This window comes from Corapipo altera, unplaced genomic scaffold, assembly GCF_003945725.1.
Source record: "Corapipo altera isolate COAL_440 unplaced genomic scaffold, ASM394572v1 62, whole genome shotgun sequence".
In the NCBI taxonomy this organism is placed as follows: Eukaryota; Metazoa; Chordata; class Aves; order Passeriformes; family Pipridae; genus Corapipo; species Corapipo altera.
In genome coordinates this window covers 11678938-11821468 of record NW_020884894.1, presented here as the reverse complement: position 1 = coordinate 11821468, position 142531 = coordinate 11678938, and the positions used below count along the sequence as shown (strand labels likewise).

General features: G+C 48.9%; 2 protein-coding genes across 2 annotated transcripts in view; one reads left to right on the top strand and one right to left on the bottom strand.

Moving 5' to 3' along the window:
• Positions 1 to 28143: 28143 nt before the first annotated feature.
• Positions 28144 to 113279, top strand: GNAO1 (G protein subunit alpha o1). The gene is made up of 6 exons (XM_027646731.1): positions 28144 to 28281; positions 71385 to 71545; positions 93578 to 93706; positions 94403 to 94532; positions 102566 to 102719; positions 106731 to 113279. Exons 1-6 carry the CDS (start codon positions 28240 to 28242, stop codon positions 106916 to 106918), a joined length of 804 nt encoding a protein of 267 aa, XP_027502532.1. The 5' UTR covers positions 28144 to 28239; the 3' UTR covers positions 106919 to 113279.
• An 8748-nt stretch (positions 113280 to 122027) lies between these two features.
• Positions 122028 to 142531, bottom strand: part of AMFR (autocrine motility factor receptor) — a 25873-nt gene continuing 5369 nt past the window's right edge. Inside the window, exons 4-13 of the mRNA XM_027646794.1 lie at positions 139587 to 139627; positions 138587 to 138719; positions 137944 to 138077; positions 136172 to 136282; positions 133158 to 133348; positions 131413 to 131516; positions 129344 to 129478; positions 128611 to 128694; positions 124977 to 125161; positions 122028 to 123546 (exon numbers count right to left, since the gene is read on the bottom strand). Coding sequence (XP_027502595.1) covers positions 123405 to 123546; positions 124977 to 125161; positions 128611 to 128694; positions 129344 to 129478; positions 131413 to 131516; positions 133158 to 133348; positions 136172 to 136282; positions 137944 to 138077; positions 138587 to 138719; positions 139587 to 139627 — 1260 coding nt within the window. The 3' untranslated portion in view covers positions 122028 to 123404. The remainder of the gene's footprint in view (positions 123547 to 124976; positions 125162 to 128610; positions 128695 to 129343; positions 129479 to 131412; positions 131517 to 133157; positions 133349 to 136171; positions 136283 to 137943; positions 138078 to 138586; positions 138720 to 139586; positions 139628 to 142531) is intronic.

Below are 142531 nucleotides of genomic sequence, written 5' to 3'. Positions count from 1 at the left end.
TATCTCCCAGATAGCCAAACCAATTTCATCTGATGCTGAACCTTCTATTTCCAATTGACTTCTTACATTATGAATCTTTTAAGTAAATCTGTCTGTGGGTGCTGCAAAATGTGGGGAAACAGCTCTTATCGCAGCTGGGGGAGGAGAATAACCTGGTTTTTTAATGCCTGAACAAAACAAACTGAACGTGTCCTGGGGTGCTCCAGCCTAGCTGAGGTGTGGGGTGCTCCTTTGGTCAGCCCAGGAATGGGAAGGGGAGTCTGTCCCAAAGGCCAGGAGCATGCCAGGGCACAGTCCTGCACACAGGAGCTGGCTGCAGGTGTGGAGATGTCATCAGGCTGTGCAAAACAGGACATACTGCACACTCCAGGAAAGCCAGGTTGGGGTGCAGTAGCTCAGCAAATTCATGAAGTAGCAAGGCAGATTTTATCCAAAGGTGCTGTTGGTTGGCAATGCTCAGATCAAATTTACTTTGTTGCCATAATAGTAAACATGGTACATGTGAAACTCGGGGCCATGAGCCAGTATAAAGGGATAAGATAATGGATGTTGCTTGAGCCTTTTACTGTCTTTGTAGTTAGAGCAGTTATTGGAAGGCACTAATCCCTTTCTGCTTATTATTGACTTTTGAATGAATCCTCATATGCTCTCCAGCAGCAAAACTTGTGGTTTTCAGGCTCACTAAAGCTCAATAGAACCAAGACCTTGTTATTTATTTTCACTGTTACTATTATTTTTCTATTTCAAAGCAGAGTTTTCTGCTGCGAATTCCCCACTGTTTGATCACAAAAGCAAGCGAGGGAAATTGTTATTTTTCATCCAGAAGCTTTTGTCCTTTTTACTTTCACAATCCACGTGAGGCGACTTTGCTGGTCATTAGCCGAGTTAGCAAAGGGAGCTCTCTTTGTCGGGCGATAGCAGGGAAACATCAAGTGTCTGGTTCCATGGTAGCAATTTGCTCCTGAAATAAAGCGAGCGTTGATAAGTTGCTACCCTCAGCTATATTTGTCCTAGTAAATAAACATCATCAGGCTTTGAGCACAAATACACGTTGTTTTGCCCTGTTTACCTATTCTGAGGCTGTGTCAGGCTGACAAAATTTCCTCTGCATCAGACGGCCCCGCTCTGCCGCGCTCGGCTCGCCGACGGTGCGTGTTTCTGTACACCCAGCTGAGGATGTGTTTTTTAAGGCATTGATCAGCACAGAAAATATGCCTGGAAATGCATCCCATTAATGCAAAGCGGTGCATTTTGATGGATTTGCCTTTTAGAGGCCAAGGTTCCTAGCGCTGGAATGCCTTGGCTCCGCAGTGCCTCGGAACGGGAGGTTTGCTCCCAGGGAGCTGTGGTGTGCCAGCACCGGGCACGTGGGGCACATCACACCCTGGTGACCGCACTGCCCGTCCAGCAGAAGGGCAGCAACTGATATGTGCTGGCCAGAGAGAGCCCTCGGGATCTGTCCTTGGGAGAAGGATTCACTTTTCCAGGATGCCGATAAAAAAAGCCATTAGCCCTTTGGTGATGGGGCTGTTCGGCCAAAAGTTCCTCATCTGAACCTCACAAAATCGGGATGGTGCTTCTTCCCCGACAGGCAGCAGGACCCAAAATAAAGCAGCAGCAGGAGACCAAGTGAGACACGAGAGTGACTTTTGTTCCAGTTGGAGCAGTGGAGCCACCACTAATTTGGGCCGGGAGATCGGAGCACACGGCAAGAGGTGGTTTGGTGGCTCCAGTCAATAAACACATGGGGTTAGCCCAGAGCTGCAGGTGCCACGGGCTCTGCAGTGACGTGAATCACAGCAGAAATAGGCCAGTTACACCCCTTTGCCATCACTAAATTTCCCATAGCCCTTTCTAGAAAATCCAAAGGGGATTACACAGCTTCCAGGACAAATCCCAGCCTTTAATGGGAGCTTCAGGATTTGCAGTGTGCATCGCTCACTTAAACAAACTGATGTCTGCACTCCACAAGTTGTCTGCCCCACCTGCTATGCACCTGAGACCCAGAGAAAATGCTTTTCTTCACACTTCTGATGAGCAGTAATTAGATCAGGGAAGTTCACAGTGGCAGGGTAAGTCTCTCCTCCATGGATGACAGTGAGGGGTCAGGACAGCTCCGTGACAGTGATTTGCCAGAGCACACACGAGCTGGAACCTGAGCAAGATCCCATCGTGCTGGGGACACAACATCCAGCACGGAGAGGTGGTGCCTGCTGCAGGGAGGTGTGTTCTCACTGCTTTGAAACCTCCCACTCAATCAGATCATGCCCTGAGCAGTGGAAAGGGTGAGCTCCAGCTTTAGGGAGTTCTGTCTCAAAGGTGAGCACCAGTTTGGTTCCTCAGGGTATGTGTCAGTCCCTGACAGAGGGAACAGGGAGGGGTTTCCTCCTGTACTGTGCCTTGTATGACTCATCTAGGAGCTCAGTTCCTTTGAGATCTCCACCAGGTTTGGCAAAATGGGCCAAGAAACCAAAACACTGCCAAAAGAGGGGCAGAAGGATCACGCAGGAGCACGTGGCCATGCAGCATCTGTTGCACGATCCTGGGGACCCTGAAGAGCAGCCTAAGAAACAGGTTGGGGGAACCTATCACCCAGGTTTCCAAAAACACTGGACAAGTATTGAACCTAATTATTTGTAGGCAAGTAGATATACCAAAGCTGCTCTGAAAAGATCCTTCACTGAAGCGTTTTTTTGACAAGGAAAACTAATTCTGGGCTTGTTAGCCAGTTTTGATAAATAGAATCACACTGATGAGCAGACACAGTTTAATTGCCTTCCATAAGATAGCTGGGAAGTGGAAAGCAGGAGCTGAACTCCAGGCACACAGCCCCCTTCCTGGCACCTCCCCGTCTGCCTGCCTGGAAAACAAGAGAAAAGCTGAGATCCCCCTTCTGGCAGGGATCAATTACAGACTGCTTTTAGCAGAGTCTCAGGATATTATTCCCCAATTTAGGCCAAATTCCAAAGGGAATCTGAAGATGGTTAAGATGCATGTCAGAAGAAATTGGTCAGAAAATGGCTGTCGGGTGGGCGTGAGTGGCACAGCACAGAGTAACTCACAACACTCGGGTGCTCAGTGGGAGAGCAAAATTGGTTTAAGTGAGAATAACTTACATGGGTTTGGGGCGGGGGTGGATGCAGAAGTACAAACTCTGAAAATGGCCTTTTTCTTAGAGGAGGAAAAAAAAGGAGAGGCCGGGAAGGGATCTGTTTGTGCTGAGAAGTGGGTGCCAGCCCCCAGGAACAAAGGGCTCTGTTTGCAGGATGGGCCCTGAGGAAAATGCGGATCTCTTCCAACCTCCCAGAGCTTCCTTCTTCTCCTTGTGTCCCTCCCTGCCAGCCCCACGCCTCGAGCAGAGTGCAGAAGGATTCTTAGGGGTTGTTGATTAAAACAAAGCCCCAGAAGGGCACTGGCAGAGCTGGAGGTGACCGGCAGCCCCCAACCCATGCAATTGCATTTTATGGCTTCCTGAGAGAGGGGATAATGTTCGGTGCTGATTGCTTTGGGGTAAAGGAGGAAGGATTGCTGTAGTGACAGAAAAATGCAGAGCTCAGATCTTGCGTAGATGGCTTATTAGGTCAGAGCTGGAACACGCTTTGATTTGTATTCCTGATGATTGTACACGGGCACTAATTGGCCAAAGAAGCAAGGGATCTTTGTAGTTTAATGAGGAAAATATTGTGTAATGTGATGATTATTTTCTAATCAAAAAGCAGAGGAACAGAATGGAAAAGAAAACCTATGAGTGAATACAGACTGTAATTTTAATTAATATTTGCTTCTGCTAATCAGTTTCTCTGTTCTGCAACCAGCTGTTAGCCCTAAATATGCCCTAATGTTATATAAATATTATAGAAATTAATATTTAATATTATATTATGCTTAATATTATAGAAATGTTTCCTTTAATATGCTAAGCATTTTGCCTATGCATGCTTTTACTCACAAGTATGAGCTCATTTAAGCCAACAGGACTGGCAGCACTATGGATAGATGAGAATAATTGGGTAATAATCAATTTTAACTTGATTTGTTTCTTTAAAAAAATAAATTGTAATGCTTAGATTCTCTGGCTCTACTCTCATAATTTCAGTGCTCACTATGCTGAGAAGCCACTGCAGGGTTCCCACTCCTGCACCTCTTGCAAGTCTTAGGATACCTCCTGAATTTTCCTTAAAAGCCCCTGGAGGGACAAATTTGAAAAAACCTCAGTTCCAGAGGGTTTTTTAGGGGGGAAAAAAAAAATCTCATCCTCCATAGCAGCATAGAGGTTAACAGTGGACCCATAAGCCTAAAAATCCAAATATAACTAGGAAGAAGTATGTGTTCATCATACTTTAATATGAAAGCTTTGAGAAATGCAATTCTTATATGCTATAGAGAAACAATTTCATATCAGTCATCTCTTTAAACACCTTGCACATAGTAATCAAGATTTTTTTCCTGTGTACATACCAAGCCAGTGACCATGGCTGGGTGGTTGTTACGTGTTTCATCCCTCCCTGAAAGTCTTTTGCCTTGCACTGACATATGTCTTGGGGAAAAGGGGGAAGAGGGCTCTGCCAATCTTGGACAAGGCAAGAGATCATTCTTGCTGACTCTTTGCTCTCTGGAGAGCAAACCTCTGGAGAGGTTGCAAAATTTAATTTTTGGCCCTAAAAAGGAGCAGCCCCCAGCCTGCACACCCTGCAGGAACAGAGCTGCTACAGAACACGCCAAAAAACAGGCAGATGTTTTTTGGAAATTGCGCTTTCAGAGTGTGGCTTCTGCCCTGTAGCCCTTAAATTGCTGAAGTGGGAGTGCTGCCTGCCAAAGAAACGCTGTTTTAAAAAGGAAAGGAGGGGAGTGGGAGAAAGCTCATCCCCTTTGCAGGCGTTTCAAAGAGGACGTGCCCTGTGAGAGGCAAAGCCAGGGCTGGGTCTGCTTCGACTGACAGATCGGGGCCAGCGGCCCCCCACGTTCCTCCAGAACTGCAGAAGTGTTAATGCACAGCATTCAGGAGTGCAGTAGCTGTTGGTGGAGCCTTGCTGCTCTCCCTCCTGAGCAGGGCTGGATCCCCAGTGGAACCATTCAGCCCTGGTTTGATGGTGACAGGGCTTCCAGAGCACAACAAAGATTCCCTGAGAGCCCCCGGAGCTGCTCCTGCTGCAGGACGGAGCTGACAAAGGCCAAAGGAGAGGGAGGCACTCACTAACACGGATTTCTCCTTCTGGGCTGTGTTTCTCTCTCTGTACTTCTCAGAGCACTACTCACAAGGTAGAGCAGTGGTGTTGTCTGCGTTTTACAGGGGGGACACCGAGGCCCAGAAGGGGAAGGCGACTTGTCCAAGCTTTTTCAGGCAGTGACGGTCAGAACAAGGAGCAGGAGCACTGGCCAAGTCCTGATTCCCTGGCAGACCCACACCTTCATCCAGCTGTACTAAAAGCCACTGTGTTTCCCTGCACTTGCACTGGGAGATTCAGGCAGAAGGGGGAATACAGAGTGTAACTCACATTTTTATAGCCCCGTTCCATCATCTGCCAAGCCTCCAGCTTCTTCCTCCTTTGCTATCTCTTTACTTTGAGGACAGGCTGCACTCGTGCCAGTACAGTGTGCTTTGGGCACCCTGCACATTCACACCAACAAGGCTCCAGTTTCACTTCGCACAGGCTTCTCTCCAAGCAATTTTTGCTGCTGTTGTTGCAAAACATTTTAATTAATCAGGAATTTTAATTAATTGTACCCTGCTGAAAATGCCAAGACAATAGCACAAATACAAGGAGACAGTTGCTCAGGTCAGAGCAGCCCATCTTTGGTTAGCTGTACTCCCTCTGAAATCATGCAGTTTGATTGCAGGCACAGGCACAGGGAAATGCTGGATTCTGGGTGGCATTTTAAAGTCCTAGAGAAATATGGTGGTGTTTTTATCAAGTCAAGAAGCCTGTATTGAAGCTCTGAGCTGGCATAGTGCTAACTGGAAAGCTGCACCCCAGAAGGATTACAATGGCCTTTTTTCTAGTCCTCCAACTGCTGCAAACAATCACTTTCACTAAAGCACTTAAAATGTTCTGTGTTTTTATGAAACTGAAAACCAGGTCGCTTCTAGACAGATTTCACTTGCAATAAGTGAATTAGCACAGCTGCCTATTTCCACCTTTGGCTGAGCCACTTCCCAGGGGCACGTACACCTTGGGATGTTACTGGCTGACAGAGATCCCCTTCTTGCTCAACATGTCCAGAAAAGAAAATAATCTCATTCTGGCCTCGTATTTTGTCATTTGGCTGCAATGCCCAGCAAATTGTGGCTCATTTTGGAGTGCAGTAATTGGAGTTCATCTGTCCGGCGGCACAAAGGCCTGGACCAGCACTCAGCACACAAACTGGCTCAACTTTCTGAGCCTGACTGTCATTTTTCTGCCCTCTTAAAATGGTTTAGTGCCTTGGTGCACAGTCTAGACAACCCCCAGCACACCATGAATAATAGATTCAAAAAATCTGTAAAAGCTTTATTTATTTAAACAACTAAATATTTAGAATTTGTTCATATCATTGGCATATTTACCCCACTTCCCCTGCAGTAAAAGGTCTCCAAAGGACTTCCACCTTGTAAACCTGCTGTGAGCAGGATTTACAGCCTGTTGTGCATTTAAGGCCCACAAGTGAAGCAAACAGGATTTCAGTCTTGGTAAGTGCAGCCCTGCCTCTTCTATCTCTGGAGAACTTGTGGCATGAGTTGAATTTTTCACCATAGAAGCTCCTCTTTAGGAAGATAATGACAAAGTCGTGAGGTAAAAACTGAAAACAGGTCTTTGCTCACAAAACAACTTCATTCCCCAGTTTTCTTCCAAATGCTGCCATGGGGCTCATGTGAACTAGTGCAGAGCTCAGAGATGTGGGTTCTGCTCACACCTTTTCCATTGACTCTCTGCTGCTTTTTCTCACCATTTCCCCTCCCACCACGACAGATGCACAGGGAGAGCCTGTGCCCTCTTGATTGTGGCAGCCTCTCCAGGCTGCTCTGAGACCCAGGGATGAGCTGTGTGGAGGCCCAGCAATAAGCAGGTGTGAGATTCCAGTGACTCACTGTAGAGCAGAGGGCATGGATGGGAGGAGAGGAGCCATGCCCAGTGTCAGGGCTTTCTTCCTCTGCAATAACTGGCATTTTCTTCGAGCTCTGCACTTGCTCATGGGCACAGCTGGCCAGGTCAGCTGCCTCCCTGGCTATATCTGAGAGCTTTGAGGTGAACTTCAGCAGGAGCACAACCAGTGTCGTGTGCTGCGACTGTTCCTTCCCTCGCTGTTCCCGATGTAAATCCACAGAGCTCTCCCCATCTCAGCAGTGCTGCTTGGGAGGGTGAGAGCAGGATAGCCATGTGCTGTAGCCTGGGGCTGGTGGCTTACTCAAATTGATGAGCTCCTTGTGAAGATGGCTCTAAGTGACTCAGCTCTCAATCTGTTTAGACCAACTTCATGGATTGAGGTGGAAATTGAGCCTGAGTTAAAGTTACTCCTCACCCCCCAGGTTATGCCTGGAAAGCAGCACTTTGCCTGTGCCCATTTCATTGGTTCAAGTGGTACCTTAGTGGCAAAACCAACTGACTCAGAACCACTCAGGTACATTTCCACCATCTGAGGGCAAGACTGGGCACTTCAGGGTTTTCCTGTGCTGCCAGATTATTGCCCCATTTCTGCAGACTGCAGTTGCTGCCTGGCATCCTTAGCTGAGCCCATTCCTCCCAGCACAGGTTTGACAGCACAGGGGCTGTGGGTGCCTCAGCCCCAGGAGAGGCAGCTCGGGTGTGTCTGTGTTCCATGGGCACAGGCAGCTCCAGGCTGAGCTCACTCCACCTTCTCCTCCACTGTTTGCCACGGATCCAGGCAGGGAGGGAGCCCAGCGTGTGTCAGCGATGGGATCCCTGGGAAAGGGTGTCTAACTGCAGGATTAGTCACAGCAGAAATTGCTGTGCTAAGCACCGGGTGTCTCTTGGCTCTGCAGATCTTTAACTTGGTGGAGATGTCAGGGAGAGGCTGGAGCTGGTGTTGTGACCAAGTAGCAATCCAGCAGGCAATTCACCCTGGACAATGGGTGCAAGGAACAACCCCTACCAGGTTTCTGCTCCCCTTTCCAAGCAGGTACATTAAATTACAGTCGTGTTTAACGTGCTGTTAAACAGCAGAATACTTCCCATCCATAGGGAGCACCAAGGGGAAATGCAAAGGATTTCCTTTGAAAAAGGAATGTCGACACTAAAAGCTTTGTCCTGAAGAGCTGAGGGAGAGGAGACAAGATGTTCTTGCTACAGGATCTGTTAGAGGTGCAGAGGAGGGAGACAAAAGGCTGGTTTGGGTGGTGCAGGCTGCAGAGGTTCCTGCACTGGCAGTGGGAGATAAGCATTCCTTCTTAAGCAGGAAACCAATCTCCCTGTGACCAGCTCTTCCACCTGGCAGCGCAGCAAGCTGGGTTAGAGAGCAGACTGCAAGGCTGGCACCCGGGGTACCCCCCCAGCCCTGGGGTGCCTCAGGCACAGAGCTCTTTATTCTAAGGAAAGTGCTTTACATGTCCTGGCAGTTGGTGCTGTGTGAACACAGCTCTTGCACTACACCAAGAAAAGATGATCATTTGATCACTTCTCTTCCTCTTCCCCCACATATTATCTCCACTCATTATCTCTTACTTACTTTCTCAATTTTCATGTTTTCTGCAAACAATTGTTTTGGCTGCTTTTCCCTGTAATCTATTTTTTTTCTTCCTCTAGAACCTACCTTTCATTTTTATACACATTTTGGAGTTTCTAATATTTTTCCTCCTGAACAGATTTTTTTTTTTTGTTATTTATTTCCTCCTTCCTGTTTTCTTTAGCCACAAGTTTTTGCAGCTCTTACAGCCTCGTTATCCCCTCCCAGCCTTCCCGGGAGGGGGCTGGAGCATACATCCCACTTGCCTTCCAAATGTTGACAAGACTGTTTTGGAGGATGAGTGACTGACAGACAAACACCAGCCCCAAATACTCGGAATGCTCTGTTACTAATAGCTTTATTCTTGTCAACACTGCAAGCAAAATAACCCCTGAAAGGGATAGGCCATATTTTTAGCCAACCTTAAACTCAGCTTCTAAAAAATAACTTTATGCTCAGCTGTCTGTCTCACTCCTTGCCTTCTTGTTCCCCAATCACGTATTTAGAGGACAGCTCTTCATGTTGGGGATGCATAACCAGACTCTTGGAAGTTTGTTTTCCTCAGGCACCTGGCAGTGCCACAGGTGGGCTCTGAGGGTGACCCACAGCTTGTAGCTGAGTGGGAAGGAGGAGGCAGGAGATGCTCATCCAGGACTTTGCTTCATGTTTGGTCCCATGGCTTGGACCTGCACAAAGGGACAAAACTGGGTGAAGTTTGAACCTCATCAAAACTAATTGATAAGTGCCAGGGTTTCGCACCAGTTGCAGTCACCACCAAATTCAAAGCTTGACTGTTTCAGTTTATCTTGAATGAGTTAACATTTAGAACAGCTTAGGGAAGATAAATAAGGATGTTTCTGTGCTGGCCCTGGGTGTGCATGACCTTGTCTTCCTCCTCTCCTATTGGTTTTAGGAGGAGCCAGATTAAGGAATGATCTCTTTCAAACAGTCTTCAGTTTAAGCTTGTAAACAACAGCAAGGGTGGAAACCATTGCAGGATGGATAAAGCTTAGAAATGCTGGCTGGGATTTCCCTGTGACGTGCCTGTAAGGAATGTGTGCTGGTTAACAGGGCTAATCGTTGAGTGAGCAACCTCCATCTGATTCTCCTTGCAGTTCCTCTCCCAGCCAGGTCCCTCAGGTCCCCTGTTGCTCACCACGGCCACCACAGCCTTCAGAAACACAGGTCCCTTCAAAGGCAGCTCTCATTCATTGGTAGGGGATGACATGCTTATGGCAAAACAGCTGGAAATCAATTATTAGGATGGAAATGGAAAGGTACACCTTTTTCTTTTATGGATTATCCCCAAAGCTCTCAGTAAGGGGGGAAAAAGCAAGACCACTAGCTTAGGAAAACAAAGAGGGATTACAGAAGTGAATGTTGCTGTACCTGAACTCAGTAATGAGGGATACCATCAAAAATGATAAAACAGCTTAGAAACAGCACCACATAAGTCCTGGTGTTGAGCACAGAGTGAGTGTGCAGTGGGCTGCTCAGTGCCCACATTGTTTTTACTGGCTTTCAAACGAGGGGATGTTTTTCCCGACATTGTCTGGTCCTGCTCCCAGTGCTGTTCAGTACTCCCATTCATGTCTGGTGTAGTAGTATAAGAAGATACAACTCCAAAGAAGATGTGGCTCAAAAGAACCAGAGAGGAGCTGCAGGGGCTGCTGCAGACAGCAGCAGGAACAGAGCTGCTGAACCAGCCCAGAGAATCCGTGAGGGAAAACTCAGAAACAAGTATAAAGGTGCTGCATTTAAGAGAGAGAAACCAGATTGCCCCAGAGCTGCCTTGTACGTGCTTCACCCAATGTCAGCCAAGTTCTTATGTGGGCACAGTCTGTACCAAGCAGGTGCCCTGTGGAAACAGAGTTTGGAGCCAAGAGCCCCAGTCCAGGTGACTACAGCCCAGGAAACCTGCCCCAGCTGGCTGCAGGAGCTGGAGCTTTCCCTCTCTGAAATCCCCTTGATCCACTGTTCTGCAGGTGTGGAGCAGAGTGGACACCCTTCCTCAAGCACCCTCTGCTTGAAGATGCCACAGCTGCACGTTCACTCAGGAGGAGGAGGGCAAACCATGTCCCCTGGTTACAGACAGACTGCTGGGAAGGCTTTTCTCTCCAAACTAAGAGGCATCTTTTCTGCTAGCAGGGCTTTTGCTGTTCTTTTGGCAGTTTCAGCTGGATATGGAAAATCCAGCCCAGCTGCAGACTTTAAGACATTGTTTTAGGACAAGACCTGTCAGGAGGAATGAGGCATTTTGATGGCGAGTGGCTTATGCTGTGACTGTCACATGTGCACAGGAGAGGCTATGTTTGCCTTTGTGCCTGCTGTCCTTTCTGTAGCTGAAAAAAGCAAGAGCCAGTGCAGTGTTTTCCTTTGGCCATTCAGCATTGAGTGTACCAATAATAGCACAGTCACATAGTCAGAGTTTAGGGGAAGGGACTGTGTCCTCTTCACAAGGGACAGGGCCCTTGCACTCTGGGGACTGTGCTGCTGCTCACATAATGAACAGAACCTGAGGGTCCCCAGCACATTCCTCCAGTTCCTTTTACTCTTGGCATAAAGGTTTGGTGCCCTTGGTACCTCTCTGTGGTATGGGAATGTAAATGTGAAAGGCAGGGTCAGAATTCATATGCAAAAGCTTCCTCTAGTTTAAGAGGAAAGGTCAGAACAAATTTCTTCAACCTTCAGGAGAGTGGTGGGGTGAGGGACAATTGGGTTCACTCTTGCTCATTCCTGTTCCAGCTCTAGCCCATGGTAGGAGGTAAGTGGGTCTAGTTGGAATCCAACTCTGCAGAATTAAAACACCTTTCTGCTCCCAAATCAAGGAGAGGTTGAAGAAAAGCTTTTGGAGGCTGGGGTGAGATGCTCTCAGACCTCACAGGTTAGACAGCTCGTGATGTGATGTGATTGCATTGCAGGGCATGCCTTGGGAAGCCCCATCACTTGAACTTTGCTATGAACAAACCCCCAAACCCACAGATGGCCACAAAAATCCACATTTTCCTGTCTCACAGGACACCCAGGCTGTTTGCAGTGCATGCCTGAGGACAGGACACATTGCCCAGACCAATAAAGAAAAGGAAGTTATATCAAAGGATGGGAGGGACAATTTCTCTGCTAAAACTTGACCATCCTGCAGACCTCCAGCCACACTCTTGCCTAAGGGACTACCAGGTTTAGCAAATCTATGGAACCAAGTCTGCATGCAGGTGTGAGTGAGCATGAGACCTCAGAAGCCAAATGATGGGAATTCACCCAGTCAGAGACTTTTGCCATCATTTCTTCAGTGGATTTTCACCTGTCACAAGTTTTCTTTCTAATTTCTCTGACCATTCTCAGGTTTTCATCCCTATTTTCTAAATATCTCCCATCTGTTCCCTCCGTGTGTTGTTTTCTTGAGCATTTTCTAAAGCCTGCTGCAAATCCAACGGCCCTCAAGTTCGTGTTGAACTTCTGAACCTACCCCGTTCAAGTGGGTGCTAAATCAGGCAGGACAAGTCAAGCCAGCTCTAAATTCTGATGAAAGCAATTGTGCTTTTGGAAAATAATTGACAAACATTCTGCATTTAGACAAAGCTTGTCTAAGGGAGAGGGAACGCTTGTATTCTGCAACCCTGGTCTGCAGAGCACCAGTGTTCAAGTAGGACATTTTAATAACATCCTTCATGGACAAGTGTTTTGCTTGGAACCCTTTTTTTCCTCCCTCCACTCAGACAATTGTCAGCGAAGGGACTCACAGGGAACAAAATGGAATTACATCTATTCAGAAAATTAGAACAGCCTGCATTTCTTTCTTTCTGTGCTGAATTCATTACTAGCGGGGCTATAATCTGCATTTTTTTGCCTGAAGCACACTCCCACTCTTACCTCTTCACAGCAACGCTGCCGTTCTCACAGATAAACAGGTCCCCCCCGAATGGATTAGAGCTCTCAGCCAAAGGCAGGCTGATGACAAGGGAAAAACAAACAAATGCATTCCCAGGGCCTGATACAACTTTTCAGTAAGAAACTAGGGACACTCACAGATCTCAGCAGAGTTTCTATCCAGCACTTAACAGCCCCTTGGCTGATGGCTGATTGCACAGGGCCCAGGAAATCTGCGTTGTGAGGACTCAGCAGCGTGAGGTACCTCATGTCTTTCCATCACCTGGCAGATACTGGGGGGATCCAGCTCGTGGTTCCCCCACAGCTGCACTGTCAGCTGGAGTCACGTTTGCTTTCCATGTGACACGATTCCTTCTGCTGCCTCAGGTTTGCAAGGCTGTACGAAGCTGGGAGTTCCCGGGTGGACAAACTGATGGAAGGCAGGATGCAAACTGCCAGAGGCAGCTCCTGAAGGGAGCAGGGCAGTGAGAGGGGACATTGTATGAACCAAGATTGACTTTAATATTCACACTCCTAGAAAAGGAGAGTGAGTAAAATCAGGAAATGAGGGGCAACTGAAAGAAAAATAAGCCAGAAATATGTATGTTGAGATAGGAAAGTACTAGGGAGGGGACAAGAGAGATCTGAATTGAATGATCAGGAAATCTTGTTGGTTGTGAGGTGGAAATAGTCCTCTGAGATGAGGTTGTTCCCCCAGCCCCGGTGCTCCCACACCAATGGACCTGTGTCACTCCTGTGCTGTCGGTACCTCCTTCCATCCTGGCTGTTTAACCAGCCAGGTTCTTTTTATTTCTCCCACTCGATTCCTGTGTGCTGCTGCGGCCAGGGACCAGTGCTTTCAGTAGTAACAGGCTCACGATTGCTCTGAATTAGGAGGACTTTTATCAGCCCAGTGTTCCTGTAATTTACCGTGGTTTAGAGTGATAATGAGGATTTGGGTATGTAAAGAAACCCTGAAGTACACACGGAATTCAACACAAGGGAGGGCAACTCTGAGCCTTGGGCATTAGTGACTGTGAATGGGTGAGTGAGTGCTCAGCACAGGAAACCAAAACAGGGGAGACAAAAGCCACACATAATCTTCCTGGGCTGGGAAATGCTGTTTATCTTATTTGTTTAAATGACTGGAGAACAGAAAGCTTTTCTTTCCTTTTATTGCTCTGTAGCTGTGCTACAGTTTAGCCTCAGCTGTGCACAGCCGCTTGCATGACTTTGGCAAGGGAGCCTTCCTGGGCTGGTCCGGAGTGGGACTGGGAGGTGGGCTGGGGAGTCCAGGAACCGTGGGCGTGAGTCCATCACCCCACCACAGAAACCAAAGGGATCGAAGGACTCCTTTCAGTGCTGTTATGTCCGTGGAACCACAAATGAAAAACAAAGGGAGGAGAAGTTCTTAAGATTAATGTTCTTTTCGGGTAAAAAAATGTGAAATGCTTCCTTGCCAGGGGTAGTTTCTAGCAACAAACATAAACTGTGGTGACAAATACTCCTGCCAGTGTGAGTGGACAGTGGCATAACTGCACGTGCAAGTGGGGTGGGAGCTGCTGGTTTGCTACCAGATTCCATAACAGTGCAAATCGTTTGTAGCATTCTTGGCACTCAATTAGTGCTCCCATCTATAATTTCAGAAGCCTCATTCTAAGGCGGGGGGAGGAAACACATCAGGCCTGTTATTTCTGCTGGCAACGCTGGTACTAAAAATAACTCTGTGAATGACATTGTGGAAACTGGTTTGGAGTTTGTCAATAGATAAATTTCGACTGGACAGCATGAAATATTTCTAAGGATGAAATGTGTTCTGCTGTGGATTATTATTCTTGGAGAAGAGGTGAAAGCCTCATTGCCCATGAGCTTCTAAAGCAAGAATTTAGGAATGAAGAGCAGGGAACAATCTTGCATCATGCCCTGATATCCTGAGGGATTTGGGGATCCCTGAGAGGTCCCCCCCCAGTGAAGAACAACAATAGAAGCCTCACTTCCATCAGCCAGATGGAGCAGCCCCAGCAGCTTGGTGGGGCTGCAGGGATGTGCCACGAGCTGCTGCAGAGACCCACCAGGTGACTCGTCCTGCCCATGGGAGGTGCTCCTGGTTGGCCTGGAGGTGTCTGGGCAGACCTGTCTGCTCTCCATCTCTTGGCAGGGACAGCACCCCCACACTGTGCTCCTGTGTGGCTCAGGCTCCAGGGTGTGAGGTGAGGGCTGGGGGCCCTCAGGATGTCACCCCCTGCACCTTGGAGCCTTCCCTCGTGCTGTGCTTTGGTCCCAGGAGGGTCTGTTGGAGCAGTTTCAGTAGGTGCCACCTTACAGGAGTCCCCAAGAGGCCAGGACACCGAGAAGGGAGCAGCTGTGCTCCCTCTATACCTGGGCCTGGAGATGCTCACAGAACAGTTTTCCCAGGGCACCTCTGGTTCATCAGTCTCATTCCCATCTTCCCTATTCCCTCGCCCCTTTCTCAGGCTCTTGTTTGGGCATTAGTTGGGATAAATGTGATTTCCAGCTCTCCAGTTCCCAGGCAAAGACAGCTGTGCCAATCCTTCCCAAGTGGGGATGGACTTGTCCTTCCCACCTGCCTTCCCCAGCCCTGCCTGCATCCTGCCAGGGCAGCGAGCAGTTCAGTGGGAGTTACTGCATTTAACGTTGTCAATTGATTGGTTAATGAGCCACTTGTTTGCTGTAGGTTACTCAGCACTGTTGCCTCTGCTTATAGATTAGGAGCTGCTTTTTATCAGGCATTTCCCCATATCCTGTAGGCTGTAAATCTGTTACACAGATATTAGTGAGCTACAATCATCTTGTTTAAAGGGGACACTGGCAGGACTGTAAGATGCTAAATCAGCACTCCCTTTCCCATGTTTCCCAAGTTTAGATCATTGTTGTATTTGTTTTATTTTCTTCCCACCCACATCCCCCAAAAGACACAGCTGCTCCCAGCTTGCCTCCCTGGTCCTCACAGTAGCAAAGCTGGGAGCTGTTTCTTTTCCTGGGCCTGCAGGTGAAGGGAGGGATGCTCGGCCAGAGAGGAAAGGAAAGGTGTGTGCTGTTTGAAAAACTCGAAAGCCTAGGGAAAATAATGAGTTGTCCAAGCCTTCCTAGATGCTTTTTGGAAAACCAGAAGCCTACCCCATACAAATGGTGCCTCATCCAAATGCCAGCAGTGCACCCGCCACGTGGGTGGGAAGAGAGAGTCAAAGGAGTCTGCACTCATTACACCTCAGCCTCTACGAGTCTAATCACACCTCTCCAGAAAGGCAGTCATCATTTACACCAGGGAGAGTAAAATAATACTAGAGATAAGCTTAAACTCTGATAATCAGATGTGGAGTAAATTCCTTACGAGGCAGATTTACTGCATCTATCTGGATGCTGTATGAGGGGGTTCAGACAGTCACTTTGAACTGCCAGGCATCTTCTCAGGTGCTCTTGGGAAAGGCTTACAGGCAAATTTGCAAATTAAATCAATAAGGAATTTCTCAGTTGAAGATAAGGACATGGGGGATGACGAAGACTGATGAAAGCAGTAGGAGGAATATACTCATTTCCTGGGATGTTTGCAGCAGTGGTGGCTTCCCAGCACGATGGGCAAACACATTCACACATCTGTTCAAATGTGCTCTGCTCTCAGTCACTGCCTCTGCCTGGAGAGCTGAACCAGAACAGACCATCCACCCAGGGGCACCTGCTGCTGCTGCGGGGCCTGGTGGCCACAGGAGGGGAGGGGGAGAGGTGCCAGGCTGCTCTGGGATGACTTTCCCCAGGGGCTCTGGGATGGCTTTCCCCAGGGACTCTCTTCCCAGCAGGCTCTGCATTGTTTCTGGGTAGTGCAGTGCTCCTGGGGCTCCCATTAACAGAGAATGGGCCTGGGAAGGAGAACTTAAGTGCTGGCCTGGCTCTGAGCCAGGCTTTAGATGGAAGAGTGTGTCTGGCCAGGGTACCCCAGATACTTGATTCTTGATCACTCCTTTCTCTGCTGGCAGGAGCTGCTGTGCCAAAGGCTGACATGAAGCTCTAGGAAAGTGCAGGGACCTGTGCCTCCCCCTGTGAGTGTGTGAGAGCTGTGCCTGGGGGACAGGGGCACCCCACAGATCCCATCAGGGTGGCTGAGTCACCCAGGGGGGCAGGGGAGCTCCTCTGGTTCCTGCCAGTGGCCAGCCCTTGGTCTGCTGATTTTGCAGGAGCTCTCCCAGTCAGAGCCCTGTCCCTCTCTCCTGCTGCCACCGGGAGGTCACAGGACAGCTCGTGGATCTGGTTACAAAGTGCCAGCTCACTCTGCAGAGTGAGGACAAATAATCGCTTGTGGTCTCTTGGCAGTGGGTGCATTCACTGTGGCATATGTTTGTATTCTTCCACTCCTGGCAGCACCCTCCCTCCCATTCCACCCAGTGCCCCAGCAGCCTCATGGGGAGGCACTGACTGGCTGTCCCAGCTCAGAGAGACAGGAGCACAGGGAGACACACAGAGAGACCCCAGAGCAGGTGTCCTCTGTGCCAGGACATGCCCTGAGGCACTGAGGATGCCCAAGGTCTTAAATCCTTTTTCAAAGCGTGTTGTGTTGGAATAGCTTGGCTGAAAAGCTTGGGGAAACGCTGGAAAAAACTGTTCCTTCACCTTTCTCAGGGCAATTTTAGGTGGGAGACTCAGAGCTGAGGGCCTTCCCCCATTGCCACAGGTAAGGTACCTCTCTGGATGCATGTACTGAATCAGACCAGTCAAGGTCTTGTTCTCCACCAATATTTCCTAAACATCAGCTGCATTTGAGAGTCCCGGAAGGGTTATTTGAATCCTTGTGGCAGGTGTCAGGGGAAAGCTGTAAAAGCTGTGCATTTGTCTTCCTTTCAGATAACCTGAAGTAGTGTAGAGGTTATGATTTAAATATATCCAAATGCATGTAATTAATCACAAGTGCAATGTACCTCCTTTCTGCTGTGACACCTTATTAGCAGTGTGGGCAGACTCCTGAAACACCCTCTCTGCCATGTTCCAGCTCAAAGTCTTCAGCTTGGGAAGCCCCAGCACAGCGAGCAGAGCTGAGCAGCCAGGCTGGGAGGGCTCAGCCCCTTCGCCTGGCATCACCAAAACAGGGGCCCAAAACAGGCTCTCACAGCTCCCTTTGGGAGGGTGCCTACCCCTGCTCTGCCAGAGCCACGCTTCAGCTGCAGGCAGTGACTTCCACTGGGCTCCAGTAAGCACAGGCAGACGAAACCTTTCAGCCCCATTGCCAGAGGGAACAGTGAGACAGGCAAGGTTTGGTTTTGTGCAGCCTGCAGCAGCAGGGGTGAGAGACTCCAACCTGCTGTTCCTCTGCCCAGGACTTCTATCACACCTACACCAGACATCCCCATTTTGATTGCAAAATTTTCCATTGCTGGAGGATCCCTTGCAGTCTTCAGGGCTTTTTCCCAGCAGTCAGATCCTGTCCCTTGGACTGTGATCTGTGGGGTGTTGCTTGATTACATCCTCTGACGGAAAGGCAGCACATTGCAGAGCTGGGAACACCATGACTCAAAGATCTCTGAGCTGAGATTAGTGGAGGCTAATGTCAGCTTGGCAGCACACCCAGGGGCTTGTGGCAAGCACACTGCTCAGAGATGGGGCCCCTGAGCTGCAATCATGCCAGGGAAGATGGACAGGATACGAGGAGTGGCATAATCGCTCTTTCCAGAATTGATTCCTTCTCAGCTTAACGTGTGGAAACATCAAAAGTACTGAAAAACCCCCATCTGCCACCAGACCTAATCAAACACATCAATTATTGCTTCAGAAAGGCAGTTGCTGCTAGATTTGATATCCCAAAAAAGCAAAGCTGCTTTAAAGCATCTTTTTATTTCAGCTGAGTGTTTTCATGACAGCACACGATTCCTAATGAGCACTAATACAGCCAGGACACACAGCAAAATATGTAAACTATGCAAAGATCAGCTCTAGACACAGGAGAGGAACTCCCAATCCCAATGGATTTTAGTAGAATGGAGGGCTTTGGAAGACAGGTTTGTCACATGAGGGCAAGGAAGCAGGTACATCCCACCAAAGCCTTGCTTTGATACCCTGAGAGAGCTGTGCACTGACCTGTGATGTCTGGGTAAAACACACAGGGTTGCTCTGGTCCTGCTGTGGGATTTGATGGTGGGACTGGACTGTGAGGATGAAATCCATGGGGCCATCAAGAGCCTGTGCATGGCTCGTTTCCTCTGTTGTCCACAGAATATTTGGTTATGGAGAGCAACATCTGAGAAGGTTTTGAAAGGCAAAGTCACCTTCCAGCTATCAAAACACTTCAGATGAGGCAGATGGGAAACCAAAAATATTATTTAGGTTTGGGCAGTAAAACTGACATTGAACCCATTTGCCTCATTTTTCAGGCTTTGATGATAGTTAATGACAGCTTACAGAAGTTGTAAGTGATCTAAAAAAGCCATAAAAAGCTGCTTTGTGTCCTTGTTCAGGGGATGAATTTAACAAAACCATTACCGGGCTTTAAAACACTGTTTTGACTTTCTAGAACCAGCTGTGGGATGATCCAGCTGCAGTTGGATCCCCCTTGCATCTAAGAGAACATTTAAGAGGATTAATCCCAATAATTTTAATTCAACAAAATGACCTTATGTAACATTACTGAGGAATTAATGAGAATTTCTCTCATGTGGGTCATCACCGGCCCGGTGGATTTTTTTTTTCCCTGGGGGATCTCACTGGTCTCAGGCCGAGCATGGCCAAAGTAGATTGACCATGTAGCACATTGCATGGGCTGAGGAGATAAGTCGCTTGGAGCAGGAACCCTTTTTCCTTTGCTGAATAATTTGGGAATGCACAAAAGAGAATGCAGCTGTCAGCCTCCACCGGTGCTATTTGAAACCCTTTTGGCTCTGAGGCTTTTTCCACAGAAAAATGCAATCTTGTCTAATGCAAATGCTGCTGCAGGAATCTGTGTAGTCCAGCTGAGTTTTTTTTTTTATTGAAAAATGTCGTGGTCTAATTGTTTTTGACTGTGTTTCTTTGCTGTTCTTACTGAGCTGAGCAGGATGCATATTAAAACTAATTAGGTGCATGTAGGGTATTCAATATTTGATCTTAATATTAAGGCCCCAGGAGAGGGCACATTATCAAAGTTAACCAACTGCAAATTTTTGTAAAAACAAACTATGCCAGTGGTCTGACAGTGCATAAAATCTAAGTCTGCCCCACTCCCAGCTTGGTGTGGGAATGTGGGGCTGGGCAGCCTCTGCTGCAGCCCTGCCTGAGCCCTTTGTTTCCCATCTGGGCAGATTTGCCTCTTGGGACCATAAGACATTGATCTGGGGCAGCAAAAAGAGGGTTTGTGTGTTGCTTCTGCACCAGCAAGTCTGATGGGTTTTCCTTCTCCTGACTGCACCCTCACACTGCCATCCCTTGTCTCTCTGCGGGAGGACAAGGGGCTGAGGTTTGGGTTTAGGACTGAGCCAGGCACTAAATCCCTGCAGCTCCACGCTGGGGGTCAGGTCCTGAGCCCGTGTGCATCAGAGCACCTCAGCAACCAGCCCACAGCCTGCCCTCACAGCAGCTCCCCAGAGCCTGGGAGCTCATTTCTACTGTCATTGTCACTTGGGAGCACAACGGTGCTTCTGGGGACCAGGACTCCTCTGGGGACCAGTGGCCAGCAATCTCTGCAGGGAAAAACTATCATCAGGGTGACTCAGGTGGGCCAAATCACTGGTGTGGTTGACTCAGTGCACAATCAGTCTTGCTGTGGGTGATGCTGATTGTCCTGGGTAAGCTGTGGGACAAGAGGAAACGGCCTCAAGTTGAACCAGGAGAGGTTTCAGTGGGATGCTGGGAGGGATTGAAGGGGTTATCAAGCATTTGAACAGGCTGCCCAGGGAAGTGTCACCATCCCTGGACATATTTAAAAGACATGTCTCTGTAGATGTGGCACTTGGGGACCTGTTTTGTTGGTGGACTTGGCCCTGCTGGGGTAACAGTTGGACTCGATGATCTTAGAGGTATTTTCCTACCTAAAGGATTCTGGGATTTTCCTGACTTTGTAGTGTTAAATTTCAAAGGATGACTATGTCCCTATTTAGTTGGGTGGAGCACCAGCACAGTAGCTGACTGCTCTGCCTGCTCAGCCTTGCCTTCTTTTGAAATATCAGAACCAGTGTCTTTCATTCATCAGCAGTAATTAATTACTTTCAGCATGCAGTAGACTGTTTACACTCTTGAAATTGTTTTATACACACACTTAAAAACAAAGTATTTCACTCCACTGCTTCCTGTTGAAAATGTAAATTCTGAAACAGCCCTCACAGAGCAGAGATGGGAAGGATCACTGGTGCATCCCAGATGTGGGGTGCAAACACCAACCCAACACCCCAGTGGATGAGGGACACACGGCAGGGACCTCAGCAGGCAGTCCAGGAAATCATCTCTCTTCTCAGCTGCAGCATTCAACCAAAGCAGGGATCACCCTTCCAGACAGCCCAAAGCCAAAATTAGGCACTGATGTAGAACTCAATTAAAAAATAATAATAATTAAAAGAAGACTACGAGCTGCTTCCAAAGAGCCACAGGGCTGCAGGGACACAGCACCACACTGGGAGTGCACTTTGGTGCACTTGTTTCTGGTTTAGGTCTGTATGAAACTGGAAGTGAAGAGTATTCTGCCTATATTTTATATACCTGAAAGCAAGCTGAAACCAGGAGTTTTGAGGAAGGTGCAGAGTGTGGCCCCTGCGTGTCTGGAAGAGAGTCATGGTTGGCTCAAGAGCTGCTCATCTACGGGCAAATACAAGGTGGTAGCAATGCCTATTTTGAGCAGACACAGGAGAGCTTCTGATAACATCATTTCCAAGCTTTTTGGCCAGCAGTCAAGGTGAAAAAGCCCGTGGTTGGCTCTAAAGAGACGCCGTGAAGGCATCAGAGTGACTTACATTTAGCAATTTACATTTTAGTAATTTACACTTAAATTAGGCACAAATTTAACTGCCTTAGAGGAGCAAGAATGTTTCTGCCTTGTACAGGGCCGTGAAACTTCTGCAGTTGATTGGAGTGAGCTCAGCCATCTCCAGGGCTGTAGGTTCTGGCAGCGTTTCAGTCGCCTGATGGATTTGCTTATTTTTTAACGTGAACCATCTGGTCAGTCAGAATAATATCTTTGCATGCAAGGAATACTTTGGTGGTAAGAATTCGGTTTTGAGTGACCCAAAGGTATTTCCTCCAGAAAGGAGATCTTCCTCAGCTGGGAGTCTATCACAGGGCTCCATCAGTGTTTCTTGGACCGGTGTTGGAAGTCCAGGTTGAAAAAATTATGCTTTTTAAAATGAGCTCCATTTGCAGTTTTTAGATGACCCCGACTAGGGAAGCTGTTTTTCCTCTCAGAAAAGATGGGCATGTAGGCAAACAGTCATTTTAATCTCCATCTCAGAGAATTTCTTGTGGGAATAGGATGTACAGCCTGGCATTCAACTGCAGCCAGGGGGGAAAGGAATGAGAGTTTAGAGAGATTTGCACCCTGTCACGGAGGTCTGAACTGTGCCTTTGCAGTCTTTGAAACACAAGGTCATGGGCATCTGCGTTGATTTAGTTTAACATAATCCAGGAGTTTTTAATCGCATTTCAGGCTATTAAATGAGTGAGAAGAGAATCACTGGAATTTAGCTTCATAACTCCCCTGTAAACAAAGTTTTTAACCTCATATCAAGATAAAAATAAATTTAAAGTAGCTGATTACCTCTAGCAGAAGATTTTCCATCAGAATCTGATCATCCCCCCTCCCTACATATTAAAATCAGATTTTTGCGCTGTTTTTCCCCATTTGCAAACAAAGGTTGCAGAGTTTTCTTCAGAATTAGATTTTTTTTCTTTTGACTCGAGCTCTGCCCATCCCCACCAGAATAGCCTGCCTGCTTCTGGTTAGGAAACAGAAAAGATTATTTTTGAAAGAAAAAGAGGGGAAGAAGGAAGAGAAAAAAAAAATCAGAAAAGTTTGCTGAGCAAAAATAGATTTGTATGCAAGTTGATTCCAAGATTCTTCATGTAAAATCTCCCTTGGATCAGTCTATACCCTGAAGGTGTAAGTATGAACGAGCTGAAACTCCTGGCTGAGGCACAAGGCTCTGTAGGAAAGCTGTGCAATGACCTTTCCTTACCTTAATTAGCCCAGGTGAAGGTGAGGGGCAGGACTGCTCCTATAGAAACTGGACCCTTAATATACATTACACCCTTCAAGTGTAATAATCTCCTGGTGATTCCTTGGCAGGTTTTATTCAAGCACATCGCTGTAATTGTAGGGATGTGCACTGGTATGGGAAAAGTTCATTCGGCTGGAAACATCTCGCTGATTGAAAGTAAATCACCTTAAGGTAAAACAGAAACAGTATGGGATTTATTTTCTCTGGTAGGCAGCTGGAATTCTCTATGTATGTCTTTCACAGACAGTTTGAAGCCACGCAAAGTTCCCTGAATTCCGCAGGAAATACTTTGGAGGCACTGGCTGGAGGTGTTGGAGCCCTCTGACAAAGGGCAGGAGGTGAGGCAGGGCTGGGTCAGGCTGTGCAAGGGAGGGGATGCAGGATGCCAAGAGGGGGAACAGGGGTGTCCACCAGCCCCAGTGCTGAGCACACCACCTCCCTCCTGCTGGCACAAGGAAGACAAGTCCAGTAAGATTAAATGTCCTCAGACCAGCCGTGTTTAAAGCACTCCTTAGGACACACTTACAGGCGCCATCTCAGAAATACAAACACTTCTGCTGAGGGCTCTTGGAGGGCAGGTGAGACACCAGAAGACAAGAAAAAAATGTAAACATGGTCTTCATCTGTAAATATAGAGGGTGGAAAGACAAGTAAGAATTATAGACCAGTCAGCTTCTAGAAGCTTTCGAGAGAATTGAACCATCAATCAAATAATTTGCAAGCACCTTGGAGGTAAAAAGGGAGATAAGTGACATCCAGCATGGATTATACAAAAATGAGGCATGTTAAACTAACCTCATTTGATTTCTCAGCAGAAGCAGGAGTGGAATAGCTGGTTCCATAGCTAGATTTTGGGAAGGTTTTGGCACTGTCCGACTGGATTTTTATAAAATGACCTGGAAAAATAGTCCAGATAAAACTACTTCAGGTCTCACACAAAACTGGATGAGTAGCACAACTCATTCCCAAAGAATACAATTGTCAGTGGCTTGTGGTCAGAGCTGAGGACTCCATCACCCAGGACTCCACTGGGGCCAGCTTCCTTCAAAATTTTCATCAGTGGGAAATGGATGAAAATCCATCATTCCCCCTGGCAGCCATGAGGAGCTGGGAGAGGGGCTTCCACCTTCAAACCATGTTGGCAGGCTAGAGAAGTGAGGCCTGGGTCTAGTCTGGGGCACTGTGCCTCACAGAGGAGGAGGAGGACTACCTGCATGGGGAAGGGGTAGGGAAGTGTCAGTGCATTCACTAAACCTGGCTCAGGTTGGAAGAGCTGGATGGAAAGCGCCAGAACAGCTTGGCTGGGGCTGGTGTAAGGGGACAGGGGTGGCTGCAGCCTCTGCTCCAGGAAGTTTTCGGGATAGATGGACGTGACCTGGGCAAAGTGGCTCCTCGGTGGGCTCAGCCCTCAGCTCTGGGCTCAGCCCTCAGCTCTGGGCTCAGCCCCCCCATCCCTGCTGTGCTGGAGCTGTCCTGGGGTCGGTCTGTCTGTCTGTCTGTCCCACCCCGGCTGGGGCAGTGTCAGCAGGGAGGGGCAGCAACATCATCTTGGGCTTTGCCTTCCTAATGCACTCGTTTGGCAGTGCAGGGGGAAGGCGTGTAAGTGCTCTGTTGAACGGAAGCCAAAGGAAGCTGCTCCGCAGAATGCACCCCCTGTTTCCAAGTATTTCATTTGTTTTGTAATTGAGCAATAATCGCCGAGGCACTGGGCACTTCTTCAGGATTAATGACTTGCTGGGGGACGGCAGAAGATCTGATCTGTGGTGGAACCATCTTCCCCTGCAAATAGCTGCCTGTTCCTGCCATTCTGACAGGAGTACAACACATAACGTGGCAACATATGGGGTTTGTTGTTAGCAGCTGAGGGATGGGGAGCAGGCATTAATGGGAACCTTAGGCAATCAGGTTGCTTCAGTTGTCTCTCACCATTCCATTCAGAGCACGGTGTTTGATTAGTCACTTGGTGAATGAAATGGCTTTTTAATTGCTCAGAATCACTGTTCAAAATTACAGCATTCTCTCCCCCCTCCACAGCCCCCGGGGATCCTCTTAAATCCCTTTTCTTCCTTTGCCCTGGAGAGAATCAGTTCTGGTGTGGCAAAGAGGAACCTGCCTGCAGCAGTTTTGTTTGTAGTTCAGACACAGAGAAAGATACAAGCCATTTAGAAAACAGAGGATTCACATTTTTTGTGCTGAAAACACTCTGTTCCCATAATTTGCAGGTTGCTTAAGGAGTAGCCCACCCTGCCTAAACCTTTAAAGTCTTTACAGTCTTGACACACTGCTCACTTCTGGTAGTTCCCACACTTTTTACTGGGCACAGCTCACTACAGCACCCAAACCCCACTGCTCCCTGTGTGCTGTGGCACAGGAGCTGGCCCAAGCCATGTCCCAGAGCAATGAACCTCCCAGGAGCCATGCTGGAGCTTTAAATGTCCTCTAGGCAGCAAAGCACTACAGCAAGGAAGAAGAAATGTGTATTCCAAATGGGTGAGTGGCAGCAGGAACATTTCCAAAGGACTGTGGAAAAAGCTGCTACAGCATTTGAGCCATCGGATGGCCAAGGCAAGCAAATGGAGAAACATTTGCAAAAAGCATATAGGACAATAAACCAGTTCATGGTGTCCTAGCAGGCTGTGGAAGGGGAGTCAGTGGGGATTTGCTCTCTCAAATATTAGGTAATGTGCTAACTGTGTGATTGATTAATCCACAGGTACTTCCTACAGCAGAACTCAACACTGGCACCCACGGGGCTGCTCTCAGTGGCCGGGGCTGCATTCCCAGAGAGATTTCACACAGGAACAATTGGGGTGTTTTGTCTCCACTCTCTTTCTGCCCCCTTTAAAAGTAACACTTTTATGCCTGTGCCTTGAACAGTGGCAGTGTGTTGCCCAGCTGCAGCGTGTTCCCTGGGGGATCCCAGGGCCACTCTCCATGGCTTAACTCTGCCCCTGCAGCACAAGGAGCACTGTTACTCGACTGGGAGCTCACTGGCTTGCAGCATTTAGAAGTGAAAATGTCAGGCACAAGGCCAGAGACAGTTTAAACTCCAAGGAGAACCAAAGCTCACCTCTTTCCCCATACAGGTGTTCAGCCCTCTTTCTGCCTTCTCAATTCCCGAGTCGATGTCTGTCAGTGAAAGGCAGAAACAAAGCCAGCCCGAGGTGTGGGCTCACTTCCATCTCCTCCAGCAGTTGGACCAAACAAATTCCAGCAGTATCCTCTTGAGCCATTGCATTGCCCCTTGTGCCTGATCTCACCTTTTTTTTTTTTCCCCCTCTTATATTTTCTTCTCTTAGTTGCCCGAAAACCAACATTTAGTTTCGCTCGTCCAAAATCCAGCCCTGAGCCAACCAACCAACCAGAACGAATGAATTATTCCTGGTGATGCTTTTGCTAACTGCCTGCCTGCCTCCCCCGGGGCCCCTGCTCTGCTGAGCTCCTTGCTGCTGTGCTCATAGCTGGGAGGAACCAGGGCTGCACAATCTCCCTTGGATTCAAACAGGATTGATGCAGGTCCTTGTGCCTTGTGCCAACCATAACTCTTCAGGTTTGACTGCAACTTTTGGCAAAGAACACATTTCCCAGAAGTTCAGCAACTTCTCTGAGTACCAGTAAATGATCCATGAGATCCAGTGTTGACACACAGCTCTGCTGCCCCCCACTCCTTCCCTGTTACTCCAGTGCTGCTGTTCCAAACCTCAGCACGAGCACTGGACTCGTGCAAAATCAAAGCTACAGGGTACAAGGTCTGCAGTTGCTCATAACTCCATCAAAATCCAAACTAGCTTTTGACAAATTGGCAAGTCTGGATTTAGTAAGCCAGAAAGGTTTTCATCCACCCCTGTTCAGCTCAGCCTAGGTGGGGTGAACCAGCAGCTCCTTGTGCTGTTTCCAGCTCACCAGCACCATTCCCCTTTCCTGGAGGGTACCCCCCCAGGGGGCTCTGCCCAGTTCCTCACATCAGTAGCTTAAAAGTTTCCTGCTCACCAAATAATTTGAATTCTTGTCTGTCTGAGGCTGTCTTTGCTTGTAGTCATATTTTTTGCAACTCAGGGGCTGTTCAGCAGCTCCTCCCAGGAGCTGAGTGTTCAGTGTTGAGTGAGCCAAGGTTGTGGTGGGGACAGCAGAGAGTCAGTCACTTTGTGTTAGGAAACCTTTCTGTGAGTTTCCCACCAGGGGAAGGAGATCTCTATTCTTGGTCAGCATGTTTCTACCAGCCTTGCTCTTCGTGTAGTCATCTGTTAATAACACAGGGCTGGCACCCAGCCCTGCCCTCCATCCCAGCACTGTATCCATGGCAAGCTCATGGTGATCCCCACCAGTGCTCTCTCTCCCCTGGGAGATGCCAGCACTGCTCGGGACCTTCAGTTGTGTGTGTCTGGTTTAGAAAAAAAGGCATCAAAAATCCTGTTCCTGATGGGGTGTTTGGTTTTCTCAGCGACCAGATCTGTTACTGAAAGACTCTCTGTTGTCCAGTGACATCTGAGGATGAGCAAACAAGGATTTCATTTTAGCTGAGCAGATCATCCTCTCTTCTGACATTTAAGACAGGATCATAACTTATGTCTTCACTGGGAAGAATTATTGTCAAACACAATTAGCTCTGCAAATCCTAGCTGTTTTCTAGACACATCCAGGCTTAGTTCTTGAGTTACTTAGAGATGAACAAATTACAGGGGTCAGTCTTCTGGTCTGAGCAAGGGACTGCAAGAACTCCCTCCATCAGATAGTTCCTTTGTGGAGGAACAGATACCAAGGCACAGAGCATCCTTTGTGCAGAGCTGATGGGACTGGGGGTCCCGTTCCCGTCCTGCTTTGGGAAGGGATAACATAACACACCTTGAGGCAACAAAAATCCCAGCACTGCTTCTAAAGGGAAGGAAGGAGGGCAAAGAGATGGGGAGGGTTGCAAATACCTTAAATGCTACATAACTAAGTCACTCCCCCTCTCCATGCTGTGTCTCCATGCGTACCAGGGGTCTTTCAACTCTAGTTCCTTCCATAAGGCACCCCAGGAGTTTCTGTTAAAAGGACTAGACAAGAAATAGGGGTTTCTGTAATTTGTTTCAGTGGTTAAGACCTGATCTGGTGGTCATTGTAAGCATTGAACATATTTCCATAGCCCTTGACTGGGAAGGTAATGTGGGATCTGGAAACCTCCCCCCTGTGACCAGTGAGCGTGTGAACACAAGGTGCTCCAGGTTCCAGTGCTTGCAGAAAACCTCTTTGAGAGAGAGCAAAAGGGATGCTAATTCCAGCACTGGGCTCAGACCCTACTGGTGAACAACCAGAAAGGTTTGAAAAGAAATGCTGACTAAATTAAGCGAATCAAGCGAGCAGATGTGCTCTTCAGAAGGGCACAGCTGCCTTTTAAATGTCTCCCCCACTGAAATTGCATTCTCAAGAGTTTTTTGTCCTTTGCATTTTCTTCAGGATCATCCACGAGGATGGCTTCTCTGGGGAAGACGTGAAGCAGTACAAGCCAGTGGTCTACAGCAACACCATCCAGTCCCTGGCAGCGATTGTCCGTGCCATGGACACCCTGGGCATCGAGTACGGCGACAAGGAGCGACGGGTGAGTTACAGTCACCCCTGCCTGGGCACAGGCAGCTGGGCGCCTGCAGAGCACCCACAGGAGGCACTGGCACAGTCTCAGTACCTTGGAGGGAAGAGGAGGGAGGGAGGGATATTTCCATCACCACTGTGTGCCTGTTGCACCAACAGAGGCACAGTTCCACTCACGTGCCATCTGTGCCCCCACGCGGGAAGGGCAGCCCCCTGTCACCACAGCCACGCTCTCTCATGCCCTGGCACCAGCCAGGCCAGGGCAAAACACCAGTCTGCTGTCTAGGGATGGCCTGGACAGAGGTACCCACAGACCTGGGGAAACAGGGAAAACATGGAAGCCTTGCTGCTGTTCCAAGCCCTTCCACCAGCCTGCTGATGTAGGAAAGCTTCTAGGATTAACTTGACTGGGGCTGGACTGGCTTTTACTCACACGTCCCCCATTTAAGTGTAGCCAAACGGCAACTTCCCATGAAAACAAGGGGATATTTTACTTCAGGGAGGTTGGTATGGACAGGCTCTTAGGCAGCAGCATTGGCATGTGTCTTATCAGAACAGCTATGTGATGCCTGGCAGCCTCTGGTGCCACACACCTAGGCCAGCCTGTCCTTTTACAGTTGCTACTCTGTGGTTACTTTCACCAGTTCTCTATTTTTAAACAGTGGCTCCTCTGTGAGGTGCCCCTGCCAGCCTCTGCCTTGCCTTTTTGCATTTTTGGCTCAGACCAAGCCCACACAGAGAAACCCAGAGCCCTCGAGAGGAGTCAAGACCTCCCTTTTTGCATGCTGCCATCCCAGAGAAAGTAAAACTACTTGGTTTCACTGAAAATAAAATAATTTCATATTTAAGACCTGGTAAAAGCAAAGTCCTATATGCCACTGAGTTTGTCATGACTATTTTTAGGTAGCTCTCAAGTGACAGATGTATGACATACCCCCAACTCCTTATCTGAGGGTTGATAATAGAAGCATTCACTAGCAGGGATGCCAAAATCCTGCTGTGGTGTCACTGCATGAAGAGGTGCCTTATTTCTGCCGGTTGCAAAGAGGTATTTTGATTTCTTTGCCTCTAGGGATTTTTTCCTAAATCCTGGAGACATTTCTGTCCCAAAGGTGGAGCTGATCCCATGCTGGAGTTCCTGTGAGAGCTAACGCTGATGGCTCCCAACCCAACACATTAATCTGTTGATTACTCGGTGACTCAGCTCTCAGCAAGGCAACATATCTGTCTCAGCTAAAAACCTGTGCCCAGGAAAACAGAAACAAATCGTTCTCCATGTCTGATAAATAGTCTGTGGCAGACAGCATTAAAATATAAAATTTCTTTTTTTTTTTTTTTTTTTTAAACACCCAAAATCCCAACACGAGGAGGGAAAGCTCATCACTGCTCTAGTGCCAGGCCTGGCACAGTGTGCCAGGGGGAGGGGGAGAGCTGTCATCAGCACTGCCAGCAACGAGAGGTGGGGTGCTGGTCTGCACAACGTGTCGTGCTCGTTCATATTCCGATGGAAAAGACTCCAAATGTTCCTGGGATCATGTGATAAATCGGGCTGGAGAGGAGCTCAGGAGGTGTCTAGCCCAACCTCCCACTCAGACAAGGTTAGCTCTGAGGTCAAACCAGGTTGCTCAGGGCTCTACCCAGTTGGGTCTGAAATCCTTCAAGGATGGAGCCTCTGTGGGCAACCTGCTCCTCTGCTGTGCTGTCCTCAGGGTGGAAAGGTCTGTCCTCACATTAGTGTGAACCACTCCTGTTCCAGTCTGTGTTTTATGGCAGTAGGGGTCCTGTGTTACACCTTGCAAAGTGAAAGCAAGTCAGATGAAGTTCTCCCCAGCCTAGTTTCCCCTAAGGTATGTAGTCCTGGAGGAGTTACTGCTGTCCTGCTGACTGTGTCAGACCAGCCTGCCACAAACCACTCTAAACCACAGTCAGAGTCTCTGCTCCCTTCGTAGATGACAGAAATATTTCTTCATCCAGCAGCAGACAAAGGGGAAGGAAACTGAGTCTCTCAGGCCATGATCTTCCACTTGGCTCCTTTCTCTCAGGCCACCTCCACAGAAAGTTGCTGGTATTAGCATGAAATAGTATTTATTTTAATCTTACAAAGAAGCACATGGCTCCTGCTACCCCGCTTTTGTTATTAATGCACAGCTGCTACAAAGAGGGGCCATTAAACAGGCGATTTGTTGAGTATTATGCTACATGGTTCATCCCTTTTCAAGCAAAGCTTTTCTATTTTAAAAGTCATTCCTCAGCCAAGGGTTTCCAAAGCAAATCTTTTAGTGGGGGATTTTCCCCTACTCATCACTTAAGCCCCCAGGAGAGGAGAGCTCAGGAGGGGGAGGCAGGGCTGTGGCTCAAGCCTGATTCAGCAAGCAGGAAAGGAGGGGACATGCCCAGGACAGGTTTTCCCCAGGGACCACTTGGCTATTACCACTTCCCATATCTCACTTCCTGGGAGACACATCTGCCCCTGTATCCCTCCCAAATGGCATCCTGACCATGCTCACAGTGGAAAAAAAAATCCCTGCCTAGTTAATAAACGTGAATGAGATTATTTGTGCAGTTCTTATTGAGGGAAAATAACCAAATCCTCTCTCTCTGTTCTCATTTTCCTCCTGCCCATAATTGTACCTCCAGCATTTAGTCTAAGAGTAGTGAAATATTGGGGGAAGAGCCCAGACTAAACCCCGTAGCTTTTGGCAGTCAAAGTGAGATCGATGTAGGAAATAGGAGCTAAAAAGACAAAATAAATCACAAAAAGCAGAAGCTCTGGGTCTCGCTGACCCTCTCTGCTGACAAGGACCTGTCCCCAGGTTAAGAACAAAACAGTCTGCGTGTAGGATTTCATTTTTATGTGTGCTGCTTGTCCAGGGCAGCTGTGCCTGGCTCAGGGAAGGTTCATGGCCTGTGGGCAGCACCCAGGTCCTTGTCCCGTGTCCTTCAGCGCAGGGAGGCAGGAGCACATCCTGCCAGCTCATGGCACACTTGTCACTGCACACAGCAGGGAAGGTCAGTGGGAAACTCCAGAAGAGCTGTGCAATGCAGAGTCACAAATCCTTTCTGTGCTGCAAGAGGGAGGGTGAGAAAGGAGCAGTGGGTGAGGAGATGGGAGAGAGTGGTGGGAGGAGCAGCATCCCAGGGGTTCCTCATCTCCAGGGCCACCAGTTCCCAGGGTCTGGATCCCCCATGAGCCAAGGGCTTACACACAGCAAGAGGGGCAGAGGCTCAGTCTGGCCTGCCTACTCAGGACCCTCCAGCTGGTCTGTAGGGCACTGCTCAGTCCTTACCTTCATAATCAGATTACAGGCAGGAAAGAGTCAGGCTGTAACGTGTAGCCTCTGGATTAAATGGTCCTCTAAAGTGCAAATGTATTAATAAAACAAGCTCCTCGCTGATTCCATTTCAGTGTACCCAGGCAGAGCAAATGGGAAATGGAGGTTTGAAGCCAGGAATCCAGAAGCCAGTCCAAGTGTTTGGAACTGACCGAGCAGGAAGGGCAAGGGAAAATGGATTCTCATATCTCTGTTTGAAGAGCTGTTTCCAAAGTCTGGCTTCAGAAATCCCAACCAAAAGAAGTATTAATTCTCTTCCTGGGTGGGTCAGTGCTGACCCCAGAAGCTGCTTGGAAAAGCAGCACATGCAATCCCACCTGGGTGAGATGCCAGAGCTGCAGCCAGGCTGGGAGCTGGGGGTGTCTGCAGGTTGGAGGGATTGGTCCCTGGCTCAGTGAGCCTGCCCAGGCAGACACCCTGCCCCATGCAGGGTGATATGAAAACAGCTGTGGAGCGTGCTCTTGTGTTCATAAACCAGACAGAAACAGGCTGAAACTTTTCAGAAATTACTCAACAGAGAATCCAAATATCAGTTGCATGGCTCAGATCCAAGTGTCTGAGGTGGCAGGTCACAGGGCAGTGCTTGGGGTTGGGAGGTGGCAGGCAGTGACCTTCACATTGAACTTTTTTCCCATTGTGAGTCTGGGCACATCTCTGCTTCAGCTGTGAAAGGGAAAACTAAAAAGCTGCTAAAGTGTTAAAATATTTTGATAGGGATTTTCATTTTTTTTCGGACTTTGTAGCAAAATGTGTCTGTGGTGACCTTCTGCTGTGTACAGTGTGTCACTCCTGCACTGAGAGCCAAACAAAGACGTGCTGGGACATTTTAAAATACTGGCTAGTGGCATGTGAAAAAATGTCTGTAGTGTGATTGACCAGCCCACCCGAGGTGGCTGGCAAAGAGGGCCATGTCAAACTGCTTCTGAACAGTGAGGTGTCTGCAGAAACTCGGTGCCTCCAGCCCCATCCCCTCTGCTTGTGCTGAAAGGGGGTTTTAGGAGCAGCCCTCTTCCTCCTGCTCCTGCTTGGCAGTGGCAGGAGCAGGGCTGCAGCCACTGTCACCTGCTGCCTTCCAGGCACTCGAGGGGAGCAGTGTGGGAGGGGATCTCTTTTGTAAGACCTGCTCCTGTGTAACTGGATTTTTCTACTTGTCAGCTCAAGGTATTTGTGGATGTTACTTCATTTCAGTCAGGTATCTGTTTAGACCAGCTGGCTCCTGCTGTGTGTCCCTAACCCAAGCTCTCTCAGAAATGCAAAAATGCTGCTAATAACTTTGGGGAGGGCAGGGGAGGTTAATGAGGCACTGCTGTGCTGGTAGGAAGCTGGCTGGGTCATCTGGGGGATGGACACAGAATTCTTGGGTTTGTGCTGCTTTCCTGAGGATGCAACCAGCCCTTGCTGATCTGCTGTGGTGAGCAAAGAGAACGTCACCATGGTGAAGCATAACTTAGGGCTGCTTTGTAGAAGAGCAGGATGGAGTGGGAGAAAAGGGAAAATGGAATAAAGGGGTGGCATTAGACACCCCATTTTTGCCTGGTGTCAGCATTTGTCTGGTTGTCCAGCTGCAGCTGAAGTTATATAACCATTCCTACAGTACTGGGTCTGCTGGTCTCAGACCCACTACAAATATCCGAGTGACAGTCCAGGACAAATATTTCAGCCTGCCCTTCCTAAAGGTCTGTCACTCTTTCCCATTAAGGCTGAAGTCATCTTTTTCACACACCTCCCTCTGGGTCCCTCCACGAGGTGCATTTCAGTTGCCATCACTCGTGATTCTGAGCAGTGGGGACAAATAAAAGGCAGGGCATTTCTTGAGAGGTGGGAAACAGGAGAGGAAAGCGTTTTGTTATTGTCGCAGCCTGCCTGGTTGCCAGGGAGATGGTTGGCTCGTTCAAGAAACGCTTGTGATTGCTGGCCAAGATGGCCAATGTATTGGGAATCTTTGTTGCAAAATGAGGGTGTGGGAGAAAGAGGGAGACAGCAAAGAACAAGGGAAACCCCAGAGTAAGCTCTGCCTGCCTGCTCATGGCACATGGCCCACATGCCCTGCAGCAACACTTCTGGAGCCTCTCTAACCAAAAGCTGCACCTTCCACATCCCAGTAATGTGTTTTCCTCCTTTGGAAATGTCTTGAGCTTCTGAAAACACAAGATCTTTCTCTAATAAGTGATTGCAGTAAAGTACCAGCAGAGCCCAAAGCCAGCTCATGATAACCCTTTGTGCCAACTGAAACAGCCTGGCATGGTCTCCTTCCATGCCTTTGCTCTGCCTCCTGGGGAGAGGCAGCCAAGTCAGCTGAGATGCGTGGCTGGACCCAGCAGACCTTGCTTTGGTGCAGCAGCAGCAGCACAGCCTGGCCCCCTTCAGCTCCTGTGAGCTGAAGTCGTGATCATCAAGTCAGGAACACACAGTGATCTTCACACAGCAGAAATGATCCCCCAGATTCAGTGTCTGGCTTGCTGCAGTCATGCTGCTAATAAAGACAGCCATTAGAAGGGAGAGCAAAGCAGCTGCTGTCATGGCTATAAAACATCGGGGCTTGCTCCTGCAGACAGAATTTGGCCTAGAAGAGCCATGCAGTTAAATAAGCAGGTTGTAGGGCTGGGGACTGCCAAGTCTTCCTGTAGAGTTCTGCTTAGGCTATTCAGGACAGCAGTCTGTCCTCCTTTCCAACCTGGGTAATTCCACTAGAAAACTGGCAATTCATTTAGGGCTAAAATGTGATCTCAACTCTGGCACTGCCCAGATTACAGCTATTTACAGGTCTGCATTAGTGATGATGAGCAACAGTCAGAACCCCAGGCTTCTGCAAACGTGTGACAGTGCTTGTGAGCAGGGAGACTTCGGGAGGGAGGTGATATCAGCTCATAGAAAAAGGGGAGAGATGGGGACTTGAACAGAAATAGCCCAGAAAATGTAGTAGTTGTAGAAGCAGCTGGGTGCTCCAGGCAAGAGACTGAACTGCATGGACAGCACTGCACCCAGAGGCAGTACCAGGAACCTTTCTTTCAGCAGACTGTCAATCACTCACAAGAGCTCTAAAAGCCCAAACTTCCCCAGTTTTGGTTCAGATTCGTAAAGAATGAAAAGAGGCCTCTTGCAGTGGAGCCCGAAGGAGGCAGGGCAGGGGGGGTGGAGGCGGGGCAGGGGGGGGGGAGGCGGGGCAGGGGGGGTGGCAGCGCGTCGGGGCCGCGTGTCGTGGGGAGGGCTCTCGCTGGGAGGTGCCTCTTTGCCCAGCTTTGGTGTGCCAGCAGGATGTTTCTCACACTGGTCCTGTTGCAGGATGATGTCCATGGTGTTGGCATGGCAACGCTTTAACCCTCACTCGAAGGGAACACTGGGTCTGCTTTTTGGGTTCTCCCAGACACTGTGGGTTGGCAGTGAATGGGCAGCAGTCAGGGGACAGGGTGGAATAGTTCACCTGGTCTTCCAGTACCTCTGTGCAGCCAGAAATCTGTTCCTAAAAAACACATTTCTAGAGAAAAAAGTGTTGCAAAGCACTTCAGCGTCATTTCTGAGTGAGCCAGATGAGAGTAAGAGATGTGGTCACACCTTAAAATGCTCCTCAGATGTGTTTCTTTGGTGAGCACTTGGCATCAGACAGGCACTGTAGGTTGGTGATACTTGCTGTCCATGCTGTCTTCCCAATTCTGAGATGAGCTTTATAGCTAAACATCCTACAGAAGCACTGACCAGAACAGATGCCATCAATTAAAACTAGCCTTTTAATTTTCTTTTGAAGAAAAACAGAAGAGATAAAGAGATGTCTCAGGGGATCACTGATAAGAGAGAGATCCCAGTCACCTCACTCCAACTCCAAGCTCCAGATTGAGTCTAATCACATCTTTCACCACCTAAAGAGGGCTTTAAAGAAGATGGTGCCTGCATCTTCCCAGAGAGACACAGTGAGAGGACAAGGCAGCAGTCACTGGGGCCAGGAAGGGGAATTCCTGTTGGAGGTGGGCTCAGAGTGCTTTTCCTCTTCTTCTCTCCATGGCATCCAGAGAGATCAGGGCAGTCTGCACTTGAAGGGCTCCTCATCCCTTTGGGAATTAGAAGAGTGGAGGGATAAGAGAGGTCTGAGGATGTTTGTATATGGGAGAATCAGTAAAAATAGGAAATATCCAAAAGGTGATTTTTAAATTATGGGTATTGCCTTCCTCTTCAGCCAGCTGCCAGGAGCTTCTCAGATGAGGTCTCCTGGTGTTGTCTGCTCCCTGGCTGGTGGAAAACACAACCTCCTTGGGTACAAATCCATCTTTTGAAATGCTGGATTTTTTCATGTGCTTCTGCTGTCAACTGCCCTTTCAGGCTTGATTTCTGGGGAATGAACAACACTAAGACCTCTAAAGGATCCTTGAGAAGGATCCTCACCTCCCCTAAAACTGTCCAACACCCCTGTCCACCTGTGAAAATGCAGACCCTATCCCATAGGGAGGTTAAACTTTTCTGCTCCTTGTGTGCAAGCTCTTTCTTCACTAAGAGAGGGATGTATTTTTCCTCCATGAGCTTTAAGTGTTCAATACTGATTTTTTGGATGATGCAGTGAATATTTTTAGTTTGAAAAGAAGAAAAAAAAACCCCACCCAACCCTGTTCCATGGAAGAAGGGCTGCCTGCCTTCCCCTGTGAGATTTGTTATTCAAATGCAGCTGCAGTCAGGGCTGCCAGGGCGGTGCTGTGCCAGGGAAAGGCTCAGCACACAGGGGAGAGCAAAGCAGCCACGGGACTGTGACACTAATGGTGAATTAGTGAGAGGTGGGCTGCTGCTTCCCATTCCCACAGGATACCCATGGAAGGTGGTTCTCTGGGAGCCTCTGCAAAGCACCAGAGGGGGACAACACAAAAGACAAGGTGTTCAAAACTGTTTGGCAGAAGAGCTCAGCTGGAGCAGAGCCCTGAGGAGGTGAAAACCTCCTTGTTGCATGCCAAGGGAGTTCCTGGCAGTGCCTGGATCCAGAGTGGGATGCGGGTCAGGTGAGGGCTGGCTCCACACCCCAGTCCACTCCTTCCTGGTGGATGGCACAGCCTGGCCAAGGTGGATTTGAGCTCAGCTCAGCAGCTCCCTCGGGGCAGGCAGCAGTGGCCTTGCCCTGGGGAGCATCTGGTGTTGGTGAACACTCAGACACTGTCTGTCCTTCACTGGAGCCTTTCTGTCCATAAAGGGATTGAAGGGCCTGGAAGCCAAAACAAAAAAGACATCTGGGTATTTGATGTGCTGCACAACTGAGGCACTGAGGTTAAACACTGACATGGCAGAGCTTCAGAGATGCTTACATGTGTTTCTCCTGTGTGGGTGATCAGGCACTCACTCAGGTCCTTCCAGAAAGTCACTACCAGGTTTGAGACTGAAGGTCAGGTTGCATCTGGCTGCAGCCTGGTGCAGGCAAGATTCTGCCTTCAGGTGTGAGTGCAAGTCAGCTCTCCCAGCAGCAATTGCAAATAACTACAATCTACTCAGCACATTTCAAATACATGTCAGTTATTAAGTGGATTTATTTCCATCTCTTCTGGGAAGTGTTGGGAAGTGCTGCTGAGTCACGCTTCTTACTCACCAGTTTTAGGAATGCCATTTAAAATATTTGTTTTCTGCATGCTTTCTATGATGTTCCTATTATTTGAATGCCTCCAGACATAAAATGAAAACATTTATATAGGGTATCCCTGGTCTTAGGCAGATCTCTGGTGCATAACTCACAAAAAGGCATAAAACAAGGGAAGGGACCTATCCCTTGGCTCTGTTGTATGATGCCTATTCACAGATTGTGGTGAGGGGTAGTGCAGTCTTTGCTCCCAAATGGCAAGACCACAGGCAGGCTGGGCTTAGGACAGCCTGGGAGACAGGAAGGAGAGTGTGGGCAGCTGCCTTGCTGTGCCCAGGCACATGGGAGGGGAGGGATGGGGAACATAGTCCTTGCTCACACCAGGTGCTCTTAACTCGGGACACAGCACTGTCCTGCCATGGCCCACTCTGGCCACAGACCCCAGAGCAAATCAGCCCCTGAGGGACATGATGTCCCGTGCCCTGGCAGGAGCACCAGGTCCCAGGGCACACTGAGCCTGGGTGCTGGGCTGCCTCAGGCTCTGGGGGAGCAGGTTTTGTTGTCACCTCAGCAGGGAGGTGTTGGAAAGCCTCGCTGACAGCCCTGGCCCTTCACACCCTGAAATTAGCCCAGACAAGGCAACCCACTGGGGCAGAGGAGCCATTCCGTGGCCTGTGGCTGTGAAGTCCCCTCCTTCCAAAAGGGGAATTTTGCTGAGATGTGGAGGCAGGGAGGCAGAGCTGGGAGACAGAGCTCCCAACTGGTCACTGCCTTAGGGAAGGTAAAATGTGCCCAACTCGTAGCCCCTGCTCCTCCCGAGGGGAATCCTGTCCCTCCAAAGGCTGCTCCTGGCAGGCTGGGTCAGCCAGGGGTGTCACAGGGGTGTCACAGCTCCCTGGGGACAGCTGCCCTCCCTCCCACATGGGCACAGGGGGATGGCAGCACCTCCAACATGGCCCTTGTGCTGCATCAGTCACGGGCACAGCAGAAGAATCTGTCACACAGGGAGACTTTATTACCTGAATACAGGTTTTACTGAGGCTATTAATCAGTACTGTGTACCTTGGTAATAACTGATTAAAGATACCACAGGGAAACTTATTTAACAGCTCTGATTACTACTTTGACCTCGGCCTCACCCACGGAAGGGGATGTGAGGGTGCCTCACCCGGGGCTGCAGGAGCCCAAGGATGCCATTCACCCAGGTCAGGACTGCTGGGCAGGAGTTTTTGGTGTTTCATTAAGAGGAAGGAGACAATCAACCTCCAGATGAAGATTAGAAGCAACAAAACCTCAAGAGCTGCCCTAAAACAGTATCATTTTGCACCGTGCCAATGTTTAGCCTTGTGGTCAAAGCCAGAGAGAGAAAATGGGGAGGAAGAAAGCGCAGGACAAGTGAATTAGCCCATGTCTGGTTTAGGGGTTTTGATAGATGGTCACAGGGGGGCCCAGGACACTTCATCCTTCCCCAGCAGAGACCCAGATCTGTGTCATATCCCCCAGGAATCGCTCCAGGCACCACAGCTCATCCCTTCCAAGTGTCAAAACCCACTCAGGAGCCGAAGGAGATCACAGGCTTTGAACAAATTTCCTCCTTTCTGCTGTGCTCTTGGTTTTCCAGGGCTACAGGAGTTTCTGGTTTGCAGCATACTGTATCTGTGCTGGTGGCATGACTGTTGCTAGATACTTTTCCCTGGCTAAGAAATAATTCCCCTAGGTTGGCTATTTATAATTAAGTCCTCATTTTCCTATAGATTGGTTTAAGACTACATTAACTCCATTGATTAGACAGGAATTACTCTTGATTTACACTGAGATGGTGGGAATGGAGAATCAAGTGACACACAGGAGCAATCCCACAGTAAATGCTCAGGTTGGCTGTATGGTTGTTATCCACCTTTCTGCATTTTAAAACTCCCTGAGCAGATGTTTGCTCCTTTATGTGAAGGGGGGTAGTAATTCAGTCTTACCTACTGGATACACCTTACAGATGTTCTGTTGGGTATCCAGGCCCATGGGTCATGTGTTGACTACAACCAATTACTCTTTAGTTAGCCTGGTAGTAAAACAGGAGCAAGACTGTCCTCCAGAGGAATGGCTTCCAGTTTGAAGAGGTTTTACAAGCAGGGATGGGAGGAGAATGTATTGCACAGAGGAGAGGAGTATCCAGTAATGAGAGAGAAGACACAAACAGACTTACATCTCCAAAATAACTCTTTACAGGTTTGGGAAGGAAAAAGGGTCCCATCCTGCTCCCTCCCACTTGCCAGCAGCTGCTGTGCTCCAAAGGAAGAACCTTCTTCCCCAGCCTTCCTCAGGAAGGGCACAGCAGGACACACCCCTGCTCACTCCCTTTGATCACAGCTCAGCCCAGCTCCCGTCCCGGTCCTGTCTGTGCCACCAGAGCTGAGCAAAAGGAGGCAGAGAAGCAGAGCTTTCTGAGTCCAGGAGAGTGTTTGGCTTTTACTGAGTTTTTATTTAGCATTGTGAGAGCTTTTAGTGCTGGTAGATGATATTGCAGGCAACTGAAGAACTTTTTTTCTGAGAAGGGGATGCCAGCAGCCACCATCCAGTGAGTTTGAATTCATTCTGGAAAGTTGTGAGTTGGTTCCTTCCAAGTGAGGATGCCATAATTATGAGGCATGTTTCTAACCAGTGATATTTGTGCTGTCCTTATTTGAGTCCCTTAGTTTTAAACAGGCTTTTGTCTCAGTCCAGCTGGCCTCAGTGCACGTTGCAGGCAGCCCCCTCCAAGGTGCATACCTTTGGCTAGTGAGCTCAAGCTCCATCTCTCAGCTGCTCTGGCACAAGTGTCTTCCCATCTAACTCCCACTGATGAGATCCTTCATCAGGAGATGGCACCAAGTTAAACCTGCTGGCTGCAGCTGGGGTGTGCCTGCTGCTGCTGCAGCCTCCTTTAATTTGCTCCAGAGGCAAAGGACATACCAGGGCTGAAAAGACCCTATTCAGCATTACAGGGGATCGTGAGCCAAGTTCAGGCACGTCTTGTGACCAGTGAGTAGGCAAAAATCCTCATTTCCTCAGCTTTCTCTCCAAGAACAAAACCTCAGGAAGGCTGTAGGACGATTTGTAGCAGCATGCAGGGCTCTGCAGGGCTCAGCTTTTGGCTCAGATGATCTTTATGTTATGGTGGACTAATTGAGGAGCACCTTCTATTTCTTGTTGGCGATCCAAGCAAAAAATTTACACGTGCTAAACAATCCTAATGCTACAGCCCTGCTCTGTGTACCAGGAAAAGGGAGCATATCCCCCAGCATGAGGACTCTGCAATTTCAGCTTCAAGGCTCCCAGGCCATGAGGTTTCAGAAACCAAGAGGCACCAGACCCAAACCACAGCTCTGCTTATTTCAGTCATGGGTTGTACACACAGATACTTTCCATACTGAATCAGCTTAAAAGCCACCTCTTAGTGTGACCCTGCCCTTTTCTGGCCCCCCCTCTTTCCATTCCTGAAGGAATGTGGGGTGCAAAGCCTGGCCCTGCTCGGGCAGTATGTGGACTCAGTGTCCCCCAGCACACACACACCTCCCACTGCCCCTCCCTGGCACCACTGGGGAGCCAGCCCTGCCCACCACACTTCAAACCATCAGAGAGCATGATCACCTGATACATTCACTGTAAAAGGGAGAAAGGTGATGAGGAGAGAGCTGCTAAGAGTAATTCACACAGGCAGCAGCTCTGAGCTACCTTTTCCCCACTAATCATCTGTCCCCTAAAATGCTGGGCAGGCGAGACCCCAGCTGTGGGGTCACTCTGCCTGTCAGCAGGCACTGTCAGCTCCAGGCCAGCCCAAGAGCACAAAGGATAGAGAAGGTGAACCAGTTATTGCACAGTGTCCCTTTCTCCTTTGCCATCAACTTTGCAGAGAAAGAGTGGGCAGCAAATAAACAGTGAAGGCTGATGGGGAGGGGAAGCCTATCAATCTATGCTATCACTACCTGACTTGCCTTGAAATCCTTCAGGAGATCACCAGGAATTAGTTCCAGTGCTAGATTAGAGAGTCTTCAGTGACCCTTTAGGAAGAGAACTGACCTCAGGAGCCAAGTCCATCACAAAGCACCAGCTTTCTGTGAGCTAAATTCCAGATGTAAACAGATGTTCTCCCCAGCAGCCCTTACAAACCCTATTATATGCATCAGGCAGCAGCAGCACACCGTGCAGTTATAAGCCCTTTTCCATAAGAAGCTGGAGGGTATTGCCTGGGATCAGGAAGAATTAGTCCAGCTAGTTCCTCGAGCCAGAAAAATCAGATTTTGCTTCATACTGATTATGCAGCTCCTGGTTCAGACCAGGAGTTATGATCAGTTTGCTACACTCAACACTGCAAAGGAGGTTTAATAGTGCCAGGACAGTTTTCAGAGAACCATTTGTCCTTAATCCCACCCACCAGCACTGAACTGGGTTTTTCTCTTGGCTGTTCAAACAAAGGGGTGATCCTCCATGGGCTAAAGAGTGGGCTCTTCTCAGGTGGGCAGAGATGATGCTCACTCCACTCTGTTTCTTCCTTGCTGAACCAGACAGCTCCTTTCCTTTGGGGCAGGAGTTGGGGGAAGTGTTGGTGCTCAAGTACCCTCTGCAAATGGCAGCCTGAGTGGGCACAGCACAGGAATTCCTGTTTCCTCTCAGCTGCCCTGGAAGGGGAGGAAAAGTGCCCATTAATACTTGTGGTAAAGGTGGTAGCTCTGAGAGATGGAATTCTGCCAAAGCCACAGGGACTCAGCTGTTGGCCTCTGTTGGTGTTACCATGGTCCTGGGCTTGAACCAGAGACCACAGCGTTGAGTGAAACAATTAGCTGGACCACCAGCACCTCAGTGCACACACAGAGAATTACAGCTGTAAATCCAGGCATCTGAAGCAGTGCCCAGCACCTAAATCTGGATGGACACACACTGGGAGTGGTCAGAAGTAAAGGGCTTGATGTGTGGAAGGAAAGGAGATCCAATTTCATGTGCAGGACCACCAGCAAAGATTCTTAGCTGGTTGTTTCCAGCTCTGACAGGAAAGAAAGGGGCAGTAGGTTCTAGCTGAATGCTAAATGGAATAGCAAGTAGTGGAGTGATAAACGTAGCACCTCTGTAACTGCAAAAGGTTGTTCTAAAGGTCAGATCTGCATGTACTCTCCTAGGTCTGTGAACAGCTATTCCTTTCATCCACAAGTTGAGCTTTTGGCTGGGACAGGCTGCAATAAACAGGGCTAAAGCTGTCCCATCCATTATCACTGGGGATGGCCTGGCTCCAAGAGCAGGCTCTGCCTCTGCAGATACGACACACAACATGGCAGAGAGCAGTCCAAGAGGGCAGATGGCTCACGTGGACCATCCTCACCACCAAGCCTTCATCCCTGGGCTTCCAAATGCTGCAGTGCCCCTCTGCGGAGAGCCAGCGGTGCCCTGTGCTCCCTGCCAGCACACCCCGGGCACAGACCTGCTGCTCAGCACCCCTGGGAAAGCACTCTCACAAGCCAGGAGCCTTTCATTCTGCACACACTGCCCAAGGCTGTTTATCTGGAGTTAGGCTTCCTTTTCCACCCCCCAAGGTGAGATGTTGGGAAAGGAGCTCTGGCAGTCAGTCCTGCCTCTGTGTTTTCTCTCTCTCACAGCAAGTCAAAACAGAAGGGCCCTGCAGCCCTGGTGACACAAATGGACAGATGAGCCTGGGGGTGACACAGCCCTGCTCTCCCCCTGCTTTTATGGATGTCCTTCTGCTGTGGTGGCAATGAGGCACTTTAATTGGCAACTAAGAAGCAAAACTAAACCCAAATCAGTGTATGAAATGGCAAACCAGGCTGATGTGTCTCACAGAAAGGATCCCAGGACACTGAGACGGGAGCTCAGGGACTCTCTGGGTGTTCATCCAGGAGTGGGGTTCCTGTGGCAAACAGGGAGCTGTGCCAGAGGGGAAGGGGACAGTTCCTTTGGGTCTGCCCATGGCCATCATCTCCAAAGCAGTCCTGCCTCCTTCACACATCAGTGCAGGGATGCTGGATCCAGGCAGCCGTGAGATCCCTGTCCCAGCAAAGCCATTCCTGTGTTAACATGGAGGTGGAGGAAGGCAGATATATTTGCAGGCTATGCTGAATCTCAGCCTACACAGCAAGGTTGTGCTGCTGCCACCATCTCCAGGTGCCCCAGAGGGAAAGTTCTCACACAGGTGATGGAGCTGTGCCCATTGTGAAGAGAGCATCAGGTCCAGGAACCCTCTCTATCAACAACCTTCTGTATCTGCTGGGCTGACAGAGTTGCAGTAGGTTGGGAGATGATTCCTCAGCAAAAGCAGTTCATCTTCAACCAAAAACTTTAAAAATGTTTTCAGTGACCGCTTAGTCTCTGCCCAGGAGAAAAATATAAGCTGAAAGACTTAATATGGGCTTGTGGAACTAGAGAAACTAATCTTTGCTCTCCTGGGAATCAGCTATCCAGGGCTTCAGCCAGGAAGACCATAAATTGCTCTGGTTTCTGGTGAAAGAGCTGATCCTATAATACTCTTTGGCATCGCAGGTTTCAAGAAGCAACTTTTTGTTGGGCTATCCTGCTGTCCTATTTATAACCAGCTTACATATAATAAAAAGTGCATCATTCACAGTGCTTTCTAATTAGATGTTGTAACTACAATCCTATTTCACGCCACTCTAATTTGCTCCATCACAGTATTTCAGAGTTTTGTATTAACTATATCATGCAGGGCAAACTCTTCAAGGGTTTGAAGCCAGCAATTATGAGCCACTTTGGTTTGTACATAAAGCTGGTGTGAGTTCACATGGCAACATCCCATCATGACATCTGAAAAACTGGGATTAGAAGCCACTGTTGAAGCTCTGTCCAAAGTCAGGAGTCACTTAGTCCAAAGCATGGCAACTCAGAGCAGGCTGGCCAGGCTAGAGGGTATTTTGCAATCCCAGTCACTTCTGACCTTTCTGAAAGGACTGAATTTTGAAGAGCCCATATTTGGTAGATCTGCAGAGCAATCTACATCGAAGTTGTGGCTGACATTCAAATCTCTAAAAATGGAAATGGGGCTTTGTCACTTGAGCTTGGAGATTATTCATTGTAGAGGGAAAGGTCTTGGGAGTAACTGGACTAATGTAGTTGAGCAAACATGACAGGATTAGCACAGGGCAGGATTAGACATTCCCCATTAACACACTGGCATGTGCAAGAGCAGAAGGGGTGTGGGCTGATTCTCCATCTTACTGTAAGTGACTGTGTGTGTACAGCTGCTCACCTTGTCTGTGCAGATCAGAGAACCACTTTGGCTCATTAAGAAACTCCTCAGTAGGTGTGAACACCAAAGATTTGTTAAATGCAGTGGCAGAATTAGCCACTGTTTTTCCATGCATGTTTTGACCTTGGTTTTGCTCAAGTGTTTATTTAAAAAAAAACAAATAAGCAAACACATTTTCCTGTTATTCACCCATTGAAAAAACACGGTAAGACTGTGGAGTCCCTGTGATATTTTCAGGAGCTGTTCTCAGCTATCTGTTCAGCTTAAGAGTTCCAACTTGGGAAAAACCAACCATTTCTAAAAGTGCTCTATACCTGCCTTTGCCTCCACCTCTCTCCTCGCAGCCCTCGTGCCCCAGCCACGCCAGGCACAAACATCCCTGTGCAGGGGGATGATCCTCAGCCTGAGCACATCCAGCTCCCTTGAAGTCACTCTGGCCCCAAGGTTTGTTTTGCTATTTTACAACAGAACAAATAGAGCAACATTTCATAACGTTCTAATGAGGCACACTGAGGAATGCCCAGGAGACAGAGACAATATCAGTGTTCCTTGGCACGCTGAGAAAATCAAAGGCATTTGTTTGTTATCTGAAATGTCTGTCTGTGTTCCTTTCAGTGGTGGGCAGGCATTTTTTTAGTATAGATTCCTGGAAATACTCAGATGTCACTGTCAGTGTGTTCTAAGAGCATTATTTATTTTCAGATGTACCTATAAAAACTGAGGCTGAAGCACGGAAATACTCAAAGCCATTACAGGATTATTAAGTTTTGAGTATCATTTTGCACTCTGTATGGCCCCAAAGGACCTAACATTTGTGGACCTGTTCTTCCCATTGAATGGGAATTTTATCATTGACTTGGTAAAGTCTTAGTGAGAGAGGATTCTTTGCCCTCTAAATCACCCAGGGTAGAGCCACCCCAGCAGAGATCAAACTGAAAAGGCACCAACTACATCTGCCATGGGCATTAAGGAAACACCACCTATCCTATAAGAGTGAGCATTTGGGAGCAACTGGTCTCAGTCTGTGCTTGATATGTCAGAGTTTAAAGCAGTGCCATTAAGTGGCATCACTACAGCCCTGCACATCCCACTGCATTCCAGAACAACACAGCTCACGAGCATGGATCTACCAGTGTCCCAGGATCAGCCCCTGCCTGGGAGCCAGCTGGGTCCACCTGACAGCCAAGGACACTCTCTGAGCACTGTCATCACCCTCCTGCCTGCAGGAAGGGCAGTGGTACCTCTGTGCTGTGACAGCTGCTGAAGTTTCACCTTTAGAGGATCAGAGAATCACAGAGTTGGAAGAGACCCATGAGGATCTTCATGTTCAACACCCTGCTCCTCCTCACAGGACAACCTCAAACTAAATCAGATGACTAAGAATATGCTGTTCATTCTGTCAAGCTTGGTACTTTTGTTGAAGTTTAAACATCTTCCACTTCTCTAGCCTTGGTAATCAGAGACATATCCCAAAGGAAAACCACTGATGTCAAAATACCTTTGGAGTCTGGCTCAGGCTCGTGCTGGAACAGGCACTGGGACTGGGACTGGCTGTGTTTGCTGGGAGGAGCTGCCAGCAGGTGACCTCAGATGAGTCACTCCAGCTTTAGGCTCAGCAAGCTCCTGAGATCTGCCCCTCAAGAAAGCAGCAGAGACACACACTGGGCTCCTTGTCCTCGCCCTGGCTGGCAGGGGGTGTTTGCCAGCCTGGTGTAGCTGCTGCTCCAGGTGATAACGGGATGTTTGCTGCCCTGGGGGTCCCAGAGGGGATGTCCTGCAGGATGGGCACGTCCAGGCCAACCAGAGGGAAGAGTCAGAGCTCAGAGAGGCTGAGCTGAGCTGGCCTGTTCTTCAGAACAACTGAAAACATCCTCTTGAAGCCCTTGGACGGTGAATGCTGCTGCATTTCTAAGAAGCCAGATGATTGGAAGGTATTACCCCATTAAGGGAAGTACATCTCCTGCAAAAAGCATTCCTGAGCAAGTAATGCTGCTTTGCCAGGGTTGACCTTGACAGAGATTTCTCCATTCTCATTTGGATCTGGGAAGCAAGTATGTTAATAAACTCACTGCTGAGAAACTTAATGTTATTCTGTACACTCCATTCACTCTGGAAGCCCAATTAAGCATAAGAGAACAAGGATTTTTTGCCTTTTTAATAACATTTTTTCTGAATGTCACTACTTAAAAAAAAAAATCAACATATGAAATAGCCCCTCACCCCTCCACACCAAAGCCAAAATGATCTCAGTTAGGTCAGATATGTTCATTGTGGTTTCTCCAGTTAAAAAGCTATCATCCTTCAGAATTGTAATCATCCATCCATCAGGACTCGATCAGCCATCCAGCTTGTAAAAATGAACACTTCTGTTATTTTTGAGGACACACAGGCTGTTCCACAAGATCAGCTCGTGCCCACTATTTCAGAATGCCTCTGCAAGAGATTGAAAAAAAGGAGAAAAGTGGTTAAAAAAAGCAGTTCAGACATTAACAATGTCATGGCAACAGCAAATTAGAGCCTCAAAAGCAGAGCTCAGCTTGGGAAGGTTTAGGGAGTCACTGCACTGCAGGACTGAATGAAATATTCAGCACATAAAAGAGGTCCCCAAATGTTTTTTGTTATTTGGGATAATGACGCCAAGCTGACTGCTATTTATGTACACTTTTGCCTAACCATCGATTTTTTTTCCTGCAAAACATTTTAAAATAGTGTCCTTGTCAGGTAATCGCGGGGCTGTTTTGATTCTTGGGGAACTTTGGCATTTGGAAGTGTAATCACAAACATCAGCTTTTGCTCAGGCAGAAAGCTACTGTTGTAGGAAAAATTGATAGAAGGAAAAATTGAACATTTGGGGAAAAGTCACCCAGCAAGAGATTTTGTGTGTTGAGTAAGATGGTGTAACGTGAGGTGACAGCCTGACCTGTAACCCACAGGGAGGGATGCAATCCCAGTTTCTGTGTGTTCACCTAATGCTGTGCATGGCTGAAAGCAGACAATAAACCTCCTCTGCTGTTTCTTTTCCCTCAATGCCCTATAGCTTCTCCTCCTCCAGGTCTTTCAGGCTTTTTCTTCCCCGTGAGGTCACTCATATCAGGCTGTCCAAGTATCTGGGGGCCATTCCCACTTCCCATAAGCTTTGCATGCCTGCTCTTTACTCCAACTTTCATTCTAGTGCTTAATCTCTTGGTTATATTAACTACCCATGGCCAGTACCAGTAATGGGATGGGATCAGGGGAAAAAAAACTGCATTGCAAAAAATAGCCTTTAACTTATGCCAGGGTGGCAGGGAAAGAAAAAGTCCATCAGAGTATGTTCTGTACACTGTAGAAGACTCAGAAGTGAATTTGTCTTGGGTTTGCATCCTTCTTTCTGACTTTTGTCTTCCGCATCTCTTAACTTGATTCCCCTTTTCTTTTGCTATACTAGCTTGGGAACTTGAAACAAGGTTTGAAGCACCTCAGGATTTGCCTATGTAAATGGTATCTCATGGAACACTCCATGCTAGTGGTCTACAGGGTCACTGCTAACATTTCCAAACTCCTCTGCCTGATACTGGGTGGGAAAGTCTCTGAGCATCTGAGCTGTTGCAATATTTGCCCATTCAGTTGCCACATCCTGAGATTCTCCTGCCTCTGAAGATGCTGGGTGTCTTTTAGCTAAATCTCCACTTCCCTTTAGTCCTTAAACTCTTTCAAATAGTTTCTCACAGTGCTGGAATCTTCTGGTTTTGAACTTGACCTTAAAGTGAAATTTCCTATAGAGCTCACCCACCCCCCCTGAGCCGCAGGGGTCGGGGCAGTTTGGAGCTCTGACCTTTCCCATTGTGTTTCAGACCAAGTCCTGCCTCCCAGGGACTCAGTACCCACTGACAGCAAGGCTGTCACCCTTCCTACCCAGGCACTGAAAGAGAGCAGCCTCAGAGGCTTTAAAAGGCACAAGCTTTTATGGTTTGCCAGCTGGGCACTCCTGGTACCTGGATCCAAATCCACTGTCCTCTGTACCACTTGTGGGGCTGGAAAGCACCTGGGGTTTGGATCAGTCAGTTCCAGAGGTGCCACTGAGCAAGGGTGGAAGCTTTTAGTGATTTGTGCAGTCAAGCTTAGGAGAGGTAAAGAAGGCTTTCAGACCATACAATGCCTTAGGTTGGGGTGCTGCATTTCAAAATCTTCTGTTTGTGTTTCTTGCACACTCCCCGTGGCACTGACTGTGGTTACCATTGGCACCCTGGGCACACCCGGGGGGTTGTGTGATGGAGGGGTGTTGTGGCTGGATGTGACCAGTGGGTTGCTGAACAGCCTTAGAGTGGCCAGTGAGCTCCATGTTCCCAGCAGGTGACCTGGGAGGTGGCACATACACAGCAGGGTCTGAATGGTGCCAATGAGAGCAACTACCAGCTGCAAAGGTGTTCAGGAGTCAAAGTCAGAGAAGTTCCCAAGGGTCCAACCTCCAAGTTTATGGTACAGTTTGCCATTTTCCACTTCTTTAGGAACTTCAAAAAAAAAAAGCAGTACAAGGGCTTAGATTTCACACCCCATGGGCTTCCCTCCCCTCTGTGGCTGAGCTCCTGACTGCTCTCAGCTGCAGAAGCCCTACAACCAGAAGTTCCTCCTACATTGCTGCAGCACCCAAGTAGCTGAGCCAGAGCCCAGAAAAGCCTTTATTGTGAAGGTGATAGAGCTTATTTATCTTCCAAAGAAAATTGTCTAAAACTTAGTTTCTTAATCTCAAAGCCATGCCCTGGGCCCCACTGTGCTTTGAGAGGGGACACAAAGCTGCCTCTGCACAAACAGGTGGCTGGAGAGGAGCAGTCAGGTTGCAGACAGAATTGACAGGGGCAGATAACTTGGGCAACCCTTATAAAATAGGCATTTTTGTCCTCTCCAGATTTAGAGAGGTGACTGTTTTGGAGCACCTATTACATGGAGATAGAGGCTAAAAGGATTGGAAAAGAAGGATGATAGTGAAGAGAAAGAAAAGACATCAGCTCTATCCCTCCAACTTGTAGCTTGGTTGCCTATCAACAGCTTCATCTTGAAGAGAATAACTGCTGTCAGGAGCTTCAGAGCCCCTCTGTACTCTGCTAATCTCCTGTTATTGCTTGTCAGAAGCCCCTTAAAGCAGAGTATGGATTTTCTAACAGAAGCTCTAATTGCTGCATTTGAATTGCTGTATCTTCTCCAGTACATAGAGCCCAGGAGTTATTTTAGACAGCAACAGGGAGGTGTATCCTGAGCTTTCCCTCGTGGCTGCTCAGCCCTCCAGCATCCTGCACTGCCCAGGCCCCCAGAGCAAAAGCCCCTTTTTCTTTCCTCCCAAGCATGTTTCTTGTCTCTTCGCTGACACTTTCCACCTTCCCCTCTAGTTCCCCATCTCTCTAGTCGAAGGTAAACATCTCCAGCCCTGGAAAGGATATAGAAGGAGGGCCCTGTTTCCCCTTCTCTGTTTATGTGGCTCTGATAACCATCCTTAGCAGATGAGCAGTACTGGGTAAAGTACTGATGAAGGGCTGCCCCACAAGGCCAGGCCCAAAATATTTGACAGAGGATCTTTAGGCTGAGACTTGCTGTAGCTGTTCCTGGCTGTGAGCACAGCTCTGCTCCCCAGCCTGCCTGCCTCTGATGTGCCCACGGACGCGACTTCTGGATCCCACACCTCTCTGCCCAGCTTGCTGCTGCTGGTACAGGAAACATCTGTGGGCTTGTTAATGCTTGTTCATCTGCCTTTCCCATTGCTATTCCTTCAGTAAGCCTGCAGGGTTCTGGGAAGGGGGTTCAGTGCTTTGTTTCTGTGCAGGGTGTGTCCCTGTGTGAGGCTCAGGCAGCCCTGTGCCCAGGGAGGTGCTCACAGTAGTGCTGCCTGGGAGCTCAGGGGGGTTTATCTTTATCAGGAATGTATGAGGAATGAAGGCAACTTAGGCCATCACAGCAGTATGTTCCCCTGACATTTCCTTGGAAAAGCATGGTTGCTGTGTGAACTGCATGGGGGCAGAGCTGGCTCTGGGTACAGCACACATCCCTGCTGCTGCCCAGGGTGTGATGTTACACAGATCACTCTGGAAAGCAGTTTGCTGTTGGGAGCACCCTTTCCCTCCACCACTTCATCATCACCTCCAAACCACCTACTTCTCCATAACTTTACCTACCTTTCAAAACTCCTCTCAGGCTAGGTTTTCATCAGCATCTTCGAGCAGAAGGGGCTGCCAATTCACTGTCACTCCATTTGTGTCTCAGAGCTACACCATCATCTCTTCTTTCCCTCCCACAGTGCTTGGTACCAATAGTGACCAGGGAACCTGAGCAGCCCAAGAGCTCCCCTGGCCCTACTCCATGGTTCTCGACCTTTGAGGGTGCTTCTCTTTGCCCATCTCACACTTGAAATGCAGCAGGTGGAGAAAGCAGGAGGCAAAGGGAATATGGTTTCTTCCCAGTAACACGTAGGGAGCATCACCAGTGCAATGCTGAAGGATGAAACTGGGTGTTGCTTCCTGTCCCCACACAAAACCACACTTGGGTGTTCACCATCAGGGCAAGAGCAGTTGTTGCTGCTTAAATGCCATCAGCAAAACCTGCCTAATGGACAGGATTAGCACCAGAGTTTCTGGTCTTTATAGCAGCAAAAGCTACTCCTAAGGAATTGCCTACACATTTCTGGGTCTGCAGGTGAATATGTCCACAACTCTGTAACTCTTTAACCTTGACACAGTGGTTGTGCATGGTGTGGAAATGACCACCAAGGCCAGCAGTGGCAAATGGCACTTGGCAGCTGGAGGCAGCTGGTCTCTTGGTCTTCTGTTACTGTTCAAGGATAAACTTTCCTTCCTCCTGCTGCCTGACATGAACACGCTCTGAATGATGGACAGGGAACTGATACTTTTGGACATTTTAATCATCAGAACAAATCAGAGCCATTTTTTTCCTGCACATCCAAGTGATTGAATTTAAAAACAACTGCCCTTCCCCTGGATGGAAGGAGCTGAGCTAATGCCAGCACATGCACTCCATCCAATTTTTTTTATTTCCCTGAAAGTAATTTTCTGTCTAAAGATGCAGCCTTCTCAAAATCCCACCATTTTCAGGAAAAGTTGTTCTGCTGGAATTTTTGACAGTGAAAAACTAAGCAGGACAGTTTAAATATCTTAAATTTTGCTACATAGCCATAACAATGCTTACTTGATAAGTGGAAGTGAGAGGGAGAGGAAAATTAAAATTAAAAAAATAAAAGATAGTATTTTGCCATTACTCTAGTGCAAACATTTGGTACTGCTGAAGTGAGAGAACCTAATATTAGCTAAGCAGGGCATGGAGAGAACCACCTGCCAAAATCTGTTGACGCATTTGTTTTGCAAAAACCAGTGTAACTTCTTGTCATGGCACTGAGGAGAAACCCCAGCATCCAGCTGGCTCTGGAGGACATGGGATTGGCAAAGCCAAACAGATATCTCATGTCAAAAAAGAAAGGAAAAGAAGCCTGAATGAGCGTGAACATCATCTCTCCCTCCACACCCAGGCTGATGAGAGCAATGAGTGATCCCCCTCTCTGCAGCTGTTGGGTGCAGCTCCATGGAGGGGCTGGTGGCACCCAGGGAGGCAGAGTGAGAACAGCCCCTGCTCCCTCCTCTGCAGGGGGGAGTCCTGGATGCAGAATGTGCTTGGCACTGCCTGTTCCTCCTGGGAAAGCAGATCCTTCATCTGGCACCTGAGCTCTCAGAGCGAGCTGCAGCCCTGCTTCCCACCCAGCATCTGTCTCCCAGTCCTGCTCCAACCTTCATCTCACACATTCCTGCTGCCGGGACTGGAGGGAAGAAGGGATCACACAGACCCAGAGCAGTGAGCTCCCGGGCTCTCATTCTTCTCTCGTGTATTTCAAACATGAGCAGGAGTGATTTTACCAAAGCCACTGGAGAGAGGAAACAGGGCCCTCCTTCTATATCCTTTCCAGGGCTGGAGATGTTTACCTTCGACTAGAGAGATGGGGAACTAGAGGGGAAGGTGGAAAGTGTCAGTGAAGAGACAAGAAACATGCTTGGGAGGAAAGAAAGAATAATTAAACAAGGGCTGAAAGCAGGCATCTATTGTACTTCTGGAAATAAGCATCTGAAATATGGGAAGAACTGAGTGTTGCTGTCATGGTCCCAGGAGAGAGGGGCACAGTTCCTAAAGTATGTAAGCTTCAGAGAAGCACAGGCATCTGTTATGGATAGGAAGCCTATATTTTATTTTATTTTTAATTAAAAGGATGTTTTGAATTTTTCCCACTAGCTGTTTCATTTCATTCTCTGATCTAGTCAGAAATCAGCTTCTGGACCCGGAGAATAACTCAGTGGGAAAACACTAATGACTCTCTGAAATTAATCTCTCCATTGGAAACACGGGACAAATACAGCACACAGGGACTCCAGCACGGGGGAGGCACACCCAGTGGGGCACAAAGCATCTCTGCTCTGGGCTTGTTACTCCCCACTCTCTGCCTGAGTGTTGGAAGGTACCCTGAGTGTGTCTTCCAGGAGGGAAGAGCTGGCATTTCTCTCCTCCTGCACCGCGGGGCCCGCTGGGAGCAGCTGCCTGTGCTGAGACGTCAGGAACTCTCCACGTCAGCTCCGTGAGCAGCGTCCCTGGGCAGAACTGTCTGAGCATCTTTACTCTCCGAAGATCTCTGTGATTTCAGCCGCTGCCTTTGACGATATAAATAATGTGCTCTATTCTTAGCTCCACAGCAGTGTATTCAAATCTTTATCTAAATTCTGCAGAATTTTCCATTTCCGATGTTTGGGCTTCCAGAGGCAGACTGCTGCTTATCCCGTGCATGCCATTATTCCTTTGACACACGATCTGAAAATTCAATTATCAGAACAATTACTGATTTTTTTTTTTTTTTAAATTTACAAGGAAAATATTAAAGTTTGATTAAGCGAGAATTCCCACTGGACTGATCAGCAGAGAGACCCAAATTAAATTGTGTTTTTTAATAGCTTCTTCCTGTTGCAATGCTTGAGGAGTGTATGAATGTGAAAGCCCATTGCCAAAAAACAAAATTCTGAACTCTGAGCAGTTCAGAGACCCTCAGCAGAACTCTGAAAGACATCTTTCACTCCTCATAAAAATGAGTACATGCTGCTCTAGTGCCAGAGCAGGGCCAGGCCAGTGGTGTCAGAGGTGCCTTTCCAGCAGCAGCACTGGGAGTCAGTGCTCTGTATGAATTATACATGCAGCTGAACCCAAGCAGAAACAAGATGGGGTCCTAACCTTTGGTGTTACAAGGTGCTGAACAGCATCACGTGGAGGAGCAAAGTAACAGGAAAATAACCACTTCTTAATCTGGAGCTGGATCTGCAGAGTCATGTGGCACCATCATCCCGCGGTCACTCAGGAGAGCTGGGCTGCTCCAGGCATCAGTCCTGGATGCCTTGCAGCACAACCAGGAGAGTGCTGGCCATGATGAGCATCTCCAGAATGCTGGTGGGGGTCAATGGTTGTGAGGCACATGCTCTGAGAAGACACTTCTGCATGGTGTAAAGGTTTATCCCTGTGATATGAGCCCAGGGCAGATAAACATCTGCCTAGTTGTGCCCTCCCAGAGATGGGACTCACATCTCAAAATACAACACTTGCTGCCCAGAGAAGTGCTCACAGCACCGAGCCTGACAGAGCTCAGGAAGCTTTGGACAACACCCTCAGGCACAGGGTGTGACACGTGGGGAGGGTCCTGTGCAGGGCCAGGAGTTGGACTTGGTGATCCCTGTGGGTCCCTTCCAACTTGGCATGTCCTGTGATTCTGTGATTCTGTGAATTTGCAGGTGTAAAAGAGCAAATTCATTTTAAACATTTGCTTGAGGAACAGATGATTCAGTAAAGAGTAAAGGACAAAGATGCAGATATCTACAGTTGCATCATCAATTGAACAACTGAAATCAGCTTAGAAACTCTGAGCTCTGCCAACTGCTGGTTTACAAGCTTAGTAGGAAGGTGCAGTGCTGGAACAAGGTCTCTCTCTGAACCCTCTGCTTTCTCTAAGTCCTTGCAGGACTCAGAACAATGTTTCTTAACAGGGTTGAAGGTGAGGATTTGGGTGTTTTCATGTACACAAAAGTGTTTAGAGAAAGTAGGGAATTTACTAAAGAGTGTGGAAATGTTTGAATTGGGTAAGAGATGTTACTATGAGGGGAACATCCTTCAGCAGCTGAGGCTCCTTCCATTTGCACTGTGGCACTCACTGTCTGGGCACAAGGGCTCTCATTCCCCACCTCCACAATATTCCTCCATCTCCCAGCATGACAATGGGGAGTAAGGAAAAGCACAGAAAAGCCTTTTAACCTTCAGTCTCCATCAAATCAGAATTTCCTGATGCATAATGCATGAGCACTTAGTGTGTTCTTCTCGTGGAGGGGTTAATGAGCGAAACGAATTGTGTGTCGTGGCAGGGCCTGATTCCTTTGGAAAGCTCCTCTCCCCTTCCAGAGCCTCTGGATTCGTCTTTCTTAAATAAACACACTTCAGAAATCTTTTGGAGTGTAAATAAGTCAGGGCAGCAGCAAGAAAGCAATTGCCAGTGAATAATTTGTAGAGCTGCTTGCAGCTGGCCTGTCCTCCTGGGGCCAGACCTGCTGGTTGGCAATGCCCTGTTTATACCTTGATGATCTTGGTGCATAAGCTCTCTCATTTAAAGAGGTTTCCATGATCCCCACTCATTTTTTCCCTCCACCCTCCCTCCCTTTTTGAGCTGTAATCGCCAAGACACCGTTGACTGCGAGTACTTCAGACAATAACCTTCTGAATGATTTAGCAATGCAGCTCCTTCAATAGCAGGTTCTTCTTGGATGAAATACATTCATATTTATGTAGGACAGGGGTTTTGGAATGCTATTAAATTTACATGGTGAGCTGGCAGAGCAGCCATCTTCATCTGATACGACAAATGGGAAAAACAGCCTCTTCACAGGGGCAGGGAAATATTTGTGAGCACAGAAAATTCCTGCCAGTGTTCATTACCACAGCTGGGGCATGAGGATCGTTCTCATAAAAATGGAAAAGCTTGTTAAATTGTGAGTCCATCAGGCTGGCCTGGAGGGGTGGGATGGGAAGTTCGGTGGGTTAGGTCATGCATGGCTGTTTTTCACTTGTTTGACAAGGCCCTAATGTTGGGGGGGGCTTTGTACAGCTTCTCACAGAAGTGAAGAAGAGAAAGAGAACTTGCTGGGACGCAGTGAGAGTGGGTAGAGATCACACAAGCTCTGTTTTGAGTATGGATAGGCAGGTGAAAATAGCATGGCTAAAGGTGAGGAGAGGGGAATTAGCACTCTCACAGAGCAAGCAAAGCTTGGTCCAGTGCACAGATGTCAGACAGAGAAGGGCACCAGCACCTGACACCACAGCCTAGAAGGATGTTCACTGCATGACACCATTCCTTAGGAGTTTGTTGTCCCTAACCCAGCAACGTGCAGAGGTCCCAGGTGAATTTTAAAGGCAAGACTCACCAGCCCCATGACAGTAAACAGAAACCTCCCATGTCAGGGCTGGGATCAGAGCTGCTAGAAGGCTCCTGTTCCACTTCCACATCCCAGCAGGGCATGGTCCTCACAGAGCCAGCCCCTGGGTGCTGCAGAGGAGGGACACGTGGGGTAACCATGAGATGGGCTCAGTGTGAGCAGCTCCAGGTCCCTCAGGAGCAGCTCTGGTGACCCGTCTGTGACACAGCACAGCCCCATGTACCTGCTGTGTCTGGGGTTGGGGAGCACTGTGCTGCTCTCTGGCTTGGCCCCAGGGCCCCATTCCCTGGGTCAGGAGCACTGCCTAGGCCACACCACCAGCCTGGAGCTTTTGGAATGGTGGTGCTGAGGCTGCCCCGTCCTCCAGCAGCTCCAGCCAAGCCAGGATCAGTGTGCACAGGGACACATTGCTTGGGCAGGCTTTCCAGCGAGGGAGGAGAGCATCAAGGAGGGATGCAGGGCTCAAGCTGGCCTGCTTCTCCCTTCAACATGAGGGGCCCCGTGTTGGCAGGAGAGATGTGACCCTGAGCAGCTGAGTGCCCGTGACCTTTGGAGGGCCTGTGGCACTTCTTTACAAGAGCAGAGAGACATTTACGGCGGCGCCGTGGCCGACCTCCAAAGCGTGCAGATTACTTTTTGCCTCCTTAAATATTCTTTGCGGTGTCCACGAGCTCTAGAAATGCCAAAAGCACTGGAGCAGCTCCAGCTGAAACAGATAACTTGGTGTTATTCATTTGGCAAAGCAGTGTTTTCACCTCCCATCCTAAGCTGTCGTGTGTGGTAAGCGGGCTTTTGGATAACCACCCGTTTAACCCCAGCAGTGGCTGCCCCCCAGTCACTGACACTGTGGTGGCTCCGTGGTAAATAAGCAGTTGGAAGTTAGAAGTAGTGTGGAAACACACAATACCTTTATAAAACTCACTGGGCTGTAGGTGGCAAATAACTTCAGCAATTCCCAAATGGCCTCAAAACACAGCGGCTGCAGAGGCAAATTAGTCATTTTATGCTCTAAATACTTAATGTCAACGCTAAAAATGAAGAGATGGAAGAATGTCGTGGAGAAGCAGATCAGGACACATCCAAAACCAAACCCCATCCTCATCTGGCATAACTGGATGTGGAGCAGCAGAACCAACACAGCCACTGCCCAGCAGTTACGTGAGCAGCGCCACGGGAGAACAACCCATACGCAGTTCAAATATTGATACTGAAAAACAACAGTCTCCTCTTGTCTCTGACCAAGCAGAGATTGAAACAGAGGCCAAAAAAGATGATTTCAAAGGTGCTGCCCACTGACAGGGCAAGGGACGTGAAAGGCACAGCGTGAGGCTTTTCTACTTGTGTGGGAAATCAGGAGGGGAGAGATAGGAAGCTGGCACTGCAGAACGGGACTTAAAAAAAATAAAGGAGTAACAAGTACAGGCTGTGGTGTGAGAGGGCTCAGACTAACTGAGGCAGCAGTAACACAGCCCAGGAGCAGCAGAGCCCACAGCTCCCACCCGGGCAGTGGAGCAGGAGCTGCACAGAGCCGAGCGCTCCGGCCGGCACCGACTGTATCGGCGGGCTCGGGGCTGGGAACGGAGCCTGGCACTTGGGCTCTTTTCCTTGTTTGATTAGTTCCCTTTCCTTTGGCAGCTGAAAGGACTCTTGGCAGCACCAGGGCTTCGCATCTTGTTGAGCTGAATAGGAGGGAGCAGGGTTTTGGCAGGGACAAAAGAGCATACCACTGCTCCATCAATGGCCTCATTACTGAGCGCTGCGGCTCACGAGGAGAGAAGGAGAGCTTGCTTCTGGTAGGCAAACACGGGCTGGAAATGCATTTCCAGCTTGACCTATTACTCTGAAGATATCAGCTCAAAGGCAAGTTGAAAGCCTGACAGTTTTTATCTGCTAAGGAGATGTAAGTGTGTGCTGTCTATCCCTGGCTGAGGGGCTGGAAGCCAGCCTGGGAGGGTGTGTGTGTGTGTCGAGACCAAGCCAGGGAGCTGAGCCATCTGAAACACAAGGGTGGCAGAGAAAATGAAGGGGCACACAGGTTTTCAGGAAGGGGTTGGAGTGCCCTGACTGCTCAACGGGTGCTCATCACCTGGTCATGTTAGGACCAAGGGTAACAGCTGTATGGTCTCCTGTGCAGGCCTTTTGAAAAACTGAAACACAAGACATCTGCCAGCAAATACTCTGTAGAAGTAGCTGGTCACCCAGTTGGTTGTGTTTTATTTCTAATTTATTCTATAAATTTATTATGGTATAAATCAATACTATTTATTCATTCAGACATAATGACAAGCCTGCCCATGCAGATGTCATTAACAACCTGAGCAGATACATTTTTAAAGACATGTAGGTGAGAATTTTTAGCAAGCCAATAATAATGCATCCTGCAAAGTCTATTTTCTCTATCATTATGTCTAAGCAATAGGATTTTCAGGAACATTCATTGTATCCTGTTGCTAACAATTTACAACCAAGCCTGGTGTGAATCAGGTTAGGTCAATACCAACTCCTGTATTAATATTCTCAACTATTTTGAGAACCAGTTGTACAGAGGGTGGCACAAACCACACAATGTGTGTCATGGTTAAGTGGGGCTGAGCACTTTGAAAATGGTCCAAAAGTATTTGCAAGTGAAAACTTGATGTGGTCTGTATGAATCATTTCACGTAGAAGTGAAGTTTAGCCATGTAAGGATGAAAGTTATGACAGTGGAAGGTGATCCAGGAACACTGCAAAGGAGTTTAGAGCAGAAAATTATGAGTTGTACAACACTCTTGGTGGGTACTTATAAGAAGGACAAACTGGGGACAAGTAAAATGGCTGCAGTGGTTTTGGAGTTCAAACTCCAAATTCCAGCCTTGCTTCTCCAGGGCAATTTCGGAGGAATTCCCTTGAGTTAAGCTAAATTTAAAATGGTTTCAAGGAGGAGGAGTGAGAAGCAAACCTCATCATCTCAAAACTTGCTCAGATAGAGGCTCTGCTCGGCATACCAAGATGAATAATAAATAGCAGTCATCCATCCGTGTGGATGGATTGGCTCTGCCCACAACAGAGGGTGTGAAAAAAAAAAGTGTGAGGGGAACATTTCCCAGCAGCTCTCCCTCTGGAAACCTCTTGCTCACATGGTATTGATCGAGAGAAGGTACAAAGAAAAGACATTAGTTAAATAAAATGTTTTAACATCAGGTGGGACATGGATGGTTGAGTTGTTCATCATCCCAAAGAGTCTTTGAGGAAAAGTAGAGGGAGAGCTCAAGCTCGAGGCTGGCTCCAGCCCAAGGCAGAGACCAGCACCAACACACCCCGTTGTCCTCCAACCCCCCTGGCCACACCAGGGAAGTGCCAGGGCTCCCTTCTCCTCCCCTTCCCGCATCCTGGCACGTTGTTGGAGCTCCCTGTCAGTTGTGCTGCTGCTGAGGAGCTCCTGACCCAATGCCTGTCACGTTCCCAGGGCATCCATGCCACCTCCTGGGACACGGAGGAAAAGCTCCAGCAGCTCACTTGGCTCAGCTTTTCGGCATTCCCCTGAGACAGGAGGGAGAGGAAAGGCAGGAGCAGCCTGCAGGCAGGCGTCTGGGCTGAGCTGGGAGCCCTCCCTGTCTGATACCAATCCCATAAACGATCCCAGGGGCACTGGACTGCAGCAGTCACTGACGTAAGGGAGACACACACTGGATGCACCACAGTGGAGTCCAGACCTGCTCACCTGCCCTCTTGGAGGGAGGTGCTGTCAGAGGGGCCGTGGGTGTCCTGGTGGGACCTGGAGGGCAGAGGGATCTGTGCTTTCCCCCTGCCCCGTGCTCCAGGTCTGCTCTCTGGGCAGCTCGAAAGGCTGCGAGAGCAAAACCATCCTCGCAGCCACAGAGAAAGGACTGGCTCTGCAGCTTGGATGGCACACAGATATTCACACAGTGCTCTGGAAATGGTGGGAAAGGGTGAAAACATGTTGCTTTCTTCCTGGGAAGAGCTGGAGGGATGCTCTGTTGCTCTGGCACCTCCTGCCTCACCGCCCTGTGCTGTGCAGAGAGGAGGCAGCTCTGGCAGCGGGAGTCTGGGGTGGCCAAAATTGATGGTGAGCTGCAGCCCTGGCTGGGGAGCTCCTGGGACCGGGGAAGGCTCTGCCTTGGACAATGGATTATTTTTAACTAGCTCCAATCTTCAAACACTGTGGCTTAAAAAAAGGGGGGAAAGAAAAGAATGGCTGATTTGTGCAAGCTCCCCTGCTCCCATTAAGTCGGTGGAAGTGGTGCTCTGCATTTCAATGGGGGCAGGACTGAGCTTCTCATGAGATAAATTGCACCGTGTCCCTTTGCATGCTCTGTGCAGCTAGTCCTGGCTTGCTCAGCTTGCTCTTTCCTGGCCCCCCTACGAACACCCCTCCCTCCCTGAAACGCTCCCCAGCAGATTTTTTTTGTTGTTGTTGTCATTTAGCTATTCATTTTCCATAGGCTGCCTTCATTCCCGTGGCCTTTTGCAGCTAGGAGACAAGATGTTGCCTTGGAAACAAAGCCCCTTAGATGTTTGGAGTCTCTGGGATTGCTCTGTCTGCTCCCGAGTACTTTTAGGTTATTTTTATTAACCACACAAAGATGCAGCAGGCTCGTAGCCAAGGCAGAAAGTAGCCCTGGGAGGTGGAGGGAAGGTGAGTATCTCACTGGCATCTCTCGCTCCTCTGTGGGTATTTTCTTGTGATGCACCACGGGCTGAACACCTGTGAGAGGAACAGCATCTCCAGAGAGTGCTGCACAGGCAGGGCTGCTCCTGGGCTGGGGTGGCTGCAGCCAGGCAGAGCTGCAGGAGAGCCAGGGAGAGAAAAAGCCAAAGTAACCAAGATAAAAAGGAGCTAGGAATGTCATCCATCTGGACTTCCTGGGATTTCTCACGCTCCACCGACTGGCCATGCCATGGAGGGACCCACCTCACACTCTGCTGCCAAGATGTACACGGTGGCTATAGGGCCTGGTCTGCTTATTTCAGAGGAAATCAGATTTCCAGACCCATTAGGCAACTGTGGAAGTCTCTGCTCCAAGTTTTCTTGGCTCTGTGCCACCGGGTGAACAAGGGGCAGCAAACAAACAGACCCCAAGCCTGAGCTTTGGCCCCCTTTGGGCCAATGGAGCACACTGGCTCCTTCTGCCCCAAATCTGTCTGCAGGACAGGTCTGACCCCTTTTGCAGGGGGGTTCTGGGAGGCAGTCAGAGGCTGTACTGTTCCCATCTCCCCTTATCCACAGGCATCACTGCATGACACTGCCAAATCCCAGTCCCTCCATGAAGAACATTTTGGAGTTGGCTTTTACTCCTTCTTCTGCAAAGATGTAAAAAAAAGAAACAAACCAAAACCAGATTTAAAGAAGCTACCTAATCCCCTGACGGCACTTGAAATATTTCCAGTCCAGCCAAAGTATTCCAGAAAATGTGAATATTTGTTATTTTCCCAAAAATAATCAGCCCAGTATTAAGCCTGTGCCTTGCTACTCATGTCAGCACAGTCCTCTGCTCTGTGCAAACACGAGGGAGGGCTTCCCACTGCAGTGGCTGCAGAGCCAGTGGCACAAGGAGAGGGGGAGCACAGAAGGGAAGGGAGGAAGGCACTGAAATGGGGTGAGCCTGAGAGGCAGCAGGCGAGGACTGGAGCACCCACTGGGCAGGGACCCCCCCAGAGGTGACCACCAGGTCACACCACAGAGCTCCTGGGATGGTGCTGGGATGGTGCAGCCATTTCCATCCCTGACTGCAGGCAGGCACTGGTGCCATCCCTGCTCTTTAGAGGGGCTTGAGGGGACTTGTAATAGCAGTAAAATGTTTTGGGGGGGATCCACCCTCTGTGTCACGTGGGATTACACACAAGGGAGCAACTCTGCTGTTTCCTGGCATTTTCCATCGTAGCTGAGCCTCACAGATGCCCAGGCTAGCAAGATGCTCACAGATTTTCTTATCCCTTCTGGTGCATCCGCACCAGAGTGAGGAAGTCTGCCTCATGCTCACAAGTGTTATAAATGCTGGGTGCTTTTTCCCCATTGTTGCTGATTTCCCTTGTCAATACTACATGATGCCATGGTTACAGAGATGTAGGACTAATCCAGTGACAGCAGGTTATGAGCTTTTTTGGTTTTGACATTCTTTGATGCTATATTTGTGCCAGAAGAATAAATAATAAATACACACAACAGCATCAAAGATTTCTTCCAGGCCCCCAGCCTATTTCTGCCTATCCTTGTTAAGCTGTTAGAAAGATAGTTTTCTGCCAGCCACTTATTTTATGAACTATCCTGTCATCTAATGATGCACCTGAGGTCCCATTTATCCATTCTCTCTAAAAAGAGCACTTAATAAAGTTCCTGTTAATATCCCCAAGAACAGCTTCCCCGAAACAACAATGTTCACGTGCAATGTTCCTTCCCTCCCTCTTCTTTCTCTTCCCACCCTCCCGCTACCAAAGGGTTGGAGAACTTTCTTGAGGGTCTCATAAGGAAAATGTAGAACATTTTTTCTCTGCAGCAACCTGAAACAATAAATAAGCAGATCTGTGAGTGTGTGACGTGCCTCCGCTCCGGTGAGGAGGAACTTGCTGGGGGTTATTCTCTGTAATCCCTGCTGATCAAAGGAAGAGCTCCTTCAAGCCTGTTACAAGCACCTAAGTCTTGATTCTGCTGGAAATACAGCAGCACAGGGGAGATTTAACTAAAAATTTGTCTTTCATCTGCTCTGAACTCTGGGGCTCCTTCTAGGCAGGCACAGACACCTCGACCATCCCCTGCTCAGCCTCAGCCCCATCAGATGCAGCTTGCCCTTACAGCAGAACCTCAGCCAAATGCTCCTCCACCCCCATCTCTTGGGAATCCTGGTCTTCCTTGCAGAGAAAGGTTCACAGTCACCTGAAAATTAAGAGGGAGAGAAACTAAAGAAACATTGCAGTAGTAAGAAGTCATGGGCAAAATTTTGCTAACCAGCCACTCAGTGAATTATGTGTTGTTTCAGCCCATCCCCTTCACAGTGTTAATATCATAGAATCCTGGAATGGTTTGGGTTGGAAGAGACCTTGAAGATCATGTAATTCCAACCCCCCTGCCATGGGCAGGCTAAACAACAGTGCAGGCAGGTGTTTGACTTCAAGCACCTCCTTTTGTTCCTGTAAAGTCCAAGTAAAACCTGAGGAAAACCCCTTCCTCTGCACTCAGCAGGGATCATCTTGTAAGACATTTGGTGAAAGAGCAGAGCACCAAAAACCAGAAAATTTGAGGTGGTGAGAATTCAAATTAAAACAGCAAATAAGCCGTGAGTAAAGGACGCCTGATGGGAAAATTCTTATTGTGCTTGTTAATAGAGCTAGACAGAAATGTTTTATGAAATTGCTGAAAAACAGCCTGAAAGAAACCGAAAACATTTGTAAAATCCAGTCAAAATGTAAAAATCCAGCAAAAATCTACAGGTAGTCATGAACAAGAGGAAATTACATGAGAATTTTTCGAAAGGATTTTGCATTCCCAAAAAGGGCAAAGTATTTTGCTTTCGTTTTTCCAATTTTTCATTCAGAAACAGAATTTTTGTTTGAAAATTGACATGAATCTAAAATAATAATACTGAGCACCCAAATAACTCAAAATATTTTGATAGGGCTTAAGGCAAGTGCTTTGGCTGGATGTGAAATGAAATTTTTCAGAGGCCTTTGAGTCCAATGGAGAATGCAGGGGAACATGTTTCATCCAAGCTGATTTTTCACACCACCCAATTTTTTGGTTCTGCTGCCAAGTGGAAGAATCAATTTTCAAGTGGAAGAATCAGTGTGCTTTGGCTGCTGTGGGGCCTGATGTCACATCAGCAGTGAAAGAAATAATTTTGAGACCCCCCGTCAGGCAGAAGGTTTGGATGTGAACCACAAACCCACTGACTGCTGTAGCTGCTTCAGTGGAGAGCAGTAAGAAATCCCTACAGATATCCCAATTATGGGTTACAGAGCAGAGGCAACAGGGAGGGACATTTAACAGGGTTGGGGTGAAGGGAGATCTGGACTTTTCCTCTCCCCCTACTTATATGCCCCTTAAGTATCTTCACTACAGATCACCAAGTGCAGTAGGACCATAAATGAGACTGGGCTCTCTCTGCCTGAAGCACCATTGCTTTCTTCAGGGACAGAGGACTGTAACCCACAGCCTCAGCCCTTCATCCTACGAGGCACTGGTAAATCTGTGAGATTAATTGTGGAGTGGAGATTAGCACCCACCGTTCAGCATCGAGCTCTGAGCATTAAACTAATTACGGGGTTCCAGCACTGCGCGGCTCCCCAGCGGGACGGCGCTGCCCTATAAATCATCCTACACAAGCAGCACTTAGCCAGAGATGTTAAAAAAATCCATCTTTCTCCTGGGAATGCACCCCCACCACAGGGGCTGGTTTCCCTTTCTGTTCCAAAGACAAAGCCTGTTTTTCCCCCTTTGTGGTGGGAAAGCTTGGAATGCAACTGTGTCCCCTCTGCCCCGCCACTCTTACGCAGTGGCCTTGAGGGATGTTGGTGTGGAAAATCTTAAAGACATTTGAAGAGTGGAGAATGTGCAGGCTAAAGGCGTCAGGAATTCCCAAACCCCGAGCGGGTTCCCAGGGAATGGACCCCACTCCTGCTCAGCTCACACAGCCCTCGGCGTTGCAATGAACGTGGAAAAAGCCGTTTATTTTCCAAACACCGGGAGCCAACGCAGCCTCCCCACCTGCTGTCCCACTGTGGCATCTCAGGCACTTCCCTGCCATTTCCTGCAGCACAAACACTCCAGTGCCATTACATTCTGTGGACTTTTACCCGGCAGAGGGTTTCACAGAGAGGGGAAGGGCGGTGAGCTGCAAGGATTGTGCTCTCTCGTCTCTGCTGCTCGGCACTGCGGCAGAGCCCTCCCCGCGGAGCAGGAAGCCATGCGGGTAATGTCCCCCATCTGTGACTCTCTCTCTCATCCCCTCCCTGGTGGGCAGTGCTGTCTGTGCCCTGGCATGACGTTGGGGCTGGCAGGTCCCACGCTCAGCCCTGTGCTCAGTGCCAGCAGGACAGAGGGCCCAGCAGAGCCGCCCTCCCAGGGGTACTGTGGAGTCTGCAGCTCTCAGTCTCTCAGGAATGCCCTCTCCTTGAATTAGAAGGGACTGGGATGGACAGAGTGTGGTTTTCTCACCTTCCTTTGCACCTGGTGGGTCAGGACCTATTTTGAGACCATTTAACACATGCTTTCTGGCTTTCCCATCCTTGCTTGGAAAAATCAGGTCAGCTACCCACCGTGTTTGTCTTGCCCAGTTCAGGAGCTCTTCTGATCTCCTCAAGAACAGCGGAAGACCCTGAGACTTCCTAGAATAAAGGAAATTTAGGAAATGACTTGTCATCTCTCTTGCAGGTTGAGTTCTGTGTTGTTGGGTGGTGGGTTTTTCCACCTCTCTGGTGAGTGAAGCACCATTTTCTACAGGACACAGAGCTGTAGGAACTCTTATTATGGTGGTGGCCAGCTGGCAGCCTGAGAGCTTAGTCTAGTCCATGCATTATCCAGTCCCTGGATTGCCAGATAGTCATTAGTCCAGGCAAACAGGGAATATTATTTTACGTGTGTTGCAGGAGAGGAAAAGAAGGTTGTACCCACATAAGGGCTAGCAATTTTTATTTGGTCAGCTGCAGTATCATACAGAATGGGTAGGAATAAAGGTGGTACTGAACACAGAGCAGTTGGCCTGCTGTAAGAGCCATAATAATCTATAATATCAGTCCTGCTCAATGTCTCCCCAAATAGGAAGCAGCAGACAGAAAAAAACCAGCTGTAACAAGGTTTCAGACAAGAAATCCTAGACCACATCCCAGACACAGAGAACTGTTTGACCAAGACAGTCAGAGGTGATGGTGCCATCTTGGCTCCAGAAGGATACGAAAACCAGGGCTGTACTAATTGATAGCCAGACAGCACAACCTCGGGAGCAGCTCTGGACATCCCCGTGGCTGTCAGGTTGTGTTTTGTGTGCAGAATGGTCTGCCTGCTCACAGACAGACAGACAGCAGCCCTTCAGCCTTGTAGCCAAGTCAGCCAACCTTTCTGTGAGCCATGAACACAGGCAGGGTAGAAGATGGCTACTGTGGAAAGCCAACCATCTCTAACTTCATTTGTTGGGCTTGGCTTTGCTGTGTGATGCAAATTGCTTAGAGAGCACTGCGCTGAAGCTCAGCATAAACCCAGAGCACTGAGATCTGTGCCTGGGGCTTTGCAGTCCCACCTCCAACTAAAGAGAGTGCAGAGGGCATGTAGTTTGGGTGCCCATCTCAAGGTATTCCCCAAAGGGATAGAATTTAATAAGCTACTGGATAGATTTTTACCTGCTCGGTGCCCTCCAGGATCTCTCAGCAAGCCAAATGCCAGGCAGAGGTGGGAGGCCTTGATGAAATGCTCTGAAGGTGGCTGGCAGGGTGGAGGAGGAAGGGAGAAGGTTGTCTCTCCTGCAATGCACAGCAGCTGCTTCATGCCAGACAGATTTCCACAGATTGAGAGGTCAGCTCTGAAACACAGATGTGTGAGGGAGAGCGAGGGGGAGAGTCGTACGTGCAGCTATTCAGCGTCTCCAAAAACTCCTGTGGACTTGGAGCTGGGCCCTGGATGGCTCTGGAAGAGGCATATTCACCAATCCTGCTTCGTTTCCAGGATTTACTCGGGCTGCAAATGTTGTGAAAATCACTGGCTTTTGCTGTGATGCAGCCACACTTCGGCTGGGAAGCAGGGTCCAGATTTCTGAGACACTCTGTAAGGAGGAGGAGGAGGAGGTTTTCAGTTTAGGAGACGTTCTGCCCCTAAATTATAGGACGTCATTTCTCACTGGGGTAGCAGAGCCATGTGCTGCTGTGCCCCCAGGTCAGGATCTGGGTGCCCCACGAAGGTTTCCTTCCAGGGACGTTCTTTTTGGATGCTGGACGCTCTCAAGACATCAGTTTGATTTCCCCCAGGTCCATGACTGATGATGGCCACTACTTTTCCCACGAGATTGCTTGCTGATAACTAGCACCGTGCTGATTTGTCTGGCACTGCCAGCCAAATTGCAGTGCTTATCTTCTCCCACACTGCTTGGATTTTCTGAAATGTTCTGAGATGCAGCTCTGAGTACAACCAGTCACAAGAGGAAATTGCCCCAGAGCTAACCTTTGAGACAGGATGAGTGACAAGTATCATTAATCAGAGTAAATAACAGCAAAAAATGATATTTACTGGGATTTAGTTCACCAGAAGGAAAGGACAGTACAATGTGACACAGTGGCTCAGCTCTCCTGTGGGTGTAACTCAGTGCAGCTCTGTAGGGTTTAGCAGATTTGTACCACACAGCTTCACACAAGGCTTTGGCTCCCTTAAATTTCCCCCCTTCCAGGAAACTATTCCTTTTTGAAGAAAAAAAGGGGGGAAAAAAATTCCCTTAGTGAGTGTCTGGGCAACTTCAAAGGACCAGAGCCAGGATTTGCCCTGGGATAGGCAGAGATAGAGACCTGGGTCCCGCTCCAGTTCAACTCCACAGCAGACAGGGCAGGAGCAGCTCTGCTGGTACCTCTGTGGGCACTGGTCGTGGCTGCTGGTGAAGAACAAATAATCAAGGGTGGTCTGTATTGGTGTGATGGGAAATAACTTGCTTGCAGAGCCAAACACGGCTGCCAGCAGTGTGAGGCTGACAGGAGGGGCCCCTCTCCCTTCCAGCAAGGTAACACATTGACTGGGCTCTGTGGCTGTGGCAGGAGAAGTCCCAGGTTTGCCTGCTGAGCACAGGCTGCGTGCTTGGTGACAGTGACATATGGGAGACAATTAAATAACTGCATTTATGTCCAGGTTAGGGACAGAACAGGTCCCCTTATGAGCTGGATTTATAGCATGACTAGTGCACAGGTAGGTGCCCAGCCCGGGGTCAGGAGTGAGGCACTGACTCCCTGCTTGTTCACAAGCTCCTGGTTCACATCTCCTGTGCATTTCAGACCCTGCCCTGGGACTACAGAGCCCTCTCCATTCCTCAGCCAGTGCAGAGGTTTGGTCTTTAGCAAAGGTTTGTTTGGTCTTTTGGCTCAGTGGCTGAAGTCTGGGTATGTATTTCACCTTCCCAGGGTCTCTGAGCTCAGCTGTCTCCCCAGGCCAAGCCCAGCCAGCTCTAATTCTCCCTCTGCAGGTGGACGGATCCAGCATTCAGGAGTGACACAAAGGGACAAATCCCACTCTCTGTAACCAACAACCTGAAGGCATCCGCTCGGGGGTCAGGGTTTCACCTGCCATGGAAAGTGCAAGCCATTGGGAAGTGGCAGCGGGAGACATGGGAATGCTGCAGGGATAGGCTGGGATGCTGCTGCTGAATAAGAACCAGCACGAAGGAGACCAGCCTGACCTCTTACCCTCCTCCCAGACAGCTCTTTCCGAGGAGACGGGAGCCAGAGCAGCTGGGAAAGGCAGAGGCAGCAGTGGTGGGAGCAGCCCTGCTCCATTTTGTAGCTTCTTCCAGCAATCCCAGGAGCCAAGGGCTGCCTATTTTTAGCTCCCGAAGTAGCTGAAATACCACCGTGATATTCATTAACGGAAACCCTGTCGGATGGGAGCTGCAGGGCCGGGGGCTGGGGGGCTGGTTGGCCTGTTTTGTTTTGCTGTGTTTAATTGCTGGCTGCAGCACAGAGGCAGAGCCTGGCGGGAGGCTCAGCTCCTCTCACCTCGGGAAGAGCGGGAGCGCCAGACCCGGGGGAGGCGGACAGGGAAAAGTCAATCAGGCAGTATTTAAAAACCTACCTGCTGGGCCCAGGGGGGGCTGGAGGTTTTAATGTCATTCCCAGCTTGAGATGCAGCCTGGAGAGTGAGAAAAGAAAGGGATATCTTCTCTTCTTGGATCCGTAATTGCTCGTTAAATCATCTAACAAATGCCTGAACTCCTGGACGGCCCCATGCTTCTCGACAGAGGGGCTTTATCCTTGGCAGGGGAGAGGAGTATTTTTAAAAACACTCATTTCACCTGCTTTTTCTGGGTCTATATAACTAAGAGTTCGATGTTCACTCTGCAAAATAAAACCAAGTCTGGAATATTTTTATTACCGTTCAGCAGGAGCAATAAACTTTCCTTCGAGCCGTTCCCCTGCTCCAGTCTGTTGACTCAGCCTGCCCTACAGGCAGGTGTCCATGCTGCAGGAGGGCAGCCTCACCTGTCCCCAAAGGGACCTCCAGTGACCACAGAGGAGCATGTACCAAAATAACCCCCTGCCCTATATGCTCAGCCCCACTTCTGGCCCAAGCAGACCTGAGGGCCACAGCCAGAGATGCCTGTCCCTGGTGGCTCCCATTCTGCCCTGTCATTCACTGTTCATCTCTATCTTCTGCTCAGACTCCCCTGTGGTGGGTCTTACTCACAGGGAACTGCCACAAGCCTCAGTAGTTGAAAAGGTGAGGCAGCTATTTCCCAGCACAGAAAACATGACAACTGTGCTGTTCCCTCTGATGCTTTGCAGAAAGCAGCCTATAGTTAAATCCACAAAGCTCAGAAGAAGCCCAGACCCTGCCCATAACAGCTGGAGAGCTTCAAATGTGCTTTGCCATTACAGACAGATGGACAGATCTGTGACTTATACCTATAACCCCCCCAGTGGTCAGGATAACATAGAAAGGCCTCCTTCTACCTGACTGAAAGCATGGATGCTTTTCCTGCACCAACCAGGCACAAATAACGGGGCCAGGCCAGACCACAGCCATTAGCGGGTTTTGTGTCCTTTAGAGTCTGTGAAAAGAGCAGAATTGCAGCTCCAGCAGGGCAGGCAAACCATACAGATGATTTATGAATATTCACTGAGCTCACGAAGCACTCCAGGGCAGAAAACAAGCTTTTGAAATTAACTGAACTCTTCAAGGTTCTTGGTTTGTCTTGGCTTTGAGGTGTGAGTCACCAATACTGTTCCTCCAAAACGAGCAGAGTCTGTACAGAGGGCTGGGAAGATTCCTGGGCACTAAAATACAAAGTTAAGCACTCTGTGAGACTTTGTGTTCATAAAGCCCTCAAAGTAGAGTCCACCCCATTAAGTTTTATGGGATACAGTAATGATACATACAGTACTGAGACTTCTTCAGCCCATAAAGGCTGGATGTTCAGGACACCTGAGGCTCTTTCCCTGAGCACTGACATCTCCAGCAGTTTCAGCCTCCAGTGCCAGCAGTTTGGTGCCTTGCAGTTTTTCAGCAATTTCAGTGTTCAATAAAGAGGAGTTTTGATCCTGGCCGTGCAGGCCCCGTCACACACCCGTCATATCCACCCATGCCATTAGTTTGTTGTGGTGCTCTTCAGCATTGGCACTCCTAACTGTGCCCAGCAAAGCATGGGCACTGCCTGCACTCCCCTCTGCCAGACTTGTGCTTCTGGTCTGCCTTTGTTGGGTCGGGTCAAACACCCTGGAAGGTGAAGACTTCCACCTGTGTTTGGCCAGGAATGGGCTCGATCTGGCTGACAAGACACAAGGTGATAAAACAAGGAGATTGTCTTCACATGTTTGCTGTACATACGTAAGGAATAAGAGCTCCTCTTTTCCAATTAGTTATAGAAATAATAATTGGGTTTGTTTTGGCTTATAGAAATATGAGACATTTTGAAGGAATGAAAGAAAAATTCTGCAGATGCTCCAACACCCCAAGGGTTTCTGAGTCTGTGAGTGGTGTGGGAGATCCACTTCTTGCAAAGCAAGCAGAGAGGGTCGTGAATTTGGTTGTACTGCTTCTCAAACAAGTAAAGCATCAGCCACTGTGGACTATCACAGTGGGCTGAACTCAGCTATTCCAAGGCTGTCTAGACATTCCCATCCTAAATCTGAGACATCTTCCGGACCCAAGTTGTGTCAGAGCACTACCCTCCAGGAAAAGTTGCTGTTCCAGTGAATCTCATTTTTCTCACCAAAAAAGATTCCATCTGAAAATGGCCAGCTGGCCCTTCCCTCACTGTCATGCTCCTGAACCGTGGGAGATTCCTCTCCCTGTGAGTCACAGAGCACCACAGCCAGCCAAGGTGGTCTGCATTAGCATGAATTAGCCCTCGTAGCAGGGGCTCATAGCAAAGAACAAGAATTCAGGAAAAGCAATAAACCAGCATCTGGAAAAAATTGTTTCTGGAGTCTCTCTGCCATCCTCTCTGATACCAAAGCCCTGCTTCAGCAAGGTTCCACACGTGGTTAAAGCGGGAGTCGTTGCAGGGTGTGCATCACTTTGACAACAATTCTGAATAACTTTGTACATATATGCATTTCTTTCTGTTCCCAAGAAACTCCACACATGTGCACTGCAGACTGCTTTGTCTGCTCAACAGAAATATTTGTTGACGTGAGGTGAATTGCACAAACAACCTTTTTCCTTGTGACTTCCTTGCTCCATTCTCCTTTGCCCTTTCTGCTGGATCACACAGCGTGGATGCTGCAGCCCCATCCCCAGAAACACACTCCTGATGGTTTAGGGAACTGTTTCTGAAACCTCTGGCTCCAAATTCTGCCTTGAGCATCCCCGTGACCTCTCGTTTCTTTGCCCTGCAGGCTGATGCCAAGATGGTCTGTGATGTCGTAAGTCGGATGGAGGACACAGAGCCCTTCTCTCCAGAGCTGCTGTCAGCTATGATGAGACTCTGGGCAGACTCTGGGATCCAAGAATGCTTCAACCGGTCCCGGGAATATCAACTTAACGACTCAGCTCAATAGTGAGTATCCCTGCCCATGGTCTTTCACGTTAAGAAGATGCATTTGGGCTTGCTAAAGTTTTAACTAAGTTAGTGACCTCGTAGCAGTGGAACTGAACATGTCCCTGCTTGCAGACTGGGGTGTGTGTTGTGTCACAGGTTGCTGCATGGCAGAAAGGATCAGGCAGGACATTCGTGTCCCTTTCTGGCCAGTTGGGGGTCAGGTCCATGACCCCAAGGCCAGGTTCCCATATTGCTCCCAAACAGCTCAAGGTAGGTTTCTGCAGACATGGATCTAGTGAATAGAGGCAGCTCAACCCACGGGCATGGCTGATGGCTTCCCTGTCTGTCTGACTGTGCACAGAAGAGTGTGATCACCTGCTCTGTGCAGCACTTGGGTTTGCTTTTCTGACAGCTGTACAGTGTACTGACAGATCAGCTGGGCTACAGGCAAGGGTGAGGGACCTCTTTGCTTTTCCAGTGGCGTTGTGTTACTCTTGTAATACTGTCAGAGGCATCTTTGCCATTAGGGACCACATCCAGGTGTTTTTTAATGGCAATTGTCTGAACCCGTGGCTTTGGATCACCCTGTCATAAGGACAGGACATCTGCCCATCAGTGGCTGCTCTGGCTCTGAAGAGCCATTGATTGTCTCCTCAGTTTCAGTTCATATCCATTGATTGTCTCCCCAGTTTCAGTTCATATCCATCTGTAATGATAATTCATTGGATCTGTTCATCTCCACCTAGGCCAGGTTGTCATCCCATAATTTCAGTCGCAGCAGTTGTTGCAGTCAGGCAGAATGTCCCCTGGCCCTGTCCTGAGTCTGGGGCAGTAAAAGGTGGTTCAGTATAAGCATAAGGAACAGGCAAGCACAGAGCAATCATTTCTCCACTTAGATCTTTTGGTAGTCAGGGAAATAGAGGCTTCCCAATGGTGTCAGGGCAATGCCACATCCAAGCTTTTGGCTCAATATCCCACATCAACAAGTTCACCAGCTGTTTCCTGCACTTCTGGAGTTTTTGTTGTGTGTCTGGATTGTTTGGCAACTCTGCTTAGGGTTTTCCTGGATATCTATCAAAACATGAGCCCAAGCAGTGGCGTGGCTGCTGGTTGTGTTCTGTGTGGGGGGCCTGGTGTTCCCAGCCTGTCCCAGCTCCTCCCACCCAGCTGGCAGGGCAGTTTGGGAGCGGGGCTGCAGCAGAAGGCGAGTGATGACACATCACTTGGCAATGGTGGAAAAACGAACGGGAAACCTGCAGATGTGTGGCTGGTGACACAGCATCCAACCCAACCATCCTCACACCTCAGAGATGATCCCAGCACTATGCTGCCTTTTAATCAGTACGAGGTGGATGCCCATGTTTAATCTACATTTCATTGCCTGTAATAGCAAAATCAGCCTTCTGTTGCTGGCAGCCTTTTCTTTTTTCCCTTTTTTTTCCACAGAAGAAGGGTATGATGGCATAAACATACCTTTAGAGATATAAATTATCTAAAATGCCAGTCCTAATTGCGTTACAACCTTGTGAAAAATTCTTCAATTGTTTTAGAGCCAATTACCTTGAGGAAAGTATTTTGATTTTCCTTCCATGCAAGATAGCAGTTGAAAATAATAAGCAGAGCCCTCCCAACGTGACCAGCTGCTGGGCAATTCATCACCAAGAGCTCTGAAACCATGAGCATTTTCTAGATATGAGCTGAAGAGGCTCTGTGCTGTGGTATTCACAGCAATTTCAGTGTGGGGTTGCAGCCCAGCAAAATGAGTTTCAATGCCTTTGACAAAATCACTCTCATCCAGAGGAGGCTGCACGATCCTCCTTGCCAGGGGGGCTGTGTGCTGTGGCTGGACACTTGTTTTCCCTGGGCTGGGTTGGATAGTGAGGCTGAAGATGGCAAAGTCCTTGTCATTTACAGACCTGCTGGTGTTGAGGAGCCTCTGGTGGTTCCGTCCCTGGGAGCAGAGATGCTCTCCCAGAGCAGGGCACAGGAACACATCCTGCTGCACCTCTGGCCCTGGTGCCATCACACTAGATGGTGATGCAAGTGAGAGCTCAGTTGGCAGTTATTCACACCCAGTGGACTCCCAGTGAAAAGAGGCATATTTTTCATTTAATCCTTCAATGCTTTGAGGTTGTTTTCGTTTGCATAACTGAAAGATTTTGGACAGCTTTATATTTTTTTTCCCCACCCTGAGAAAAGGCTTATCTTTGTTGACACTGATGGTGGATTTAAAACACTAACAACTACAAAATGTGTTTTCATTAGGGCTAAGAAAAATAAATTCCAGACAAGAACTGAATCTGAAGTTCCCCAAAGTTTGAGAAACACTGACAGGCAGTGAGCTGGACTGGCATTGCTTTTATTTCGGGTTTCTCTTGATGCTAAGCCACAGGGACTGGGGTTTTGCTGGCAGGAGGGAAGTTTGCTGCAGGATTTGGAGGTGGTGCTCCACGGCTGCTCAGCACGTGTCCCAAAGCCCAGAGGCACCGAGGTTGTGTCCTGGGCAGCACAGGGACGACTTTCAGCAGTGACACTTCCCTTCCCCCAGAGCCCACCCCTCACATGCCCTCCCTGCTTTCCCAACCTCCCCCATTGCCTGTCTGTGCCTGAGGAGCCACCACCTGGGCTTCTCTGAGTCAGGGCTGCTGTTGTTCTTAATTGCTCTTCCAGTGCTTTACCTTGAGGTTTGTAAATGTCTGGGACAATGGGCCTTCTGTCACGGCCCCTGGGAGGCCAAGTCACAGGCTGATCAGCAGCCTGCCAGATCAGCAGCACAGCCCTTACCAGTCTGTCATCAATATCACTGAAAATAAATTGAATATTTTGTATTGGGCTAAACGAGAAGTGAGTTGTAGCTCTGCTCTCCCATCAAAGATGGGCAGGAGCACATTGCTTTCTAGTCTCCAATACACACTCCCTTAACACCTTCCTGCAAGGCTTGGTTTATTTTAGGCTCCAAAGTCTGCCTGTCCTTAGCAAGGATTTTATATCTACTGCAAAGGAACAGTAGAAAACAGCACTACTGCAAAGAAAAAACATGACTGGGGAAGAGGGAAGGTTCTGTAATGGACCTCCTGTGCCTTGGATTGCAAACAGTAAAAGCATAAGGATGGCAAGAGAAGGGAAAAGAGTAAGATGTAGCAGTTGGTTTCATCTTTTTTTGTTACTGCATTTTTTCGTAGTTCCCTGAGGCAAATTTACGGGTGGGTTGCGTTCCACATTCCTAATATCTTGATTATGTTTTTATTCCTATTTTGTCTCCTCTTCCTTTCTTGTCTCCGTGCCTAGGAGCTAAATCTACCTCTGATCATCAAAGAGTCTGGGCACTGCTGATGTCTTTTTCTTCTCTAGCCAGTTTCTGTCTGTGGAAGCACATCTGTGACCCACATTTTGCTTTCAAAATCAGCAAAATAGAGGTTTCCAGCTGGTTTCCCTAATCTCCTACTTTTGTTCCGATTTTAAAATCGTCTTGTGTTTCCTAGCCTCGAGTTCCTAACTAGCCTGGTCAGTGGAGTGCAGCACACAGGGCAAGTCTGATCTTCACCACCCAGGATGGGGACCTGCTTTGAACAGCCTCCAAACTTGAGGGGGGAAATGGAGCAGACGGAGCATCCACACGAGCTCCGATTTTCCATGTGCTTCTCCAAACAGGCACAGGCCCTGCAAGATGTGTAGGCAGAGACAGTTTGCAAGTACACAGACACAAAAAAGCCAGAATCCATCTCGAGTTATTCTCCTCCTGCTTCCAAGTACTTTGAAAGATCATTTGATAATGCCAGGGCTGTGAAACTACCGTGAAAATGTAAAATATTTTAGGCCTGCATTCAACCCATCCATCTTCACACATATCAGAGGTGTCAGGGCTAGGAAGCTTGTTGCCTTTGGCTCTCTCAGTCAGGAGCAAAGGGAGGGAGAGATGCCTCCAGAGAGGGATACAGACCTCACTGCTCAGTGGAGAAAGAGAGATGCAGTCGTGTCTGCTGCTCTACCACAGCTGTCCACAGCCCTGACATCTCAAGTCTGTGCCAAATACCAAACCCAGACTGGACAGCATTTTGCTTACTCCATCTTCAAGAACTGCTCTGGCAGAGCCTTATAGAAAAGCAGTACCAAACTCAGAATAAAATACTGCAGTGCCTTCCTTCTCACCCCATCTTGTGTGGGACTGTTCTCTGATCTATTTTCCTTGCAAAAGAATTGTCTTTGCACGATGCTATCACCTTCCCTACTGATACTTACTGCATCCCACGTGCCTACACACACTTTGCATCAGAAAAGCAGTTAAGAAAGTAGAGCCAGATGTTGTTGTGATGTGGTGAACAGCTTCCAGATTGAGCCCTGACAAGGCAGCACTGAGAAAGGCTTTCCAGAGAGGCTGTAAAATCATCTCTGTCCTTGGAAATGCTCAGCACTGAGCCACCTGAACTAACTTTCAAACTGAATTTAACTTTTAAGTTGGCCCTGCTTTGAACAGGGGGATGGGCCAGATGAACTCCAGAGGTCCAACCCACGCTGGCACTTTTGGGTTTGTTTTTTCCCCATCCCTGTTTCTCTGATAACACCGTGTTTATGAGAGAGAAAAGGTCTTGGGGCTTTGCTGCAGCCTCCTGTTTATAGTGATGCAGGACCGTGCAGCTCCGTGACAACGTCCACATCCCACAGGTCCCATGGTCCAAATGTTTGCCTTGCTGGTGAAGCCAACAAGGTAAATGTTTAGACCATTGGACTTGTGGGACATGGACATTATGCACGACTGTCAGGACATGATCCATTTTAATGAGCTGCAATTGTTGCTGGCGCACTCAGACTGAAGGAAGGAAAATTATAGGTCAAGGTTTTGCATTAATATTCCCGTCAGGTGCACAGATTCCATTTTCTCATCACGGCTTTTGCATTAGAATATGGTTTTCTGCACACCCGTCTTACTCGTGCCTGTCACTTGTGCTCCCTTGCATTTAATTGGAGGCAGTAGCAGCATAAATGGAACAATCCAATTAATTGGGATGACTTGCGTTGTGCTGTTTATTGAACAACCCACCTTTGTGTCTTGGAGCCCAATAAAGCAGGAAGGGAAAATACATCACAAGTGTAGAGGTAGGTACATTTGTCTGAATTTATGGTTTAATTTACCCCAGTAAGTAAATATGCCCACCAGCTCTGAATAATTAAGTTCCCCCTACAATAAGCAAACAAAACAGTCCATAAAGGCCAGAGCTGGTTGACTGGAATCACCAGCCTGGCTCCATTCCCACAAATGAGATGCAAATGGATTTCCAGGGAGGAGCAGCTCTGCAGTGTCTGCTGGGGTTGGGTCTGGAGTGGGGCTGTTTCTGGTCAGTGCGAGGTGGGGGGACATGGGCAGTCTGAGTTTCAGCTTGTTATGGTCCAGCAGGGCTTGGGCTTGGCAGAGGTCTCAGATTTCCTTATTATCCTTATAAATTCAGGAATTGCTGTTGTTATATGGCTTCACCTAGGGCTGAGTGTGAGGTGGAGGAAGGGCACAGCAGGAAAGACATTGTCTTTTAAATCAGCTGGATGTTTTCTAGCATCTCACCCCCAGTCTTCACCCACCTGGAACACCCAGGTTCACCAAAACTGGGTGCAATCTCTCCAGAGGCTGCCTCTTCTGGCCCAAAGCAGGGTGGATGGAGACCACATCACAGTATCCTGAAGGTGGGTGCTAAGCAATGCTCACCTTTCTATCCCACCGGGAGAGCACGAGGATTGAGCTGTGGCAGAAAACTCACCACAGGCAGAGGTGTGCAGGACTCTGCATGACCCAGCCCCATCACAAGGTGTTGGCACTTGTCACAGTGCCCAGCCCCCTGGGCCCCTCTCAGACCCCACTGGCCCGTCTCAGACCCTGGGGCAGAGCAGACTCCCCCAGACCCACTCTCTCCTGGGTTCAGCCTCTCCACAGAGCAGAAGCTGCACAGAAGTTTAGTCCCAGGGCCAGGCTCTTCCCTTTACCTTTCCCAAGCCACACATGCAAGTCATCAGGGAAAGGGGGAACAGTCTCAAAAGACATTTCCTGCCTGAAGTTCATGCAACCTCTAATGAAGGTGCATGAAGGGAAATCAGGAGCTTCTATCCCGTGTGAGAAGGGAAATCAGGACCTTCTATCCCGTGTGAGCACCTGGGTTCTGAAGGACTGTATCCCCTCTTGGTCCATGGGAGAGTATCTGGGATGCCATCAGCCCCCACCTGGAACACCAGGAAAGCATTCACCAGCTGAACCAGAGCTCCAAAGCTTTGCTCACTGCCTTTCCATAGGAAATACCCAATTCAGCACCAGCTCCACTGAAAACTCAGCACTGCTTTGGATATGGACCTTGCAGGCAAAAACTGGTGGTAGTGTGTTGTCACTTCCCCTCTTGTAATCCTTCTTTACACCCCAAAATTTCTCTTAAATCTGTCTGAAGAGATCTAGGAGATACAGACTGCACTACCAGGAGGAGCAGATAAGCTACACAGGTAGTTCATTCCTTGGAGACAAAGATGTAGCAGTACCTGCCACCTCCCTGACATTTTTCATTGCTGTGTTGCATCGTAACAGTGTTGTCTTTGGCCTGGGGATTAGCAAAATCTTGACATCTCGACTAAATAAATTGCTATTTAATGACCCACAATACCAATCAGGGCTGTCCCCGTTATGGCAAAGCTCCCACAGGAGAGGGAGGGAGCCAGGGTAGTTCACTCTGCCTGGAGGAGGGAGCACTGCAAGAATTTGGGAACAATCTCTTCTCTTTTCACACTTTGCCAAGCGATGAGGAGCAGCCAGCACCACCTATAAACACAGCACAGGGCATCCTCCCCCCAGGAAACCTGCTGAACCGTAGTCCTGAACCCCGGATAATCTGTTCTCGTCTCCGACTGACAGACCCAACAGGAATTTCTTCCTGCCTGGCGAAGGGCTGTGGGTGACAGATTCGGCGCAGAAAGACTGGACTTTTTTTGGCTGAGTATTTGTGTATTTTTAGGCTGAAATGTCCTTACGAAACCAGCTGGAGCTGGCAGGCTGCCACCGAGGGTTGGGGTTGGGTTTTTTCTGTTCGGTTCAGTTTGGTTTTTCACTGCTGCCCCTCGTGCTGGCTGCAGCCCCCTCTCCCACCGGCTCTGCCCCTCTGCAGGCAGCACTCACACCCTGCACCGAGCCCATCCCTGCGGGCTCCCACCTTTCACCCCATCCCTCCCACGCGGGGCCATGGCAGGGCTGGGATGCAGCTTCACAGCCAGGGAGTCCGGGCTCTCCTGGGAACCCGCAGCCCCCGCTCCTCCTCTCCTGCAGAGCCAAGGAATCCAAGCTTCCCTCTCCCTTTCTGCACCCTGCGTTTGTCACAGCCTGCACCCCCAGCTCTGCCCTGCAAGGCAAACAGCCCCACTCGTCTGGGGTGAGGACAGTGTCTCCTGAGAGCTGCACAGAGAGGCTCTCGGGGCATCCTGTCGCTCTGAGAGGTTCCCTAGGGAATGGTTTGGCTCTAGCAAGGCACATGTCCCCAGTGCGAGTGATTCCTGCTCCGTGCCAGCTCATCGCTCGCCGGGGTCTGTGAACCCTGTGTCCCCCCGGTCCGTGTGAGCCCTGCCCGGCTGCCCTCACCCTCCCGGTGCTGTGATGTGTCTGCAGGCAGAGCTGCCAGGGGACCACCGTGCCGGGGCTCTTCACACGGCTGGCGGCAGGTCTGGCACCGTCTGCGGCGCCGGGAGGTGAGCGTGCTGCTGGCACGTGGCTTCCCGGCTATTTGTTATCTGTTTGAAATCCTTAAATGGCAAAGAACGGCAGGAACGCAGGGATTTCTTTGTAGCCAGGCTCGGGGTGGAGCGAGCTGTCCTCCACTGGGCTCTGCAGGCAGCAGGGGTGACGGGGTGACAGAGATGCTGCACGGTCCCCCCACCGCCATCCCCGGGTCCTGTCCCACAAATCATTCCAGTTCGGAAGGAAGAGTTGCAAGGGGACTCAGCTGCAGTCTGTGGAGCACACAGCAGCACACTGGGAGCTCTGGGGCAGAGCTGCCTGCACCAGCCACGGGATGAACAGCCTCCCATTCCTTCACGGTTTCATGGCCACAGCCTTTCCCTGCCCCAGGTTCCTCAGCTCCCCTCCCCTGACTGCAGGAGGGCAGTTCCTGCATGGGTCAGCCTGGCCCTGGTCCTGCCCCTGCTCAGGACGTGCTGTGCCAGGGCAGGGCAGTTTGTCAGGCCCACAGAGATGTGCAGTTGCTGCCATTCATTCCCCCCATCCTCTCTTGGGGGCCAGACAATATACAAACACACACCCTTCCTGCTGGAAGAGTGCAGCATCCCCATGTTCAGGTTAGGAGTTTTATCCAAAATCCAAGTTCAAGGTTAGGAGTTAAATCCAAAACCAATCACAAGCTTAGCTAAAACTCCTCATTTTTCAATATATATTAAGACAACCATTGGAAAATTGCTTTTATCTGCTGCTTCCTAAACCCTTTGACTTGTGCTTTAAAGCCTTTTGTCTGTGAACAGGACAGCTGGAAAGTCCTTTTTTATATCCTTAAGCAAATAGTCCATCTAATAACCAACCTTGAGGGGCTGAGGCTTTAAGAGAGAACAAAAAATGAAGGGGGAAAAAAAAAAGGATATAGTGAACATTGTGACATGCTGTGCAATCACAGGCAATGATGGTTTGAGGTGTGTGCCCATGAAGGGAGAGTGGCACAGCCCCTGGGAGGAGGGCAGAGCTCCCAGGCCCCCCCAGAGCCCCTGGTGCTGTGGGTCAGCAGGGTCCTGGTTCCCTGGGGGGAACAGTGAGCACAGGGAGCACAGAGAGCACAGGGGGCACAGGGAGCACACTCCTGTTGGTGAGGTTCTGAGGCCACACTGGCAGGAGCAGCAGATGCAGGAGCCAGTGGGGTTGGGAAGGGGGGCAGAAGGTGGTGGGGGGAGGCCAGGGGAGCCCCACGGAAGCAGAGTCCCAGCACTTCTCCAAGACAGTCCTGCCGACTGGGATTCACCCCATGGAGCCCAGGGCACTGACTGTTTCACAGACTAATTGATGCAATAGCTCTCATTAGCCCTGGAGCAAACACCACTTTGTGTCTTGCTTACCCAGGCCAAGGGCTGAGCCAATGTTCAACCCCCAGCCATCGATTCCCTACTGCATTTTAGGTGGGAAAAGGGGAAATACGGGGTTCTTTCTCCAGGGTTCAGCAGCATGGGCACGTGTTGGGGCATGGGTGTGCATGGGGTGTCTTGGAGGAGACCTGGCACCAGGGGCATCTGGGCACAGACAGTGTGGGAGGGAAGGGCTGTGCTTTTCCTTGGGGTTCCAGGACAGCCCCATGGAGAGCAGCAGGCACAGCCATTCCCAGCATCATTCCTGCAGCTCCCCAAAGTCTGCAGGGAGCATGCACTGCCTGGCTGTGGCACTCTCCAGGGCTGGGTCAGTGCCAGGGATGCCCTTCCTGCCTCCTCCCTCTCTTGGAAACCTGACCAGGGGTTTGCTGGTGCCTGTGTTTCCCCTGAGCACACGCAGATGAGACAACCATTGATTTGGGCAGGGGAGCCAAAGGCAGGTGAAGGTGGTGCTGCCGTGTTCCTGCTCGTGTGCTGTGCTCTGCTCGAGCTGGGCATGGGCCCAGTCACACAGGGAGCCTAATACACTGTAGGTAGGTCTTTTACCTTCTCCTATTAGTAACATTTTTTCTTTTTCTTTTTGCCCCAAGACACGAGTTAGGACTACCTAGTGCTGGGTCCATATCAGTCCATTCATCCACACCTTTTACACTATTACAGTGAAAATAACACTGAGACTGTCAGTGAACTGACACTGTCTATGAACTGTGATTTCATCTTCCTCAGGTATGTTCCTTGCTTTCAGACCACTGGCATAACACACAGATCCAAACCCACAACTCCCCTCAGAAAACCCTGTAACTCCCCCCCTTGCCCCAGCTCAGGCTCTGGGGTAATTCTGCAGGGGCTGTCAGGGATGGGCACACACTCCCTCTGCCCTGTGGGCACAGGCTCTGGGCAGGGCTGCTTGCTTTGGTCATGACAGCAGAGCTCAAAGCAGGAGGCTGGAGAACAGGTCCTTGTGCCAAAATCCTCGTGCTTACACCTTCCCCACCTCCAGTACATTTAATGCGTTTGAATGCTTGAGTGTCTGGAGAAGGGACCTCCTCAAAGGTCCCTGGGGACTCCAGGACTCTTCTGGGGCTGAATTTATTGGGAAGAAAAGAGGAGAAATTGTTCTGAGCCTAGATTTTAGGGAGCACCTTCTCCATGCTGCTGGAAGGAGAGGGCAGAGATACAGGGGAGAGGGAAACCACGTACAAACTGCACCATGGCCACGCCCAGGAAGTGTTTGCTCTGGTTTTAGTGGTTAGTCCAAGCCTTGTTGGGGATTTACAATGCACTTCACCTTCCTGGTGGTGCCTTCCTTCCTGGGCTACGTGTCCACCCCAATGCCAAGCAGTAGGTTTGCTGGGAGCACCAGCATTGAAAAGAAATTAGTGCTCTAAAATTGCAAGCCAGGCCATGAAACACCATGTGAGCAGTCACTGTAGCTCTGAGGCTTTGACACCACTTTTAATGGCATAAATTGGAATTTCCCAATCCCTCAGTACTGCTCTTGGTACATAAGGTTTGGTGATAGCATAAAAACCATTTCCAAATCCTCCTTCAGGAAAGTACCAGCCAGCACATCCTACCGAGCAGCATTAATGTCAGTTTAAACATTTTCAGTTAAACAGCTCCACGGTCTTGCAGTCCCAAATATGAGAAATACTGTGCCAGGGAGTGTGTGAGCAATGAGGCCAAATCTGCAGTGGGCAGGAACAGGAGAAAGAAAGGGAAGGAGGAGGCTGATGCTAGCTACAGATGCTGAGAGCTGGGAACCAATAACAGAGTCCAGGCAAAAACCTTTGCTCAAGTTAAACCAACCTTGGAAGCATCAACTTTGCATGAAGAAATCCCCAGGGGACCTTGTCACTGAACAAAAATGCATAAATGAAGAAATGACACAAACACAGGAGTTACAAAAAAAGTCAGGAAAAAAGGCTGCCCAGGAGCTCAACTACCTGCACCCTGCCCAGGGGACCACACCTGGGGGTGGAAGAGCCTCCTCCCCACACGTGATAAAGAGCTGCCTGTCCTGATCCACTGTGTCCATCCAGTCCCTGCACACGGAGCAGCAGAGCAGGTCCCAAGGGGGGCTGAGGGGAACATCCAGCCCTGGACACTCCTGTGTCTGAGCAGCCTCTCCCCCCCGGGGCTGCTCTCTGGGCAGGGCTGGATGGGTTTCCTATTTGTCTGTGCTTCCCAGCACCAGTGGAACTGCCTCTGGAGGGGAGCACGCAGGCAGGGCAGTGTGGCTTAGCCCTGCTCTGTTCATTCAAACATCTGCAATCACTGTGGGAGGCTTAAGAACATCTGCTTAAAATAGTTGGTAGTAAATAGAAAATGTGCTAAATGCAGAGGTCACCCACGACCTGTTCATCTTACCAGGGCTTTCTCTGACTGCAGTGCAGGCACCCTGAGTGCCTGAAGGAGCTGCCCAAGTCTCTGCTCTGCCATTCCTGTCAGCTCATCCCACATTTATCTTCCCTTGCCCCAGAACAAAAGAACCATCAGCAGTCTGTGGGTTGTGTTTTGACCCTGCTGACTCTGATTGGTGTGTTGCTACTTTGCACCAGCTTGACAGGAAATCTGGGTGCAGGATTAGCACCAGGATCCTCTCTGAAGTCCCAGCAAAGAGCATCATAGAGTGGGACTCCCTGGCTTGCCAGGGCATCCCATGGTGACAGTGGGAGCAAGCAGCTTTGCTCCATGGGAGGGGAGAGCTCCTCTGAATGTACAACTCACATCAACAGGGGAGACCTGAAGGAAAATTGGGCACTCTCCAGTATCTCTCTTTATACATGCTGCCTTGCATCCCCTGCCACGTGTTCCCATAACAACAGAGCCACATTACACACCTCTGCGGTCTCGGCTGCGGTCCCACAGCTGCTCCCCTTGTACCACAGTGTGCACGTCCTGCTGGCTCCCTGCCCCTGCATGCCAGGCCTGGGCACATGGGAGATGAGCCCAGGGAGCACTGGCTGCCTGCTCCCTGGCCCCTTTCTCTACAGTGCTTCTCCTCCTCCTTTTTCCTCACTTATGCCTTAAATCCCCTCAGCCCAGTCCCCAGCCCTCGGGACAGGTGGATCATGCAGTGAGTGTGTGAAGACCCCACATGAACAACATTTATGGGATGCAAAGGCAAGGGATGAGCAACAGTGCAGATATGACCCAGACCCATCCTGCAGCCCTCCCTGTATGGACCTAAGTGGGCAATCCTGGATTCGGGGGTTATTTCTATTTTCACTTTGCAGTGGGAGCCAAAAAACTGCTTTATTTTGAGAAGCTTCAAACATTGATTGGATATGGCTGATCCTTCCATCAGCTGGTGCAGTGCCACCAGATGAATAAATCTTGCATGCATCTGTAATTACTGCTTAGCTTGTGTTTAAATGCAGTGTCATTGATCTGCAGAACTCATCAAAATCCGTACAGGAATGCATGAAATTATATTGGATGAAGCAGAAAAGTACATGACAACATCCATTTTCAGCCTTGTTTGTTCGTCAGAAAAAGAAGAAAGCATTTATTTATCTCTATTCAAATTCTTGGGTTAAATTGTGATTTAATCATCAGTTGTAACACCATTTTATGGGCTGCTCTTTATGTAGGGAATATATTTCTTTCTTATAATAGACCTTAATATAATACCTTAAATTTCTACCAGTGTTTCACTATCTGCCCCTACATGGGCAAAATCCCTATGAAAAGCATGGAAGAATATTGCTTAAGGGTTGTAAAACTCAATTATGGAAAGGTCTTGTGGTCAAAGCTACTGACTGCAGTTTAGGGGACCCAAAGTGACTTCCAAGTGCCACCACAGACTTCCCATCGTGTCCTCAGGCGAGTCATCTATCCCCTTAGTACTTTAATTCCTCCCAAAGCAAGTGTGATGAATAGTATTTCCCTGCTCCGGGGGGAGCCTGGGAGGACACATCAATCCTGGGGTGCTCCAGCAGCAGGAGCAAGGACGAAGCTCGTGCTAAGCAGCATCTGCTCGAGGTGCTCTCCTCCCCTCCTGCAGGCAAGGGGAAGCTCACCAGAAGCATTTATTGGCAATAAAGCCCACGTTGTCTGGAAGAACTCATGATGTTTTCCAGACCTCAGGCTGCTCTGGCCCAGCTCCATCCTCCCACTGGAGGGGGAGTGCTCCTGGGTCAATTCAGACTTCTCCCACAAGCAGGCAGGAGCCCCTGGTGCTCCCAGCAGGTTCACTGCAGCAGCTTGGCCTGCAGTGACCCAGTGTGGCCACTGACAGGTCCACAGGCAGACAGCAGAGGCTGCTGCTGGCAGGGACATGTCCCCAGGGCACAGGGGGCACAATCTCAAGGGCAGAGACAGCTGTCCCCAGCCCTCATGGAGGGACGTGCCTCTGAGGTGGTATCCTCAGCTCATGTCCCACAAAGCCACCCCAGCTTTGTGGCTGGGCTGTCCCATGAGGAGTATCCCAAAGGGGTTTTGTCATGCACGTGTCCCTGATGCATCCTCAGCTGAACACAGGGATCAGCCCACTCCTGCAGAGACCTGGCAGCAACCTGAGCCACTGTCTGGAGGACTAATCCCAGGGGTGGGTGTGTGGTGACAGCAGACCAGGATTACAGACCTCTGAGGTTGCTTGTGCCAATAAAAGAGGGAGAAAGGAGAAGTGGGGGGTCAGCAGGACCATCTCATCAGCACAGCCTGGCCCAGGTGACAGGTTTTCCTGGTGGGAACGATCGAGCTATTTTGATATATGACAAACAAATCTTCTCCTAACAATGATTCAGCTGAACATTTCCTCAAGGGATGAGACACTCCATGAATTTTCCCTTATGTGTCTCTGCTTCTGGATCTGGCCTGGACTGAAATCAAAGTGCTGCGACACCACAAGCAGGGCTGCTCTCGGAGGAGCCTCAGCCTGACAGCTGCTGAGAAGGACCAGAAAGTCCATTTGCATAACACAGGTTTCACATGCCCAAGAGATCCACCTATGTCTGGGATAACCAAGATGTTTTTAGTGTGCAGCCAGGGGTAAAATTTCCAGGTTTTGCTTTTCCTACCTGGGGGTCACATCTGTCCATGGCAAAGCACCAGCTAACTTTGGTCCCCGTGTTTTGTGGCAGGGATGCTTAGGTGGGATTTGAAGGCAGAAATCCCCATAGCTTGCTAATAGGTCAGGAAGATGGATAGATGAGAAGATCCAGAGATATGATTCCCACTCCCTCGCTAGCAACACGTCTCCCTCAGCAGGGTGAGTGGATAAATGAGGTCCCTGAATGAAGCCAGCTCCTGACAGACACACCCCACACTTCATAATTGCACCATGGTCCAGCCATGGACATCCTCCAGCTACCTGATACGAGGGCACAGATGTCATTAACTGGGGTTTTCCTTCACAGCATTAGAGCTGAACCCCTCATCAGTGCTATCCCTGCTGCAGGCAGACACCCAGCACTACAAAACTGCAGCTAGAGCTAATTTTTTCCTTCCAGCTTAGAAAAGATGTTGATGTTAATGCTGCTTCCCCAACTGCCACAAGTGTGTAAATACATGTCCCAGGCCTTTGTTCACACCCTGATGAATATCTCTGGCCAGCGGCTGAGTAAAAGGTTAAAGTCTGTAGGACTGGTTTCATCCGTGGTCCCAGCTGTCTGCTTTCCAGGATTGAAGTCATTCTGAACAATTAGCTCGTTTGGCCTCGGGGACAAATTTGCTGGGCTGCCCTGTGATGTGAGGAGCACTGGGGTGAGGAGCCCTGGAGTGAGCGATGCTCGGTGCACTCACTGGGGCTGTGGCACAGCAAGCTGGGTGTGTTGATGTCTCTGCCCTGGTTGGGCTGAGCAGATGCCTGTGAATGCACCAGGAGCCCTGCTGCAGCACGGGGCATGCATGCTCTGAGCAAGGGCTCCATCCCATAACAAGCCCTTCATTATCCCAAACTCCCCGGGGCTTATTTTTAGCCCCTCCTTTTCTTTCCTTTCTTTCTTCTTTTTTACAGTATAGAAAATCATCAGCTCCACTGTCAGCAGGTTTATAACAGCAGTCCTGGAGCAGAGAAAAAAAAGCTTCAAACCTACTGACTGTTGCATAAAGGTTTTGGCACGGATCCTGCTCAGGGTTCTGAGTCCCACCATTCCTCATCCCTTCTCCAGCTCAGCTGCTGTCCTTCAGAGCTGGGCATCACAAGGGAGCAGAGACTTACATAAAGCAGGAGCTGGGCTGGAGCTTTGAGCCTTCCTCTGCTTCAGCCCAAGTTCCCTCAGTGCTGTGCAGAGGACACCTCAGTGCAGGGCCACCAGGAGGGACCTCACAGAGCCCGACCCTGCGTCATCCCGTCACACAGCACCACTGCAGGGATCCAGCCAGCCCCTGGAAAAGCCTTTCCTTATAAAACAAAGGGGAGGGTGCCCTGTGGTCAGCAGCTCTGTGCTAAACAGCAGTTTAAATCACAGAGGCTTTCTGTAAAACAGTGGCATTGCCCAGGTGAGGGCACGGTATGAGGGATGTCACAGCATCCTGTGAACCTCTGTCACCAAATCTGCCCGAGCAGCAGCTCCCAGGGTCTGGAGTTACACTGTCTGCTTCTCCAAGTAACATCCTATTCAGTGACCATAAAGCCTATGGTTGCTTACAGAATAAGGCAGCTATGGCTCCCTCCTTTCTCCACCCCAGACAGGATTCAGGAGATGAGGAAAACCCCGTCCTGTGTGGTGAAAGGCTCCAAAGTGCTTCCACGCAGGTAGCAGAGTAAAGATGCTCCACAGGGGATGTGCAGAGGTCTACAGAGATGTCTACATAGAAATAAGTGGGGGATAGGAAAGAGAGAGGACAGCTGTTCCCATTCAAAAATTAACAAAATTAAACTCTGACATGGCAGTTTAAAAACCAGAAAGAGGGAGTTTTTTACAGACAGGGTAGCTGAGCTGGGAAATTCCTTGCTGCAGATGTGGCTGTTAGAAGTTTAAATTGCTGCAAAAAGTGCCTAGGCAAATTTCTGGAAGAAAAATCATTGAGGGGTAATAAATATAAAGATATAAGGCTTTTCTTTGAAACTCTGTTATCCATATGAAGCATTGGAGGCTGGGAAAGCTGAGTACTGCATACTTGCCCTGTATTTGTACTCTTCTCTCAACATCTGTTCTTGGACACAAGCTAAGCTAGGTGAGTCATTGATCTCATCCAGACACATTCTTTTTCTCTTTTGTAAGGGCTTCAATATGTAAAAAAAAAAAAATCTTTATCATCCCCTCTTACATCCCATCCAGTTTTCAAACTTCACTGCAGAAAGATGAGCCCACATCTGCTTTCCTAGGGCCCCTCCAAAACCCTTTCTGGGTGGGTTGTAAGTGCTGGATTTTCCTCCAAAGGCCCCCTCTCCCCCCGCCAGAGCTCTCTGGTCACAAACTCAAACCATAACACAGTGGCCTTTTATTCCAGCAGTAAGGAGACCTTCATACACTGCTGACCAAAGCACCACCCCTGAGCAAAGCCAGCCAGCAGCCTCCACCTGGAGACCCCTCATGCCTTGAAGTATCTTTGTTAAATGGTTGCTATTTAGTAACTCTGCTCATCCAAATGTGATGCTAAAAATTATTCTGGATCCAGTCATGCCTTGGAAAATTGCAAGTCTAACTAGGACAGCTAAACTCCAACCCGCTTTTGTTCATTCCTTCTGCCTATCATTAGTATTAATATCAACTTGTCAAGTTGATCTTGATGTACAAGTCCTGTACAGCCCTGCTTCAGTGCAGGGCAAAAAAAAGGGCATCAAAAAGGAGCATCCCTTCTGTCACCTTCCTTTAATAGCAGGGACCATCCTCCTCATTTCCCAAGGCAGAGTAATGAAAACCCATGGTATCCAGCAAGGTTCTTTCAGGAAAGAAACCCCAGTAATCCCTGAGCCTGGTGACCATCACTGTCAGCAGCCTGCAAGAAGCAGGCACAGAACTGCCACTGGTTGGATTTGGTTAGAGGAGGGAGGCTGGGGAGTGTCCACGCTGGTATCTCATCTGCTCATTAGGAGCAGCAGCAGGACAGCAGAGCCTGCCATGTAATTCATGTGATTCCCATCAAGGCAGGACTGGCTGATCAGGGAATACAGCCAGAAGCACAAAACACATTGCCCAAAGTCCAGGAGCAAATTCCCAAGACCACCCTTCTCTGGGCTGGGCTGAGAAAACACCAGACAATGCTCTTGCCCTCTTAGCTGAGTTACTTATCCCCTATGGTCTTTTCCCTGCCTGCCAGAACCCACCTGGAAGCAGCTGAGGAACAGGATGTACCACCTTCCAGCTTTTGTCAGGGGGAGAGGAGGGCTCTGCACGTGTGTGTGCACATCACAGTCCCTGCCCTTAGTTAGGATCGATCCTGAAGGGACACGATGCCACTGCTTGGCAACATTTCAAGCCTTTTGTAACTGATGATTATTTAAGACACCTGTGACATCACTGCTGTGTGTGCTGGATAGGTGCTGGATTCTGAGAATGGGCTATGCTTGATTTTCCCCCTTCCCCTAAAATATTACAGCAGATATGGCTGGAAAAACACCATGGTGCCATGGCCTCTGGGTGCTTGCCCAGCACCAGGTGCCCTAGGCAGCCAAACCAAGCTGTATCACAGCTGCAGTGCCCACACAGTTCTTTTCTCTGGTAGGAGATACTGGAAGAGTTTACTGTGCTGGTGTAGAGGCACTACTGACACTCCCTAAACCCAGCACTTATCCTCTGAATCCTTTCTTTATGTCACTAAATATTAAATGGTTTTGGTGCTAAATATACATTGATTTGTGTGTCCCTTGGTGAAAGAAAGGAAGAAGGTAAGGTGGAAGCTAAGATCAGAGGCAGGTAGCCTTCCATTCATGAGTGAGGAAGGAGCGTTCGAGTGGAGACATCTTTACATAACCATCTAGATTTAGATGAGATGGATCCTACTTGTGACAACCTGGATTAAAACCTCAGCATTTGCCAGGACACAGTGTTGGAGCTGCCCCTTGAGTGCCTCAGTCCAAAATAACTCGGCGGTGACTCAGCTGCATGTGTTGACAAGTGGGGATCTGCTTCCTCAGTCAGACCCAGTGCAAGCCAACAGACTGAGGCTGGGGTATCCCATGCTGGGGTATCCCATGCACACACTGAGGCTGGGGTATCCCATGCTGGAGTGTCCCATGCTGGAGTATCCCATGCTGGGGTATCCCATGTTGAGGTATCCCATGCTGAGGTATCCCATGCTGGGGTATCCCATGCTGGGGTATCCCATGCTGAGGTATCCCATGCTGAGGTATCCCATGCTGGGGTATCCCATGTTGAGGTATCCCATGCTGGGGTATCCCATGCTGGAGTATCCCATGCTGGGGTATCCCATGTTGAGGTATCCCATGCTGGGGTATCCCATGTTGAGGTATCCCATGTTGAGGTATCCCATGCACACACGGGGAGACATGGCCAGAGATCCGATCTGCCAGGATGGAGGAGCTGCTGGGAAGGTGACACTGTCTCCAGGCTTGCTGTCCTGAATCCCACTCCTGCTCCCTGCAGACCTGCCCCAGCCCCAGCTGTGGTTGCTGCTGCCCCACAGCTCGTGGAACACTGTGGGCATGAGCTTGGCATTGGCACAGTGTGAGCACCTCGGGTGTGCACAGGGACAGCTGGATGCTGCCTGCAAAAAGACTGCCACAGTGTCACCTTGGAGGCAAGAAAAGCCCAGCAGACGTTTACCCATCTTATTGCCATTAACCTCAGCAGCTGTGAATGTGCATCTGTGTGAGCTTTGCCGCAGGTATCCAGCTCTGACCACAGCCTGCAGCCTCAGCTGCGCTTCTTCATCCAAGAAAGCAGCCAGTGGAGCCTTTGGCATGGGCAGCACAGTCCTGGGAGAAGTCCCTGTGGTAGCAGAGCCTGGGGAGGGGTCCCTGTGCACACACTGCACGTAGGCTGCTGCCACCAGGCTGTTCCCATGGGACAACTTGGACAGAAGTCCCTTCTCCATGTGGTGTCTCTGGCATCAACAGTGCTACACCCACTTGCTGTGGTAGCAAACAAAGGTGCAATATGAGTGTGTGGATATTGGCTATCAGCTGGTCTGTATAGAGCTGGTCTGTATAGAGCTCCTGCATTTCCCAGCCTACGTTCAATGAGCTCCTCTCCCTGTCTTTGGGAATTGCCATTTCTTCTGCATTTTGCTTTTAGCAGCACAATAAAGTTGGGCTTCACCTCTCTGAGCCTGATAAACTGAGTGACTCAGAAACCTGCAATCTGCTTCAAAACAAAGCATTTAAGATAAAAGATATAAGCAGCAATGGAGCTACTCAGCTCAGGAGCAGAAATGCTAGAGGGTTACTCATGTGCTCTGAAACCTTCTAACCTTCCTTCAGCTTTTTTTTAACCCTTGCAAACCCTGGGCAAGGCAGGCTGCAAGTTAGAGCTGATGTGTCATTTCAGATACACTTCCAGTCCAGCAGGCAAGCCCTGGGGCTGGGAAGCAGAAGAGCTCTGATGCCAACACCGATGACGTGGAAGAGGGAGAGCCGAGCTCTCGCTCCACGGCCTCCAAAGTGCTCCTCTTTCTGCTGGTTAAACAGATGCCAGCTTCTGAGGGGATTATGTGTCATCGAGCCTGTTGGCTGCGACAACTAATTATCTCCCACAACAGTTTGGCCTGGAGATTTGCGGTTCAAAGGGCAAATACCCATGAGTGCTGCCATCCAGTGCCCTGTGCAGCAATTCGTCCTCACTTGGGTTTCCCTGTTCCCAAAGAGGTGGCACCCCCAAGACACCCTGTCCTCTCCTGGCTCAGGCTCACACCAGCAAACCAGCAGGTCCTTCCAGGCAGCGTGGGCAGGGAGCACCAGTGCTCCAGTGAAACCTCAGAGGTACCTCCAGCAGGAACCCAGGAGAACAAGGAGCAGCTCAAATCAGCTCAGCATCCAAACAGCAGCCTGCCTGAGCTTCCCGTGCCTGCAGCTGGGTGTTGGTGTGGCAGCCATGCCATGACATGCTCCTCCAGCTGAACTTCACAGGGTGCACACACCAGCAGGGTCCAGTTCAGCTGCAGCCAAATGCAGGGGAAATAATATCTGCTGCAGCTGGAGAGGGGAGGAATTCCAGGGGAGAGCAGCCAGAGGAGTAAAAACAGTTATGGAATGCAGCCTCAAAACCAGCACTGAAAATACTGTATAACTTCATATAAATTGATGGCTGACCCTCATCAAGACTCCCAGGAACAGATGAAAAGCAGACCCAGGCAACTGAAAGAATTTAAGTCCTTGAGAAACACACTGAGAGTAGTGGAAAAGACTGGAGATGAGGGAAGAGACAAAGAGGGAAGTTAAAAGAAAAGGCAGAGGGTGTGTTGACAAGCAGGTATCCACTTTTTAGCATCACCTTGAAGTGTTTCAGTGGTGAGGACAGAGGAGAGCCTGTATCTCCAACACCAGCACTGCAGGGCTGCCTCGGTCTGCAGGGCCATGGGAAGAGGGGCAGCTGTCCCTTAAATAACAGGAGGTGGCACCAGTTGTGAGTAGAGGAGTGATCGTGGCCTCAGCCGTCACAGCAGAGGATCTGACTTCAAATGAAGCCCCATTCACCCACCCTGGGCCCATCATAAGGTTGTTAAAGGGAGCATCTGTCACAAAACCACAATGCCTTTAAATGCTTGGAAAAGGGCACAGCAAAAGTAAGCCTGCTTAGCTTATATACTTTTCTCTGGGTGATGTGGTTCTTAGAAATCCTTAGCAAAAATAAATTACAAATAAGATGGAAGGGAAAATACGTGGTGTGAGCAGGGTGAGGTTTGTTTTTGACCTTAGCAGAGAGTTTGGCTGTGAGTTTGTTGTTCCAGCCTAGCGGAGTAGGTGTGAGACACAGTGGCAGGGAGTTTTCTTGGGTAGCAGAGTGCACAGCCCCAGCACACCAGGTTCTGCCCTGGAGCCCTGGCTCAGAGCACTCCCTCCAGGACACACATGGAAAGCCATTCCCTGGTTTTGGGTGCAGCAGGGAAAGCTGCAGGACAGGGCCAAGTTTGGGTGAGAAAGACTTCACTGTGTGATGCAGCTCTGTGTTTATAATTCATATTAAATTGTAATCCAAATTCCTCTTTTCTTTATAAATTATTTGGAAAAATTGTATTGCATGTGGATGGGAAAATGAATTGTGGTCATATGTGTGAGTCTGTTGGGTTCCTCTACAGAAATATTTCATGCCCAAAGACAGGACTTCCTACCCCAAATTTCAGCCTAGGGGGGCATTGCCTGTGTTCATAGATTTTAAGCCTAGAGCAGAATAAAGTTACATGTTTTAAAATTGTCCAAGTGTTTTAGAAAGCTAAATCTCCCCTGTACCCTACAAAGCCCCAGTTTGTCCTCCCAGATTATCACCATCTAAGTGAAGCCCTGGATTCTGCCCAAGTGCTGCATCTCCCAGCCTTGAGCTGGATTTCAGACTGAAGTGGTGACTCACTTGGGCAGCTTCACCTCCCTTCACTTGAGCTGCCTGAAAGCAAAGCATCCCACTGAGTGTGGCATCTCCCTCCCTCCCAGCACAGACAGAGCCATCTCCCCCAGGGGACTCAACCTGTATGTTCTGGGAGCAAGACCTGTGTGCTCCAACCTCTTATCTGAATAAACCCTTGGAGGAAAGTGGATGTGTGTACAGAATCCAGCACAATGGACCAGTTGGGACCTTTGTCCCTCAGGGAATAAAAATAGCAAGTAATATTAAAACTGTGTATTTTCACAGATTGCAATCAGGACTCACAACACACCACACTTAATTTCCTGCTTTCAGTTCACTATCAGATTTTGTGTTTAGGTTAGTGGGGTTTGTTTTTCCCCAGAATAGGATTTTTTTCCCTGTAACTACAATATATTCAGCCATGAAAAATGAGATTGAAGAAGATTAATAGGAAGCTGAAGGATTCATCTGAGATTGACAAAGATTAATGTGTGCCTTATTCTTATCTGTTTTCTTTTTCTCTTCCTTTTTTTTCTCTTAGCTACCTAGACAGCTTAGATCGAATCGGAGCTGCAGACTACCAGCCCACGGAGCAGGACATCCTCCGAACCAGGGTCAAAACCACTGGCATCGTAGAAACCCATTTCACATTCAAAAACCTCCACTTCAGGTCAGTCCAAAACTGCACAGTAAATTTGCAGAACTATTTATGGGTTTCCCCATAGTGCCTAAAGGAGGGGTTGTTAAATTGCTGGTCAGTGCATGGACATCTCCCAGTGCAGAAGACATGGAGTTTTGGAGAGTCAACAATATGAAATGTTTGGTCTTGAAAGTCACTGCCTGTAAGCTAGAAGCTCATGGCAGCCTCTTCTAAGCCAAACAACACCTCTTTGTTGAAAAGTATAATGTGAGATTGACCCCCAAGCCCTATTAAGCTTCATAAATGTAAAAATATTTGGCCAAATCTTTCTCTGAAGTGACTCAGTCCCAGGTAGTTACTGCTGTACATTGACCCACAAGATCCCAGCCAGCAGAGAGAAGGGGGCATGAAGACAGAAGGCCATGCACAGACAGTGCTTAGAGCATATAAAACTCAAAAGCAGAAGGTCTCCACCTCCACAGATCCTTTGGGACCCAGCAGGCTGCTGAGGCTATCCCAAAAACCCCCACATCCCGCTCTGTAACTGCTCCTCCTGGTCCTCCCCGGCTCCAGGCGCCGGAGGAAAAGACCAAGCTGGTGGTGAAAGACCCATGGCCTTGCCTTTGGAGCCTGGCAGGGCTCCTGTGGTCAGAAAACACCAAGAATGCTAAAGTTTGCTGGTAACTGGGAGTGAGCAGGTGCTGATGACCCTCTTCTGTGCCGCAGGCTCTTCGACGTGGGGGGGCAGCGGTCGGAACGCAAGAAGTGGATTCACTGCTTCGAGGATGTCACAGCCATCATCTTCTGCGTCGCGCTGAGTGGCTACGACCAGGTGCTCCATGAAGATGAAACCACGGTGAGTCTAAGGGGGTCCTGCAGGCCCCAGCACCTCTTTGTGGGTCACTGCATAGCCAGCAACTCCTTGGAGATCGCCGAATGCTCCCTGGGGTGCTACAGCCATGGGCTTTTGTCTGTCACTGCCCCTTGGCTCTGAAACCCTGGGAGGTTTGTCCTCCTCCACACTCTTTGAGATGAAGTCTGCGTGCCCAGGTAATGCTTCCTTGCACTGGTGAGGTCACAGTGTTTTATTTCTGCTCTCCAGCCAACCTGTGTGTTTCCAAAATGCATCACAGGGACCTGTCTCAGCACAGGAGGTGCAGCACAGTGGGCTTTGAGGAGATGTCAGGGAAGCAGTCAGGCTGTGATGCAGAGGTGCAGGGTGGCCATGCACACCCAAGGCTTAGCCTGGGAGTATAACCTGTTTCTTCAGGCTGCAGAGATTCATTTTCCTTAGTGAGAATGGAACTGTTTGATTCCTCAGGTAATTTGCTCTAGGAGAGATTTTATGACTTCCCACTGTGACATTAGACTCAAAATACCATCTGGAAATAGAGCTGGCAAAGACCTGTGTGCTCCCTGGTATTAGAGTGCAATTAATACAAGTGAACTGAATGCACAGAGAGGATGCAGTAGGACTCATGACTGCATTCTGGCCATTGGTTCAGTGGAATGGGGATGTGTGTTTTTGGGACCAATGACAACTGCTGTGGGCACCCAGTTGCATTTGTCTAATGAAAAGGGATTGGAGGCCATACTCAGGCTGAGTGATGATTTCAGTGGTGCTCAGTCTGCAGCATGGAGGGCTCACTCCTGCCAGCTCTGTGTCTCTGAGGGGTTTTTTTCTGCTGGTAAAGATGTCAGGCTTACAGAAAGCTGTGGATGAGGAAGGAATCTGGGGAAAGATTGCTGTTGGGTAACAGTTGTCTTGTCCCCAAAAGACTACAGGTACTGTGGTTTCTAGCCTCTGAACCAGGTTTATGAGCAAACTCTTTGATGAAGCCACGTGGTTGTTTGGATGGTATTGATGCTAGAATTCAGGGTGATGTTACCATCATCAGTCATGGGTCCCAAGGGAATGGCATGAAGCTGTGTCAAGGAGAGGTTTAGGCTGGAAATTAGGAAAAGGGTCTTCACTGAGAGTGTGACTGGGCAGTGGAACAGGCTCCCCAGGGAAATGATCACAGCACCAAGCCTGCCAGAGTGCAGGAAGTGTTTGGACAATGCTCTCAAGCACATGGTGTGATTCTTGGGGTTGTCCTGTGCAGGGCCAAGAGTTGGACTCAATGATCCTTGTGGGTCTCTTCCAACTCAGGATATTTTATGATTCTATGATTCTGTGCTCATGACTGCATCCCTCCAGACTGAGACACCCTACAGCCTCCCATGTCCACTTATTTATACCCTCCATTTGTCACCTCCCTCTGACTCTGGCCCTGATGTACTTAAGGATGCTCAGTCCTGTAGCATTGACTGGGAATGAACCAAAATCTTCTGATGTGATTTGAAAAATCCAGCCATTATCTCAATGTCATAGAGCTCTGCAGCCAGGCAGTGAAAACAGCCAGGAGATACAGAACACACAGGGAGAGGGCAGGTCCAGGTGACAGGGAGCAAAGCTGTTATCTGAGCAGAGAGCAAGGTGCTCTGTAGGTATAACTTGGACTGTGACACCCAAACTGGGAAGCCAAAGGCAGCTTTTAGTACAGGTCACCTTTGGGTGCTCGTCTACACAAGCCAGAGCCTGTGATTCAAAGCCACAGAGCACAAAATAGAAGGGAAGCCTGAATGCCAATGCCATTTTTTAAATGTCAGGCTTAACTCTGTTCCTCTGAACTGGAGGTTAAAGCATCTCTCCTGGGGAGAGCACTGCCAGTGACTTCCCCTCACCCAGCACCACCCTGGAGACAAGCAGTGTGCCAGCTCAGCCTCCCTCCTGAAGTGCCCTGCTGCAGAAACTGGGATTTATGCATCTCCAACTTCCCTTTTGCAGCAGGAGAGCAGGCTGGTGCAGCTCTGGCACAGCGCTGACATTTGCCTGCTATTTCAGTCCCTTCTCACAACACTTTTCTGGGGATGCTGAGCAGCAGGAGGGCAGAGGCAGCTGCTGCTCATTTCCACATTCGGCGTAAACGGGGAAGGATTCGGCAGCGCTGGCAGGACGGCACTGCCCACCCCAGATAAACAACCCTGGGTGAGGCCAATGCAAATGGGAAAAAAACACTGGAGTTGGAGATTGCCTGCCCTGTTACATCCCCTTCACAAATGGCAGGTGGGAAATGTGGCACCCCAGACCCTGACCCCTCCTAGCTGAACCCCCAAGCACTCGGTCTCCTCCCTGCTCATGGGGCCTCTCCCAGGGCCCAGCAGTAAGGCAGCATCTCCTCACCCAGCTGACTTGGTGCCTCTCCCAGGGCCCAGCAGTAAAACAGCATCTCCTCACCCAGCTGACTTTGCCTTCTGCATCCATCCCATCTGCCGGCTCCAGTGACGTCAGTCAGTTTTTATTGCTTCTCACTTGGAAAACACAAAGAGGAGGCAGCTGAGAAAGTGAGGTGGAAGCTGCTCCTCCAGCTTCATTTCCTAGGGATGCTTAACTCCAGTGCAGGCCCTTCCAGCTGTCCCGAGCTGCTGCGGGGCTGGGGGCTGTACAGATGTCTCCGGGACTGTGGAAAGATTGCAAAGATCTTTCATTGCTGGCAGGGAGCCATGAGAGGGAGAAAGCCCTACTGCATCTCAGCACCCCAAAAAAACCCTTCCAAAGTTGGGTGCACAGGGAGGATGGCTTTTCCTCCAGTGCTCAGCACCCAGTTGTCAATGATCACAGGATTTCACAGGCGCTTTTTGCACTTCTCTAAGTCAAACCACGCTTCGGGTGGAGAAAACTGCAGTTCAGATGCAGTCAGCCTAACACAAAGAAGGAAGGGGCTGGTCTTGCTAAGCCTCAGCTGGGACAAGTGCAGGGTCAGCTTGTTTCACTGAAAAACACTCACAAACAACAGGTTTACTGTGAATCCTTCCCAGAGCTGGTTAAACAAGGCTGGGTGGAACACCCCCTGACCTGTCCCTGCCCTTACAATTCAAACACAGTGCTGTGCTTGTAAAGGTTTTTTGTGGTTTAGTGTGCTCTTTGTTTTAAAAGACTGAGCACCCATCCTCCTGCAGCAGCTAAAACAGGGCTGTTGTGTGTGAAGCCATCCCTGCTCCCTAAGAGCAGGCAGGGATATAAGGGATGTATTTTCTCTCCAATTCACTGCCACAAAGAGCTGCACAGCAGGAGTCAAGGAAAGCAAATACTTCCCTATGTCCAGATCAGAAAGACATAAAGGAAACTTTCTGCATCTGTGATTTTTAGGCCCATATACCCATAAAGATCACGCTCTGCCTTTACCAAGTCCATGACAAGGAGCTGCCAGGATCTCTGCCATATCTGTACACACTGGGAATGTCCTGGTTTTAGCTGACAGAACATCTTCATGGATTATGTCTTTGCATAACAAGGCTATTTTGACTCATTTCTGAATTATCTTTATGTTTCATAAATTGAGGTTACAGGAGGAAAAGCCTCATCCCTGTAATCCGGGAGGAGAGAGGGACAGCAGCCATATCACTCAGTAAAACTGGAGAAAACAATTAACAAGGGTAGATTTCTGTTGTTCTTTTTAAGTGGAATTCCTAATGGAATTTTAAAGAAAGACAGCAATGGCATGGAACCTGTCATGGAGACTGAGACTACCCTCTGTTTTCTTCCTTGCAAATTCAAAGGAGTCATGGCAAGAGAGGGAGATGTTCATGCTGTACATTGCTGCCTTTGAAACTAAGATGTGTAGGTCAACCATATCTAGCCAAGACATGCAAGAATTGCTCGTGTCCCCATTGCTGAGGATGGGATGGGCTGAAGGGCTGTGCTGGTGACCCTTGGTGTGCATTAGTGTTGGCCTGTTGGTTTGGATCGCATTGCATGACCTGGTTAGTGTGCTCTCTCTGCTGTCATTGGGCAAGGAAAATGGAACTGCAGTGCTCAGAAATTGCCTTAGGAGTGACAAAGCAAGAGAAAGTGGCTTGGAAATATAAGCAGGAGGGGGAATATGGAGTTTCTGTGCTTCAGATAACCATCAGTGTCCTCACAGCTCGCATGACAGCCAGCACTTAATGACCAAGGGAAACAGAAAAGATTGAATCAACTGTGTGTTGCAGAGATCACCAGCTCTCCTCCTGTGCTCCAGTGAAAAAAAGATGGGTTTTATGGATGTGTTTCTGCCTGGGCTGAGTCTTGACCACGGCATCCTTTCTCCCTGGTGCTCAGTGGAAAGGTGTCTGCCCTTCGCATCGGTGACAGGAACATGGTTGTGCAGTGACATCTGAACTCAGCTGTGAGCAATTCTCTCTCTTGTCCTGTGCAGGAAAAGTTAACTGGACCTGGAATATGTGTGAGCAAGTGGTTACTCCTCTGTAACGTGGCTGGTGGGGCTGCTTTGCTTGTTGGGGTATAAAGTATTTGCAGGCATAAGGATTTAAAATAGCGGTTTTGAAACAGGGAGTGACATTTAGATGTCAGTGTTTGAGGAGCCCTTCCCTTGATGACAGACCCAACATGAAGTGAGAAAAAGCAGCGTGATGGATCCAAAAGCAGGTGAAGTAATTTATATCACTTCATCTAAAAATATGAGGAGTGTAACCTCTAGTGGCTCCCACCAGAGCAGGCACGACTGCCCTGTCACAGCAGCACAGGTGCTCCTGAGAGGGGCCCAAGGCAGGCTCTAAGGGACTAAAAAGGCCTTCCACTGTGGATTTACTGGGAGGAGGGGGATTATTTGAAGGCTTTAACTTCTCACTCACCCTTTAGCAGCAGCCTGTCCTTTTACATTTGGGCCCCAGACCCTGCCTCCCCATCCTCACCTCTCAGCCTGGGTCTGCTATAGCTGTTAGAGGGCTGCTGCAAGCATCTGGTGAACTAGTAGCAGTTGGAAGGGAAAGGAAAGGGAGACAGTGAGACATTCCCAGTGTTAGCCAGCACCTGGACAGCTTGCATCCATGCATGGGCTCCCAGAAGCCCTCCCAGAATGCGACGTGTCCCACGTGGCATCCCGGTGTGACAACAGGAGCACCCGTGCCTGCCCACCAGGATATTGCTCTGTACCTTCACCACACACAGAAAGCAATTCCTCATCTTCTCTTTGGTGGTGGGGAAGGAAAAGGTGGATTTAAGACCAAAACACTGCCCATGTAAATAAGAATGAGTGGGTGGAACAGTTGGTTGTGTTTACTCAGCTAACCGGCAGAGCTGAGGGAAAAATCAACAGGTAGAGATCAGAAAGCCAGGTCAGGCAGCCTTGGGAAGCTTTAAAACTTGTTTCTGGACTCTGAAAGGAATGGAGGACATTCAGTGTAACTGTGGTGCTCTGCAGGGCTGTGTTGGTTTGTGCTGTGTGTGTGTGATTCTGTGACTCTGTATTCTGGTTACAGCTGAACATTGAGAGTCTCTGTTTCTTGGGAAAACACTCATTTCCTAGCATGTATTAACACAGATTAATCAAACTCCATTAGAGAAGTAGAAGGATTTCTGTAGGGTGGTGGGAGCTGTGTAGGGTGGCACGGGGTGTGTAGGGTGGCACAGGGCTGAGTAGGGTGGCAGGGGGCTGTGTAGGCTGGCACAGGGCTGTATAGGGTGGCACAGGGCTGTGTAGGGTGGCACAAGGCTGTGTAGGGTGGCACAAGGCTGTGTAGGGTGGCAGGGGGCTATGTAGGGTGTCAGGGTGCTGTGTAGGGTGGCACAGGGCTGTGTAGGGTGGCAGGGGGCTGTGTAGGGTGGCACAGGGCTGTGTAGGGTGGCAGGGGGCTGTGTAGGGTGACACGGGGCACATGTTTCTCCATGCTTGTATTTTGAATCAGCAAGGATGATAAAAATGTCATTTAGACTGTTCTGTGAGGGACCCTGCTTTAAAAAATGGTTAATTATATTTGCTTTCTGTTCCCCTGACCACCCTCCACTTCATCCTCTCCTCCAAAAGGCTTTGGGTAGCCAAGGATCTCCCGTATAAAACCTTTGTACACCAGGTTTCTACACAGTTACACTTTTGGCACCACGAGTAGCAAAGAGGAGCATTGCTCCAGGGCTCCCACACCACCAGTACCACAAGGGTTAACAAAGATCCGCCCAGGGGCACGGCATGATCCAGAGGAGCAACATGTTGCAGCTGAGCCCCAAAGGGTAAATGCACTGTTACACTCTACACCAAAGGGTAAATGTGTTGTTCCACTCACACACCATCGCGCTGTCTGGTGTGTGGGTACAACAGGGAAATGCTCAATCACTCAGCACAGGGGACAGCAAATCTCACATGTCCTGTCTCACTCTGGGTTGGATCAGATGTTTCCTTCGTCCACGGAGCCACTTTTATCTGTATGAAACATTCAGCAGCAGCTAAAGTACGTGAAATGAAAAAGAGGGTGTTACCCAGTAAAGTGCTGGGCTCAACTGTGCTGCCAGCGTGGGTGTGAAATGGAGTGGGAGCGGGGTAAAGGCCCCCAGCTGACTCCTGTACGACTCCAAATTCCCAAATCCAGAGATGGGTGGGCAGGACGTGCTGCACCCACTCCAAAAGCCCCTCCAGTCAGCAGCCTGTGCAGGCTGTTCTCTCCGGTGTCTCGGTGGCTGTAACCGGTTTCTTACGCGCACTGGCGGGTCTGGGGAGCGCTGTCCCGAGGAGATCCCGCTGGGAAAAGCCGAGGAGCCGGTCTGGTCTGTGCCATGCTTTGCCTTTGATAACCCCCTGACTCTCGGGTGTGCTTCGTCCTCACCGTGCCTGCTCTGCTCCCCGGCTCCCGGCTCAGCGACGGCCCCGCGACCGGCGGGCGCTCCGGCGTCGGCCTCGGCCGGACATCGCCAGCCTCGGCACCTCCACAGCTTTGCCTCGGCCGACTGACCTTATCTAGCCAAACAAAGGCCAAAAAATGGGCATTTGAGAGACCAACCAAATTTGGCAGGTATGAAAGCTTCTCTTGAACTGAGAAAAAAAAAAAAAAAAAAAAAAGCAAGAGCGATTGAGAGTTGAAAGCAGCAGGAGGGAACATGACACTTGGTTGACTTTGCCGTGAGCTCTTTCCACCACCATAGAACCATGTGGCGGACTTTGCAACTCTCTAACTGGTCTGGTTTTTTCGTTCCTCTTATCTCTCTGCTTTTCTGTGTCCTTTTTTGCATGACCTATAACCAAAAAGCTGACTTCTCGCTGTGTGTGCATTTGGAACTTATGGCTCTTCTGCTGGCGAGTAGCTAATCTTCTCTAGAGGCATGAGCTAACACCACTGGTAGCTGCCTGACGTCTAGTCTGGTTGTTCTTAGATGCTTTTTGTTACATTTTTCCTTTTTATACTGTTTCCTCTTCCTTTTTCACTTTTTTTCCTCTCTGCAAGACACTTTCTGTTGAGCCATCTTCCAAGAGAACTCCAAAAAAAAACCCTTCAAAAATTAAAAGCCCGACAACAGACAACACTAAACAAAGTAACAAAACCAGGCAAAGGTCACGGCAAGGTCATTTCCAAAATTATGTTACCTCGATGTCTGCTTCCAACTCTAGATTAATTCAAGGATCGACCAGTCCTTGGTTAATGTATCCAACCAGTTGTGTGCGGCACACATTCGAGAAAGTGGGGAAAAAAAATTTAAACATTATTGAAAACGTTTTAGAAAATCTGCATGAGCTACACCGACACAAAAATCTGTGATCAAAGGGCAAAAATAACTCTCCATCCATGCATGGTGCATGATGATTTCTGTGAGCTGGGATCCTGTAAATTAATGTTATGCAAAATCAAAACAGCTCTGTATCGTTAAATGCCCTTAAGTTACTAACTGTGTCAGATGTTATAGGGATTGCATCTGTGTATGTATATGTTCAGCTGTTATGTATACATAAATTGATTATGTATATGGTAGCTTTTCTTTTTTGTTGTTTTCCTCCTTAATTTAGTTGTTTTAGATTTCCCTACATGTTGAACGTCCCAGGGTCCCTGCCTTTGGCCTGATGTGATCTCTCCTTTCTGTTGCAGAACCGCATGCACGAATCTCTGAAGCTTTTTGACAGCATCTGCAACAACAAATGGTTCACAGATACATCTATCATCCTCTTTCTAAACAAGAAGGACATATTTGAGGAGAAAATTAAGAAATCTCCACTGGCTATCTGCTTTCCTGAGTACACAGGTAATGAGAAAGGTGGCTGCACTGGAGGGCCTGGCAAAGGGAGCACAGAGAGCTGCCCAGCAGGGCTGGTGCTGTCCTGTAGTGCAGGCAATGGGGCTGAAGGTGCAGAGCTCCCATGGGCTTCACTTTTGTTGCAGGAAGTGCCACAGGATCATCCTCACCAGCTTTAGTGGTCCACTTAGAGCAGGAGGATGACTTAAACCAAGTTCCTTGCTGGCAAAGGGCCACCACCCCTGAGCAGTGTTTGATCTCTGCCTCGCAGGTGGTTCTGATGCTGAGCCAGCACGTGCAGCTGTGGGGCTGCAGTGCTGTCCCCAAACCCGTGTGGCCTGGTTCTGTGTGTCACACAGGAGCAGGAACCTTCTTGCAGATCTCTGAGAAAGGTGCAGTGAGCTGAACCATTACACACAGGGGACTGGTCTCTGGGAGACCAACGCACAGGCTTTGTTAGGCTGTCCTCAGCTGGAGTCCAGCTTTGCTCTTTCAAAACCCACCATGTTCCCTTGTGGGTCCTGGCTGGCCACAACAAGAATCCCTCAGCAGTTCCTGGCCACCACTACCCCACTGCCAGGCACCTCAGGGCTGCAGAATTGTCATCACCCTGGCAACATTTATGGCCAGGCTGGATGGGTCTCTGAGCAACCTGATCTGGCTGGAGATGTCCCTGCTCACTGCAGGGCAGTTGGACTAGATGACCCTTAAAGGTCCCTTCTAACCCAACCCACTCTGTGTTCCATAATCAGCCCTCCAGTGTGCAGGCAGCAGGTCTCACAGCTTGGCTGCTTCAGCTCAAGCCATACATTTTTCATCACGTTAGCTGAGGAGGTCCTCAGTTTCACACTCAGGTTGACTGAAATCAAGCACAGACATCAAAGCACTTCCAGCTAAATGCAGGTAGAAAACAAGGTGTTTGATTTTCTGTTCCACTGGCCACCCACATCCCTTCACCCCCAGAGCAGGCAGAGCAAGGACACAGAGAGTCCTGCCCTGAGCTGGGCTGGGGAGAAGGAGCCTCAGTGAAAGGTGGAGGTGAGAGCAGGGGCTCTGCAAGGAGCCCCCACTTCTGCTGCCTGCCTGGCATCTGACCCGCTGATGTGGGAATACACCACCCATGCAAAGGCTGCAGCTGCACCTGCTGCTTCCCTCTGCATCTCACCAGCTTCCACAACCTCTCATTACCATTCTGAGATGGCATCAAAATCAACTTTTATCGTCATGAATTATTTAAGCTCACCGGAGACATCCCGATGAATCAACCCAACAGACAGAGCAGCAGATCTCTCTTTGTCAGGAAATGTGGTTGTGAACCAGGGGCACCAAGGGTGTCACATTTCTGGGCAGGCCAACAAATTATTAAACACAGCTTCTTATCTCTGAACACTTGATTTTTCGCTGTGAATAGACAAAGGTTGACCCTCACTGCTGCTTTGGGCTGAATGGCCTGTGGCCACGGAGCAGAACGACTCCAGCTGAATTCAGAAGAACATCTGCAGGCTTCCTCTCTGGGGAAGGCTTGGGTGTTTGTCTCTACCAACACATTTCAGCCATCTACTCATCTGCTTGGTCCAGACAGAACCAACATATTCCCGACACGTTTGTCTGAAAAGATCTAATCATGGAAATTTCAGTCTTTACAGTTGAAAGCTCATAATAATGCCTACCCCAAATCTGCCTGGTTGCAAATTAGATTGCTGCTTCTGGATGGCTTGTAGAGCAGCTCATCACTGTCTTCTTTATAGCAGCACTTCTATATATGGGATGGTTTCTATCGTGCCCTCTTCTTTTTCCCTTTTCTCAGTGAAGCAAACCTGCACCTCTCACTCCTTCCTGGTCGTACTTTGTGCACCTGGTTTTGTGGATCTTCACTGAAGTCTCCCAGAAACCCTACTCTGACAAAACATTCTTACAGACCCCTGATGGCAGTGAGACTAGAAGAAGAAGGAATGTTGTTTTAGATACAACTGTTCCTTCCCAAGCAATCCCAGCCCAAGAGAGGAGTTCAGTGGGGGAGGCAGACCCTCAGACTCATGTGAAAACAAATACAGCTTCTTTCCAGAGCACTTCAGCCCCAGGTGAACTAAACCAGTCTTCCTCAAATTTCAGAGGACCCCAGAGATGCTCTAAATTCCTTCAAGGTGCTGTTCTGGAAGCTGGGAGTTCTTATAATGCCAGGGACCCTCCACAGACCTCCTGTCTCTCTTATGCCATCAGAGAGGGCTGAAAGTCTGATGGTTGAAAGTCCTTTTACTGATCCAACAGGCATGTGAGTCAGAGGTGAGGAATATTCCCTCCCCCCCCAGGCACTCAGCAGTGCCATTACAAGTTAGCTCATGCTAACATCCAGCCCAGACTTCAGACCCAAGCACACACTTCAGGCTGCCCTCCCTGCTCTGCTGACCACAGCTCAGGGGATGGAGTCCTCGTGGTCGTGTGGAAAAGCAGCATTATTAGAATGTTGCCCTGGAGTTAAAAAGGAATTATTTGATGAAAGCCTATAAATTGAACAAGCGGACTTTCAACATCACAAGTAGGTTCCACGAAGTGCTTTTAATGAAATGAAGTTTCTGATGTCCATTAGTTCTGCTGACAGGGAATTATTGGAAGACTGCATCCACAAATGTGCCGGCTGTTTGCTGGAGCACTGACTGTTTCCATCCCCTTAATTCTCCCATGCTCTTAACTAATCCACAATACTTAGCAAAGCAGCGTGGCGTGTTTTAAACCAATCTGGCATTAGTGATTCCTTGCTCTCCTGGACAGAATACAGCATCTAAATCCTCATGCCTTTGAACAACCAAGTTCCCGTTCATAAAATACCCTCCTGTTTGTGCACAGCATGTGGAACTGTTCACAGACTCTTTACACTCATGCAAGAACCTGCTCCCAGAAAACACTTTGCTTCTCTTACTTCAAGCATATTCTCAAGTCTCGTGTCTTCATGTGCTTGTGCCTTCAATAGCAGTGTGTGTGTGTGTGTGCAAGGGTGATCTCCCAGGTCAGCTGCCTTCCACCACAGCACATCTCAAGCCCCAGTGAGCTTCTCTCTAGCAGATAACAGCATTTCCCATCAGTACAGCATCACGGAGAGAGAGGGACCCAAAAGCAGGAGCAGTGTTACTGCTGTGGAGCCTTTTGGGGGTCAGGCACCAGGCAGTGCCCAGCAGTGCTACAGGGCTGCACTCCAGGCCAGCCAGAGAAACCACCTTCATCAGCCCTGAGCAGGTGCCCAAGTGGAGCTCTGTGTGTGAGCAGGATCAGGGCTGGCCAGAGCAGAGACGATCTGCTCATTTGCATGACTCCTCCCAGGCTTTTTTTAACACAAAACTTGATGTTTAATAAGGTGTGGCACAGACATCTCTATCCATCAAAACAAGAACCTCTCCTGGTGTGATTTTAGCCATGGCTCTGGAGGAGAGTATTGCGATCCTAATTCCTCAAAAAGAGGGACATTTTGTATTAGGTTTTTGGGTTTTTCTTTTGAGAAACCCCCACTTTGTTCTGCAACAGAGGCTGGATCTTTTCATGTCCCTTTCTCTTAGTGATTCAGGGAAAGGAGAGCACAGCTACCAATACTGCCCTCAATTCATGGAACATGTTAGCTCTTCTTTGCCATCAAAAACTGAAACTTTAATCAAAAAAAAATCTAAAAAAAGGAAAAAAGCAAAGCCTCTTCCCCAGGTCAAGCACTTAACTGCATTCCTGGCAGATTTCTTCTCTTTTTTTTGTCACCATGATGTGGAATTTGTTCTGGTTTTCCCATCATAGCCTGTTTAACACTCAGCTCCATAGACTATAAACAGCAACTCAGAATAAAAATACAGCTGAGCTGACAGTCAGAGAGCATCCCCTGGCTGGCAGCAGTCCTGGCTGGTGACAGTGCCCATCCCCGAGATGGAGATGGGGTGGCTGCACTGCAGGAGCTCCCCATGTCCCTACAGGAGGGTGTTTGCAGGCACCTGCAGGTCCAGGCTCACAGGACAGCTTTAACCCGCTCCCTTTGCTCTCCTGCAGGCCCCAACGCGTTCACGGAGGCGGTGGCGTACATCCAGACCCAGTACGAGAGCAAGAACAAGTCCCCCAACAAGGAGATCTACACCCACATCACCTGTGCCACCGACACCAACAACATCCAGTTCGTCTTCGACGCCGTCACGGACGTCATCATCGCCAACAACCTGCGGGGCTGTGGACTCTACTGACGCTCTACTGGCGCTCTCTGCTCCCCTCCTGCCCCTCCAGCCCCACGGACAGGTCCTCTCTTTCCTTGTTTTTTTCCTCCTCAGAAGATGATGAGGAAGAAATACACAAAATCCCCCCTTTCCCATCCCAGAAAACTTTGCAGCGAGTTCTGCTTTCCCCAGCCCCGTTTTGTTTTATTTTGGTTCATTTTCGGTTCATTCCCTTGCTGCCTTGTTCCACTCCTCCGTTCTGGTTCACAGTGCTGTGCAGGGAGCTAACACGTTACCCACAGAGTGCATTTCAACTGCCAAAAGACAAAAATACTTCAGTTTTAAAAAGAGGAAAAAAAAAAAAATCAAAGCCTTAAAATACTGGTCAGGAACAGCGTAGTTTGGAACCAAAACTTTTTTTTTTTTTGCCTTGAAATTAAGGGATATTGTTTATTCTCCTGGTTGTCTTTTCTGTTAAAACACTACTCCTTTGGGAAGTGCTAGATACAACCTGATCATTTTGAGGGTACCTTATGGCTCCAGTTCTGACCCCAAAGCCAGAGGGGTCAGGGTTGAATGCAGCTGCCATAGCTTGGATCTGTATATTCTCCTTTTTTCCAGACAGCTATTTGAACAAGTAAAACAGCCATATCGAGTTCTGCTGGTGTCTGAGTAACAGGGACACAGTAACAAAACCTACTAAGCCTTGTCTAAAAACATTCATTACTGGTAGCAGTTTTACCTCAAGTTTTTCAAGATTAATATTAAAATATATCTAGAGGTTGCAGTAACCCATTTCTGAGGCACTTTGCTGGAGGCCACAGAGCCACTGGGCTGGACCCCCTGGAGTGTTGGCAGCGAGGACCCCACGCTCAGGGGCATCCAAGGAACCTGGCCTGGGTACCTGGTGGCCTTTCCCAAAGCCCCTCCCAGCCTAAGGGACTGATTTCAGCACAAGCAGTGCTCCTGCAAACAGCATCTCTTTCCAGACTTCAGCCCTGAAGTGCTGGAGTGCACCAAAAATATTTAGTCTTGGTTTCTTGTAGGCAGAGTTTGACCTTCAAGTACCCGAGATGTGAGGAGGTGCTTTGGGAAACGTCCCCATGCTTGGGAGGCAGGAGGGTGTGGGGGAGCCTCGTGGCTCTTCATCACCCCTCGGGCATCTGAACAGCCTTGAGAAGCCCAGCCCTGTGCTCTGAGCCTCCTGTGCTCCTGTGTCATCCAGAGAGCATCCAAGAGAGACAGCTCCATGTTTGGTGTCTCCACTCAGGCGTCTCTTTACCAGTGTCTGACGTGAGCAGGATGTTTTATACTGGCCATGTGGTGGCAAATGAGAGCTCAGGGAGCTGATTTGAGCCAAGTGATGCAGTGGAAAGGAAAAGTGCAAGGAAAGGAGGAAGGAAGGACAGGGGGAGGAAAGGACAAGGGTGGTGCCCAGCACAGCAAAAGCAGGGGCTGAGAGGGGAGGAGAAATGCAGGTGGGCTGAGTTACACCCTCTTGCCATCCCCAAGGGGTCTGGGAGCCCTTAGGTCGAAGGTGGAGGGGAATGTGAGAGGTGGGGGGTCACCTCTGGGGGCATGGAGGGACCCTGAGAAGCCCATCCCAAAAGCTTGTTTGGTGTTGGGGTGAGACAACCACCTCTGAGGTCCCACTCAGGGCCCACCTCACCTGGGGGCAGGTAGGCAATGCTGATCCCTGCCTCTTCTCTGTCTCTCTTAAAATTTCATAATCTTGGAAAACAGGAGTTCTTTCCAGGCCAGCCACAAGTTCAACTGTCCTTTCTTGGCAGCCTGATCTAGGGGTGGCTTTCAGGTCTCAGGAGGTCTGAGTTTTCTCCAGGGCCACTCCTGAGAGGGACAGCATCTCTTCTCTCGCTGTGCCCATTTAGGAGAGATGGTGTGAGAGCAGCCCAGAGCAGCACAGCCCAAAGGGAAGGGGCCAGGGGAGCATCAGTGTGTGGGAGGCAGGGACAGCAGCAGGTGTGGTGGCACAGGATGGAGAGGACCAGTGGGAGAGGTTTGGGAACAGTTTGGGAGCGAAGTTGCAGAAGGGAGATGAGACAGACAGAGGCAGCAGGGAGGGCAGGAAGAAAAGGGCACCTGAGAGCCAGAGGAGAGTCCCCATGGGAGCCTGTGCTCTGCCAGGACAGTGCTCGTGGGACATCCGTGACAAACCCAGCCAGGAACGTGAGCAGGAGCACCCCAAGCAAGCAGGGAAGGCCTGCAGGGGCAAGCAAGGTGGCTGTCACCCCTCCAACCAGCTCGAGCATGGCTGGTAACTGCCAGTAACCCCCTAAACAGCATTAAATGATAAAACTGCATTTAGGATTGCACAGCAAGGACCCACTGCTGCTCTGCCGGGCACTGACAGCAATAACTCCAGGTCTCTGCCTCCCCTGCTCTGGCACAAGCAAGTAGTACCCACCTTTCTCTTCACCATCCCAGAATGCCTCCAGTGACATCAGTCCCTGCAGGGAGCTGGCCAGCCAGCAAAGCCAGCAGCCTTCTCTGCTCCTCAAGCCCACCCACACACTTTGTTTCCCAGATCCCAGCCCCATTTACTGCCAGCATGCTCTGCTGTAAAGATGTGAACCAAAGGAAAGGTCTGCACGTGTCGTTGTCTTTGGTTTAGCTTAGGATTTCAGGAGTTGGTGGAAAGGTTTTTCAAGGAAAGGATTCCCAGTGGGAAGCACCTGCCCAGTTCTTGGTTCCTTGGAAGGGACCAGCCCATGGCAATGGGGCAGTGCTTCTGCTGCAGGAGGGGCAGGGAATTAGCTGGAGGGATGTGGAGGGACAGGGGTGGTGCTGGAGCTTGTCCCATGTGAGTGGCTGTGCCCCACCTGCAGCACCCAGCACCCACATGTGCACTCAGTGTCCAAGCAAGGGCTGAAAAGCCTCACATTGGTTACGTTTGGTACATAAAGTGTGTGTAACCACTGGAGCCAGTGCAGTGCCAGCCCCCTGTGTGCTGATGGCTGGCACTGGCAGGGAGGCAGGTCTGTCAGAAGAGTTTGATCAGCAATGGAGATTTTCTGTTCCCACCTCTTGCTGTGGATGACATTTTGTCCAAGTAAATAAGTGACAGAAGTTGTTCCCAGGGAAGGCAGCACCACGCCAAGGCTTTGTGAGCTCCCAGCTTAAAGCACACAGGAGTATTTTGGTAAAGACAATTGAAATTAGCTCAACTCCAAACTCTGCCAAATGCAGCCAAGTGGCCTGTTCTGGCTCAGTGTGTTTTTGCTGCTCTCTGGGCTGGATTCAGGTAACCCCTGATGGGAGATAACCTGGGAGGTCCAAACCCCCTCTGCAGCTTCAGCAGGTTCCCAGCACGTTGGTGACAACCAACAGCTGGTGCTCCACGGGGAGAAGAGAGAGAAAAAGCAGAGGAAATGTTGCCACACAGAGCCTCTTCTTTCATTTTCTTTGTCATATTTGTGTGTCTGAAGCCTCATCTCAGCTGCTGCTGCTGCTGACGTTCCGTCCCTCACACGAGCGTCACGAGGATTCACTGACAAATGCTGGAAACAGCATCTGGGAGATGAAATGCTTCCAGTGTTAAACACTACTATCTCTCCCACTTGATGGCCCTGTATAGATTTTTGTCTGCAGAACGACTGCCAAACCATTACTCACTGCTGGCTCCTGCATCCTTCCAAGCCTTTCCTGGCAGATGTGCCTTCCGCAGGCAATCTTTTGCCCCGTGCTTTTTCCAAACACCAGCAATTCTTGCAGCACTTGCCTAGAAAGATCTTGAAATGCATCCCCTGCCTTCAAAAGCCTCTCCTTAAGAGCCCCTTGTACTTTGCCATTGCCATGCTCCAAATCCAGACCCTCGGAGACCCCGGGCTGTGTTTGATTTGCAGTCCCCACACAGCGGGGATGTTGCAGCTGGTGCAGCTGCATCAGAAATTGTACCAGGGCATGGGGCACAGATTTTAAAAGCACACACAGCTACGTATACACCCTCCTGCCCTTCCAAACTAATGTGGAAACTTGCAAAAAAAAAAAGCTCTTTTTGGGATGCAGGAGGTTTTTCAGGACTCAGGTCACTTGTCCAGCAGCAGCATCCGAGGGGTGTCAGCACTGAAAGCAGCATTAGCAACTCATGATGAGCTTCAGACAGCAGCCGAAGGAAAGGAGGAAGCGCCTCCCCAGCTTGCTTTGTAGCCAGTGAGAGGGCGTGGAGCCGCGAGACCGCAAAAACGCAAACAGCTCCTTTATTTAAACAGCAATTTCAGTGAAACAGAGAGAGCCGTAGAAGGAAAGTGCTGCGGGGCTGAGCTGCAGAGCGCTGCGCTGCTCCTCGGGGGATGCAGCGGCTGGGCTGGCCGGGAGAACCAGCAATAACCACGCACTGGGGAAGCACACGCTGAGGCACAGCCCCGGACTGCCCAGGCCAGGGTTTAGTGTGCCTAAACCTAAACTCGTGTTTAGTGCCAGGACCCCGCCTGCCAGCGCTGAGGTTCCCTGCTGCCCCTGCCCTCCCGCCGGCCCATCCCACCTCCCCCCCAAAAACACTTCCCACTGCATCTCTCAGGAGCTTTGTATCAGAATCAGTTTCTTGCCCTCAGCCAGCTTTCCTGGGTGCCCGGCCAGCCTGTCCCTCCACAGAGGGCAGAGCACCCTCAGGACGAGCCTGCTGTGCCTCCTTCGTAGGTGTGATGTTGTTTTACAGGACACTAAAAGTATTAACGAGGGCAGTCTTTACTGTAATGCACATTAAAGTGTGTCTGGTGGGTTTAATCCATCATGGCATGAGCCCAGTGCTTGCCTGCAAGGGAGTAGACCTTGTCTTCAGGCCAGGAGTGCAACCTCCAGGAGGTCAGGGTAGGACACAGCAGATGTCCTTGTGCCAGAAGGTCCCCACGTGCCCACCTGCTGCCATACCAAGCATGGGGCAGCCCCTCACTGTTGGGCTCAACAAGGCAGACATCACCCATGAGGGATTTTGCAGTCAAGGCTGGAAAAGGACCAACCCTGCACTGTTAGTCTGTGCAACACGGCCGAGTATTTTGTGGCCAAAATGTCTCCTGGAGCCAGGGAGAGCTGCTGAGTTCCTGGGAGCAGGGCTGACTGTCTGTAATTAGAGAAGCTTAGTGCTAATGTGCTTGAGTCTTTGTGGAGAGCTAGGTTTGTCTTAAGCCTTTCCACCAAAAACTCCACAGCCATTTCCATTTAGGAGGCTAAAACACTCATCAGTGATCTGACACTGGAAGCATCGAGGTCAGTAGAGATGGTGCTACTGAGCATCACCCCGAAGCCCCCAGACCCATCACCCCCTTGCACCCCTAATGCACACACAAGAAAGCAGAGACATGGTCCAAGAGGCACAAAATCGCAGACCATGGTCTTGCTTCTACCTCCCCAGGGGAAAGAGCAGGCAAACACACTCCTGAGGCCCCCCAAGACTCGAGGGTGTCACTTCTGAGCTCCAGCACTGACACGAAGTAATTGATGGTGACAGATATAGGGACACGACCTGTACAAAGAGTTATGCTGAGAACGTGGCCATGGAAAGGGACCTTTCACAGGACCACTCATGCCCCAGCCAGCAGCCTGAGAGATCTTTACTCGTATGCAGAGACAAGCAAGTGAACACAAGTGCAACCCTTAAACACCAACGCCTTACTGAGAGGAGGAGCAGGACCAAAGCCTCCAGCTGGCACCCTGTGGGCAGAGGGAGAGGGGAGGCAGCTGAAGAAACATCTCCATCTCCCAGAGAGGGCAGCTCTATTTTCCATGGACACCAGGTGCACTAGACACAGGGAGGAGAGACCTGGAGAAGAGGCAGAGGGCTGGGACACCCCAGGCCCTCTCCCACCCAGTGCCATGGAAATTAATGTTGAGACCAAATCCTAACTGTCCTGTAGTGCAGGGAAGCAGCTCCAGAGCTAAACCCCCTGCTCCAGGTGAGGAGAGGAGATCATAGCAGGTAAAACACCATTTTCAGCAGTGCCTGAGTCTCACCAGCTTTTCCAGTGCTGGAGCAACCCAGTGGCACCGGGCAAGCAACTCGGGTTGTTCAAACACCAGCCATTGCCCTGCTAAAGTGCCCAGTCCCTAATTTGTGATCCTCAGCCCTATTCCCCCAACCTCCCTTTTCCCCCTTCAGCTCAACAAGGGAACAGTGACCATCACTCTGCCTCTGGGCTCCCCACCACGTTTCTTCCCAAGGATCACCGGAGGCCGTCACCATTTTCCTTTCGCTGGTTTCCCGCTGAATCATTTCTCCTGCATGTTTGATGGCCCAAACTGTATTAACTGTAATTTTGTATGAAGAGTGACTGTCCATTGGTTTAATAGAGCATTAGTTATTGTAATAATTTATTGGCTGTCGGTAATGTATTTATTAGTCACAAAATGTTAATAAAGTGCCAGCTCTTTTCTAGTGTGAGAGTGGTTTTATTGTGTCTCCCTTGAGCGCGTCCAGCGTCTCAAACTCATTTTTTAACCCTATGGCTGCTCCACAAAGGCACTTGCACAACACACACCTGCAGTGTCAGTTGTCTGCCACAGCCTCATCTGCCTGGAAACAGGGAATTTGAAAAGGATATAACCAAAAGGTATTTCATTTCATGTAAGTATTTCAAGTATTTGGTGGGAATTTTGTTTCCTCTGCTCACCCCCAGCAGGACAGATCATCCCTGCTACCCAATTGCTTTCTCCAACACTTGGACTGCAAATCCTTCACAAGTTTTGCTCTGCTTTTCCACTGTTTCTTTGTGCAAGCACAGAAGCAGAAGAGCCATTTCTGGTTTGACTGAGATGTGTTTTCCTCCTTGCAGTAGCACCAAATGTGGAACATCCCTCCCTCCCTTTAAAATAACCCTTGGGCCAGTTTGTTCTTTTATGTTAAAACCAAAGATCTTCCATTATTTGGGGCATGAAATAGAAGTAAAGAACTTAAAGAAACCAAGAGAAAATTTTCCATAAACCTCAGCAAAGTGAACCATTATTCCTGTTGACTTGACCAATTTTCAGTGACAGAGCATCAGCTGGACCCATCCTCAGACACAAAACCCCACACAGTCCCTCCTGCAGATGAGACAGAAGTACAGGCCAGCCCTGAGAAAAGGAAATGGCTGAGAGGGAAAGGATTTTGCTTTGCTTGTTGCTATTGGGGATTTTTTTAAAACTTCCTCCAGGACTCCATCCTGCTCAGATCATCTGCGTGGCTGTCCAGGGCCCAGAAGTCACCAGGGTTATTCTCCCTGACTGGGGATTTTCCTTTCCTTGGGCACCTGCTTTATTTCAGCTGCTCTTCCACCAACATCATCGCTCCTTTATTTAGATATATAGGGGACAACACCAGGGACAGACAAGGAAAAGCCCACCCAGACACTCTCCATGAAAATCTCAAGACCCAGTGATTTTGCAACAACCACAAGTCAAGAGGAACCACATCCTTTGGCGGCAGTTTCTGGTTTCCCCATGAATAAGGGGGTTTTTTTTCATTTATTTCAAGATAAGGATCCAATTGAAGTCCCAAAGCTTTGGAAAGCACCTGCTTGGCATCCCTTGCTCCTCTTTGTCAAGGAACCAACGGTGCAATCGCGGAGCCTTTCAAGATGAAATCAGACAGCTGCTAAATTTTGCATGCAAAAGCCACCGCTGAAGTGGAGCTAATAAAATGAGTCACTAATAAAACATTCATGGAAATCTCCAAAATGTGTAATTGGGTCATCATTTCGTTAGGAAACACATGCAGCCTCACAAGTCTTCGGCAAGCCCGAGTCCCCCCTTTGCTGCACCTCCAAAGAAAGGGGCTGGGGGGGCTCTTTGCTGCAGGAGGATCCCCCACCAAGCCCCCGAGCCACCCCAGAGTGGGGCTTTACATGAGTTCACAAGAGGCTTTCATAAGCAGCTGTGTCCCCACATGAGCTGCAGGCAGCTGAGCCAGAACTGGGGGCTCAGCCCTAAGAGGGGCACAGGGAGGGGGCAGCAGCTTCAGACCTCACTGAGCCCTGGGTTTGCATCAGAAGCTTTGAGGGTTCAGGTAGAAACTGGGTGGGTACCCACAGTGAAAGGGACCCCCAGAGCTGTCAGTGGAGTAGCAGGGAATGGCTTTATGGTGATAATGATGGAGGAAATTTTTGGGAGCTCCTGGAGGGCCAGATCTGTCCTGTCCAGTGGCACCTCCACACTAACAGTGAGTGCATGTGCCTGCATGAGAATCCCCTGTTCTGTGGTGCCCTGTGGCAGCCCATTCTGCCCAGGACAGCCTCACCTCCTCCTCCTCCTGTTCTGCTGTCTGTTCTCCATTTCTTCCTGCTAAAAATTTCTGTAGCACAGAGAAAAAATGGCTTTATATGGATTTTGTCCATGTGTGAAAGAACAATTAAAAAAAAAAAAACAATAAATTAAGAAAAAACCCCACCTACTTTAGAAATTTGCCTCTAGTTATGCTCCTACCAAAAATTTTCCAAGCTCAAAGACTCCCTGGATCTGCCTGCAAACCCAGAACACTCAGGAGAACTCAGAGGTGGGTTGGCAGAGGCACCTCCACTGGTTACTTCCATGAAGCAGCACTGGGTTTTCTTAGAGGTAACCTGGCCACCACTGTGGTGTTTTTCAAGATGGGCTGAAGATTTTTCCAGGGGCAGAAGGGTCCTGCTGGGACAGGACCTGCCCCAACCTCTGGGCAATCCCTTGGCATTGCTCTCACCATAATGGCACTGCTCAGCACCAAATACTCTTCCAGGCCAGTCCACAGGACCACTCTGGGATGGCCAAAGGCCCCTCCATCCCAGTCCCAATGCCCAGAGTATCCTGGCCACTGGCTGGTGCTGTCTGCCCATGTTTTATTTGAGCTCTGCAAATGATGCTTCAGGGTTGCCCACTCCCCGAGGAGACACAAGGCTCCTTCCCCACTCCTCTGGTGTGGCAGGAGAGGAGTAGATCACTTTTTTCCTGCTCTTCCTTGAAGCTCCAGGTGTCTGCCCTGCCAGAGTGGCCTCACAGGACGTGGGGGAGGATCAGCTGCAGCCTCCACACGTGCCTTGGCCTCCAGCCCAAGAGCAGGGCAATATCCCACTTCCTCCACCTCTGTAACCAGCTCACACTTAACCACTGTCTTATCTTAGAGATTTTTTGCTTTCTAACCATTTCATTTCAGAAAAAAAAAAATGTTCTCCTCTCCTCTAACTCTGCCTTTGCCTTTCTCTCTCCCCTCTCCTCCCTCTGTGCTCCCCGTTGCAGAACCGCATGCACGAATCTCTCATGCTCTTCGACTCCATCTGTAACAACAAATTCTTCATCGATACCTCCATCATTCTCTTCCTCAACAAGAAAGACCTATTTGCTGAGAAGATCAAGAAGTCACCTCTGACCATCTGCTTCCCTGAGTACACAGGTAGGTGCCGGGGCTGACACAGTTCAGTGACACCTCACCCTGTACCGGGGCTGGGGGGGGCAGAGGGGACAGGGCACCTTTGGGGGGGCACAAGCACTGCCCACCCTCAGGAGCAGTGATGCAGCTCCAGCACCCACTGGTGGGGTAAGGCCTGTCCTGCCTGGGGCAGTTCTTGTGGCAGAGATGGGACACAGAGAGGAGCTGTGGAAAGGTGAAGCCTTGGTAGGAGCCGAGTACCCAGCACTGCAGCCATCCCGTGTGCTGGGGGTTCCTGAGGAGCTCCTGCAAGAGAAACCAAGACACATGGTCCTCCAGGCTGCATCCTCCTGGGAGTGCCTTCACACAGGATACAGCTGGGGAAGGAAAGAGCCTCTTTACAGCAGAAATCTGTGGAACCACAAGAGAATCATCCATTTCTTAGTGAAACCAGCATGGTCTGGGGAAAAGAACAAATAACCAAGATGGGTAAGAATAGATACTTCAAAATTTCTAAGAGGGAAAAAAAAAGTCGGCTCAAATTCAGACTCCAGCTACCCCTACAGATACTGGGATGCCTCTGAACTGTTCCACACAGAGCACACCCACCCTGGATGCCAAACCCCGAGGACAAGGGGGTCCCCCAGCAAGATGCCATCCCTTCCCCTGTGGCATAAGTGCACTGGCATTTCCACCTGAGGCATTTAGGCTTCTGCATCATAAAGGCAGCAGTACTTTTTTCACAGCCACCTGCTTGAATAAACCGAACTCCCCCACTGCAGCTGCACATCCTGGCACAGGGAGGGGACAGCCCGGTGTCACCGGCCCACCCCCCGCATCGGGAACGAGGGGAACCAGCGAGCTGGAAAAGGAAAATAAATCTCCAGATAATAGCAGCTCTCGCAAAGGCGATTTCAGGGGCGTAACTCAGCTCTGTGGCTTCCCACGAGGGGCCAGGCACAGCCTCTCCCGCTGCCGTAAGCGGCTTAATGCAAAAATGCACATTTTTCGGCTGGAACATCTGGCGCCTCTCCAGCCCACCTTACAAAAGCAAACCTCCCAGTCACGAAGCCAACAGGCGACAACAGCAGCGCGTCCCCGGACGGCTCCTGCCCCACCACCACTCCAGAGCCCGGGTGGGACCCTCACCCCGCCCGGGCATCGCCCTGACGGGGCAAGGAGGGCTCAACACGACCAGCACCGCGGGAGATGTTGGAGCAGCCACCGACCCTCCTGGCCATCCCTCCCCCTGCCTACCTGGGAAGGGCGCTGTCGGAATGCGCCGTGGGGACTCACCGGAGCCGGGATCTCACCGGAGCCGGGATCTCACCGGGGCCGGGATCTCACCGGGGCCGGGATCTCACCGGGGCCGGGATCTCACCGGGGCCGGGATCTCACCGGAGCCGGGGCCGCAGCGATGCCGTCGGGAGCCTCCGTCAGGCACAGCCCGGCCGGGCGCAGCTGGAGCTGTTCCCCTTCCAGGGGGGGAAAAAGGGGAGAGGCAAAGCAGCAACACCCGGGGAAGGAGGAGTCCCCAACGGGGCCCAGGGGGCTGCAATTAGGGGAAAATGGGGCAGAACGGGGTGGAAAAGGGTGGGGGAGGAAAGGATGGAGAGGGGAGGAAGAGGGTTAAATGGGGGGGCACAGGGTGCAAATAACGAAGTTTGGGCTGTTTCTGGTGGAATTACAGCACTTGGCGAGCCCCAGGGGCCGGGGGTGCGGTGGGAGGGGGGTGCCCTCAGCCCTGACACCCCCCCTTTGCCCCCACCTGTCCCGCAGGTCCCAACACCTACGAGGACGCGGCCGCCTACATCCAAGCACAATTCGAGAGCAAAAACCGCTCCCCCAACAAGGAGATTTACTGCCACATGACGTGCGCCACAGACACGAACAACATCCAGGTGGTATTTGACGCCGTCACCGACATCATCATTGCCAACAACCTGCGGGGCTGCGGCTTGTACTGACCCCCCCCGGCGCACAGCGACTGCTTGGGTGGCGATCCCGGCGCCAGGAGAGAAAAGAAACGTAAAAATAAAAAAGTAACAACAACAACAACAAAAAAAAACCCCAACGCAACCACGCAACAGACACACACAGAACACACACACACGCGCAGGGGAAAAAAAAAAAAAAAAGAGAAACAAAGAAAAAAAAACAGGTTGAAGGAGAGAAAAAAATTGTCATCATAGTCATGCAAGTTGGTAAATAAAAAGGCATAAGGAAAATTATATATATACGTATATATATATATAAAAATATCCACACCCACCTTTTTAGTTTGTTTGGTTTTTTTTTAAACTCCTTCCCCCCCATCAGGCTCCGGCCCCCAATGTCCCAGCCTGGGGGCACCCCGGGAGCTGGGGGGGCTCTGCCCAGACCCACCACCCCAACAGCTCCCGGGGCTCCCCCCGCTGGTACCAGGCAGGGAGAGGGCAAAGGGACCACCCTGGGCAGGGGCTTCTCCCAGCACTTATTTGACCACGGGCTCCTATTTTTTAATTGTTACCATTATAATTGATTGTTGTGGGTTGGCTTTTTTTTTAGTGATGATGATGTTGATGATGATGATGATGATGAAGAATTATTTTTATTTCCAGTGTGGGCAAGGCTGGGCTGCCCCTGCCTGCCCCTGATCCTGCTGCCCAGCCCGGGTGAGCTGCTGCCTCCAGAAACAAAGAGGTGGTTTTTTGGTTTTTGGGGGTTTTTTTAAGGAGGAGGGAAAAAATTGAAAACTGCCCCTGGCTACGTGTCACAGCTAGAAAGGGAAAGAGCAGCAGCAGCAGCAGGGAGATCTTCTCCCATTTCCCACCCTGGCTGTCTGGGGGGAAGCTGCGGTGGGAGCATCCTCCTCCTGCTCCCTTGCCGGGGTTTGGGGGTTTTTAGGTCGGTTTTTGAATTCCCATTTCAGGCCAAAGCCCTCGCCAGCCGGAGCCGGCGGGTTTTTCCCTCCCTCCCAGTTTAACTCCCGCTCCCTGCTCACTCTCCAAGTCCGTATCCAAAAGCACAGCTCGGCCCCCCCAGCCAGGCTCCCCCTCACCCCCCCTGTGGGGCCAACCAGGGGCATCAGGGAGGGCTATACAGATATATATATATTTTATTTTGGTTTATTTTTTGTTTAGAGTATTTTTTTTTTGTTTTCGTTTGGTTTTTATTCATTTTTAACTCTTTCCAGTGAATGCTTTTTTGTGCTGCTTTTCTCTCCCCTCCATCCCACCCCAATCCTCTCTCCCTTTTAGTGAATGGTGTTTTTTCTCTCTCATGTGGGGATGTTTGTGCTGCAAAATAAGAAAAAAAAAAGGAAAAAAAAAAAAAAAAAAAACCTTAAAAAAAAACAAACTTAAAAAAAAAAGCAAGAATGAAAATAATTTAAAAATTTTAAAAAACACACACAAAACCACAAAAAATAATTAAAAAAGAATAAAAAAAAACCAACAACAAAAATCGAATGTAGTGTTTACATTGAAGCCACCGTTTTCATGACCAATCCCTCGTCATTTCTACTTTGATTAGTAACCAGACGTCTTCACAGTTTCACTTTTACGAGTTACCTTTGCTGAAGAAGAGCAGTCACACCTGTTCAAAAGAAAATGAATAAATAAAGAGGAAACTTAAAAAAAAAATTATTATATATATATATATATAAAAAGCGCCAGGTCTTTCTAAGCCTTTCTATTACCAATCAGTGAGGTTTCTGTGATATATTACACACTGCCAATCTCTTTCTCTGACTAATGGAAAAATTCATGTGTAGCTCAATAAAGAGAATGTTTGTCTGTACCCCGGCCTCTCCCCTCCTGTGCCTCTGCCTCCTTCTTTCCGCTGCCTGTCTGCCCCCCTCCAAAGGGAGGAAGAAAAGATGCTAAAAATCACATTTTGGGGGGATAGCACAGGGAGAAGGGGATGAACTACGGACTGGGTGTAAATCCTGGGATAGCAGTGTGTGGGAGCCCCTTGGTGCTTCAGAACATCACCAGGGGCAAAAATCCCCCCCAAAAAAACTCTCCAAGCAAGAAAATATTTGTATTTCTTTGGGGTAAGCAAAGCAGATCATGAGGGCAAGTCCTTCGTTTGTGGCAACATCAGAAATCCCACAATATTTGAGTTTTCCCCCCTGAGATACAGAGGAAGGTTCTCAAAGCAAGTCAAGGTTTTCTCCCTGCTGCACGAGCCATTCGAGGTTTGTTTGGGAGTTTGGGGTTTGAGGGTTTTTTTCACAATTTGTTTTTTTTCCTGCATTCCTCATCCTGGGTGCCTGGCTCAGGGCACCGTGACCACAGGTGGGACAGTGGGGAGCCACTGGCACTGCCTGGCACAGGGGGAGATCATGGCACCACACTTGCCATCCCCTCCCGTGCCACGGGAATGCTTTAAACCCCACAGGGCCACTGGGTGACAGAGCCATAGGGTGGGTGACCCAGGCCCCCCGACCTTGGCTTTGTGCCAGGCCACCCCTCACACGTCCCCTGCCCTCGGGATTCGGGAAGGTTGGTTGGCAGAGCCCCCATCCCACAGCAGCAGCTCCCGACCAACACAGCTTCTCCAAGGTTCCTGCTGTTCACAGCCAGCAGGAGCAGCACATGTTGGCACTGGGAAAGTCCCTCAGGTGACCTCCCTTTCCAGGGAGGCAGAGCTGGCCAAGGGGCCACCACTGGTCCCTGTGCTCTCCTGCACAAGCCAGCCCTCAATGGCTGAAGTGGGTCATTTTGCAGCAGTGCCACAGGCAGAGATGCCATCCAGTGGCTGGCCAGGGCCCGCTCCTCAGGGAGCAGAGGGAAGAGCTGCCAGAAAAAGGTGAGGAGCCCAACAGGACAAGTGCAGAAAGAATAGCCCGAGTCTCTGCAGCACCCCCACCCTCCCTGGTGTAGCTCCACAAACCTTCCTCTTCCCACACACACCAGGCACCCCCTTCACTCATCTCTCTGCTGCAGCCCAAGGAACTGCAGGACCTTTCCCCATGGATCTGCTGCTGGCAGGACTGGATTCCACAGCAGGGTCCTGCAGCAGGCAGAGAGGGCTGGGGGCCGAGGAGCTGCTTTGGTACCTTTTCCAGGTACCTTTTTTGCAGTGGTGAAGTCGGGGGGGAGCAGGATGTCACACAGCTCCCAGAGCAACAGGACGGGCAGAGGGGGCTTGTGCACTGCTGCTGCCAGCCAGGCCCTGGGGCACTGAGAGCTCCTCACCCTCTGTGTCTGGAGAAACCATTCCAGGGCACAGCACTCCTGTCCCAGGAAGGTGGGTGGGCTGGGAGAGGACAGGCCAAGGTGGTGGGTCCACAGCTCCATCAAGCCCACAGCTGGGTCAAAACCTGTGCTGGCTGCAGGCAGCCCCTCTGGGGGCATTTGGCATCATTGTGTACAAAATGCATCACCAGGTACAACATCTCCCAGAAACACAGCAAGGAGAACTCATGGAGACATGGAGCCCACGAGAAGGATTTCTGTGCTGTGTTCTCCCCTCCCAGAGGAATGTCAGCTCTGCTGCTTGGATCAAGGCTCAAACCCCACACTGCTCACAGGTACAGTAGCTCTCATCCCCTCTGTACCCTGCCAGACAGCTCAAAGCCCCACTCCATTTTCAGTCCTTGAGACACTGTTTCTCTTCCATTTCCATGTTCACAGCACAGCCAAATTCCAGTAGCAATTACTGCCCTGCAACCCGAGGCTTGGGAGAATATTCCCAAACCCAGTATTAGGAGGCTGTGCTCCCTCTCTTCGGATGGAAAAGGGGAACCAAAGGGCACCAAAGTGCAGGTGCCCCATTTACAGACCAAACACACAGAGAAACCACACTACAGAAATTTCCAAACAATTTCCAACACTGATCAAGGGTTTTATTTTTGGTTGGTTGGTTTTTTTAACAATAAAAACAAACAGCTGTGTTCTAGGCAAAACCAAAGATCTCAAAAAATTTTTTGAGGTTTACTAATAGCATTGCAAGGTAAGGCTTTCCCAAAGAGTTTTATTGAAATAAATTATTTTCACCTAAACATCGATGCAATTCCTCTCGTTAAATTCACCTTCACCTAAAAACCAACAGTAAAAAAAGTTACCAACAATTCTAGGTAATACTGGGCTCCTTCTAAAGGACGGTGAAACTAGAACTCACTCTTCAGAAGTTTAAAAATTAAGTCATTGCCATGTAAAATTCAACTATGTAAGCGAGCGGTGGCAGCGCCAAGGGGATCTCAAAAGTTCTTAAGAAAAATCCAGGTCAGCAGGTTGGGTGCAGCCAGCGAAGGTCCAGCTGTCCCCATTCCTCCAGTCTTCCTGAATAAACTCACAGTGAGCTTGTGGGGGTTAAAAACAAAATAAAAGCAAGATACTGGAGCGACCTCCGCGCCGTCCCACCCATGTTGTGCTGGAGTCAGGACGGGCGGGTTCTGCCCTCGGCTCCCTTGGCCTGTGGTAACACTGAACTGCAAGGGCTGTAAGCTCTTCACTCCATCCCCCTCTGTCCTTCGCTTGCCTCTGGACATGAAGGAAAAGTGCAGCCCTGGGGATGAACGGCCAGACCTCTGCCAGAGCAGAAGAGCCCAGCAGCAGCAAACTGCCCGTTTGATGCTGGAGTCGACGTGAGCCGGCGCTCTGCTGCACAATCCATGGATTTGGGGGTTCTGTGTTGTGTAGCCACACAGTTTCATCCAGTGTAAGAACTTCCCGGCGACGCTCCCCCAGCCCTTCAAGCCACCCTACGTGGCACCTTCGCTGCCGACAGGAACAGGGACTGAGGAGCAGGTGCCTGCTTATCTAGCACAGGATTGCTGCAAGCTTCTAAGCCTCCTCACCCTCCGAGTAACTCTCCCTGATCTCCAGCAGAACATGCCCGTGTGCTCTGTGACCTGCACCCACAGCTAACTCAGAACACACTTCCCCCAGCCTCTGCAGTGCAGTCAGCCCCACAGCTCATGCCAGCTGCAGAAATCATGCCCATGGTTTAGAAATTGCCTTTTGTTTGTGGAGGGGAATCAACGTCACATAGAAAATATTACAAAAAAGGTTAATTTTGTCAGCTGTCCGAACATTATTAGACCACATGCTTTGTACAGCAGAGAGGCAGCCAGCTCGCTGGGCAGCACAGCCAGCTGAGCTCTGCAGAGACGCTTTCCTGCTGGTATCGGAAGCGCAGGGTTTTCGTGTTTCATTTATTTACTGGAGGCTGCTCACGAGGAGGGGGAGGAGGGCAGCGCTAGGAGTTCTGCTGCATCTGGAGCCTCCGTTCGGCGGCGGCAGCGAGGGTCCTGCGGCGCAGCGTCACCGCGTCGGCCGCGCCCTCGGGACAAGGCTTCTCTGGGCTCAGCTCCTCCTCCGAGGTTTTGTTTAAGTAACGCCTGAGAAAAGAAAAGGAGAGGATGGGTGAGCAGAGCCCACCTCGTTCTGCCTCTGGAAAATACACTCACAGAGTCAGGGAGGGCTGGAAAGCAGGAAAATAGCTCAGTGAAAGCACGCAGGAGATATGAACTCCAGGAAAAGCCCCCATCACCCACAAAGGACTGCAGAGCTGGCAGATGCTCTTGGGTTTTGTGCAAGATCCTTGTGGTCATGGGAAGGAGCCAGTTCTAAAGGTCAGGACTCTACTCTCAACTCAGAGCAATTCCCTGAGACTGCAGGTGAGTTCCTGACTCCCTCTGCTCCCGGTACTCCACTCCTGAGCCGCTGGCAGTGTCTGCCACAGCATGGCACTCCCTGGTGACAGCCAGGAAGTCTGGCAGGAGGGGTACTTGGGCTGCAAAGCGTGAGGTGAGGCCAGAGGACAAGGAAACTGCTGCCAGAGTTAACATCCCAATGAATTTTTACATTTAGTGGCAAAATACAATAGTTTGAAATTCAACAGCTCTTCAAACCAGTAAACCAGAAAGTCAAAAATACTCAATCTCCCTAAAAGACATTTTTTTTTTGCAAAGATGAAGGAAAAATTAAGTCTAGGAGCAAGTCTATAAATAGACCTGTAAAAGGTGTCACACCCACAGGTACTTATAAGGCATTTCAATGTGGAAACAAAAAGAGCAGCAGCACCCTGACAACACCAAAGAACTCTGGGGTTGTTGTAGACTCTCTCAGCAGTGTCCCTGCAGTACAAAGAAAGGGACAACACTTGTTAAAAACACTAAGAAGTTTTTTCTACATCACTGAAGTGCTTTTCCTTCTCTGTTTAATCAGCAACTGGATGCTGGTAAAGTTCACCAAAATGACTGGGATGCGTGTAAAAATCGAATTCTACCTATAACACCTATTACTGGTTGGGCTAAAAGAAGGTTCAGGTTGGCCCCTCTCTCTTCAGTGGTGCTGACTGGCTGGTCCTGAGCACCTCTGGAGAGCTCTAGCAAGGGTCATCTCTCAGCTCTGTGCTGCTCTGTATTTGGAAAGAGTGGGGCCTGACAGGAATTTCAGCTGTAACAGCACAGGCACTGAGGGCTGACAGCTGTGCCAGGGGCCAACCTAAAGATTAGGAGAGGACTCAGCACAAGTAACCCATTCTCACTTATTACAGGCTCAGACTAAAGTCCATTGAAGCTGGAAAAATCAGCCTCTGACTTCAAAGAGCTTGTGTACATGTTGGGACACATGATGCTATTTCAGAGTTGGGTTTAGCAGAAACAGTTGTGTCAAACAGCATCCCGAGCCTGCCATGGGAGATGGATTCATTCCCCTTACTGCTTTTTGCATCCACCCAGGCTCTCACTGGTCATCATCCATTTGAAACCCATCCTGGAGGACTCTTAACTGCGTGGCCAGGCTGGGGTTTTTGGAAGGAACGTACTTTCGAGCCTGTTGCAACAAGTCCTCCTTCCGCTGAACCAACATGCGCTGCCTTTCGTCAGCTGACTTTGAAAAGCGACTTCCCCTGGCCTCAAAATCTTCTGCTTCACTGGGCTCTGCTTCCATTTCGCTGAATTCCACCATTTCTTCCAGCCTGGAGTTGAGCTCAAGTGGCACTCTCTCGGTCTAAGAGAAAAGGAAATAAGGCTTAAGGCTTTGCAAAATTTAGGCTTCTTTGCATCAAAACGAGCTACAAAGAACTGTCATTTTCTGAGGCACTGGAAGAAACCAGACTCTCACCTGCTGTACCCAGTTCCCTTGGGCTCCTTTGAAAAGCCCAGCCAAAAAACAGAACAAAGCTATTTCAAACCACGTTCAAAGAGCCTGTATCCTATAATGCTGTATCTTTTATGCCACGTTTGAAAGTAATGTCAAAGACAAACATTAATTACTCGTAATTAATGCTCTCTGAAAATGGGGCATTTGAAAGTCAGATTCTGCAGCTGACTTGACAAGTGATGCAACAGTAAGAAAAGAAAAAGCAGAAATTCACATACTAAGGGAAGAATAGCAAATGAATTTGCAGAGATGATTTGTGCTCAAGAACGGAATTTATGAGGCTTCGGTTCACTGGGTTCTGCAGCACCCAAATGTTTGGGACTGGCAGAGCAAGGCTGGCAACTGTGCCAAGCACAGCGTGCCAATAAGAGGAGCTGGCAGCCCCACACGTGGCAGCTCTCCCCCCTGACATCTGGCTGGCAGCACGAACACAAGGACTGATCTGCCACAATGATGCCACAGTACCGAGCGTGGCAGCATCAACAAACACGTCACCTCGGCAAAGGGCTGGAGGGTTTGGCCATCATCGGGTATCCCAGAGGACTACTCCAGCACGTGGGATGGTGCAGGGAGGTGTTAGCCCAGTCAGCTCCCTCGTTTTGGGCCTTGGGCACAGCTGCCCCGGGAGCCTGGTCGGGTGGTTCCGTGACACCGCTCGAGTCCCGACAGCCCGGACGCGGCAGCACCACCACAGCGACACACAGGGCTGGGCAGCTGATGTGCACAACAAGCTGAGTCATTCCAAAGCCCCAGAGACAGGCCAGTAACACCATCTCCCCGGTGCAACGCCTTCCCAGAGCAAACACCGAGACAAATGTCACTTCCCATTAGGCTGGTGAGCCAAGCAGGAACGGCAGAGCCCACGTCAGTGCAGGATGGACACTGCGGCCTCAAACGAGGACATGTGCTCAGCCTCTCTCAGCAAAAACCCCAGCATGCTGGAAGTTAGGGAAGGGGTCCTGTACCACACACACTAACGGGCTGGGATAACGTGGGGGCACCAGTGGACTGCCCCAAAGCTCTGCCACACCCCTGAGGATGAAGGGAGAGCCCCACAGAAGAATCATGGATTGTACTCGGGGCCAAGACAACCTCGGCAGACCCAGTGGAACAGGAATGGAGCAACCTGGCAAGCACCCAGGCAGACAGGGAACAGGGAAGCACTGAGGAGGCCACTCATTGTGGTCAGTGTTCAGACAGGAAGTCTTGTTCTTCCCCCTGGGCCATTTGTACCAGAAGAAGCAAGTTGGCTCATCTGAGATTTGGGGGGTTTTTGTAAATTCGCAAAGATTTAAAAATCAATACCCAGAGTCCTCTGAGCACAAGAACAGTTACTGAGGAGGTTTTAGAGACAAAACTATCACAACTAATTGCAGTAAAGGTTATGACAAGCCTCAGAAATGCAGCAGATCACAGATGCAAAAGCCTGTATGCTACAGAAACCACTCCTCCTTCAGGCTCCAAGAGAACAAGGAAGTTTCCTGAAAGCCTTGGGATGCCTTGGAAGATTCTCTCAATAGTCACCAAGTACTTAAGCAATGACAATAAACTGGACTCTCAAGGAGGGGGGCAAGAGCTGCACCAGGCAAGCTTCAAGGTTGTAACAACAGCCTTGCTAGTCAGGTCTGAGCAGTCCTAACCACCTCTGCCCAGGATCAGAGAAACAGATAAACAAACACACACACCAAAAAAAAAAAAATCAAAGGATAATCTTTAAATACATTTTAGTACATCAAAATAGAAGCTTGGAGAAAGTAGCTCGAGCTGCTCCACAATCTGTTCTTGTGGGAGTGACCGTGGAGTCAGAAAAGAGGGGAAGGGGGGGCAAACAGGATAGGGGTGGAGGGGAGGTGCAGAGCATTATGCACATTGCTGGAAGCATCAGCATTCCAATGCACAGCTGGAGAGAAGCACATGCACAGCATTTCAGGCCAGGACTGATAGAGGCTGTCAGTGCTTAGAGCATCATCTCACAAACCTCTAACATGATTTATACCACGATTGTGCTCAGAGATGCCTCTCAATTACCATTACATTATATCAGCACTGACTCCTCAAAACCACAAGCTACATGTGGCAGGGGGGGGAAATGAGTCATTAATTCTACCTAAAGTTCAAAGGTCTTAAGATAGAGATAAGTGTCATGACATATGACACTTGGAAAAACAACACTACTCATGAAAAAGAGTGTTTTTACTTGAGCACCTTAGCTGCCTGAAGAAGTGTTATTTCCAACAAGCAGAACTCCAATGGGTCTGGCACTGTACTACAAAGATTCTCTGTGGGTATGTTGATTTAAAATAAAAATAAAAAAGGAAAGAGGTAGAATGCTTGTAAAACTCACTCTAAGGCTGCAGCACAAAGCAACATGGTCTCTCCTGGAGACTGTGTCATAAGGGGTGAAGCACATCTACCCACAGTTTTGAAATTCAAGTCTCTCCCAGAGGAGATGATGGTGGCTTATGTCCCTTCCCACTTGCCTTTAAAAAGCTTCTCAAAAATCCAAGCCACCCTGTTGAAGTATCCTGTTTGCTGCCAGCCCTTTCCTCCCAGACAAGTGTTTCACTGGCTACAGCTACAGATTCTTCTGGCAAGCAGAAAGAGAACATCTCTGATACACCAGGTACTTGGTTACAAATTGAAATCGAAATCAAAGGGACGCTAAAGTGACAGGAGTTCCCTAGAGGAAGGATGCCCCTAGGCTCCTAAGTCTCCTCTCCACAACAGAAATAGCATCAATAGCAAGGATGCAAGCAAGCCTGACTCCCTGGTAGAACTCTGAGCTCTGTAACAAGGGTGAGCACTCATCTGAAGGCAGCCTAAGTGACAGTAAATGCACAAAGCAGGAGGAGGGCAGCAGCACCTTCCAGCTTCCTCAGCACCACCCAGAAGAATTCTTACACCCAGAGGAGAAATACTTTTCATTTTAATGGAAGTTTCTGTACATCTGGAGATGTACAGAATGGGAAGAGGAAAGGGAAGAGCAAAGCATCCTGCTCTTTGTACTCCACAGATGGGCATGAGCTGACCAGATGTGAACAGAGCCCTGACCTTCTTCTGTTCTTTGTAGCACTTGAGAGCACTTTGCCTCAAGGAGGAAAAAGAAAAGCACACAGATAATCCTTTACAGGGGCACCATGCTCCAGTCCGGCTTACTTGCCCAACCTGAACCTTACTTGCCCTGGGATGAAATGCAAGGAAGGGCTGCCACCAACCTGACCTCAGATGGAGCCAAGGCACCTACTAGTCCATGCAGCTTCTAATTGTGCTTTTTGCCCATTTTTATGCCAAATTACCTGTGTGACAGTTCCAGCATCCTCCTGATCAGTACTGTGCCGTTCCACAGAGTTGTTCAATGCAGGTCTAATGCTGTCTGCACGCTGAAATGCAAACATCATGGCTTTAGTACAGTGTGTGAAATGGCAAACAAAACTGGGTCCTTTGAACACATTCAAACTTTGCCCTCTGCACCGTCAGGCGTTATGTTCAATTTAGAAACAGATAAGTTAGCAATAAACAGAATGCTCTGCCTTGAAAGAGAATTCTCTCTGCTTCCCCACAGGCAGACTCCAGATAACAGTACTATCTGATGTGCCCAGAACCAGAATTCAATATTCTTATTAACAGAAACATTGTCCCCAGACTGCTTTACTGAAACCTGCTAGCACTAATTAAGAACAAGGCATCATTTTGCCGACTACTTTCTTTGCAGAAAACCTTCCTAAGTGGTACAATTCAATTATCTGTCAGCAGAGAAATCAACTGGAAATGTTCTAAAGGCTCTGCACAAGAGAGACCAGGAAGAGCTGCTTTAACTGAGCAAATATTTGTCTCTAGTCTAGCTACGTCGTTTTCAATATATTTTTGGTACATGGCTGAATACACTGCATTTACAGAGATTTAAACAAAGGGGAAAAGAAATCCTGGGTTCACCAGTGCTTCCTCTCACATCATCCCCCTCACTCATCATTAACAGGCCCAGTGCTGTGGTAAGTAAGGAAGTCAGTCATTTGAAGGGCACAGAGTTACCTGTGTGGGGAAAGGCACCTGGATCCGCCCTTCCAGGATGTTGTCAGTGGTGATCTCCACAGACCGAGTTAACTGCAGGTCCTGCAGAACTAAGTGATAAGGAACCTGAGGGAACATCTCCTGGATCTGATGGGCCTGCAGAAAGCAAGGTTTATACAGTCAATATCAACAGTAAATAAAAGCTGATAAATACGTCAAAAGAAAGAGATTAAAAGTGTTATCATCTCAAAGATGTGCCTTATGATGTGCTAACCCAGCCACAGAGAGGAAGGAGAAAGCAAACCCATGTTGGCAGTGACTTCACTGACATCAACAGCAAAACTGCAACTCCTATGGAGGCACCACATAGCCCTGAAAATTTACATTCCTGAACAGGGTTTGTAGATGCACAAAGGCTTCAAAAGTCTCCCAACTCTTTTTTTATGATAGCCTTTTTAATAAAGATCTGTATAACATTCACCAGTGACTGAAAGTTAAAACAACACTGGGAAGAATTTTTTCTTTATGACATACAGGTTCCAAAATGGTACTAGTAAGGACAAGTGGAATAAGTTTTAATACAGATACTATTAAGCTGCCTACAAACCAGCTTAATAGTATCTGAAAGCTCTAGTAAATTAAACCAAGTTGTCAGGAAACTGTTATTATTGAATTTCAAGTTAGTTAAATAATATCCAAATTAAATAGATAAAAGTAAGAGGGCAAACAAAAAATATGCTTTTAGAGTCCAACAGCTAGATTTCATTAAATATTAAAATCTCTATTTTCACTAATGCTCAAAGTCAGGGGAGACAGGGGGAAATGAGAAAAATAAGAAAAGAAGGGTGGAAGGAGTTTTGAGAGCAAAGCAAAAATCATGCAATGAGCTGACAGTGAGTTCCAACACAAGCAACTACTGCAAACCTAACTCTACATTCTACTAACTTATGACCAAAACAACTGATTCAGCATTTCAGCCTCTGCCCTTCCCCTCAAAATACTAGAATTTTGTTCAGAAACACAAAGGAGAATTTCACTTATTTTCTATTAAAAATGTATAATGCTAACCTGAGCCTTTCCATTAAAGTAGTCATTTTAATAGAAATTGTTACTGTACTTTTCATAATACACAATCCCAAGAAATCATTACTCACCCTTAACAAAAGCCCATTTGTGTCACTGTGTCCAGAAAAAGAAAAACTAAATTGACCTCAGATGGAGAGTTCCTGCATTTTTAACTAATAAGTCATCTGTCAACACCTTAATGCTCCCTGCCTGTCCTGCCTCAAACCCCCTAAAAATCATGGCCTTACCCTGCTGAGGCTTAAACAGTAGTGAAGGCTGTGGGAGAGACCTCATATTCAGAAAATTCCACCACTTCCATGAGGCACCCCACTGAACATTTATTAACATGCTGCAGCACAGAGCTACAGCTTGAAGAACTCAAAGGAAACAGAACTGCTCAAAGGAAATGAAGTAACTGTGTTTCACAGGGCCACATCCTTCTCCTTTTGTACCACATCAGTGTTTATGGATGAATTTAACAAACCTGGGATTTCATCCTCTACACTTCCATCATCATCAGGAATCAGCAAGAGCTGAGGGTGCTAGAGAGCCCCAAATCACACTGACAGGACACTCAGCTGTCTGGGAGCTTAGTGCTATTAAGGATCAGGAAAAAAAATCACAAGCTATAGAATGAGTTGGATCAGTTACTACATGACCAACAGCTAAATTCTCTGGTTACACACTCATACTTTTTGGCACTGCAAGTTATGAGTGAAGTACTGAAAAAGAGTTAAAGAAGTTGCACTAAGCAAGCTGAAAAAAGTCTGCCTGACTACACAGGAAGTACATGTCATTTTTCCCCCTCATTCACCTACCTCCAGACCTGTTCTTTTATGTTGTCACATCTGAACCCCAATATAGCCCTAACCACTAAAATAAAGCTTCTCTCAGAAAAACAGCTTTCACGTAATGTCTAACCACTGTTTTGACTTCCTTCCCCTTTGTTCTCTATCTCCAGGTAACCCTTTCCCCAAAACAAACAAACAGGAAGGCTGAGGTGCAAGCCATTAAAGCAATCTTACCATAACATTGAGCTGGGAGTTGCTGGCCTGGGCAATTCCAAGGATGTTTGTGGTGTGCATCACTTCTACGGAAAAACTGGGCAGCCAGCTGGCAATTCGGGAGCCTGAGGGTAAGAAACCACCAAGAAAGTCAAAAAAGAACATGAGATTCTCAGCAGGTGAAGCACTTCCACGTGTATTTAATGTAACTCTTCACATTCTACAAGGTACACACAGGGAGTTCTGCAGTACAATCCATCCCAAAGGTCTCCCAAACATGGGAGATGGCTGGAGCAAATCAGGAACTGCCAGTACTCTCCTGAAACACACTGTCATAGTGGTTTAACAATCTGAGGGCTGGAAGAGTATCAAGAAAACATAACCCTGTTTTCTTCTTTTAATTTTCCCATTACAGTGAAAATTAAAATAATCCAGAGTCAGATTCAGTTCTGGAATACATGAATAACTCCAGCAAATTTACTAAAAACAGGACACCTTCTAAACAATCTGAATCTGGTTCCAAAATGGGTCATCACTGAGAAAATATTACTTCAAAGGGACACAGAGTAACTGAACAAAGTGACTGCTGCAATTGTTTGCTTCAGCTCAACAGAGCAGGGCATGTGGCTGGCTCCCTCCTCCTCCTGCAGTGCCATTAAATAAACACAGGGTTTGCTCTATGCCACTTCTCCTTCCATCTCCATGGTAATTCTGCAGGTCTCCAAGCCAAAGGAGAGCACTGGGGAGGACAGCCATCAAAAATATAATGTTATTCTAAATATAAATGCCCTTTGAAGACCTAAAGCACCCCAAAAAAAGTGGAAGCCACGCAGAAGCTGTCAGCCAGTTTCAGTGCACCTAGAAATGTCTGACTCTCCTCTGCCCATTATTCTCCTCCCACAATCTCCAAAGGTTGCAAAATGAGCAGAGACTAAGAACAGGTCACTGTGTGAGTTTGCAGCATCTCAGCTACCTCATGGGAGCTCCAGGAGGGCAGAGCCCAAAACCAAGTGTTTTCAGCAGTGAAACCTGCTGAGAAACAAGACTGCCATCAAAACCTGGGAAACTGTGCAACACAAGCACACTGATACCAAAACTATAAAACATCTGGAAGACAAGCAAGGTAAATTGTCTTTTTCAAAACAAGTTGTCTGCATACACAGAACTTATCGTGGTCTGAAATCACATCTGCTTTGTCAGTACTTATAACAGACCACTAAAAAAACAAACATGTATAACTGTTGTAGTTACACGATTGCTTCTAAGACTAATCTTCTGCACCTAAGCAAGCACTGCAAGTGTCTTGTTAATCAAGTGGCAAATGGACTTCTGACAACCACACACTAGTGAGGGGATAGGGGAAAAACCAACTTTTAGACTGTACCCCAGAAGAGGTTTTTTCCCCTCGTTGGCTGCCACTGATTAACCACCACATGGTAACAAAAAAAGCCCCATGAATTTCCCATTCTGCTTCTCAGCATGGCCCACAATGAATAAATGCCAGTATTGAAGATGTTAACCCAACAAATCCTGAAAAAAGGAGTACTTGTACTAAATCTTCCAAGGAATCTCCATAGCTCTGGATAAACTCAGAGACATATCTGAGCTCTTGAAAAGAGCTGTAAGGAACACACAGGCATTGGACAAACACAAGCAGAGCATGGTTTGAGTTTCAACTGAAGCACAGAGAGAACTCTCTTCGACAGAAGGCTGCTCCCTTTGTTTATTTGGGGAAGAGCAGAGGATGTCAAACGTGCTCAGCTCACCATCAAAGTGGAAGAAGTGATTGTGCTGGTTCAGGCGTGGTCTGCCTTCTGCTGCTGCCACGGGCACCAGGTTCTCATCCAGATTTTCCCTTTGGTGATCCTCCCTCACGTGATGGCTGTCAGTGATATTGAGAGACATTCTGCAGGTGGGGCAAGATGTATCTTGTTCCAGCCAGGACCGCAGGCACGAGCTGCCAGGAAAACAGGGATATTGCGGTGAGCTCGCAGCGTTTTTCCAAGACAGCACTGGGTACATCAGGCAGCTGTGGCATATTCTGTACACAACATCAACACATGGACTGCTCAGAGATACCACAGATGACTCTGGCATAGGTTTCTTATTTCTTTCAGCTGAAAATACTCAAGTGTTCACATTTTATAAAAATGCATGCAGATTTATCACAAACTTAAAACACTCTCCGAGTTTGTTGTCTCTCTAGCTCAGAACAAGCAAGTTTTGCCTGGAAGGGAAAACAAAGCATTTCTCTTCTCTCACCATCTCCAACCGAAAAAGACAAAAACCAACTGGACACATAAGTAATATATACTGACACATTTTCATTGCAGTTCTGCCTGTGATGGGGCAATGGCACCTTGAATGTTTTCCAACAGCTTTTCAAAATATCAATACCCAAACCACTAAAGTCAGTACCACTCCAGAAACTCTCTAAACAGATTTATTAATACTAACAATTCTGTGCCATTACAATCCTTACTTAATTCTGAACATTTGCTGTCCTGAAGAAAGTAAGAAGTGTGTGAAATGAAGGTTGAAACACTCAAAGCTGTGCATACTTTTTGATTCAGACTGATACGACCCAATTGCAGTATTTGTTCAACTTAATTTTCAGCGTGGAAGAACTGAATTTCACAGCACTGAACACTTCTCATAACACATACTTCATGCTTGCAGGGTGGGGGATTTCCAGCAGAAGCTCTTAAATCACTTTAGAAAGGTAAAGACATACAAAAAGGTCAAATAAATCCGTTCCTCAAATTGTGTACTTGCAAACAAAATAAAGGCACAGATCACAGACTTGGGTTGACAGAGCAAGGGAACAGTCCTAATTGCAGGACTATAGCAAAGCCAAGGATACAAGCACACTTTGCAATGGAGAGAAACACAGTGATGGGTTTCCCAGAAACAACCAAAGCAGAAAAAATCTACCAATTTCATCACCTTGGTCACTGGCACAGCCAGACAGCACTGGTGGTGCTGTCATACATCACCCCCCTTACCACAGCAAAAGCACCCTGCCCACAGCCAGCTCAACCCTCTGCTGGAGCCAAACTCCAGAGGTCACCTGGGAAACACCCCCAGTGACAGGAGCTGCCACCACAGAGCTGCCACCACCAGCAGCTCCTCTCCTCCTGGAACAGACACGAGCCCTGCCAGCCTCCATCAGCACCACTTCCCAAAAAACACCTGTGGCTACACCCATTTTGTACCACACAGGTAGGAAGGGCTTGGTCACCCACAGCCCCTCAGTAGAAGGACAACCAGCACCAGGTCAAGGCTGGTAAACTTTCAGAGCAACAACTCTTTTGGAAGTGACTGCTTGCTAAAAGAAAAAGGAGAGAGCTTCTACAGAACCTGAAAGATTCAGACACCTACTCCCATTAAATTTCTTTTATATTTAGGCACAGAGTTATCTCAGCAATGTGAATCTTCCCTGACACCTTCTCTTCCACTCCAAATAAATGATGAAAAAAAAAATCCCACATGACTGAGAATGGACACGATGTTCAGCCTGTTGGCAAAATCATCAGACTTTTATGAGAAGAGAAACCACTCTCAGGCTGTAAATAGGGTTATTAGTTACATCTGGTTTTATATGCAAGCATAAGTCATCCACTGTAATGTGTTCCCTCCCTAAAAGCACTAAGGAGTGTAACTTGCTTCAGAAAAAACTGCTTCAGAGCTGTAACTGCTTCAGAAAAAAATACAAAAGGATCCTTTTAAATACAGAGAAAATGATTTTCTGAAGAGAAGACCCTGGGCTTCTCAAGTGCTCAGCAGGTGATTAAATATTCACATGATTCAGTAGCATTGGAAGAGGAGTTTCTGCTACGGCAGCACATTATCTCATTAGAGACTTCTTGGAACACAGATAAATATTTATGGCAAGGTTTGTCATAAATGACAACAAATTAGCATGAAGATTACAACCTCTGGTTTGACAGTTACCAGAGAAGTAAAAAGCTCTTTGCAGAAAGTAACACCACAGGGACAATTTAACTGACCCTGCACGTTCATCACATGGCACTTCAGAAACACCAGGTTCAATCCCTGCATCTCCTTTCAGTTTTAAGCACAAGCATGAAAGTGTAAGCACTGCTACAAAAGATCCAAGAAAAGTCACATTTAGCTCAGCACACTGTCTCCAAAGCATCTGCTACTATTCACTGCTGAATGGGTGTAAGAAGCAGCACATAGAGAGATCCTTTGGGCAAGAGCTTCCCAGTTCCAACTACCAGGTGCTTAGGGACCACTTCAGCTGAGCTGGTTAACCTCATTCACAGCCCTGATGGACTCATCCCCACACGAAACCACAGAACCAGACCTGGCCTCCACAGCTGTCCCCAGGGACTCACCACCGTGCAGGGATGGACTGTATAAAAATATTCCCCATTTTCTCTTTAAAGCTGACATCTGAAAGGTACTTAAGGATTTAACTCAAAGTTTTCTTCTTCACCTGAAAACCAACACACCCTCATGGACAAGAAACCTACTGACTTGAGAGACTCCCCACCACCTCCCCGTTAGCTGACACGGGGCACACTCTCAGTTTTGGTGGAAAAAACGCAGCAGGTGAAACAACTCCAACACAAAAATGACCGGTGTGAACAGCACTTGTATTTTGGTATTAGAAGCAGACCAAGAGGGCCCAGGCAGCAAACACCCACAGCTCTGTTGGTAGTTCATTACTTGCCATCCCACTGCACACTCCAGCCATGCCCATCCACCCCTGCCCTCCCGAGCCCGGTGCCCCTGTCCAGCCCCACACACGCACTTGTGGAAGAGGTGCCCACAGGGCAGTTTCCGTGCGGACTGCATGGAGTCCCAGCAAATGGCACAGTCGTCGTTGTTCACCGCCAGCTCCTCTGGGGTTGCCACTGCAAACCTACATGGAAGAAAGAGGAAGAGACATAAGCAATGGCTACACCAGCTCAGCGTGGCCTCCTCTCTGGAGAATCCACAATCCAGCCCTGAGAAAACCTTATCCTCCGTGTTAACCTTTCCTTAGAAGAGCTGTGCCAGCAGGTTTGCTGGTTTTTTGGTGACACAGGGGCACACTGCAAAGGAACACACACCAACACACATCCCTCCCATGCCTTTTGCAAGCACATTTTTTTGCACATCCTAAGTGCAAAAAGCTTTGACTTAGTACCTTCCATGAGATAATTATATGATCGTTAGGTTGAGATCCTCAAGTTATAATCTGTGTAGATTTGGCTTATGTTATTTTTCTAAATGAGTTTTAATAGCTGTACCCATTAAGATGGCTCCTTGGGATCATAAGCATTTACAGTCTGACTAATTTTGGCCTCAGATTTTGCCACCCCCATTTGTCTTGATTTTTTTTTCCTTTTCTTTTAAGCCACAGTGCCAGGTAAGCAGTTACTACACAGTAGCCAGTGGTATAACAACATTTCATAAACTGCTGGTGTGGAATATACCCAAAGAACAACCACACAAAGGCAGGGAGCTCACTGCCATTGGCAGCTTCAGAAGGAAGGTGGAATGTGGTTCTTCCAGCACAATCAGAATGACCAAAACACATCAAGTCACTCAGACAAGAAGCCTGGGACACATGCAACTTAAACAGCTTTCTGAGCAGCTCAAAGGAGTTTAGTGGCTGCATCTTGCTGAAGAGAAACAATGCATTGTGGATGAGCTTTATTATGCAGCTCTTAACCTGATATCACAGCCATTAAATGACTATTCACAAAGAAAACTGTAGCAGTTTCTAGACAAGCCAGCCTTCTCCATCTGGACTACAGCAGCAGGTATCAGAGTTAATCAAAGCCACGGAGGTCCAAAATAAAAACAATACAGTGATGTACAGAAAGAGTAAAACTCCCTGTTGCTCTTGAAATTTTTAAGGGCAGAGCCAAATTATGAAAACACTGGATCAGAGATGCAGTAGCATGTGGCACTATAACTAGGTTTTAGCAGGCCTCCCAATTTCTCCATATTGCCTCACTACAGGGGAGGGACTAAAGTAATGCCAAGGTGCTCTCAGCTCCACTACAGGTACAGAGTCTGTTTAGAGTTGGCTTCAGGTTTAATAAACACATGGGTAAAGCTAGGTAAGTTTTAATTAATATTTTTATTTTATTTCAGGCAGTAACTGAATGGTATGGCCTAATGAAATCAAGAGCATTTATTTCTAGCACAGCCAAAGAAAGCCAAGATTTGACACCTGAAACAGGCAGAGCTCTGCAGAGCTTCTGTTGTCCCACCAGGGTTGTATACAAGGGAATACAGGAGAAGAAATACTGGACAAGGGAGTTCCCTCGTTGCCAGTTACATTAGCAGTAACACTGCCATTATAAAAGTCAATCCTGTGTATCTGCTAAAACCAGAAAGAGTGTCCCCTGTAACAAATAAAATGGGTAAAAACACATTCTAAATGTAAAGACTCGAGGGTCGGGTTTGCAAGACTGCACCTCTCCAGCTTACACCACACCATCATGTAGCAAAGGAAAGTAAAAGAATCCCAACTTCTTTGCCAGGATCCTCTCTCCTACATCTGCATCAGGACTTCAGTCAGAGGCTCACCTGGCTTCCATGTTCCCAACCACACGCAGGTAGTTCTTGTGCCGCCGGATCCTTCGCTGCACCTCGTGGAACAGGTAACGCAGCTGCATGAAGATCACCAGGCTGGCCATGGACAGCCAGATATTGCCAAAGAGCTTGGGGGGAAAAAACAGAGCAGTGCTGAGAAACAAACACCAGGGGAAGCAACGAGCTGCGTCAGGTCTTAAAGAGAAAAAGAAACGGAGAAACCAGCACTGAAGGATTTGTCTTTCCTTGACTCCATTTGGACCAACCCACGTGTTCACAGGTATTACTGCTCATCACCTCTTCAGACACAACTTTGGCAGCACAGCATTTCTAATGAGGATAAACTGTATTCAGTCCTGTCCAGCTTAGCATCCCCTGCTGCCAATGAAAATAATTCGGTCTGATATTACTCAATAAAAAAAATCTATTTAAACAGATAATTACACAGTAGTTAATACTCCATAACAAAGTTATTTGTGATGACTCCAATTACACAGGAGGAAAGAATGCCAGAATCCCCCCCACTATATTTTCATTTCTATTTAAGTAACTTTTCTGTAATATCTGGTTTCTAAAATAAGCTAAGCAAAAAAATAAGTAAAATAAGTATATCCAGTATCCTTTAAGTATTTCATACCAGCATATGAATATGATGCATCAAGTCCAGGGAAAGCAAGGTTAGCTCCATGACAAAATCTGTGTAGTAGACATAAGTGCCTTTGCCCTCCCATGTTCCTTCATGGTTGAGATCCCAGAGATGAACCACATATCTGCAAGAGTGGGGAAACCAGCATTACTCTATCTCTTTTGGTAAATAGCATCTCTATAATTTAAACTCTTTTACCCATTTTTCAAACAAGTTCTGGATACAGATTCTTTGTCCATCTCATAGAATTCCACAATGATTTGGGTTGGAAGGGATCTTGAAACTCATCTTGTTCCCAATCCCCTGCCACAGGCAGGGACACCTTCCACTAGACCAGGCTGCTCAAATCCCCAGCTAGCCTGGACTTGAGCACCTCCAGGGATGGGACAGTCACAGCTTCTCTGGGCAACCTGTGCCAGTGACTCACCAAACTCACTGGGAAGAATTTTTTCCTAATCTCTAATCTAACCCTGCCCTCAGTCAGCTTGAAGCCATTCCCCCTGCCCTATCATTCCATGACCTCGTCCAAAGTCCCTCTCCAGCTCTCTTGGAGCCTCTTTAGGCACTGGAAGGGGCTCTAAAGCTCTCTCAGCCTGTCTCCATGGCAGAGGTGCTCCAGCCCTCTGAGAATCTTTATGGCCTCCTCTGGACTCGCTGCAGGTCACACCCTCTCATGTTGGGGACCCCAGAGCTGGAGGCAGCACTGCAGGTTGGGTCTCACCAGAGAGGAGCAGAGGGGCAGAATCCCTTCCCTTGCCCTGCTGCCAACACAGCTGGGGACCCCCCACCCAGGACACCACTGAGCCTTCTGGGCTGCAAACACACATGACTGGGTCACATCAAGCTTCTCACCCACCAAGACCCTCAAGCCTTTCTTCCCAGGGCTGCTCTCACTCTCCAAACACGCATTTGCAATTCAACAGGGTCATTACATACACCTCTTACACCAACAAGCCACACACAGCCAGCCTGTAAAACATGAGCTACTCACCGTAAAATCACGTGGGCAGTTCTGACTGTCACGAGCAGAGACTGCAAAATGGGAAGAAAAGAACCACACATGTTAACAATATCCTGTCAGGGACAGTGGTTCAGATGCAGGAGCTCGAGGGCTAAAACATAAAATGCATTTATTGCAGCTTAACAAGCTCTGTGAACCAATGGGCATTACAGATGACTGTGTGCACAGTATACCTGTGACAAACACAAAGCTTATAAATAAATATGGAAGAAATTGTTCCCAAACACACAATGCCATTAGAGCAGCCACTAGTGTTACTGCTGTTAAGGGTCTCTTTTCCCCCACTACACAGGACATACTACCTTTTCCAATTATTATCATGCAGGAAGTGTTGAGACCACAATCCCACAAACTACATCTACTCATCCCACTTCTAAAGAAAAAAAATCCAAAATTGAATAGTACCAGGAATTTGAGGAAGACCATGGAAGAACTTTCAAATAATTTCCCCCCCTTTGCTGAGATGTAAACTAAAGTAACTTCTCTCTTTAATCATACTTACCTCTCTAGGCTAAGTACAGAGAAAAAAACCTGAATATATCAGAAAGTGTAAGATCAGAAGTATAAAGACAAGTCACCAGAAACATGGCCCCATCACCAGTCTCTAACCCATCAAGCCCACAGTGCTCTGTCCCTTCATTCTCTCCTCAGTGGAAAAAAATGGGACAAGATAAACCCCCTCTCAGAGACTGTCCACACCACCTTGTAGTTTGCAGGGCCCAACTGGTACTGAGATGCAGGGGATTTACAATGAGCTACTGAAACCACTTCTGTAGAACTGGTCTGATGGCATGCCTTCAGCATAAGTACTACAAACAGTACAGAGGAACCATCAAAACCACTAACTTCCCAACAGAGCAATAAACCAGTTGGTTTGAATAATTTTTTTCCATCTGTAAAAAGCATTCTTTAAATCCTTCTATGCATATCTAACCCTTTGTAAAACCCAGCATGTCTGCCAGCTGCTTACTGGCTGGCTTTAAAATAAATGTTCCTGTGACTACGTAAACACCAGTGCAACCTTTCAGTGAAATGAACGCTTCAGGATAAGACAAACACATCATTCAAACACCACAAAAAATGTCAAGGAGGTAACTGCAAGTCTCCTAGCACAGTGTGCTGTTCTCATCACAAGCACCTTTCCCAACCAAGTTAAATTAGCACAGCAGCTGCTCCTGCAAGGCAGGTTACAAGACCCTCTTCTGTCTCCTGTTATCCTGCACGAGGGGACCAGGAAGGGACGACGTGGGGTTGACACAACGTTCTGTGACTACAGAGAAACTTTGGGCAGACCACAGAGGAAAGGTAAATACAATCCAATCCCAACCATGTAAGTGGTGAAACACAAGGATTGCCTGAGCTGCTGGATGGATATGCCATTGAGCACAAATTTGGGTCAAAACCAGCACATGTGGCACGAAGTCTCCGATAAGGAAGACATCTGTCAGGTAGAAATCTGAAGGGTCTATCTTGGTAATTTTTAAGATGTTACTGTTGCCAAGACATGACTGGTAGTGGTCAGTGCTGAGGCAGCAGGAGCCTCGGAATTGGAAGGACAAGCCATGGCAGATTTGGGCCTCCAGTTCCTCTGCTGTTTCCAGAAATGCATTCCAGCATTCCAGCACGAGCAGGGCTTTGCAGAAAGTACAACACTGCACCACAAGTTACACAGCTCTGTGATCTGAGGTTCTAAGTGTATAGCAGGCCATTTTCAGCTCCAACACCTTGGGGGCTCCTGCTCTGCCCAAAACAAACAGCTCATCCCCCAGGGACTGCACAGCACTGGCAGATGTTAATCGTGCACGTGAGGCTGCAAGGCACTCAAACCCAACGAGAATGGATGTGGAGGGAGAAGCTATACAGGAAAATACACTGTTATCCATAAGGTACAACTCTCTAAGACTTGAATATCACTGTCATTACACAGCCTTAACTGAGATGTCTCAAACAGGAGCAGAGGATGGCTGCTATAGGAACGGAGTAATTCTTTCTTACAATAAATAAGGTGCAAAGATAGACTGACTGGGCATTGCTTGCTATACTATAATTCTCTAATACTGTATATTAAGGCAAAAAGAGATCAGTGTTTACTCAAAAATACAGACAGTCCTTATTCAACTTTCTCTGGGCCTCTGCACATTCCACATCCACCCTTTGCAGTAAAGAAAATGCTGACAAAAAACAGAGAACAAGGGGAAGTCTACCTAAAACACAAGAAAAAACATCTATATTGCTTTATTGAAAACCCTAAGGCAAAAAGCTAAATTGATGTTTGCAGAGTCAGAAAAGAGATTAATAGCTTAATGTAACTTAATGTAATTCATTCACACTAATGGAATACACTTGGCAGGGTCCCTCTCGAGCAGCATCACACAAACCACCATCAGGAAAACATTTCAGTGTGCAAGATTTAATGCTTTTTGCTGAGAGCTTGAGGGCTGCCATGAGTGCCACTGCCAGTACCTGTACAGAAAGAAACCTAAAATGTTTTATTCCACTCACATGAGTGCTGGGTATTAAAATCAAGGAAACTACTCGTGGTCACCGAATCCATATTGGGAATATTTAAAACATTCAAAAAGGAGCAAGATATTAGACAATTTCTTATGAGGAAAGATTGAACAGACTAGAATTCTTTTGCTTAGAAAGTCAGGAGGGGAACAGGAGAAAGGATGATAATATCATAAATAGTATATAAGAAGAGTAATTCTTTGCAGATTTTCACCATAGATGTATTAGATGATAGCTAGGGGACATTTTTCCCTGCCCATGGCAAGAGGCTTGGAAGGAGATAATCTTGAAGGTCCTTTCCAACCCAAACCATTCTGTGATTATCAGACAGAAGATTCAGAACTGAAAGAGCTCTTCTGTGTACACGAAGCCAAGGAAATGTGGAATCTGTTGCCTTTGGATAT

Coding starts and splice junctions, on each gene's coding strand:
- GNAO1 (XM_027646731.1), top strand. CDS start 28,240: ATGGACACCCTGGGCATCGAGTACGGCGACAAGGAGCGACGG. Junction 94,533..102,565: donor TCCATGAAGATGAAACCACG/GTGAGTCTAAGG, acceptor TTTCTGTTGCAG/AACCGCATGCACGAATCTCT. Junction 102,720..106,730: donor CTGCTTTCCTGAGTACACAG/GTAATGAGAAAG, acceptor GCTCTCCTGCAG/GCCCCAACGCGTTCACGGAG.